The 103,614-nt window shown below is 36.1% G+C and overlaps 1 protein-coding gene across 1 annotated transcript; it reads left to right on the top strand.

Moving 5' to 3' along the window:
* Positions 1–26,402: 26,402 nt before the first annotated feature.
* On the top strand, positions 26,403–103,279 carry MCOLN2 (mucolipin TRP cation channel 2). The gene is made up of 14 exons (XM_074266357.1): positions 26,403–26,699; positions 42,286–42,448; positions 53,068–53,241; positions 56,073–56,226; positions 61,203–61,290; positions 62,783–62,879; positions 68,223–68,322; positions 81,153–81,265; positions 82,438–82,587; positions 87,844–87,945; positions 88,028–88,150; positions 95,641–95,847; positions 98,693–98,814; positions 102,232–103,279. The coding sequence occupies exons 1-14, from the start codon at positions 26,602–26,604 to the stop codon at positions 102,266–102,268; spliced, it is 1,728 nt and encodes a 575-aa protein (XP_074122458.1). The 5' UTR covers positions 26,403–26,601; the 3' UTR covers positions 102,269–103,279.
* Positions 103,280–103,614: the final 335 nt, after the last annotated feature.

Here is a 103,614-nt window from a genome sequence, read left to right on the forward strand (position 1 = left end):
TACCAAAGTATAAATTGCCCATATTAATCTTATCTTAATAAAATAAATTGAACAAGCCATAAAGGAATTCCTAAAGAAAAAATTCCCAGAAGCAAAGAGATTTACAAATTCTATCAAACATTTATTCTTTAATATAAACTTTTTTTTTAAAAAAGGAAAGAAGTGATACTACCAAATTTCTTATATGACAAAATATGGTCTTGATACTTAAACCAAGGAGAATTAAAACAGAGAAAGAAAATATATTGATATAAAATTTTTAAATAAAATATTAACAAAGTGACTACAGTAACATATAACATCCATACCAGGAATGCATGGCTGACTCAATATTAGGAAAATTATAAATATAATTGACCATATCAATGACAAAAACAACAAAAATCATAAAACCACATCAATTAATGTAGAAAAAGATTTGGCAAGATACAACACCCCCTCCTGTTAAAATAACTACTATGCTTAGGAATAAGTAAAGCTTTTTTTCCAAATGATAAATAGTATGTATTTAAAACAAAGAGCCAGCATTATTTGTAATGAGGCTAAGTTGCTTGCCTTTTCAGTAAGATCGGGGTAAGGCAAGGATGTCTGTTATTATCAATACTGTTCAATACTGTTCTAAATATGCTAGCTATGGTAATAATACAAGAAAAATAAATCAAAAGAATTAATATCAGCAAGGAAAAAAACAAATAATTACCTTTTGCAGTTGAATTAGAGAACCTGAGAAAATTAACTAAAAAACTAATGGAAACAATTAACTTTTGCAGAGTTGTAGGATATAAAATATATCCACAAATCATCATATCGATACCAACAAGAAGAGAAAAAAAAAGAAATTCCATTAATATAATCCCAGATAGTACAAAATACTTGGGATTCTACCTGCTAAAAAGGTACTATATAAATACAATTATAAAATAGACATCTAAATAATTAGAGAAATATTAGTTAAATATGGGTAGGCAGAGACAATATTATAAAAATGACAATACTACTTCAATTAATTATTCAGTGCTATACTTAGCAAATTCCAAGGGATTACTTTACAGTGTTGGAAGAAAAAAATAGCAAAATTTATCTGGCAGAACAAAAAAGTCAATTACAAAAGGAATTAATGAAAAAAGTGGAAACAAAAGGGGCCTAGCAGTATAGGTTTCTAACTATACCACAAAGCCATAAAAATTAAAACAACTCAGTGCTAGGCAAGAAATAGATTGATCAGTACAACAAGGTAGGTACAGGATATATAGAAGTAAATGCTCACAGTATCCTAGTGTTGGACAAACCCAAAGATCTCAAGCGTTGAAGCTAGAACTCATTGAAAAGCAGACTGTCAGAAACTAGCTATAGAACAATAACTCACATCATACACCAAGGCAATGATTCAGTAAAGAATGACATAATTTACAAATTAGAAGAGTATTGAAGAAATTACCTGTCAAATATACAAATAAAAATAGATAGATAGATAGAGGAAGAATTCATGACCAAAAAAGAAATGGGTTCAAAGAAGATAAAATGGATAATTTTGATTGTATAAAATTAAAATATTTTCTTGTACAAAAAAAATCAATGCAATTAAAATTAGAGAAGTGGAAAATTGGGAAAGAAAATCTTTGAAGTATTTCTGTGATAAAGGTCTCATTTCTAAGTGATATAGAAAACAAATTCAAATTTATATGAATGAGTTATTCCCAAGTTGATAAATTGTCAAAGGATATGAATAGGCAATTTTCAAATAGAAAAATCCCAGTTGTCAATAGTTATGTGAAAAAAAATGTACTAAATCACTAATAACTAGAGAAATCCTAATTAAAACAACTCTGGGATAGCCATAAGAATGGCTAAGATGACAAAAAAAGAGAAATGGATAATTGCTGCAGAGACTGTGGGAAAATAGACACATCAGTGCATTGTTGGTAGAATTGTTGTGGAAAGCAATTCAGAACTATGTCTAAAAATCTGCAAACTATACAAATTCTTTGGCCCAGCAATAGCACTACGAGGTCTATACCCCAAAGAGATTAGAGAAAGGGCACAACCTCTGTGTACAAAAATATTGAAAGTGGCATTTTTGGTGGTGTCAAGAATTGGTAATGAAGGAGATTTCCATAAATTAGGAAATGACTCAAAACATTTTGGTATATATGTTTGATGGAATGCTGTTATTAAAAAAAACACAAAACGATGAAGGGTATGGTTTTAGAAAAACCTAAGAAAGACTTGTATGAATTGATGCAAACTGAAGTAAGCAGGACCAAAAGAACAATTTTTACAATAATAATTCTGTAAAGACAAACAAATTCGAAAGGCTTAAGAACTTTGATGAACACAATAGAATCAAATCATTTGTGATGAAACATGCTATCCATCTCCAGATAGTAAGAGGATGGATTCAGCATGAAGATTGAACTATATTTGGATTTTGGACATGGTAAATGTAAGAATTGAGTTTCTCTTGGTTATATATATTTATACTAGGTTTTGTTTTTCTTGCAAGCAGGTAAGGAGAGAATTTATAACTGAAAATAATATAAAATTTAATTTTAAAAATAGCACTATATGTTCATGAATTTGTAAAATTTATTCATATTCTTTTATAGTAACAAAATTAACAACAAATACTTCTTTTTTTCCTCATTAGTGTTTTGTTTTTCCAAATACATGTAAAGATGGTTTTCATTTTTGTAAGATTTTGTGTTCCAAATTTTTCTTCCTCCCTCCCTTACCTCCCCTTTCCCCCAGACAGCAAGCAATTCAACATAGGATGAATATGTGCAATCCTTTTAAACATATTTTCATATTTATCATGAACAACAAATACTTCTTTAAAATTGTAATGTACTCATTATTATATGTGGCTTTTAAGGCTATTTTGGAGAACTCCTACAATGTCATCCTTTCTGCCTTTTCCTGACCCTCTGACACTCTTACTCCCCTATTCTCCCATCTCCGAATTAATTTAACCTTCCACTGGTAGTAAAACATTAAAAAGCTTTAAAACATGTTGCATCTTCATAATTTCTCTGTTAGCACAGTTTTATAAATTAAATCAGTGCAATATTTATCTACTGAATAATGTGGTGTTTTTTGTTTTTGTAGTAGGTCATAGGACATATCATGGGCTAATGTTACAGCCAACACATTTTAATCATTCTAAAATTTCATTTTCCAAAGCAGATAATATTGCATGAAGGCTAGAACGGCAAACCTGATAAGTACTCTTTGTTTTATGCCTAATTTTCCAGTGACTAATTGTTTGAAAAAGAGGTATGTTATTTGATTTCCTAATTAATAAAGAGTGGTAATGGCACTGTTATCATGCTGGAAAATGAAAAATGTTTTTCATGCAGAGGAAATTTGATAAACCTGAGTCATGTTGGAGTTATTTGAGGGGAAGAAGAGGGAGAAAATCACACAATAATTAGTCGTGTCAATCTCCATTTTTAAAGTTTCATCTATAAGCTTTAATAAATTTCCTCATAGTAAATTATACCCCTCTCTTTCTAGTTTTCCTAGTTGTAAGCTGGATGAAGTTCTACTTTCAAGCTTATAACTGATAGAATGAGATTATCCTCGCTGTGTAATGTGAATTCCCTTGTTACAAAGCACAATCCTACTAATATTTAAGTGTACCATCCCTGTAACTTCCCCCTTTTCTAGGTCTCACTCTCTGTTTGCAAGGATGTTCTTCAAGGTAGCTAAGACATGAGCTGAATGTGAAATTTTCAGTGTGAATATCTGTATCTTGGAAATCAACAAACTATAAATCAAGTTTGATTTATTTGCTTTATTGATTGCTTAGAAAGTGATGGAGAAAATGTTAACACCACAGATTAAACTTAAAAGTTGCATCATGAGAACTTTTGGAGGGGTACGAATGGAGGTCTGATTGTTAAACACTCAGTAGCAAACATGTGTTGTCTCTCCCCATTAGAAGGTAAGATACTTGAGGGCAAGGACTGTCTCTCTTTTATATTTGTATTTCTAGCACTTGTACAAATTCTAACACATAGAAGTGCTAGTGAGGGCTGGATCTAGGAGACCTGACTTCAAATCCAACCTCAGACACATACTAGCTGTTTGGTCTGAACAAGTTGCTTAATCTCTATTTACCTCAGTTTCTTTAACTGTACAATGGGAATAATAACAATATCACTTATTTCTCAGGGGTGTTGTGAGGATTAAAAGAAACTCTCCCTGGCTTCATGCTCTCCAGAGACTCATCATCCTGCAAGATGAATTCAACTTGAAATTCATACCCTCCTTAGGTCATGCCCTAACCCAACTGGAAGATTTCATTCCCCTGCTTCTCTCCCCTTCCAGCTTCTGTTTATATGTTGTCTCCCACCATTAGATTGTAAGCTCCTTGAAGAAAGAGATTATTGTACCTTTCTTTATATTCCCTAGTGCTTTGCGATGCCAGACACATAGTAGATGATTAATAAATATTTGTTGACTCCGTAAAGTACTGACAACAGTCTCTATCTGACACACACTAAGGATTTAATAAATGCTTATTTCCTTTCCCCCTTTTAAATGCTTTATCTTTCATTGGTTCCTTCATGCATTAAGGATCATGGAACATGGCACTTCCTCCAAGCAGGAATAAGGATTTAGGTGCTTGAGACCTGAAAATGAAGAAAGTTGTCCTGCAGAGTTTGGAAATGGCCAGTCAAATTTTATAAATTCCTTAGGGTCATAGATTGCTTTGTTTTTTATTTTTATTTATCTTTGTATCTACAGCTCAATGCTTGACACATAATGGGTCCTTAAAAAAATATTTGTTCATTTGAACTGAATATTTCATCCTGACAGATTTGTCCCAAGGATGTGGTAAAAGGAGCTTTTACTTCAGGCTGGGTCTTTGGGAAGAACGATCTATATTCCTGGGAGGAAGGGACTCATATCTAAGCTGTAAAGTTCTAATGCAAGCTCAATAATGCTTAGATAATACACCCCTGTGCTATGAGAGGTAACTCTAATGGAGCAGGGAACTAGAAACACCTGTCACTCATTCTTTGGAAGTCACTCAAACAAACCACTAATGAGAAACAGTATAGTATAAGAGGGCACAGCTTCAAATCCTGGCTTTTCTGTTTCTACCCAAGGCACCCTTGACTACTCTGAATCTCAGTTTCTTCATCTGTGAAATGGGAAGGAGAGTGTATTAAGTGGTTTATCTGTGATTCTTAGTAGCTCTAAGTAAATAATCCTCAGAAATAAACCTACTTAAAATTACCAAATGCTCTGTGATTTGTCAACTTCATTCATGGTACAAAGAGGAAGTGTACTCCTTGAATGAAGTTTGATTTTGAATCTGAAACTTCCCTTTGCCAAATTGAGGAAGGCCTTCTAGAGAAGATGGTAGAAGGAATTCCCCTTTTAATTTTCAAATCATTTTTCTCTTTTTGTATGCTGTTGGCTGAAAATATTTTGTTTGGGGGTTTTTTGTTTTGGCTTTAGACCTGAGATTACATTGACCTGGGCCACTCCCAGTAGGGAGACTGGTGCAAATTAGCTGCTAACTTCTAAATTATAGTCATATTCTTTAGAGTTAACCTCAGCGTTCTGGGATGTCAAGTGATTTGCCCATAGTCAAACAGTTAGTAAGTATAAAGAGAGATGACTCGACCTAGGTTTTTCCTGTTTTCAAGGCCAGAAAGTTCCCATTACATCAGTGCTTCTCAGTGTGGTCCAGGAACTTCTGGGAGCCCCCAAGACCCTTTTGAAGATCTGTGAGGTCACAACTCTTTTTAATAATGATGTTTTAATTTCTAATATGATTAATATAAATAGATAATCACTCACATAAGCAAAAGCTTTTGGGGGTTCTCAATAATTTTGAAAAATGTAAAGAGATTCTAATCAAAAGTTTGAGAACCATTGGGCTACATCATTCCATCTCTCATTTAGGCTGGAGTTACTTTTACATTTGTACCTTGTTCTTTATTCTTGACAAGAATAGAAGCCTTTTTTTCTCTTATCAGGTCAATAAAATAATGAGTAGATAAAAGAAATATTAAAGTTCTTCCATGAAAGTGATGGGGATTTTTTTGGGGGGGAAGCAGCTGCATTTGGGCATTAGACAGATAAACAAGTAGATGGATGGATGGATAGATAGATGATAAATAACGGAAAGAGAGAAATATAGAGAAAGTTAGGAAGAGCAAGAGAGAAAGAGAGAGCAAGTGAAAGTAAGAGAGAGGAGAGAAAAACAAGTAAACAAATAGATACAAGACAAGTAGGAGAGGATGATGGAAACTAGGAAGTGCTACCTGTTAAAATTATCTTTGATATTTAAGTTAAAAATTTGGAATAAAATAATGGACTCATTAATGAAATACCTTTTCTTTTTTTCTCTTCACCAAAAACTGTGTTTTTCTGTCATGTCTCTTACTAAATCACCTACACTGCCATCATAGCCATGGTATTACCATCAATACCATGGAATAATTGTAACTAACATTTATCTACATAGATTACTTATACTTGCTTACAATATATCACACAATGTACTAAATGCTTTACAATTATCTCCTTGATGTTCATCACAAGTCTGGGAAATAGATATTATTTTCATCCCCATTTGATGGATGAGGAGACTGAGGCAAACAGAGGATGATAGAGTGTTCTGAGGATGAATTTAAAGTTTTCCTGACTCGAGACTCTGTACCCTAGCCATTGCACCACCTATTTCCAGTAGAAGGTAAGTTTCTTGAGGCCAGAAACTGCTTATGTTTTTTCCTCTCTATCCTTAGTACCACATAATAAGTGGTCGTTTGAATTGAGTTTGCTCGACTATGGAAAAAAGGCAGAATTGCATTGTCTACACTAATGATCTGCTGGCTTATGTAAGCCACACATGTTGGAAACCCTTTGAGACTACAGCCACATAACAAATATTTGTTGAGTTGAATTGAAATAGATGTTTCAAAGTTCAGCTAATGAAAGCAACCTAGTTGCAGGGTCTCTCCATTAACTTCCTCAGTATTAACTAACTTGGGTGCATTTGGCCAGCCCCTTGGGTGTCTTCAAGCCAAATTGCTGAAAACTGAGACCATTATTATGACACAGTGGATAATAATGGTGCAATTATCCTGGAAGGAAATTGCTTTTATGACATACTTTTCTCTTGGAAAAAAAGCATGCAAAACAAAAATAAAAATATTAAGCATATTTCAGGTTTAAAATAAAGCAGGATCTTACTGTTATATTTAATTCTACAAACAATAATTAAGTACTTTCTAAATGCTAGATGCTGTGCTAGGCACTGGGGTGAAAACTAGATAAAGACTAAATAGTTCTTCCATCCCCTCAAGGAGCTTGCTTGCATTTTGCTATAAGATACTGTGTGACAATGGGCAAGTCAGCCTCTGTGGGTCTCAGTTTTCTCAGGTATAAAATGGGAATCATAATAGCACCTACAAGCCGGGGTTGTGAGGATTAAATGAGATATTGTTAAACATTTCACACAGCACCTGGTATAAAATACACTATTTTGAGTCAGAGACCTTGGGAAAGTGTCTACTTCAACCCCTCATTTTACATATGGGGGATCTGAGACTCAGAGTATAAGTGACTTGTCCAAGATCACTCAGGTAGCAAGTGGCAGAAGTGAAATTTGAAGTCAAGTTTTCTGACTCCAAGTCTAGCATTCTTTTCCTTATTAAATAAATACAACATAATTTAAAAACTGAGAAAGCACTAAGGACTAAGAGCAAAAGCAGAACTGAGGAAGTGAGATGTGCCTGAAATTAGTCCCAAGGGAAGCCAAGGATTCTAAATGGAGATGAGAAAGAAGGTATTTCACACTTGCTAGATGGATATATAAATCCTGTATAAATCTTAAGGCAAGGAGAAGAGAATCCTAGAATCCCGAGGTGGAAAAGAAGCCATTGAGTCCAACTCCTTCATCTTTATAGATGAAGTAACTGAAAGACAGAGGTAAGTGAAGGGTCCAGAGTCACATAGCCAGTATGTGTCTAAAGGAGAATTTGAACTCAGGTCCAATTCTGGAATCCTGGAATAGTAAGTAAGCAGGTCATTTTGGCTGGAAGAAAGAGTAAAGGACAAGAAGAAATGAGAAATAAATCTAGAAAGATAGATTGCAACAGGTTATGAAAGGCTTTAAATGTCAAGTTGAGTAGTGCTTTATTGCCTAGATGCAATACAGATGAATCTAGGAACAGACAATAATTAGGAAGCTATGGTCATGATTCAGGCAACCACATTGCTTTTTTTTCCTTATGCAAATCCCCCCAAAATGTAATTTTCCCCCTTCACCTCTTCTAACTGGCTTCCCTGGTTTCAAGACTAAGCTCAAATAAATAAGTCAAAAGACTAAGCTCAACTCCCTTCTCCAAGAAGTTACCTTGAATTTACCCCCTTTCCCTAGAATAAAGTCATCAATTACTACTCATGTCTCTGAAAAGAACATGTCAATACAGTGCCCTATTGTTCCAATCACTATCTTTGTATCTTCCCAGAACAAAATGCTCTTTCCAGCCCTCCATTATTCTATTTGAATTGTCTCTCCTTGAGGACAAGGGTGGTTTTCTTTTAATGCTTCATCCCCAGGATTTGGCCCACAGTGTGTGGAACACAGTAAAAGCTTAATAAATGCTTTCCTGACTTTGAAAACCAAATATCTGGTCTTCAAATAATTCCTTATGAATTGTGAGATTTTAGCAATGACAAATGAATTTTTCAAATGAAATTTCACTGTTTTTAATAATGAAAAGGGCACTACACTACATTTGGACTTAGAGAGATAGGCAGCTAAAATGAGGGGAAAAAACAGTAAATTGGGAAAGGGGGGTGGTCTCTGAAACAATTTTCTCTGATTAAGGTCTCTTTTGTAACATACAGGGAACTGAATCTAATTGAGAAGACTAAAAGCTATTCCCCAGTTGATAAGTGGTCAAAGGACAAGAGGAAATTTCAGAAGAAGAAATTCAAGCTATCAATAGGTATATGAAAAAATGTTCCATATCACTAATTGGAGAAATACAAATTAAAACAACTTTAAGGTACCAAACTCAAATCCATCAGACTAGCTAAGATGACAAAAAAAGGACAATGACAAATGCTAGAGGGTCTGTGGGAAAACAGGTGTACTAATGTATTTTTGGTGGAGTTCAAATGTGTATAATCATTCTGAAAAACAATTTGGAACTATGATTAAAAAACTATTAGCCTATGCATACACTTTGATTCACCAATTCCACTGCTAGGTTTATGCCCCAAAGAGATCAAAAAAAGAGGGAAAGGCCCCAAATATACAAAAATATTTATAGCAGTTTTTGTGATGGCAAAGAATTGGAAACTGAGGGGATCCCCATCAATTGGACAATAACTGAACTAGTTAATACACTTACACACAGAGGAATGTAATGGAATACAATTGTTTTATAAGATAAGATGAAGGGAATGGTTTCAGAAAAAGCTGGGACTACATGTATGAACTGATGCAAAATGAAGTGAGTGGAACCAGAAGAACACTTTATAACAGCAATGTTGTAAAGAAAATCAACCTTGAAAGATTTAATAACCCTGATTAATAATAATATTATAATAATAAACCATGACTCCAAAGGACTCATAAATGAAGCATTTATCCACTTCCAGATAGAGTGTATGAATTCAGATGGCAAATTGAATCATATCTTCTTCTTCTTTCTTTCCTTCTTTCCTTTCTCCTCTTCCTTCTCCTTTTTTTCCCCTCCTCCTCTTCCTCCTTCCTTTCTTTCCCTTCTTTCTTCTCTCTCTTATATGGGGGAATGGACATAATTAGTATGGAGATTTATTTTGTATGAATATACTTATTTTGTAATGGGATTTTTCTTGCCTTCTCAATGAGTAGAAGAGAAGAATGGAAAGAGAAGAATTGAAATTTAAAATAAAATAAAATTGAACTAAATTTAAATTTTAAAAATTCAAAATATATAAAAGGAAAAAAAGATATTGATTCAAACCTAAGTTCCAAGATTACTCTGGGTATGTAAGCCTTGCTTAAATCATTGTAAGATTCAAGTAAGTATGTACAAAGTATTCTTTAAACAATAAAGTAAATTGTCCATAAATATTGGACATACTTTTTATTATGGGATCATATAATAGAGCTGGATTAGAAGTGATTTAATCTAAACAACCCCAACAAGTACACATTCAATCTTCCAGTGAGAACTGGCAGTGACAGGGAGCTCACTACTACTCAAACTACCCTTTCCATTTTTGAACAGTTCTCATTATTGAATTCTTTCCTATACTGAGCTGAAATAAATCTTCTTTGCTTTGCCCACTGATTCTATTTTTCCCTCTGGTGACAAGCAGAATAAGTCTAATAATTCATATTGGGAAAGTTGTCACATATGAGCTCCAAGGAAGGGGGGGGGGGGGGTAGAGGCATAAAGTTTTTTTTCACCTGCTGGAGTAAAAGAGGAAGAAGAATTGGCAATAGCCTAGAGAAAAACTAGTGATAATCCAGAGAGGAGCAGCAGGATAGAGAATACCTGACTGGGTGCAAAAGGGACCCTATGGTGACAGAATCCTTGGAGTTTCACCTTGGAATAAAACAGGATATAAAATAGAACCATTAATGAGGTTTGCAGCGATTGCTATTGCTAGGGGGCAGCTTGCTCCCCTGCCTGGTCAACACCTTGAGATAAACACTTCTTTTTATCTCATGTAGTTAAAGCTCTAGGGAGGGAGAGGGATTGTGGTTAGGGAGAGGAGGACCATGATGGGATTATATCACTCATTAGACTGCAGAAATCTGTTAGAAGTGTACAAGAGTAGGTATCTTGGGAATGAGAATGATGGCAAATGGAGTGGTTGGAAAATCTACTGAGCCCTGAGAACAGAAAAGAGACCTGGATAAATGTGGAAACACTGGTACTGTTCTCTTGGTAACAGCTCAGGGGAGCTCTTTGGCATGGGTTTAATTCTTTGTGTGATCACTCAGAGGAATAGATTTAAAGGAAATGATTTATGCTAATCAAATCAAAGCAGTCAATTTAAATGACCCATTGAAGTTTTCAGGTCAAAGTTTCTCTAATCTTTGAGTTTTAATCTGATTTTTAACAAATGAGCCCATTAAAATATATTTATACATATATGATTTATCATGCATTTTCATATGTTATATCTTTATATATCCTCACATATACAAATAATATATATATACAAACATATACATATATATACACACACATCTATCTATCTATCTATCTATCTATCTATCTATCTATCTATCTATCTATCTATCTATCTCTATATAAGGCAGGGCTCAAATCAAGCCATGGTGCTAAGAAATGACCACCGGCAAAGCTATCTCATCTTAGTACCTATCCTGTGGGATGTAGCTGACCACACTTTCATATATAAATATATTGGAATACTACTGTGCTGTAAAATAAATGATGGAAGGGATAGTTTTAGTGAAACCTTGGAAGGCTTCTATGAACTGATGCAGAGTGAAATGAATAGAATCAAGAAAACAATGTATGTAATAATAACAAGGTAGTTGTAGGAAAGGGAATTAGTATGTGGTGGGTCAAAAAAAGGCTTTATGTAGAAGGGAGTATTTGAGCTCTTGAAGGAAGAGAGAAATTCTAGATATGAGGAGGGAACATATTCCAGTCTCCCATGTTCCAAACTTTGCTTTCCCTTATCCAGGGATATGATTCGACCCCAGAATTTCTCTCTCCTTCATGACCTCTCCTCTCTTCTTGCCATCATTTCTTCAATATGGGCTCTCATTGTTTTACACTTGGACTGTCACAACAACATCCTGATGGATCTTCCTGCCTCCATTCATCGTTTCATGTTCTTACCAGTCTAATCTGATCAAGTTACCCCTCGGCTCAAAACCTTCCAGGGCTCTCCACTGTTTATGGAGCCAAACTCAAGCTCATTTCCCCCGCATTCAAACAACTAACAGAGGATTAACATATCTTCTCCAGAATCATTTCATACTACTTTTCTCATATCCTATGCACTAGCCACATGCTGCTCCTAGATATGGTCCCCATTTTCTTACCCTCTTTGCTTTGCTTTGCTCCTACTACATAGCCCTAGAATGTTCTCTTTTTGTTGAATTACTACACATCCTTTAAACTCAAATTTCACATCCTCTAGAAAGTCTTGATTCCCATCTCACAAAGAATACCTCTTTTGTGTACTTATATTTAGTCTTTTGCATATATGCTACATACTGTTCCCTCCCTTATATAAATTCCAAGAAAGCAGAGTGCATCTTCTAAATTTTGTATCTCTTTCAATAGCTGTCAAAGAGGACAATAATATTTGTATAATGTACATAGATGTTGAAGGGGCCATAGCAAAAATAAGCATATAAGTGTTCTGATGATGGAATTGTGAATGGTTTCAGCCATTCTGGAAAGCAATGGAATTGAAATTTTGCTCCCAAAGTAACAAAACTTACACATACCCTTTGATTCAGCTATACTACTACTAGGCATATATCTCAAAGAGATCAAAGAAAGAGGAAATAACCCACATATAAATGATACTTAGAGTAGCTCTTACTAAAAAATTGCTTGCTTATTTATTATTTTTTAAATTTTGGTTTCTTTTATTTTTAAAATGTATGAACTAAAACAAACATTTCCATTATATAGCAGAATTTTTAAAAAGATGACTGGACATGAAAATGCAGACTTATTATGTACCACTTGTTATTCATTTTAAATATATAATATTATGTAAAATGTTCCCTTTTTTCTCCCCCTCCATTACTACTATTAGACAAAATCTGTATGTATATAGATGTATGTGTATATAGAATGATTCTGTATATATTTCCAACTATCTAAATGCAGATGTCTTCCTTCATAAGTCCTTTGTAGTTAATTTGAGTATTTATAATAGTCAAAATGACTTGGTTGCTCAGTTATTCTTAGAGCAATATTGCTATTACTGTGTACAGAATTTCTTGGTTCTGTTCATTTTGTTCTTTATTATTTTGTATAAGTTTTTCCACGTTTTTCTAAAATCAATAAACTCATCATTCTTACAAGTAGCCCCATTTGGAAACTAAGAGAGTATCCTCCATTTGGAAAACCACTAAACAAATAGAATGTAATGAAATATTTTTGTGCCACTTGAAATGAAAAATGGATAAGTTCAAAGAAAATCTGGAATACCTACCTCTATGAACTGATGCAGAATTACATAAGCAGAACTAAGTGAATAATTTATACACTGGTAACATCATAGAGAAAATCAGGTCTATGTAATAATAAACCATGAGTCTGGAAAAGTGAATATAAATTACAATACCCACTTCGTACCAGAGAGGTGATAAAATGCAGATGCATTTCGGCCAATGTGGGAATTTATTTTGTTGGATTTTGCATGCTTATGGTGGAGGTTTTATTTTTCTCTTGTTGTTGTTCAGTTGGGGGCAGAGTGAGGGAGGTGCTGAGATGGACAAATTGTAAATGTAAAACATTAATAAATTTATTTTAAAAATACTTATTAATTGATTAGGTAGGTAATGGCACCACTGACTAAAATGGTAAAGTCAGAGAAAGAAAAATAGATTTGAGAGAGAGAAACTGAAAAATTCAGTTCCAAATTTTCTGTTCTCAATATCTAACTTCGCTTTTAACCCTTCTGAGATGATAACTTTATCTCTATTTTCCTGAGCAGATAGAAGTCATCCCATTAGGGCTCTCTAATTTACTTTCACATATCTCAGAAACTTCTCTATATTAACCCTCCATTTTGGAAGAGAGAAATAGGTGACTCTCCTTTCCAAAGTTAACTTCCCCCTCTGCCTTTGATAACATCTCTTCCTGTCAACTCCTGGGCCACAGTGCATCAATCATCTTCCTTCTTAAATCTCTCTCCCTCTATGGATTACTGCCCTTCTGCCTACAAAACCCCCTTATTCTAAGAAAAATCTTCCTTTGATTCTACAAACCCTCCAAGCTACTCTTCTATATACCTTTCAAATTTGGTGGAAAAATAGCTGAGAACTGCTCTTGGTTTCTGACTCTCCCTCCAGAGCCAACCTATGGCTTCATCTCTCATCCAGCCCAACCTCTACAGATTAATTTTGTCTAATGTACAGGTGTGCTAATGTTAACTCTACTTCTCATTGAGCCTTAAAAGTCTCCCAGTAGCTTATCAAATAACATCCAAACATATTCGCGTGGAACTAAGGGCTCTTAGCAATCTGGATGCTCCTGCCATTTCAAAGTTTATCTCATTCTGCTATCCTTCAAATTCTCTGTGCTGTAATTGGATTTGGCTATTCTTAATTCCCTTTCCATGCTCCATGCTTTCCTGCCTCTATGTTTTTGCTGATATTATCTATCTTTACCACTGAAAACCAGTTAGTCTTTCATGGCTCAGATTCATTTTACGTCTTCGTTCTGAGACACTCATCTTCAATGTACTCTTTCTCCCCTTTGTACTCAAACTGCAAAGAAGTTCCCCTTTTTCTGAACTCCTGTAATACTTTGCAACCTCCGTTATGTTCCAATCATGTTCTATTTTGTTTGACCATTATTTATATACATGTCTAATTTCCCTACTCTGTATATTCTACATCCTCCAAACCCAATGTTCTTTATCCCATCTCTATGCATTCATATGTGTCACCCCTTTGGTATAGAATTCCCCCAGCTTGTATTCATAATTACGGATTGGGTCCTCAGAAGGTGACTGCTACTTTAGATTCTAGGGCCATCCTGGTTAAATGACTAATTCTAATACTTTTTGCTCATTAGATCTCCCCAGCTGGTGTACTTCCGCAAAACCAATGAGTCAAGATTCTCAGAAGAGGAATTACTAAAATGTAAGAACAGTTAGTTAAAAACATACCCCCCACCCCCAATCTGGTGCATGTTTGCCCACAAATATACATTGTGTTATAGAAAGAAAGGATTCAGGATTAGAATACAATAGTAGGGGGAGGGCACACATGTAAGTATTTTTTTTTCCTCTTTTTAAAATTTTTATTTATTTTATTTAAAAAACAATAAAAAAAGAAAACAGAAACAGAAGACCAAACAAAATAAAACAAAACAGAACTTTTAAAAAAATATGCCTCATCTTTTCAAATTTCTATTTATTTTATTAAGAAAAGAAAAAAAAGGGAAAATAAAACAAAACAAGGCAAGACAAAACAGAACATTGTTATTTGCTTAGCAGAACATCACGGATGATTCAAAATATACAACAATAAATTGATGGTTCAAGAAAGGATATATAATCTAGAAGAAATTATATTTGAATTTCCATCTTTTCTTCCATATATAGGTAGTTTTTTCATTTTCTGCTGCACGTTTTTTTTTTTTACTTTATTCTTTTTTTCCCCTTTCATCTCCCTTACTTCTCCCAAGCAGGCTATAGTTAAGCAAGGATATATTTATATATAAGCATATAGAAATATAAGTACATACACATATATACATATATCTTTCCTATACCTGCTCACTCTTTGCTTAATTCTGTTCCTTAATTCTTAATTGCTTAATTCTGCTCCCTACTGCCCTTGCACTCCCGGTGTGCTGTTTCCTTCTTGCCCAGGGCTGCACTGCTATTACTTATTGTCCCCCTTCCCAAGGATCTATTTCTTCACACTTTGCCTCTCCCTCTGCCTATTCTTCCCTTTATTTCTTTATAGATTTTGGAGGGTGCTGTACACTTCATAGTATGTATAAAGTGTTGCTTATTTAACCCATTCCTGATATGAGTAGGTTTTCAAACTACAATCCCTCTTCCCCACCAGCCTCTGTGTCTATTCTTCTTCATTTGTATAACATAATTAATATTTTTACCTTAATTTTGCCTCAATCTTTCTCTTGAGTTACCCAATTGCTGTTGTTAGTCTTAAATATATGGTATACACTTCCATGTAAAAAAAAATAATTTGTCCATGTTAAATTACTTGAAATTGAGCTTTGATATTGGTTCTTATGTGTTAAATTTTCTATTGATGAATATCCTTTTTTAAATTCAATATTATAGATAATTTTTCTGGATATGATATTTTTGGCTACAGTTCTTTTGATTGTCAATATATATGATTCCAGCACCTGTGGTCTTTTATCGTGGCTGCTGCTAAATCCTGTACAGTTCTAATTGTAGCTCCAGGATATTTGAAGTGCGTTTTTTTTTTCTTGTTTCTTGGAAGATTTTCTCTTTGATCTTGGGTTTTCCAAAAAATGGCAATAATGTTCTTATTTCCACAAAGGATCTCTTTGAGATGGTGATTGGTGCATTTTTTTTTCTATTTCTATTTTCCCCGCATATTCTATCACTCCAGGACAAATTTTTTGGATTATTTCTTACAATATTGTATTAAAGTTCTTATTTTGGTAAGAGCTTTCAGGTAGTCCAATTTTTCTTATATTTTCTCTTCTTGATCTGTTCTTCAGATCTATTGTTTTTCTTATGCTTCACATTCTTTTCTATTTTTTCATTCTTTATATTCTTTCTTAATCTCTTATAGCTTCATTGACTTTCCCTTGCACAATTCTAATTTTCAAATAGTTATTTTCATTTTTAAGACTCTGTATTTCTTCTTCTAGTTGCTTAATTTTCCCCCTAATCTTTTTCTTGTATGGTTTTTCTTTTTCTTTTTGAGTTTTTTCTCAATGTCTCTCATTTTATTTTTATTTTATTTTTTTGAGTTCTACAAATTCTCTCTAGGCAAGGAATCATTTCACATTACTCTTTGGAATAGAAGATTTTTTTTTTAATTTCAGTGTCTTCCTCTAAAGATGAACCCCTGTCTTTTGTATTCCCATAGAAAGTTTCTGTGGTGGGGTTCTTTCTTCTTTGCTGGCTCATTTCTTTTTAATGGGAAGTATTACCTCTAATTTGTATGTGGGGGAGGATGTTATCTCTAGCTTCACTTCAGCTTTCCTTCCTGACATGGAATCCCAAACCCCAGCAGTGTCCCTGCTCTATTGTTCTTGCACTCCCAGTATGCTGGTTCCTTCTTGCCCTGGCTGCATCTCTGCAGCACATATGGGCTTGGTGATTCTGATCAGAGGTTCACTCACTCAGTCTGCTGGGACTCAGACTCAGACTCCTCAAGCTGTTGAGGAGGTACCTGTGGTTCCTGCTGAGGTTCTCTCTAAATCCAGCTAGCCCCAGGAGTCCCCACTTGGTGTTTCTATAGAGCTAGCCTGGAGGTGTTTGCACTGCACACTGGCTAATCCCCAGACTGGGGTCTTTCTTCCAGCTTTCCATGTTGTTGTCCTGAGTGGACCCCTATTCTGCCCCAAGTTTTTCTGATTTTTCACCAGTTTATGTTCATCCTGAGGTACAAATTTGTTCTGATTTGGGGAAAATTGAGAACTTGAAATTTATTGACCTATTCCCCCTTCTTCCCAGAATTCTCCCACATATAAGTTTTACATGTGGCAAAGGGTAACTCACACCTCCTGGTACTGGAAGTCATTTTCTTCTTGCAGCTGTTCAGCTGGGAAAAAAAAGAATGAGAGAAAGAAGGAAGGAAGGAAGGAGGGAAGGAAGGAAGGAAGGAAGGAAGGAAGGAAGGAAGGAAGGAAGGAAGGAAGGAAGGAAGGAAGGAAGGAAGGAAGGAAGGAAGGAAGGAAAGAAGGAAGGAAGGAAGGAGAGTGGGAAAGGAGGGAGAGAAGGAAGAAGAGGAGAGATGAAAGAAAAGAAGGAAGAATTGAGGAAGGAACTCTTTCATATTTGGGACCTTAGACTCTTCTCTCTGTTTCTCTTTCCATTTCCAATTTATTCCAAATCTTATTAATTACTTCTCAGAAACATGTTTGTATTCCTGTTCTGTTTTTGCTGTTCTAATATAAATTACTAATACATTATTAATACAATACATTACTTTATGCCAGGACCATTGTTAATAATTTCCTGATAAATTTTCTAGCATCCTCTCTCTCTGCCTCTTCCAATGCAATCTTCCGTAGACAGACAACTAACTATTTCACTCCATGAATTGAGATATTTGTAAAACACAGTGTAGTGCCTTTATACTTAATAAATGCTTATTCTCTACCCTTCTACTTAAAAATCTTTAGAGATATAAATATGATGAATTAAAGGAAACATGGAAACTCTTGAAGTGATGAAAAATAAGAGCAAAGCCAGAAGAACAATGTATCCAATAACTAATAACATTATAATGAAGGCAGTACAAGACAACATACCTCACATAACTCAAGTGACGAAAATTGGTTCCAGTAGAACAATGTTGGATCTCAGTAGAGAAGTAGCAGACTATATGTGCTGAATGTTACATGCTCTGTAGTTGTTGTATTAACTGATTTTACTGGTCTTCCTTCTCCCCCATTACAATAAAGTGAGTACTATAAAGTGAGCACTATAAAGATATCCTTTTTTAAAGGATATATCAAAATCTCACTGAAGAAATATTTTTTATTCTATAATATTGATAATATCACAGCAACAGACTAAAAATAAAATCCCATCATGTATATATCTGTATATTACTTCCATTTCAAAGTCCATTGGATTATCTCCTTATTGATGATGAAGATCCTACCCTATGTGAAGAATGGAATGGGATTGGTGATTGACAAGAGCACTGCCTTAAACAGTTCCCTTTTGGGATACTTCAAGAATCAAGTCAAGTTATTTAGGCATTTCTAACTTCCAGAGAGAGGATGGAAAAAGCCAATCCCATCTGAGGCTGCTGAAGGCAGAGACTCTGAGACATGGGTGGGCCTGGTTACTTCTATCACGTCCTTATTCCCATTTTGCTGCACTAGAGCTTGTGGGAACTCCTTTAGTTGAGCTGTTATCTTCCAATTGGAGAGCTCTTTCCTTCTGTATTGTCTGGTATCTATTCTCCTTTGTAAACCTTCTCTGATTCCTGTTTTGCTACCAATTTGGTTAAATGGGGTTTTTATACTATTTCCTGTATATGTTCATTGTGGAATTGTATTTGGTGGGAAAGGGGTCTATCTAGTTATTAAATGTGTATAGATGTAAAGATCAGGCTTCAAAATTCTTCAAGGTAGCAAAGTTTGTTTTTCTCACTACAAAGTTTTCTGCTCTATATTGGACAATTTTAAGAAACAATCTGTGAGAATCTCTTATTTTAAAAAGTCTTCATTTATCATCCTTTTTAACTGTGTTTCTGGCACTTCATGAAGTCCAAGCATTTTGGAGCTAATGGATTTGTCCAAAAAGTTGGTTTTCTCTGAAACAGGAAAAGCTTTTGTTACTTGACATTGTTTTCTCCTCTTTTTGTCTTATACTATCTCCAAACTCCATTTAAATTAACCCACATTCTAGACCCCTTTCTTCTATCTCCCTTCCCCTCTTGGCTATATCCTATAAGCAGCAGTAATAAAAGAGTGGCTCTTATTTATTAAAATTTAAACAGTGGCAGCTTGAGAAGGATAATTGGCCTCCTTCCTCCTTTCTAGGCACTTCATAAATCCAGTGCTCTCTGATGTGAGCAGCTAGGAGAGAAGTCACTGAAAAACAGGGACGTTTCTGCCTGATGTATCCACAGTGTTGATATCGGGAGTTCTGAAGGGAAGATGCTTGGGAGCTTATAAGATAATGTCATTGGTGAAGACATTAATGAAATGTTCCAATGAGGAAATGCCTTTTGGAGACTTATCCTTAAGCATTGTCTATAGAGAAAAGGACCCTAGGTTCAGGATGAAAAGATAAAGGCTCTCTTCCTAAATTTTCCACTGGCTAATAATCACAGACTTTTATGAAGTCCCTTCTCTGTGACAAAGAGCAATGAAGCCAGAAGGCAGGTAGTAGGAGACAGGTAATCTCAAAGTCATGAAGATATGGAGTTAAGTCCAGTCTTTGGCAAAAAAAAAAAAATTAACTCTATGACCCCTGGACAAGGCACATAATCTCAGTGTCCAAGAAAACTTTTGGGGTTGTAGAGCAAGCACTTATCTGCAATAACGGGGTGGGGGGAGAGGATGAGATAGGTGAAGTTCTCAAATAATCATTACCTTAACAATAAAAATCAGGCCTGGTATAAATATAAACATATATATTATACAGTATACAGTATTATACAATGTATAGCATACAGATGTAGTATATACACACAAATAGATACAATATACGGTTACATAAACATACACAAACATAGGGTTCCAAACATAATTTGCTTTTAAGGTATTAAAGCTATAGATACACACATACATGTATATATGTGTGCATATCAGATATATTTATTTTTTATTTTCAAAACATATATATGGATAATTTTCAACATTCACCCTTGCACATCCTTGTGTTCCAAATTTTTTTCTTCCTTTTCCCTCATCCCCTCTCCTACTTGGCAAGTAATTCAATATATGTATTGAACATGTACAATTCTTCTATACATATTTTCACAATTATCATTCTGCATAAGAAATATCAGATCAAAAAGGAAAAAATGAGAAAGAAAACAAAATGCAAGCAAACAAAAACAAAAAAGTGAAAATAGTATGTTCCACACTCAGTTCCTGCAGTCCTCTCTCTGGATGCAAATGGCTCTTGTTCAACATAAGATCATTGGAACTGGATTGAATCATCTCATTGTTGAAGAGATCAGAATTGATCATTGTATAGTCTTTTTGTTGCAGTCCAGGTTTTGCTCATTTCACTAAGCATCAGTTCATGTAAGTCCCTCTAGGTCTCTCTGAAATCATCCTGCTGATTGTTTCTTACAGAACAATACTATTCCATAACATTCATATACCATAACTTATTCAGCCATTCTCCAACTGATAGGCATCCACTCAGGTTCCAGTTCCTTGCCACCATAAAAAGGGCTGCCACTAATATTTTTGCACATGTGGGTCCATTTCTCTCCTTTATGATCTATGAGATATATTTGTGACAGAATGATATAAAAAGTGATGAGCAGGGGAAAATCCTGAAAGACTTATGAGTGAAGTGAGTGGAACCAAGGTAAAGTTGTATACTGCAAGAGCAATATTGTAACAATGATCAACCCTGAAAGACTTAACTACTCTAATCAATACAATGATCCTAAAGGACTCATGATGAAAAATGCTATCTACCTTCAGAGAGAGGATTGATGAAATCTGAATACAGATCAAAACATTATTTTCACTTAATTTTTCTTGCCTTTTTGGGGGAAGGATGGAAGTATGTATAGGATGAAATAGTCCTTCCCTCAAAAAATGTTCTATTCTACTGAGAATAGTGGTTGAGTAGGGAGAGTTTAGGACTCAGAAGCATGAAAACCTGAGTTCAAATCCTGACATAGATACTTATTAGCCTTGTGACATAGAACAAGTCATTTAATACAGGGGTTCTCATAATATGGTCCACAGGATCCTGTGGTCTATGAAACCTTTTAGAAGGTTTACAAATTCAAAATTAGCTTTTCTTTTGAATGTGATAAATATATCCTCCACAAACAAAAATCTTTTGAACAGGTGCTTAATAAATTTTAAAAGTATAAAGACACTGAGAACAAAAGTTTGAGAACCATTGATTTACCTCTTATTTTCCATCAGTAAAACAGAAATATTAGCAACTACCATACAAGGTTCTTGTGAAGCTGTAATAAGTTAACATATGTTGCTATTATTATTATTCCTGGGGCAAATGGCATGTACTCAGGTTGTTGTTCAGTCATTTCACTTGTATCTGGCTCTTTGAACTCTATTTGGGGCTTTCTGGGCAGAGATACTGAAGTAGTTTGCCATTTCCCTCTCCAGCTCATTTTACAAGTGAAGAAACTGAAGCAAATAAGGTAAATAGGCTGAATTTGAACTCAGATATTCCTGATTTCAGTCAGGCCTGGCACTCCATTGCCTGTACTATGTATTTGCCTTGTACTCAGGTAAAAAAAAAAAAAAAAAGCTGAATAAATATAGTCATTTTAGGAAATGGAAAGGATGAGATTGAGGGAAAGGGGTTAGAAACTAACAACTGGAACGATCAGAAAAAGGCCTCTCATAGGGGATGGTTCTTGAGCTGAGCCTTAAAAAAGTTAGGGGTTCCAAAAAGCAAAGGAGGGAAAGACAGCTGGCTGAAATGATATGGAATATAGGAGATGGAGAACATTGGATAGGACCATTTGGTTGAAATGTAATGAGTGTGAGGGGAAGTAATATGAAATCTTCCTGGAAAGACAAGTCAAGGAGCACTGCGGATGCCAATGGCCCAGTCCCTGCCCTCAAGGAGTTTACAATTTACTAGAGAGGGGAATGCAACATTTATATTTTTTAAAAAACCAAAATAGTATATAATGGACATTTAATAGTATATAATATTATATTTTCATATAATAATATCAGTGATATACAATGGGAAAATTATAATAGGCAAATATTGTTTTCATATTTACTAAGTTCATTGTTGATATTTATATTAATATCATTAATATTATTTAGCTTCTGAACAATCCTGTAAGGGAAGGACTTCATGGATTATTTTCTTCATTTGACGGTTAGCAAAATGAAGTTCAGAGAGAGAAACTGATTTGTCCAGCTTCACACAATAAGAGTCCCAGAATGGGTTTGAAGCCATCTTCATGTCTCTTATGTTTAGCTGTCTACACACAAGTTGGTTGTAAAGATCAAATGACTTAATATCACTGATTTGCTGAGAAGAGCTAAGTCTATCATAGTTGATTATCATATATTCCTGCTGTTGCTTGGTACAATGTTTTACAGGTTCTGCTTGCTTCTCAGCATCAGTTGATATAAGTCTTTCCAGGATTTTCTGCAGCCAGTGTTTCTGAAAAAGGTCTCATGGAGATATATGGAGAACTGAATCAAATTTATATGAATACAATCCATTTTGTAATTAATAAGTAGTCAGAAATTATGAACAGACAATTTTCAGTTGAAGAAATTAAAGCCATCTTGTAGTCATATGGAAAATTCTCTAAATCACTATTGATTAGAGAAATACAAATTAAAACAACTCTAAGGTACCATCTGGTATGTATCAGATTGGCTAATATGACAGGAAAAGATAATGATAGATAAATCTTGCGGGGGATGTAGGAAAACTGGGACACTAATGCATTGTTAGTGGAATTGTGAAACTACTCTGGAGAGCAATTTGGAACTATGTCCAAAAGGCTGTAAAATTCTGTATACCTTTTGATCCAGTTCAGCTTTTTGTGGTGGTAAAGAATTGGAAAATGAGTAGGTGCCCATCAATTGGGTAATGGCTGAATAAGTTATGATATATAAATATAATGGCATACTATTATTCTATAAAAAAATGATGAACAGGCTGATTTCAGACTGCCCTAATAAAAGGTACAGTATCCAAAAGCCAAAAGTTCATCTTTCCAGATAGGGAGGAAATAGTTTAGTCTTTAAACAACATGATATATATATATATATATATATATATATATACATATATATATATATATATATATATATTTCTTTCCTGTTTAATTTTTTAATACTTCTCTTGAATCTTGTATTTCAAGACCAAAGTTTCTGTTTAGATTAGAAATGATTGAAAGTCCCCTATTTCATTGAAAATCCATCTCTTCCCTTGAAAAACTGTGCTTAGGTTTACTGGGTAGTTGATTCTTGATTGTAATCCAAGCTCCTTTATCTTCTCCTGCTCATTTTACAGAGAAGGAAACTGAGGCAAACAGTGTTAAGTGACTTGCCCAGTATCACAAAGTCAATTAAGTGTAGTAAATGTTTGAAGTTGGATTTAAACTCAAACAGATGAATCTTCTTGATTCTGGGCCCAGCACATTAGCCACTGTTCCACCTAGCTGCTCCATTTTACTTTTGAATAGTTCTAATTATTAGGAAGTTTTTTTCTCCAACATCAAGCCTGAATAAACTTGTTTCTAAAATCACAAGATTTAGTGGTTTGATGAGAGACTTTAGAGATCATTTTATTCAGCTCCAACATTTTACAGATAAGAAACTGAGACCTGCGTTAAATGACTTGAAACCTTTGGACCTTTTACTATTGAGAACAGTCATAACTTTCTTACTGTTTGACTCTAATTGTGGACCAAGGGTTCATTTGCCTTCTATAAAGGTAACATTCTGTGTGCTCAAGCCTGACTTTTACAATATGCTAAGGAAGCAACAGACCATCTCATCTGGGGACTGCCATTTAATATTACACATGTAAGTTTACAAAAATTGAGTAGAAAGAGACCTCAAAGACTCTTTAATCCAACACAAATCTGAACAAGAATATGCCTTCAATATACCCTGGTGCATAGTAGGCACTTAAAATTTTGATTGAGACTTGAGATGTGGTCAATATATCTTTATCTGAAGTCTCCTACTGAAGAGGAAGTCATCAGTCATTGTAATTGTTTTGTTTTATCATTTCTCAGTTATGTCCAATTCTTCCTCATTTGCAGTTTCCTTGGCAAAGATACTGGAGTAGTTTGCCATTTTCTTCTGGGGAAACTCTGTGTTCTGCCAGTTAGAAGAATAATAATAGTTATCATTTATTTAACAATTTGATATTTGCGGAGGACTTTACAGATACCTCATTTTATCCCCTAACTAGCCAGTGGAGTGCTATTATTCTGAAGGAGACAGAGGTTAAATGACTTGTTCAGAGTCACACACCTACTAAGTATATGAAGGGAGATTTACACTCTACTTAACTACTTAACTACTTAAAACTACCTACAATTGTTGATGACTTCCTCTTCACTAGAGGTTTTCAGAAGAGATAGATGACCACTTATCAAATATTAATCAATAAATAGGAACAGCTAAGTGGTGCTGATGAGGCTAGTGGCAGTGCAGAGAATTGTAAAAATCCCCTCTTTATTTGGAGACACAGGTCCCACGGGAAAGTCTGACTGGTAAAAGGGAAGTTTATTGCTGGCTGAGAAGCCAGTTTTGCTAGGAAGATGTAGTTTCCTCAGTTGCAAGAGGTCCTGGCAGAGAAATAACAAAGAGGTTATCACAGAGAGGAAGGTTTCTTCACAGTGGGCAAGAGTCCTGATAGGTAGCTGTGGCAAGAGGAGAAGTCCCTTGGCAAAGCATAATTCCTACTTCGGACTTCTGTAAGGATTTGGAATTTAAAACTGTCTTTTATAGAAAATCTGAGACTGGGGTTTGAATGAGATTGCTTCAATGTTGTCACTGCCCCAGGCCTAGATTTCCAGTTGAATGAGACTACTTAAATTAAGCAGAATAACACAATTTAAGTTCCAGCTAAGTAGGTAGTGGTTCTGGGATAATCTTAATGAAACCACTTAACTGCCTAAGGGTGGGTCCCTGTCAGAGGAGAGTTTTAAGTCTCCCTCCAAAAGGCAAGGAGGACAGTTTCAGGGTTCACAGTGCATAGAGTGCCCATCCTTGTAGTCAAGAGGACTCCTCATCCTGAATTCAAATTCGACTTCAGACACTTACTGTGTGACACTGGGCAAGTCATTTAACTCTACCTCAATTTCTTCATCTGTCAAATGAACTGGAAAAGGAAATGGCAAAAAAAACTCCATTACCTTTGCCAAGAAAACCCTAAATGGGGTCAGAAAGAGTTGGATAAGATTGAAAATAACTGAGTGAATAATAAACAAATGATTGAATAGCTCTTGTTCCTGACCTCAACAATTCATCCCCAAGTTCTCTTTATACTTCCTTAGAGACCCAAATCGTCACAACCTGTCAGATTAAAATAGGGATGAGTTTCCTTATACTTTGAAAGTGAAGTGGGGTTAAACTCAAGTAAAAATCAGGCTAGGTATTTACTTAGAAAAGCACCCATTTTATCTATTGCATTGCATTTTTATTCAGTTCGTTTACTATTTCCCCATTACATTTTAATCTGGTTCTGCCTGCGCGGAGTGTTGGAGGATGAAGGTGAGTGTTGGAGGATGAAGGCGAGTGTTTGACATCTCCCATCCAGTAATCGCTCACTTTACAGAAGATCAAGTGGGCTCAGTGATTTATCACAAACACACAAGTGTTTGAATCTCGATCTTCTCGATCCTCTCGATCTCTTTACCTAGTATTCTTTCCACTCTGACTGCTTGGAAGGAGGAGTAATCGGGGGAGGAACGTGTTGGTCTTTTCTCAGGAAGACATTCTAGTCCCCCTGAGATAAAGGAAATCCCTCCAGTTTGTTCGGATTGGGCCCCTCCAGGGACAAGATCCAGTGATTTGAAACTTCCCCTAACTGAGGGCGACGGCACTCCTAGCTAGGGTGCCGGGGTGAAACCTGGGGCGGGGGCTAGAAATCAGGAGCGTGAACTGCTCATGGACTGGGCGGGCCAGGACTAGCCGTCCTCACCGAGACTGAAGAAAGCCCAGGCACTTTTCCAAAGTCCCAAAGCGCTTTTGCGAAACTTCACTCCCGGAGAAACTTTGGAAAGCTGCTGGCCAGACGTCCCGCCCATCTCTGCCCCTGCTCACCCCTTTCCTCCTTCCCCTCTCCTCCTCCCAGTCGGCCAGTCCTAGGCTAGGTTTCACCCCCCGCAGAGACACGGGGAGCTGCGGGGAGAGCAGGTGAAAGAGGTGCTCGCTCAGGCTTTCCCCTTCGCTGGAGGGGCCTTCACGTGACACCTGCTGGGTTAATAGCCCGCTTAAACCCGGGTGTGCCTTCCCCTTCCTGTAGTCCCTCCTCCTCCTCCTCTACCTTCACCCCATGTCTCAGCGCTGCCGCCCGCTGCCCAGCCGGCCGGACGCGATGGACTTGCCCGTGAGATTCCCCCCTAAAAGTAACTCCTGGAGAGCCAGCAACAGGTCAGTGGCGGCCAGCGGAGCCCCGGGCTTAGGGGCGCGGTGGGGACCGAGGGGAGCGTGGCCCTCCTGCCCAGGACTTCGGACTAAGGGGGAGGCGAGCTCGGAGCACTGGATGAAGAGTTTGAAGGGCTTTCCATCTCCCCCGGACCTCAGACGGAGAGTAAGCCGGTGGCTCTGAACTTCTCGCCTGGTTTCTCCTACTTTCCCCATCTTCTTTCCTACCGCTCCAGTTTCCAAGACTCCCTTAATCCCCTTCTCACTGCCCCCTCGGTCCTTCCCAGCCCTCTCCGGCTTTTCCCATCCACATCTCGGACCCTGGCTAGCCTGCCTCGGGAAGTGGAGAAACTCACGCCCGGCCCGGGTCCTCCCCCTAAGGCTCCCCTCGCCTGCAGCTGCAGCCCGGGGAGTGAGGTGGTAATTTACAGCCGGGGGCGGAAACCGGTATTTAACGCCCTACCGCTGCGGCTCAGGGCACAGAGAAGCCTTTGAGAGAGGGGGCTCAGTAGGGACACTTGGGCCTCCGGGCTCCCAAGCTCTGGGCCGCCCCTCACCCCTCTCCTCAGCTTTTAGATGGCTTCCCTCCAAGGGGTCAGCCCCGGGGCCGCGGGGAAAATGTGAGCCCAGAAGGATGGGGAAGCTCCCTCCCTCCTGGGTGTTTGACCTTTTGGGAGCTTTCCAGTAAATCACATGTCTGTGTGTGCGTCCGTCAGTGTGTCGGTTCGTGTGTCCGTCCATCCCAATTAGCCCTCTTTTCTGAATGAGGGAGCCTTGGAAAATTTTGAAAGCCGAAGGGAGCCTTATCTTCTCGTTCAGACTAGGGACACAGATCAGGTTTTTCCCGGCTGGCCATCGGATGAGCCTCCTTTCCTGGGCTCCTCTGGCAGGCCTATGCTGGTTTTATTTATTATTTTTTTCCAAAGTTGCTCCTCTATCCTTCTGAAGGCTCCGCTATATATATCCCACTCGATCAGACAACCAAATCCTCACTTTCTCCATTGGAACAAACTGCTCTTTCACTTAGCTTAGTGGATTTTAATTTGGTTAACCCCAATTCCCTCTCTGGGCCACCAGGCTGGCTCTGCCCAAGCCGCCCCCTTCCTCCTGTCCTTTATGAGAGTGCGTCGTTCAGGCCTATAAAAGAGCTCTATTAGCTGACAGAAGGTAGTGTATGTAAACATGCATACGTTCTCTCTCCTTCCTCCAAAGCAAATACAGTGCTCAGTTGTTAGACTTACTTTAAATAATATTTGGAGACTTTCCTGTTTCCCTCCAGAACAGAGTCGCAGTATTACAGATGTTTAACGTCCACCAGCTAGGAAAGAAGTACCAGGGAGGGAGAAATAAACATTTCATATTCCCTAAAAAGTAGTGCCCTCCTTCTGTTGCTCTTTACAAAGTTGTTTGCTTGCGGCTATTGGACTGCAAGGTAATTGATAGTGGCCCTTTTGGCCTTTCTTTGTATGGCATTGAGCCTGGCACTAGTACCCTTAAATGATTATTGACTCTACAGGAAAGACATGGAAAAAGCTCTAAGCCCATTGGTAGAGCTAGGTGCATAATAGTTGCTTTATAAATGCTCGTTTGGGATCCATTTTTTCCTTAGAGCTGTGGGCTCCTTCAGGCAGGGACTGTCCTGGTAGCCTCTGTGATCCAGAATAAGTGCTTCAGACTTGTTGATAGATTGAAATGGCCTGAAAATATCGATGCTTATTTATGATGAAGTTAATTTAATTAAGTCCTAAGAAGGTTAGCTCCATGCATTAGCCTTAAACATCTTTGCCTCAACACAAATAATTATTTAAATACTAGTGATTTTTCTCCTCTATTTTTAAAAAGAAGAAACACAGCAAAGGAATTTAGGTAACCTCTTCCTAAAAAACAAGATGGATTTGAACATAAATGACTTTGGGTAGAAGCCCTCAAATACAAAGTAGTTCCAACTTTGTCTGATCTGGTACGGAGCCAGGATTTGACCTGATGATTTACTTCTGCAGCTCTCTGGCCACCATGAGAATTTTCTTACCAGATGGCTGAAATTCTGGAAAGTCAGGTTTCTTTAAAGGAAGGTCTAATTTTTGCCTTTGTTTGTTTGTTTACCTTGCTCTGAGGAGGGTACCCTACGCTTTGTTAAAACTTAAAAAATGTTCTTTTAACTGACAGACTTAGAGACACAGGACCAGAATTCCAATTCGGCTTCTACTCTTTAGAAGAGTGAGATGCTGCTCTCTTGACCTCAGTCTCCTATTTTGTAAAATAGAGGGAGAGGGGGGTAGATCAGTTAACTTCCATGATCCTTCCCCTTCTGGACCCAGGATAGCTGCCCCCAATCTCAAGAGAATGACCTTATTTGACTCTAGAAACTTGGTGGCAGAGGAAATAGGGCCTTCCTGGGTATGTAATCCTTCTTTAAGATTTGTACAGTAATTTTTAGTTAAAAAGCACAAAAGCATGCAAAACTTATCCCTGACTCAAAAACTTATTATTATGGGGGCTGCTAGGTGGTGCAGTGGATAGAGCACCAGCCTTGAATTCAGAAGGACCAGAGTTCAAATCTGGTCTCAGATACTTAACACTTCCTAGCTGTATGACCCTGGGCAAGTCACTTAACCCCAGCTTCAGGGAAAAAGAAAAAAAACAAACAAAAACTTATTATAATGAACCTGCAAAAGCCACACCCTTTGCTTTTGATATAAACCAGGTCATTCAAGTGGAACTCCTTCCAAAATTGACTTCTTTTCCCAGACTCTCCAGACTTTCACCCCGGATAGCCAATGACCTAGGTATGGATTTTTCTTCCTGTTCACTATCTGAAACCAGGCAAGTGTTTCAATCTGCTTTGCCTGGAGTCCTCAGTCTTTCCCTCCCCCAGCTTCCTCCTTCTTGCTTGAGAACCACAGGAAATGTAACAACTTTAAATTATAAAATAAAATTTAACATGTAAACAATGAGAAAAAGATAAAGAAGACCATTTCCTTCCCAAAGAAAAACTCCCCAAATTAGAAAAATAAAAACTACATCTGAACTAATCTCTGGCCAGCAAAAGTTAAACTGAGGATGAAGAAAGAAAGTGGGAGACCTGTTCCTTCTCTTCTGGAAAGAACACTGAAGTAAGAGTAGCTTTCCTTAAATTTAGCCCCATCCCTTACAGAGAGAAGTTTTTTAAGCCCCAGTTTCAGCATCATCTGCGTCAGAGGTTCTCAAACTTTTGTTCTCAGTCTATTAGAACTTATCAAGACTCTGACAAAGAGTTTTTGTTTATGTGGGCTATATTAATAGATATCTACCATGTTAGAAATAAAAGCTAATTTTGAATTTATTAGACCTGAAAAAATTTCAGAGACCCCCTTCCCACCCCCCAGAATTCTCTGGACCATACCTTGAGAATCACTGGGTGGAGCCCAATATACTTGTTATTACAAATAAGGAAAACTGAGACCAATGGAGGTTAAGTGGCTTGCAGTAGGTCACTTGGGCAGTAATTATCAGAACACCAGTCCTGCATTTTCCCACTGTACTTTCAGGCAATCAAGAGATATTTCAGCACCTCTTACCTGTTAGGTACTCTTAGGGGAAAAAAAAAAAAAAAAAAAAAACTAGGAATGCTAAGAAAGAGAAACTCCTGCAGCTTATAATTTAATGGGTAGATAACAAATCAACCATTAAATATAAACAAATTAGGTACAGAATAAGTTGAATATAATCAACCTGAGAAAAAGGAAAATTAGCTGTGTGACCCTGGAAAAGTCCCTTGACCCTGTCTAATTTCCTCCTGTCAAATAAGCTGGAGGAGGAAATGATAAATGCGCCAGTATTTCTGCCAAGAAAAGTTGGACGTGGCTGAAACAACTAAACAAATCTAAGGAAGGAATTAGAATTAAGAAGGGAAAGGCTTCCAGTAAAGATGGTTTTTTTGTTTTTGTTTTTGGGTTTTTTTGGTGGGACTTGAGACAAGTACCACTATCCCTCTCTCATTTTTCTCATTCTTCTCTAGGTTAATTTGTTCTTTTCTGTCCTGCTGCTGCCTTCTCCTACCCCTTCCTGCTCTGATCTAATCTGGGGAGATTTTTTTTTTTTTTTAATCCATATGTTCTGACTCCTTCATAGTTCTGATTTGTGGTCCTATAAGAGGATGTGTCTGCTGTTTTGCAAAAAACAAACAAACAAACAAACAAAAACAAAAAAGCCCAAATGGAGTCACAAAGAATAGAGCATGAGTGGGGAGGGAAGACTGAACATGTATGCACAAAATGTATACAAGAAAAATAACTCGATCCTGTTTAATTATGATCTCTCTCATGTTTTCAGCTTCTTAAGTAGGCTTTCATAAAAATGGAAAGCCTCTTGAAGCCTAGATAAAACCTGGGAGGCTATTCCTGGAGGATCATTTTGAAATAATGCTGAGTACTTCCCATAAGGGGTTAATTATAATTCTTCATTCCTTCTTGGGGCTTTCAGGGGTATAGTATAGCTATTTTTTTTCCCCATTAAGGATTTCTGTAGAGAATCACTGAAAACGTTTCTGGGTAATTGTTAAAATTAACTTTCAGGGCTGTCATTCCTGGGCAGAGGTGGGGAGACTAGGTCCACAGAAGTATTTTAGAGGTCCTTGGTTAACAGAGAGGGGCTTATTCTGAAAGAAGGGGGAGGGATTGCATTTCCAGAAATTATTGTGAAGTCAAAACAAAATATATCAAAAGAAATTTTTAAATAAGTTTAGGGGAGGAGAAAAATCCCAGCTAGCAAGTCAGCTGATTAATGTCAAGATTTACTCCATCCAGTATTGCTTGAGAATGGAGTTTCCTTTGCTGAATTAATCCACCCTTTTCCCTATTAGTTGGATATTTCGGTTAGGAGGATGCTCTTTTTTGTGACGTAACCTTTATTACCCCATAACTGGAGTTCTGCTTTCTGGACAATGGGTGGTCAGAGAGCTTAACAAGAATTCTTTTAGGGAAATTCCTATTCTTTTAGTCTTTTTTTTTTTTTTTTCAATACTACTTGGAAAGGAGGAAAGGACTAAGCTTTTATAGAGAGCCAAAGATTACTTCATTGCATCCTCACAAAACTTTTCTGGATGGGTACTGTTGTTATCCCCATTTTATAGTTGAGGCAAACTGAGATTAAATGATTTGCCTTGAGTAAGAAGTGTCCCTAGATAAGATTTGACCTCTGACCTTCCTGTCTCCAGACCTGCACTCTCCCATCCACCACCTAGCTGTTACTCAAAGTGAGGTTGAGTAAGAAAACCTTTTCCTTGAGATTAGCTCCCATTTACATTGTTTTCTGTATGACAAGGTAGGTATATTGTGCTTTCTCGCCTGTTAGAATTGTGCTCTTTGAGGTCAAGGACCATATTTTTGATTTATTATCTCCAGCACTTAAAAAAAATATTTGTTGACCCACAAACTAATTGTAATGACAATCAAGTAAACATGTATGGTCATGTACTAATGTATTCAAAAGGGGCTACGGGCTTAATCAGTTTTAGAAATTTGATCTTCAGAATTTTTTAATCATAATTGAAAAACAAGTTTTTTGGGAAGGAGATAACCCTTAAATAAGGGATAATATGATATAGTGGAGGGAAAACTAGCAAAACTTGGTCAGATGTCACTTCCAGAACATGCTGGCTATCACTAAACCCTTCAATTCTCCAGAAAATCCCTGTAAGAACCAACCTTCAATTGTAGAGAGAGGATTTCCTCATTTTGACATCAAGGTCTAGCTTGGGGAGAAAAAAGGCCTTTCAAACTAGAAAATGCCAAATAACCCCCACAACCTAATGAAATGCACAGCCAGTATTCCCTGAGCATCTTGGGATGTCCTACAACACTTAGGGTCAAGGAGAAGAACAGATCTCCTGTAACTTGGAGAAGGGAGATCCCTGAGATCCTATGATCATGCAGAAGAATAGATTTCCTTTAGACTGGAGAAGAGATCCCTGGGACAGCCAAGATAGCTAGCTGTCTTTGGGGATTTGGAAACTCAGAAATGTGGAAATGGGATGGGAATAGCAAAGAAGCAAACTCATGCTTGATTTCATGAAACTTCCTTAAGGAGGGCTACCCTAAAGGAAGGACCGAATTCTCCCTCGCTAAGAGTTCTTCCAGCCAAGGCCATTTGGGGATGGTTCAGAGGAGCTACTTATATGCTATGGTCTGCAGAAGATGATCTCTGGGCTTCAGTGTTCTGCTCTTTGGGCTTGGAGTTTCCCAGGTCACCTGTGTGGTTCCTTCAAATTTGCTATTAATCAGGAGAAAGCTTACCTGTCTAGGTTGATATCTAAGGCCATTTCTGTGTAGAAATCTAATTCCAAGATCTCACTTATATGTATTAGATTATGTCCTTGAGGTGAAGGCTTTAATTCATCCACAAAACAAAAATTACAATCAGAAAAGGAAGGAAGGAGGAACGATCTTTATAAATTCTTCCTTTTTTTTTTTTTTTTTTTTTTTTTTTGGGAAAATGCTTAGCCTTTGCTATTAAGAATGAAATTATAATAGGTCGTGGTTTTCTACATTTAATGAAAAGGCAAAATATTGGTTGAGTTGAGCTATCACATTTGAAACTTTGTTAAAACTGCGTTAGTGAAATCTGTGAAGGCATCCGATTGGGTGCTTCCTACGGAGATAGGAATTGCAACCCTTGCACATCCTGTGGTGTTTGCCTAAATTTCTTTAAATCTTCCAAATAACAACAGATAGAGGTGAGTTGACTTGCTGAGGGTTATACATAGAGTATGAGTGTAGTAATGAGTTCATATTTGAATCTGAGTCTTCTTGATTAGCTATAGCACTCTACCCCCTGAAGCACTAGAGCCCTTGCCTCTATTTCTTTCTTTCTTTTTTTTTTTTTTAAACATTTCATGGAAAGTTAATCCATTATTTAAGTTTATTAAATCTGTTGAAAATCACATATCCAGTGAGTTGCTAAAACTTATTGTTTTAGGTCTTTAATTATTCTTCTCTCAGGAGAGTTGGATATTTGACTGGCAATCATCCCCATTTGCCTGGACTATTTAGAATAGCCTTCTAATTGTTTTCCCTGGCTCAAGTCCCTTTCCTCTCCATTCCATCCTTCACATAACCACCATCCGATCAGACTACGTTGTTCCATTACTTAATGAACTCCAGTGATTCCTGATTACTTCCAAGATCAAATACAGATTTCTCTGTTTGGCATTTAAAGCCCTTAGAGGGCTTTCCAGCCTTATTTGTGGCTTCCCTGTATTTACCCAGAGAACCATCATATCAGCCTTCTTGCTATTCTTCATATACAGACTTCCATTTCCCACATCTGTACCTTTGCCCTAGCTATTCCTCAGAAATTCACTTTTTCCTCACCTTCTGCCATTCTAAATTCCTAGTTTTCTTTCAGGCTCATCTCAACTGCTTCCTTCTCCATGAGATTTTCTCTTAATCCCATCAGCTGCTCATGCCATCTTTTCCCAGCCAACTTGTATTTTTTTGGGTATTTTTTTATGTTTATACTTATATATGTCTGTGTTGTCTCACTCACGATAATTTTAAACTTCCTGAGAACAAAGACTTTTCACTTCTGTTGTACCCTCAGCTCATCCAGTCCTTGGCACCGAGGGGGACATTAAATGTTTGATCAATGAATATGGCATGTGAAGAAGATATCTAGCACAGTTCAGGAATACTTCATTCCCAAAGGGAAACAGTGTAAACAAAGATAGACAAACAAGGACAGGGCAAAAGTGGGTGTTGGTGACTACTTCAGTTTGGCCTATTTTAGGGAGAGTGAATGGAAGAATTAGCAAATGATATATTAAAGACCCCATATGGGATTGCATAACTGAGTTGGGGAATTGTCATGAAAAATTTGGCCAGAGTAAAAGGTATCAAATTTTCCGCCAAGATTTAATTATTTATTCATATGTTTAGTATGCAAACTTGCCTTCATCTTTATTAAATGATAATATTATATGTATACCAAGAAATTATTTTAAAATAAATTTCTTTATGATTTATTATCAGGAAGTGTTTGATTTGTACGCTATTTTACATGCCCAGGGGTTGCAAGTGGAAAATATTTAAGAAAACTTGCTCTAGAGATAACATATAATAAAGTTGACAGAATTTGCCAATCCAATAATCTGATCCAAAAATACTTATTAAGCGACCTGGGATATATAAGAGACAAAAGACAGTTTCTGTCCTTAAGAAGCTTACAGACTTTATCATAAAGAATCTTGTAACTCTGACTCAGACACAGTATCATAGTGAGGCTACAAGCTATCCATTCTCTCCACCTATGATTATCTAGGAATATTCATCAAATAGAGAATCTAATTAAAAAGACTTTTTTTTTTAACTCTTTGACTTTTAAATCAAAATTAAAACTAGTTGTCCTAATGTTTTCCTTCTTCCTAAAGATACCATTCTTAGCTTTGCTTTTTCATACAATAAAGTTCAAACTTGGGAGGAAATGTGCATTAATCTCATTGGAGTCTCTGTAAAAAGGACCAAAAGAGATGCCCCAATTAACTAATGGAAACGTGATTCAAAGTGCAAAAAAATCATATTGTTCATATTTCTTTTCAGAAAATTTTCTCATGTTCTTAAAAACTTCTAGTAGGGAAAATTAAAGAATTTGAATTGAATTTCAGAAATTCACCTCATCTTTAAATAGGAATTCTTCTTTTGACTTTCTTGTCTCATGTTTATAGCAATTGGCTTGAAGCCTTTCAGTGATAGGGAGCCTATTGCCTCTCAAGGCAGTCCATTCTCCCTTTAGACAGCTGTGGTTATGAAGAATTAGATCCTTCCAATCAAGCCTGTATCTACCTCTACAGCATGGAAACCATTACTTCTTTTTTCTGCCTTCTGAGAGCAAGTGAAAAAGTCTAATTTCTCTTCAGGATGTGATAGTTGAATTGGAGTGCATAAACTAAGGAGGCTTCCTATCTACTGAAAGCTTATCACAGACAGTCTGATCCTTACAGTTTGCTGCTGCCATCCTTGGAACACGAAGAAAATTAACTTTGGCCCAAGGGGAGGATCCCATTTGGACCTTTGGCTTCCTCTTTCCTCAGTGACTGGCCGGGGTCTATTATCTGTTTATTGATTGAGGGGAGTTTTGGTAGTAAGATTCCATAGAAAAATATGATCTATGTCAGCAAATGGGTAAAACTTTAAAGTAGAAAATATCAAATGTATAACTGGTCCCTGAACCAGATTAAAATATAATTGGGAAATATTTAGAAAAATAAATAAAAATACAACCAACTATAGATAGTATCACATTTTAAAACTAAGTTAGTATATAAACCATAGGGATGTTTTTGTACGGATCTGTGGCCTTATTGCAATTTGAGTGTTTTTAAATATCAATTGGATATTGCCCAGGTTTCCAGAAAGACTATGAGAACTTCTTTCCACAGCAGCCCAAAGTGTGCACTGGCCTGCAAGCTGCCTGGCTTCTAGGCCTGATCATTAACTATGCCTCTACAAAGAGGGAAACAGCTATGCCAGAAGCTCAGTTAGAAGGCTGAGAAACCATTATGCAGGACATGAAAGTAGCTATCTTGTATTGCTGAATAGTATCCATCCTTTCTCTGAGAGGCGATAGATTTCCAGTATTGAGGTATTTGTGCCTTTTCTTTTAATGTATCTCCTCAGTTCATTAACCCAGTGATAGACTACTAAGGACTGGAGTGAGGAAGACCTGAATTCAAATCTAGATTCAAATACTTATCAGCTGTGTGATCCTGGGCAAGTCACTTCACCCTGACTGCCTCAGTTTCCCCATCTGTAAAAAAAGCATGTTGGGGAAGGAAATGGCCAACCAACCACTTGAGTATCTTTGCTGAGAAAATTCCAAATGGAGACATGAAGAGTCAGACACAACTGAAAAATTACTAAACAACAAAACAAAAAGATGTGCTTGTATTTGTCTACCTTCAAATGTTCAGAAGTGAACTCAGTATCTTTAAGTCTAAACCAAGAAGTAATTGATTTGCTAAGATTAGAAGATTTCAATTAGCTAAGTTAGTTTTGCATTAACTACCATAAGGCAACTACCATGTTGGATTTGTTTGTATTTCTTCCTCTCTCCCTCCCTTCCTTCCCTCCTTCCTTTCTTCCTTCCCTCCTTTCCTTCTTTCCTTCCTCCCTCCCTCCCTCCCTTCTTTTCTTCTTTCATTCTCCCTTCCCTCCCTCCTTTCCTCCATCCCTAACTCTCTCCCTAACTCCTTCTCTCTCTCCTTTTCCTTTTTCCTCCCTGTCTCCCTAACTCCCTCCTTCTTTTCCTCCTTTTCTTCCTTTCCTTCTTTCCTCCCTTTCTTTTTTCCTTTTTATCTCTTTACCTCCCTCCTTCCCTCCCTCTCTCCCTCCCTCCCTTTCTCTCTCTCTTTCTCTCTCTCTCTCTGTCTCTTTCTTTCTCTCTCTCTCTTTCTCTCTCTTTCTCTCTCTGTCTCTCTCTCTGTCTCTCTCTCTCTTTCTCGCTCTCTTTCTCTCTCTCTCTGTCTCTCTTTCTCTCTCTCTCTTTCTCTCTCTCTCTCTCTGTTTCTCTCTCTCTCTCTATCTCTCTTTCTCTCTCTCTTTCTCTCTTTCCTTCTTTCTCTCTCTTTCGCTCTTTCTTTCTCTCACTTATTCTCTTTCTCCTCTCTCTCTTCCTGCCTTCCTTTAAAAAAATAAAAACAAAACTGATTTCAGAGTCACTGTTGAGTTGCTTCTTCTACTCCCACCACTTCTAACCTCAGGGTTTTTGTTTTATGGCCCTTTCAAAGTCAGCCTTCCTTCGTCTCTAAGTCAACTGTGTGGGTGGTCAGCCATGACCATGGTAAGCTTTGTTTTAGTGTTTCAAAGTAGATTTTCCTTCTAGCAGCTTGGGATGGATTGAGCTTATAAAGCCCCAAGGTCTTCATTTTTTTCCCCTTCTAGTTTATAAAAAAAAAAAAAAAAGTAAATAATTCATAAGGTGCACAGTTATTTCTGTTCATTTCTGCTGAGTGCATTACAATGAAGAGATGTTAAATGTCATCGGCTTGTTGCTGGGCCTATACTTTTAGATTTTCCTTTCCCCTTATTCCTTCCACCTTGAGGTAGTGACTAGCCCACTGTTCCACCATTTTCTTCTTTCTCATCCTTCTGTGGTTGAAAGATACAGAATGACTTCCATCTGTTTAGTTTCTACTTCTGTATTTCTTTACAGATCTGTGGGTATGCTTCTTATTCTGAGACAACTAATTTTTAGTTTTCTAAGGTATTTTTTCTTTCTAGGGTATGTTAAAGTTGATTAAGTGGTATAATAATTTTCATTTTAAAGGTAATTCTGGATTTGGATTTAAGACCTCTGTGGGTATGTATAGCTGGATCTCTATTTCTATTTATCATTTTCCAGTCACAGTGACTAGTCTTAGTCAAATTTGAATTCAGGTCTTACACCCAAATCCAGCATTACCTACCATGTAACCTCGCTGCTAAACTGAGTCCTCCTGTCCTGGAGTCTGGTGATGTCTTCACTACACTGTGCTCCTTCAGAATGATAAAGTAGAAAAAACTTGGGTTTAACTGGGTTCCAATAGTTCTATTTGTACACTTGGACATGGCACATTGAAAAGTATGCTGGATTTGGAGTCAGACAAGTACTGAGTACTGACCCTGAACAAGTGATTTAACCCCTTTTGTTTCTTCTGTTTAAAAATGATAGAATTGGACAAAGTGATTTTCAAGGACACTTTCAACTTTAAATCTATAATCTTTGATCCTGAAACATTCAATTTGTGAATTCCCGCTTCCCCATCTACAAAGTGGAGATAACAATGCTAGTACTACCACGCTCACATGATAATTATGAGGAAGTTTTTAAAACTGAGAAACATAATGTAACTGTAAATTAATTATATCTTCTCTTCCTTCCCAATTCTTTTTTAACAGTAGAGATGGAGGGCTAATCACTTAGTGATTATTAGGAAGCTAGAACAGACAGAAGAATTTGTAATAGGTACCTATTTGTAATAGGTAATCAGTATTTTGGAACACATGTGTTTCCCATTTTCCCCCCTTTACTTTAAATGACTAATAATTGATGTGAGCCCTTTAAAGAACCTAAAGTTGCAACACACAGTGATATATCTTGCAAAGATGAGCCTAATCAATGAAAAAGGTGGACAGTCAACAAAAGAAAGACATTTGAAATATTCCTAGAATAAAAACAGACATGCGAAGAACTGACATGTCCACCTCTGGAGCAGTTTTTTGCCTCAGTAATATTAAGGTCATGTTACTGTTAATTATTTTTAGCCAATATTGTCTACTTTAATGAGTTTAGAAGAAACAAAAAGAATTGTTGTTCTGCTGCATCCAATTATTCATGATCTCATTTAAGATTTTCTTGATAAAGATTCTGGAGTTTTTTGCCATTTTCTTCATCAACTCATTTTATAGATGGGGAAACTGAGTCAAACAGGCCTGTGGAAGGTCACACAGCTAGTAAGTGCCTGAGGCCAGAATTGAACTGAGGATTGTGATTCTTCCTGACTCCTGAATCCAGTGCATCTCTTCTGTATGTGTGTGTATGTATGTCTATGGGTGTGTATAGCTGTATCTCTATTTCTATTTATCATTTACCCATCTGTTTTAATGTGGAGTTTTGTCCTTGGCTTTTTTCAGAATTTAACTCAAGTTCCATCTTCTATAGAATGCTTCATCTTTACACAATGCTTTCTCTTGCAAGAGTTGCTTTCCATGTCTTTTGAAAGTACCTTTGATGTATATGCTGTATCCCTCATTAGAATATGTTTCTGTATAACACGGAGCATTTTTTTGCTTTTTCTTTCTATCACCAGTACTTATAATGTACTTATCACATTTTTGTTGAGTCAATTCAGTTATATCCAATTCTTGATGCCATTTGATTTTTCTTTTTTTGTAAAGATATTGGAGTGGTTTACCATTTATTACTCTAGTTCATTTTAAAGATGAAGAAACTGAAACTAATAGAATTAAGTGATTTGTTTGGAGTCACACAGCTAATAACTATTTGAGGCTAGATTTGAATTTAGGTCTTCTTGTCTCCAGACCTGGCACTTTATCGATTTTGCTACCTAGCTGCTCACCTGTCATATAATAAGTACTTAATTCTTTGTTCACACATACACTCACATATATACATATACATATACACACATATATCCTTTGCAACATAATGGATAGTATTAATAAAATGAAATTGTTCAGGGACTAAAAACTGGCTTCAGATAATCAGCAAGTGGATTATTATTATGTACATTGAAGGTCTAAAGAGATAACTAATTTGTTGAGAGGAAACATTTCTTAAGTGCCTTGACTAACATAATAAAATCAATTTAGAAAATTAATTTAGAAAATTAATTGAACAACTTCATGAAATAAAAAATTTCTATGAGCCTTAAGGTAGCATTTATTTTTTTTTGTTTCTTCTAAACTCATTAAAGTAGACAATATAGGCTAAAAAATAATTAACAATAACATATGAACTTAATATTTCTGGGGGAAGAAACAACTTCAGAGGTGGGCATGTTATTTCTTCTCATATCTATTTTTATTCCAGGAATATTTCAAATATTGACTTTCTTTGGTTGTCTATCCATCTTTTTTCCTTGATTAGACTTAGGTTTGCAGGATATATCATTGCAACTTAAGATCCTTTATTTTACTTTTCCAACTATTTGCTTCTATCTCCTTCTATAGTTCTAGTGGTTATGTAATAACTTTATATTCAAATTTTCGTTATTTTTCTAGATCTTTTTCTGAGCACTTGAAAAATTTGTTGTTTGTCATTGGAATTGTTAAATTTAAACACTAGGTATTCTAGTCTTTCATGCATTTTTGTTGTTGTTGTTCTTGTGTTGTTGTTTTTGTTCTGGAGAGAATCTATGAGTTCTTTTGATTTCTCCCCTTTCCCCCATATTTAAAAATTCTGGGCAATATTTTTGTGTTGCTCTGCATTATTGTTTTCAAGTACTTTTGTTTGTCACGTTCTGGAAGATCTATGATTGTTAAATTGGTTTCAAAGTCAACGGCTTTGATCTATACAGAAAGCAGATGTGTTTATTGTTGTTGTTTAAAAACAAAACAAAATTATTTTTTCCTTTTGTCTCTCTTCTGTCAGATTTTTCTCCACTTTAAAATTTTTTTTATTCTGGATCTATTAATGTCTTTTGATCTTTGGGGAAATTCTACACTGTGGATTCCATTTTTTTTTTTTCTTGTCTGCTAACTGAGTTTTTTATTATTGCCTTGAGCACTAGACCTTCTGACATTTTCCTGCCTGTGTTTTTCCCCCCCACTCTTGATTTCATTTTTCTTTTGGGTCATTCTGAAAGTTCTAAGTTGAGGATTCCACAAGATTATTTAGTCCACCATCTTGCTGGTCATATGACATAGAAATCAGATATAAGGATTCGGTTTTTGGAGGTTTTTTGGTCTGGACCTATTATTCCATTGGGAGAGCAACTCCCAAGTTATAAAACTCCCTTCATCATTGCAGATTAACACCATTCTGCAGTCTGGGAGATATGTTACAGGGGGTACTAAAATTTTAAGTGACTTGTTCAAGGTCACATAGCCAGAATGTATCAGAATTTGTATTTAAACCCAGTTCTTTCTGATTTGGAGGCAGGTCTATCCATTATATCACGATGCTTGGATCAACTGTAAATGAGTTATTTCAAAATTCTAAAAACTTTTAAAACCTGAATAACTAGTTTGGAATTAATTCTAATTTTTGAATTTGTAAGTCCTATTAAATTTACTTATAGAAAGTTAATACAATTTTCCAGTTCCTTATAAGTAATAGGAAGCAAAACTTTCCTTTTTTATTTGGTGCAACATTTTTGACTCAAAATTGCCTCCTTTTATTTTCTTTACAATTATGCCTCTAATTTTTATCAGTTGATATTTTAATTAGGAGAAATCTAGATAAAAGTAATAATAATAGTGGGGGTTCATTTCAGCCAAATGATTTCTTGATTAAGACATAGTGAAGTCACAAAGGCTAACTTAATGTACCTAAAACTAAATTTATATTTCCCTAGGAATCCATTTTCTTTTTTAAGTTCTCTTAGTAGTTAATTTAACTCAGCAAACATTTATTAAGCACCTACTGTATATAAGGCACCGTTTTACCATTCTATTTTTGTTAATAACAATACAATTTATTCCCTTCATCCAGATTCAAAATCTCAATTATCTTTCAATTCCTCTTACCTTCCCCCTCAAAAATCCAATTGATCAGTTTTACCTCAGTACTATTTGCAGTGTTCTTTGCATTGTTTTTTCTTTTCTCAATTCTACAGACATCATTGTAGTTTAGGCTTCTGTGACTTTATATGGAGCTTTTGTCAGAAAAAAATTGCAAATAAAAACCTAAGTTTAACGTTTTTTCTTTAGGAGTTACAATTTTTTTTTAATATTAGTGTTTTGTGAAGTGGCTATTTTGAGATATAGTGGATGCATGCATTCAAATCAACAAATATTTTTATTATGTTCCAACTGCATGCAGAATAAGGAGAGCATATACCAAAGTGGATAGAGATCAGATTTTTTGAAAGGGCTTTAATGAATCCTTTTCTTGTCAGTACCATGATGGCGGCCCATCCAGAATCTGATCTGATGGAGGAGTGCCTGAAAGAAGACTTGAGGTTTTACTTCATGAATCCATGTGAAAAGTATCGAGCCAGACACCAGATTCCATGGAAATTGGGATTGCAGATTTTGAAGATTGTAATGGTGACAACACAGGTAATTTCTAATATATTAATATTTTTGTGTCTATCATGAACACCTTTATATAGTTACTATCAGAAAAATGGTTTGCTTTCCGTTTTGTTTTTAAAAAGACTCTGAATTCTTACTGATATTTGTTGGGCTTTTCATTAGAAGGATGCTGTATTTACATTCCCAGGTTCTTTAGGATTCATGGATTTGTCTGTGTATAAGCACTCCTATTCAATTAATCAATCAGCATTTATTGTCTGTTGTCAGCCTTGTCCTGTGCTACCAAGGCAAATTGCTGCAACTTAATTGATGGTTTTCACAATTGATGAAACCAAAAAAGGTAAATTAGTCTCTGGACCACCTGGTGATTAACTTCTCCATTCCTTAAATGACAATCAATCAATCAACCACCATTTATTAATGCCTACTATGTGCTATCAGTATTCTAAGCACTGGAATATTGACATAAGTAATCAACTAATCAGCATGGTTCAATGGATTTGTCCATCATTACCTGGTTAACTGAAGATGTGAGGAGATATTTAACTTTTGCTTCTTTATTCTATGAGGTAACTAGTGGACAGAATGCTGAGTCTGGAGTCAGAAACACCTGAGTTTAAATCCAATCTCAGACACTTTGTAATTGTGTGACCCTAAGCAGACACTAAACCTATTTACCTTAGTCTCTTAATCTGTAAAATGATCTGGGGAAGGAAATGGCCAACCATTCCAGTTTTGTTGCCAACAAAACTCCAAAAGGAGTCACGAAAAGTCAGACTAAAATGACTGAACAACTCTTGATTCTACTCCCCAGTCCTCCCTTAGATCCTTTTGAAAGCATAAGCAATTATCTTTAAGGTTGGGGAATATACACAGCAGAACTATAGATGTCAAAGTAGTATCTGAATAATATTCAGGCCTTCAATAGTCCCAGTTCAGTGTCATTAGAAATAAGCTTGTATGTGCCCATGGTTTCAGAAATCTGGATGTCAAAGCCTCTGGAAGTCATAACAGCCTTCTCCTTTCCTGTGAATGATTTATTGACTTGAAAATCTTTTTGTGTTCCACTATGCCAAATAAAAATTCAGGGATTCATCACTAAGGGCACTGAATTTGGGTGCAGTGGACCTTGCTTTAGTTCCCATATTCACATATATAATATGCATAAATATTATGTATATTATATATGTGTCTAAGTAAGATGTGCATATATATGTACACACATATATGCACATATATACATATACATTTATATATCAACTTACACATGTTTGTATATATAAGTATATACCCTATATGTGTGTATAAAAATACACACATATACATGGGCAGGTGGATGGCACAGGAGGCAGAGTGCCAGGCTTAGAACTGAATTCAAATCTAATCTCAGATACTTCCTTGCTATGTGATTATGGGAAAATTGCATAATCCCTTTTGTATCCTCACTTGGAAAATAAATGTAAAAAAAGAAAATGGCAAATCACTTCAGTATTCTCTTTGCCAAGAAAATCCCAGCTGAGATTAGACATGATAGACAGGAATAACAACATAAACACATACATTAGGGGCACTGAGGGGGCAAAGTGGATGAAGTACCAGGCCTGAAGTCAGAACAGCTCATTGGGGTTCAAATCTGATTTTCCTAGCTGTGTGACTTTGGGCAAGTCACTTAACCTATTTGCCTCAGTTCCCTTGTCTTTAAAATGAACTGGAGAAGGAAGAGGCAAATTACTACAATATTTTTGCTAAGGAAACTCCCAATGAGGTCACAAAGAATTGGACACAACTGAACAACATCACATACACATCAATATATACTCACGTGATACCTACTTGATAGGTAGAAAGTAGCAGCAGCTGGAGGGAGGGGGGAAGGAGAACTGAATTCAATTCTTAACCTTTGCCATTTTAAAAGTGGATTTTTATTTATTTCTTTTTTACATTGTCTTTCCTTCCTTTCACCTGGAGAATTTTTCCTAATAACAAAAGAAAGAAAAATAGGAAGAAGAAGGGAAAAAAAAATGAGCAAAGTCAATCAAAACTTCACAACAATGTGACTTGATAAGCAGTGTCTCCAGTTATGGTCCCTCCCCCTAGGTCGTAGAACATTGAGTAACTTTGTCCTTTAAAAGTTCAGGATGAGTCAGGTATCTGAAAAAGTCCTGGGGATGAGGCTCTGGTCTAAGGAATTCTGTTTTAAAAGAAAAAAAAAAAAAGAGGAAATAAAGATCTAACATGTTAGCAGAGTCACGCTACATCAGATCACAGCAATCACACTTCCTTTTCTAGATGGTCACTAAGCATTCAGTTGGTATTGTTTTCTAGAAATCAACCAATAAAGGTCAAATTCATAGATTTGTCAGTCTTGTCAGTCTTGCTTCCTTATTTTTGGTGGTGGGAGGATAGTGGGGAAGTGGTGGAGAGTCATGGAACTGGGACATTCTCAAAGACTTTGTCCCTCTAAAATCTTTCATAAGTTTCTGATCTTGGGTCAGTTGTGATATCCATCAATTTTTTCAGAAACTGGGAATGCAGTAGATTTAAGGTTGCTCATTTTGCATTGCTTTAGGGTAGCTATGTTCTCTTTAATTCTTATTTATCTTGGATCCCTAAGTATTTTTCTTTTGCCCTTTTCAGCCCTCAAAAGACTTTCTTCATTTTTCCTTCAAAATACAGTCTTTTCTTGCTATTCACTAGCACCCCCCCAAGCCAGGATCTTAACACTTTCTACTTAACCCTGAGGGGAAGCATTTATGTATCACCTACTACATGCCAGGCACTTTAGTAAACTCTTTACACATCTCTCATTTGAGAGATAAGGTGATTTATTTGTCCAGTAGAAGACAGCATCAGCGTCAAGTTCAGCCAGATCTCCAAAGCTTTGATTTCTCTGGACCTTGATGCCTTGTGTTGGTGCCAGTAGATGCTCCTGAACTAGTCTAATCACTGGAGCATGTATGAAAGCTGCCACATTGATAGAAGGGCTACCATCATCAGAAGCTAGGTGAGATATTCCTAATATCTAGGATTGGGAATACAAAGTAGGAGTCTAATAGTGTGTCAAAACTAAGCAAAGGGTCAGGCACCCATGAAATCCTGGATTAAAGATTTGTAGCACCCACAGCAAGAAATATCCCGGTATCACCTCAAATGGGGTACTGAAAGAACTTGGTAATGGCAAAAGTCTTATGTTTTCTCTAGCTTGTGAGATTTTATACACTTCCTGTTAGGGCAGAAACTCGTGACATAGTGTGGCTTGGAGATAGCTACCATGTAAATGTCTAGAGTGCCAGGACAAAACTGCCCAGGCTTGAGATAAAGGGCTTCTTTTAAGTGGCTGCCTGCCTGCCAGGGATTCGATAGGAAGGGCTTCCTGTTCAAGTTCAGGTTGGACAAGATAAAATCTTTTGTCAGAATTAATAGGTTTAGAGCCAGAAGGTCATGTCCAGGCCATCTTCAACTTTTTCCACTCTCAACCCCTTTTTTGCTGGTAAAATTTTTACGTGACCCCAGACATGTAGGTATATAAAATAGTTATATACAACAAATATTTAGTATAATAAATCATACTTTCACAACTTTCCTACATTTTTACATGACCCCATATGGGGTGTAAGAAGCTTTGGTCCTAGACCAATATTCTCATTTTGAAGGTGAGAAATTTGGGACTAAAGAGTTTAAGTGACATGGTTAAAGTCACTGAGTTAGGAAGAGGAAGATCTGAGAATGCAACCCATGGCCACTGATTCCCAAATCCCGTACTTTTTCTATTAGACCATGATGGGAGTGATTGGGAAAGGGGGCTCTCCCAGCTACAAAAATGCTGTCTTTTCTCTTCTTATTCGAAGTCTCCTGCCTTTTCACTTCCAGTCCTTGATGGTTTGGTGTCCAGGGCCAATGAGAAGGGAAATTGTTCCATTTCCCATTTTTTATTTTTCTCCAGCTCTGAGCCTTATTATCTCTTTGAAGGAAGGAGCAGCATTCTTGGAATGGCCCTCCTTTTCCCCTCCCTTTTTCTCCTTACACAGCCCCAGTGGGGCCCTACTTTTTCCTGGTACCAGAAGTCTCTCCTCCATGGATTTCACAATCTGAGATTGCCCTCCATGTTATGTGCCAGAAAAAAGCTGGTGCTGGATAATTCAATGCAATTGCTCCTTTAAAACTTATCTGCAGCAAATATTTCTTCATTACTCCAGGGGAATCAGATTGCAATGTTCTTTGAACTCCTTTATAATAAATTTCTTTGTTGAGACTTTGACTTTCTTTTTAGTTAGCTACAGTTGGAAGGGAAGACTTTTAAATTCCCTTCTTAGATCCAGATTTGGCTACCAGAAAATTATTTTTAGATGCAAACACATAAGGGTTTGAGGAAACTGGATACCTTTTGATCTCCTCCTAGTTTCAATGTTCCTAATATATTTGTAATATTGTGAATACAATGTCTCAAAGCACACCTTAATTCTTTATTGCTATCACATCTGTGAGAAATGCTTATAGGTATAGTTATATTAAAGTCTCTTTTTTTTTAAGTGTCTGAATAATTGTCCAGAGCTTGTCCATTAATAATAGAGTTTATACATTCATAATCATATGACATGCTATTTACTGACTGTTCTGTTGATAATCATATGACATGTTATTTACTGACCATTCTGTTGCTATCTTTAAGTTAATATTTAAATAAAAATTGTATTTATTTTAAAACTTACCCTTTTGCTTTTATATCACATTCCTTTCTGAATATATTTCTCACTAATCCTATAACCAGCCCCCAACCCTTTCCAGCTAGCTGGGAAGTACAGTGAATAGAGTACCAGGTCAGGAAGTCAGGAAGATCTGAGTTCGTATTCAACCAGTCGCTTTAACTCTGTCTCAGTTTTCTCAACTATAAAATAGGGAGTACTAAGAGCACTTATCTCTCAATATTTTTGTAAGGGTGAAATAATAATTGTAAAGCACTTAATGTAGTGTCCGGCACATAGTAGGCACTATATATAAAAAGTTATCTTACTGGGAAGGGATTGGTGAAGATACTAAGCTTTGGCACTGTGGCTTGGAGATGGCCAAGAAGTGGTAGTAATAGTAGCAGTAGTAGATTTTTAAAAGAGAGAGAGAAAAAATTCAGCCAAACTAATTCATATATCTGCCATGTGTGATAATATGATATTGATACACATTTATAGTTCCCCACCTTTGCAATGAAAAGAGATTCATTATCTCCAACTTTTGTCTAGAGCTAAAGTTGGTAGCCAATCAATATTAAGGATGGATCTAGTTGTCCAAACTTTGAAAAATCCAGCCTTTGTCAATGTTGAGTCTGGCTATACCTGAAAAGTAAAAATCTTAAACCCAAACTTCTTTATTCCATATCTCTTCCCCTAAGACAATCTTTCTGCCTGTTCTCTGACTCATCCACTGACTTTTTCTGTTCTCATCTTCTCTTGCTAAATTTTCATGAATCTAGCTTCAAAGTCCTAGCCTGAAGTTACTATGCTCAAGGGAGGTTTCTATAACTCCCTTTTAGACAATTCTTTAGGACTTCACTATTAACATTTCTGTAAAGAAATAACTTGATATTTATACTTACAAACTATTATATTCTTTTCAAACATATTTTTAACTGTTCCAAGAACAAAAAACATAGTTTTTTTTTTTTTTTTTAAATAAACTTCAAGAAAAAAAATAGATTGTAAAACTGTTGGACTCACCCTCTGATATTACTAAAAAGACCAATTGTATTTAGGTGTGACAAAGATATTTGGTGGGAAGGAGAGTAATTGGGGTTAAGGTAATAAAGTTATCTTAGAAATCTCCTCTACTCAGGAAAAAAAGATCTTCACAAGATAACAAGACTTTTCTCCTCTTTCTTTTGTTTTTGCCAAGAGGAAAAGAAGATTCACAAAAGTCTGAGGGGCTAGATAATGCAGAGAAAGCTAATTTGGGAGTTCTAAGAAGGGGATTTACCACCTTTTGCTAATAAGTTGTTAACAAAAAATAAAAATTTGAATTAAGATTTCCTAGTACTGAAAGGAAAGCATCTTTTAAAAAAAATTAATGTAACTTTTTTCAGTAGTATTTTATTTTTCCAAAAACATATGAAGATAGTTTTCAACATTACTTTTTGTAAGATTTTGTTTCAAATTTTTTCTGCCTTTTTTTAACCTCCCTCACCCCCAAAATAGCAAGACATGTGCAATAGTTTTAAATATATTTCCATGTTTATCGCATTGTACAAGAAAAATTAGACCAAAAGGGGAAAAGAAGCATGAGAAAGAAGTAACAAACAAAGGTAAAAATAATATGCTTCAATCCACATTCAGACACCATAGTTCTTTCTTTGGATGTAGATGGCATTTTCCATCCCAAGTCTACTGGAATTATCTTAGATCACTGTATTACTGAGAAGAACTAAGTCTGTCATAGTTGATCATAACATAATCTTGCTGTTACTGTGTCCAGTGTTCTTCCAGTTCTGTTTACCTCACTCAGTCTCAGTTCGTATAAATCTTTCCAGCCTTTTCTGAAATCAGCTTGTTCATTTCTTATAGAACAATAATATTCCATTACCTTCATATTCTATAACTTATTCAGCCATTCTCCAATTTGATGGATATCTACCCAATTTCCAATTTGAAAAGAAAGTATCTTAAAGATTCTTGAACATTTGAGGATTTATTTCCTGAAGACCCAAAGCATCAGAGCCAGAATCTATATAATCAGGATGATGTTTAACTCTAAAGAAACTTTCAGATTGATTTAGAAGTTTGTAATATGCTTAAATATAAAATAAAGTGAGTTAACTTATGCAATTATTTTCAATCAAGAAAAATAAAATTATTAATTGTACTTGTTCCTAAAATATTTTTTTAAATATTATTCTATAGAGTGACTTCTTCCTCAAAACCTTGCTGTTCTGATTGATGACTCCCATAACTGCTTAATCTCTATTTCTGGAGGGGCACTAGTCATACTTAATTACTAATTTAACTCAATGTGCAGACTTCATCTCCTATTCATGTTCTATTCAATAGTCTTTGCCAAAACCTTTTCACTCCTCCAAAGCTCTGCTCTTACTTCTCTTAGTTCTGGCCTTTAGATCATGGACATTTAGAAAACCTTTATTTCATTAAAGATTATTTTTCCATCCATAGAATTATACCCTGTTTTCTGAATAAATTATGCTTATTTGTAAGGCTGTATCATTTGCCTTTTGAATGTTGTATTCCAAACTCTCCTCTTTTGCCATGAGTTGCAGCTATTAAATCTCGTGGAATACTGTTGCTCCTTAGAACTTGAATATTTTCTATTTGGCTGCTTGCAGCCAATTTTGACTTAAAAGCTCTGAATTTTTGCCTTAATGTTCCTAGAAGTTTTAATTTTAGGATTTCTTTTAGGAAGTGACCAAAAGACACTTTCTCTTTTCATCTAAGAAATCTGGGAAGTTTAAATTTATGATTTCTTGAAATATGGCCTTTAAATTTTTTCAATTGTATTTTATTTTCCCAAATACATATAAAGGGAGTTTTCAACATTCATTTTTGTAAAATTTTTGTGTTCTAAATTTTTCTTCCTTCCTCTCATATCTATGTATCCTGAAGAGATCATAATAGAGGAAAAAGGACCCACGGATGCAAAATGTTTGTAGCAGTTCTTTTTGTAGTGGCAAGGAACTAGAAACTAAGTAGATGCCCATCAGTTGGAGAATGGCTGAATAAATTATAGTGTATGGATGTTTTGGAATATTATTGTTCTGTAAGAAATGATCAGCAGGATAATTTTAGAGAGTCCTGGAGAGACTTACATGGACTGATACTAAGTGGTACATTCAAAAGAACACTGTACACAGCAGCAGCAAGATTATGTGATGATCAACTGTGGTGGATGTGACTCTTCAACAATGAAGTGATTCAGACCAATTCCAGTAGACTTATATAGATGGAGAGAGCCATCTGCATCCACAAAGAGGACTAGGTGACTGAATGGATCACAATATAGTATTCTTACCTTTTTTGTTGATTGCTTTTTTTTTTCTTATTTTTACCCTTTTTGATTTGATTTTTCTTGTGCAACGTGATAAATGTAGAAAAATGAATAGAAGAATTGCACATGTTTAACAAATGTTGGATTACTTGCTGTTTGGAAGAGGGGGTGATGAGAAAGGAGAGAGAAATTTGGAACAGTTTTGCAAGGATGAATGTTAAAAACTATATATGTATTTTGAAAATGAAAAGCTATTATTAAAAAAAAAGAAGAAAGGACTAACAATTGCTTTATACATATGTTGATGAGTTTTTGTGGATTTATTTTGCATCCTGCTGCATTGCTGAAGCTATTAATTTTCTCAGTTTTTTAAAAATCTTTTTTTTAATTTTAATTTTTTAAAATTAAATTAAAATTTTAATAAAATTTTAAATGAGCAAAAGCACTTATTAAACATCCTATTTCTATCACCAAGATAAGTGGTTGGAATAAAAATACTATCAAATAACAATATCAGTTCCTTCCCTTAAGAAGCTTACATACTGATAAGGCAAAATTTTCTATAAAGATTTGGGAGGAGTTTTGGGAAGGGATTGGTGAAGATACTAAGGTTTGGCACTGTGGCTTGGAGATGGCCAAGAAGTGCCATGGTGGGAATAAGAACCAGGCAAAATAAAGTGAAAACTCAGAATCAGAGTTCTGATTCTGAACTCTGAAGCAGAACCTGGAGTCTCATTGTAGGGATTGGAGTTCTGGTTGAAGAAGAAGAGCTATCTTTGAGTTTCTTCTAGTTTTCATAGGAAAAGTTTTAGGGTTTCCCCCTTTTAGAGTATAGATGACATGGCTTAGCAAAGGATGGGAAAAGGGCCAGGTATGCAATTAGACAAGTTAAGGTGAAAGGGGAATAATCAGAGTTCAGATTCACAATGTTGGAATCTGGTGTATTTTGAAGATTACAAAGAGGAAACCATACTGTTGATGATTTCCTTGAGTTTTATAAGTAAACCATCATGCCATCAAAGTTGGAATTTAAATCCTGGTACAATTTCTACTGGTCTTATCCTCACTTTTCAGATAACAAAGTGATGATCAGACAAGCCAAATAACTTACCCAACTTCCCACCTAGTGAGAGCTAGGATCTGAAGTTTTGAAAACAGCAGAGTTATGGTTGATAGAATCCACAGATTCCTAAGAAATCGGTCATCAAGAGAAGGGCAGTTTTGTTACTATATGTGCTTTTAAAAAAAGAAAACACAGGGAAAAGAAAGAAATGTCTACCTTTAAGAATTGGAAAAACTATCTGTTACAAAAGGAAGAAAAAAAATAAAAATAAATAACCCAGAAGTTCTGAAGACTAACCTCATCAAAAGAGCAGTTGTATTAGGAATCTAGAACTGTGGTATTAGGAACCTAGGTCCTGTCTTCAGTAGACTTAATGGGTGGAAGTTTTAGCTTAGGCTTGCCCTGGGGTAAAGGTTGGTTTGAGCTAGTGTTTCTTTACCTATCCTTAATCATTGAATAGGCAGTGCCTCAGAAAACAAATCTGTTAAACCTTAAACTGGAAAGGCCAAAGTATCTCACTGCCAATCATCCTGATCTGTATCTTGCCACTGGACTCAGATGTCTCAGGAGGAGAAAGTGAGGCTGGTCACTACACAGCCTTCCCTCACTTAAATCTAATTCGCTCAGTTGTTTTTTTTTTTAATAAATAAATAAAAGTATTTATTAAACATCCTATTTCTACCACCAAGATAAGTGGTTAGAATTGAAAATAATAGTCCCTGCCTTTAAAGGACCTTGCATTCTGATAAGGGAAAACTTTACATAAAGAATTGGGGGAGTTTGGGGAAATGAGTGAAGATTCTTGATTTTTAGTCCTCTTCAAGAAGGAAAGACAAATAACATCATGCCATAAGCAAATGGCAGGGGAGTAGGAAATGGTTTTATTTCTTTGCCAGTGCTAATTATTTTTATTGCTTTTTGAAAACCTTTTCTCTTAATTTATTTTTATTAACAAACATTTATTTTCCTTTTTCTACCTCCTGCCTTACCCCCCAAAAAAATTGGAAGAAAATTGAACAACCAAATCCTTGTGACAAGTATTCATGGCCATGCAAAGCAAAATCTTGCATTGTATACTTTTAGTTTTTTCATTTGTCTTACTGCTGTCAATAAAGATGTCAGTAACATCTTTAGCTCTATGTTAAATAATGGAGAGAAGGGACATTCTTGCTTTACTCCTGTATTTATTAGGAAGGATTCTCATATTTTCCCCTTATAAGAAATACTAATTTTTGCTTTTGAGTTACATATTTTCTATCATATCAAAAAGTATTTTACTCTGTAAAGTCAAGAACATCTTTAATCATGATTAATAACACATAAAAGCCTTTATTGGTTCATCCCAGTTACAGATCCTTCCCAATCCCCTTAAAATTATTTTTTATTTGTTTTATGTTTTCTTATCTGTGTAATTTTGTTTACTTATCTGGCTTTTCTTCCCCCATTTCTCCCTTGTGAGGAGGGATACTGGTTTAATTTTTGTCATAGTATTCTCCTTACCTAGTCAATACAAGTACTTAAATCAATGCTTGTTGAATGAATCAAATTCCAACTAGTGGATACTTTAATGATTGCACTTCTATCCTAATGTATTTTTCAGCTAGTTCTTTTTGGCCTGAATAACCAGCTGGTGGTCTCTTTCAAAGAAGATAATACAGTGGCTTTTAAGCACTTGTTTCTAAAGGGATATTCTGGTACAGATGAAGATGACTACAGTTGCAGTGTCTATACACAGCAAGATGTCTATGAAAGCATATTTTTTGTCATTAACCAGGTAAGTATTCTCCTTGGGATTTGTCCACACAAAAAGAAAGCCTTTGTAGACCACCTGGAAATGTCCTTTACATGTAGAAGTTATCTGGGAATAACCTCAGCTGGGTGATGGGAATTTTTTCTGTCTTCCTTTTCCCATTTGGAACTTTTCTTTCCTCCTTTTCTTCCTGTAAACATCTCCATCTATCCTATATTGGCATCTTGCACCTGTAACAGTTTATTCTGGATGATCACTCCATTATGTCAGTCCTTTTTGTATATAGGTTGAAGTACATGATAGCTGAAAACCTTTTTCTAACATCTAGAATTTTGTAGCACTGATGCCTGCTCTTTGGGACCCCAAGCCAAGATGCTACCCCAAAGTAGAATTACCCTATAATTCTACAAAGTAGATTGTCCTGTTCCCTTGACCAGAGAAGTATATGAGAATGAAGGAAAACTCTCTCCTCTGGCATGGGACTTGGGGACAGGTGGGGACAGAAAAGTGTTTCTGATATTAGTTGGTGGTTTATTGCCGTCCCTCATTCTTGTAGGGGACCAAAATGACAATCATTGTGTTAGAGTTGAGTTAGTGTGTCCGATTGTGGCTGATCAGACCAATATGATCTCCGAATGTGCTCTTACAGGTCGGACACAAATAGTCCATCTGCACATTGGGGTAGAGGTTATGGGAAAGAGTGAGCCTTCAATTCTAAGGAAGGAAAAGTCCTACTAGACCCCTCCCCAAAGTAATAAAATTGGCTGCTCAGGAGTTGGAGGATGGTCTTCAAGCCCACCAGTCAGGGACTTGCTTGTCCTTGGCAAAAGGCGATCCCTTTGGACTCTTGAAATTCCATGAGTCTGTTGCTTCTGAATCCATTTTCCTAAAGAGATGTTGTTAAGCAAAGTAATCAAGTCCCGTGGTGCTGTACTGCACATAAGTTAGGAACATTATCTTTAAGCAAGTTTTTTTGGACTGCCCTTAGGAGCCTAACCCACACCTATACCATTGTTTCTATGGGGAAATGCATTCTGGGCTCCACTTTCCTCCTTTACTAATGCATACGAGCACTTTAGTGCATTTTCCCTTCAATCAAATCCCTTCACTACAACCTTTGCTAAAAGGAAATGGATAATAGCCCAATTGTAGATGTGAAATAGGTGCAATTACTTTGTCCTAAAACCCCGAGAGGCTTAAGATTTTTCTCCATGGGGACATCATCTCTCAGCCTAAGTGATAATTTGACAGAACCAACTCTTGAAATTTGTCATTTCCTTTAGTTCTGTGCAAGGTGTCATTTTATTGAAGGACTATTACATGGCCATAGTTACTTTTTTATTCTCTGATGTAAGACTTAGTTTGGAAACTGCTGAGATCTCAGTGAGAAAGATTTATTTCCATCAGAATGGACAAAGAAAAGGGAATGGATGCCATCTTTACATTTGTGCTCCCTGACCTGTTGAGAAACTTTTTAGAAATATGAATATTTGCAATTCTAGAATTTGGGGATTTGGGAGACTTTGGGGTAGCATATTTTCCATAATGTTTTAAAATACTCTGCTTGATTCTATATATATGTGTTTTTTTGAAGAGAGAGGGGGATAGGTTCAGGATTTTTATACATCTGCCAAAATAAACATGTAAAAATATCTAAAATAATTAGAAAGGGCTTTTTTTGTACTATGTCAATTATTGGCCTATCTTTTATTTTGTTATTGTGGTTCAGTTGAGTTTTGCTTATTCATGACCTCATGAACCAAAACATGCAAATTCTGTCCATAGGGTTTTCTTGGCAAGAATACTGGAATGATTTGCCATTTGTTTCTCCATTTTTATTAAATGCAATCTGAGATTCAGTTACTTGCCCAAGCTAGTAAATAAGTGTCTGAGGGAAAATTTGAATCCAGACCTTCCAGACTCCAAGCCCAGTGCACAATCCACTTAGCTACCTTATATCCCATTTAGATCCATTGATTTCCAATTTGGTTCCCTAACTCTCTTTGATCTTTTAATCAAACCCAAGTTAAGTGTTTATTAAGTGCCAGCTGCTAGGCTCCAGGAATACAAAGGCAAAAGTGAAACAATACTAGCTCTAGAAGAACTTTCATTTTTGGGTGAAATTTTAATCTACTTTTCCTTTGACTACTTAACTACATTCTTTACCTCTTGGGGTCAAGAACCCCTTTAACTGTCTGGTATTACTTAATATTATTGTGTTTTGTTGCTTCTGTCTATAATTGAAGGACATGCTAAATTTCAGTCAGAGATTAGTTTAAGATTTTCCTGTGCAAATCCAAGAATTCTGGGTTAAGAACCCCTAACCTAGAGCCCTAAGCAGTTCTCAAAAGAAAATACTTCTCTGAAATCCTGGGACCTCTGGATTGATGTAAGCTTGGGCTTTAACATAGCAGGAAAATCCTAGGTGTATATTTAATTGGTACTAGGTACTTTAAATGTACTTGGTATATTTAATTGGTAATTGACTTTCTAGAGAAGTGTGAGAAAAATTATTGAAAGGGAGTTGGGAGGAAGGTACATTGGTATAAGAAAATATCACCTTTATAGCTGTAGCCTTCCCTTTCCCCCCATTGTGTGAGAAGCACATTCTACTTTCAAACATTTGTCATGAGGCATTTGGTTGTCTGCAAAACATTTTGAGATCATTTCATTTAAATTCTATTGCCATAACTTATAAATATTGAGGGGCAGGAAGCCCAAATGAGCCCTTGTAACTGGAATAAGGGGGATAAGGAGGATGTTTTTCTTCTTTTATAAATCTTTAAATTCTAGATTTTATTATTTCCTATCTTATACGGGGGCTGGTTTGTTTTTTCTTCTTTCTTTTTAAACAGTATCATCATTTAAAGACTATAACCCTGGCCATGGTTGGGTATGAAAAAGATGAAGATGATGCAATTGGCTTGAAAGTGTGCAAACAGCATTACAAGAAAGGCATTGTGCTCCCATCCAATTATACCCTCAACATAGACAGTGAAGTTGAAATAGGTAATGTATCAAAAAATCATAATAAACTACCATTTTGAATTGTTGAGGTGATCACATAGTTTTGCATATCACTGAGGGGAGCAGCCCTTCTCTCTGACAAGAATCTTTTTTTGTTATTCCCATGGAAAGGACTTTGGTGAGGGAAATTTAAAGTGGTAGAGGGAACACCAGGTATGGGAACTCCCACTGTGAGAGTAGATTAGCCTCAGACACAAAGTTAAGTCACATAGTTTAGGTGCAATTTAAAGACAGATCTTCACCCCAATAATAATAATCGATCATAGTAACTGACAAAAAATAATAGCATTTATATGATGCTTTAAAATTTTCAAAGAGATTTTTTAAAAGTTTTTGTCTTTTTTTTTAGATTCTCAGTTTTTCCCAATAGCCCAACATTTTCTTTCCTAGAGAGCTATTCCATTTAACAAATAATATTTTTAAAGACAAAAAAAGGAAAAATTCAGAACTGATCAATATATTAAAATCTGAAGCAATGTGTAACACATGCACCCTCCAATCTCTATTTAAGGATAGGATGGGTATATCTTTATATTTCTTCATTTGAGTCATATTTGATATTTACAATTTTGCTATCTTGGCTTTTAATTTTTTGGTGTATGGTTTTTTCCCCTTTATATTGTAGTCATTATATATATATATATATATATATATATATATATATATATATATATTGCTCTGTTTACTTCACTCTGAATCAGTTCATAAAGATCTTTCCATAATTCTCTGTTTATCACATACATCATTTCTTCCAACACAGTAATATTCCATTAAATTCAGGTATCACAATTTGTTGGCCATTCCCAATCTACTTTGTTTTTAATTCTTTGTTATCAAAAAAAAATGCTACTATCAATATTCTTCTTATCTATAGATACCTTGGAGTATAAAACCTAACTCTCTGGTTCAAAGAATATGGACATCTTACTCATTTTATTTACACAGTCCAAATTGCTTTCCAAAATGATTTGCAACTCCACCAATAATGCATTGGTATTCATTTCATAACCACTTCTATATTGATTATTGCCATTTTGATTATCTTTATTATTATTTTATTATTATTCATATCCTTGGCCAGCTGTCTATTGAAGAAAAGCTTTTACACTTATTTTATTTATATATATTGAATACCAAGCCCTTATCAGAGAAATCTGATGCACAAATATTTTTCTTATTTGACTACTTTCCTTATTATCCTATATGCATTAATTTTATCTGTGCAAAGCTTTTAATTTTTGAGTAGTAAATGTTATCTATGTATTATTTTGTATAGTAAAAGTTATCTATTTTATCTTTTGTAATTGCCTCTATTTCTTGTTTAGTTAAAAATACATTTCTTACCCATAATCGTGAGAAGTATATGACCTATTTCTCTTCTAATTTTTCCCAATAGTATTATCTTTAATGTTGACATTATGTATCCATTTACAATATTGTAGCCTGTAGTGTAAGTTGTTGGTCTAAACCTAATTTCTGCCAGATTGCTATGCAATTTTCATAACAGTTTTTATGAAATAAGGAGACCTTCTCCCAAGTAATTTATATCTTAATTTTCACGAAACATTGCATCATTGAGTTTCTTTGTTTCTGATTCTCCCTTGTCTAATCTTTTTTATCAGTCTACTTTTCTATTTTTTAATTAGTTCCAGATGATTTTGATGACTGCTGCGTTTTGCAGTTCTGAAAGTACTATTTATCCTCAATCCCTACTTTTTATAATTTCTCTTGATATTCTAGATCTTTTATTCTTCTAAATTAATTGATCTTTTTTATCAAGTTCTAAAAGTTCTATTAAATCCCTTTGATTGGTATAGCATTAAAATGTAAATTTACTTTGAATTATATTGGGCAAAGGGTTTTGTATACATTATGGGATACAGCATGATCCAATGAAAAGAACATTGCTTTTTGATTCAGGAGGACTTTGATTCAAATCCTATTTTCTGTTGCTTCCTCCCCATGAAGATTTCTCTAGATTTCTCATTTGATTCTTACAACCACCTTATGAAATAAGTGCTCCTCATTTTACAGATGAGGAAACAGGCTGAAGTGAACATGACTCCAGCAGGATCACAGTTAGTAAATGAAGCATGAGTTAAATTCAGATCTTCATGAAATTGGTGACCAACTTGGGTTGGTAAATTGACATAGGAACATAATCATAAAACCTACGTCCAGTTCCTCTGTGCCTACTTCTGTGCTTCCCAGCCAGCCAGCCAGCTATTGTTCATGTAGCCATGAGTTGAAGAGCTAGCCCTCTCAGAGTTTAAGAAGACCTTGGCTGGGGCATCCTTTTTTGGCCAGTGATGATGTCTTAGAGAACAGCATGAATTTGTCAGATTTCTGCCTGTTTGGTGAAACTCAGCCCCACTCTACAAAAGACCAGGAGCACACCACAGATCTGACCTTCATGCCTAACAATGAGGGACTGTTAGATTCCTCCTCCACATAGGAGTATCTATAATAGCAATACAGGCTGGCTTTGAAGATTTGCTGAGAGACCTCTTATTCGTAACCTATTTCTAATGTTTCACAAAGCTCTGTAGTATTGTCAATCTTTTCCCTCAAAAACAAATTAATCTGGCCTAAATGAATATCTAATGGAAAAACAGGTTTTGTATTTGGGCTACTTGATGATAGGTTGCCAATTCTGTAATTCTAAGTTATTTTCTTTGCTTTTATAAAATGTCTTACCACGTGGCCATTGTTGGACTTGATTATCTGTATTTTCTTTGCAAAGAGAAACTTTTAGGACATGAAACAGCTAGATGTCCTTGTTTAAAAAGCAAAGTTTGGCAAATCGAGCTACTCATGTCCTTCACTGAAATCAGTCATAATGTATGAAAAAATTCTTTCTGATATTCCTATTTTTGTTTTCTTGTGGTTACTCCCCGGACTTCAGACCTGTGGATTTCCATTCAGATTGAATAGAGGGAAGTTTCCAAATGATAAAATAATTCTTTCAAAATACCATTGCCACATCAAATTTAAAAGTAACATCAATTACGATGAATACTCCTATACAATTAAGTCAATTGCAATGAATACTGCTGTACAATTTATTACATAAATCCTATAATCATGACTTTTACATTGAAATTAGTATTACTGTCCTAGAATTGTGTAGTCATTAGATAAAATGATTCTTATCTACCCTATAATATCTCCTGTAACATTGTATATTTATACATATGTTGCTGTTGAGTCTTTTTTTTTTTCAGACATGTGTAACTTTGTGTCCCCATTTGGGGTTTGCTTGGCAGAAATACTGGAGTAGTTGGCCATTTCCTTCTCCAGCTCATTTTATAGATGAGGAAACTGAGGCAAACAGGGTTAATTGACTTGCCCAGGCTCACACAGCTGATAACAGTCTGTGTCCAGCTTTGAATTCAAGACAAAGGGTCTTCCTGATTCCAAGCCCAGTGCTCTATCCACTGTCACCTAATTGCCCCATCTATATACACACATATAAAATGCACATACTATGGGGCATATATATATATATATATATGTATATATATATATATATATATATTATACATATGTATACATACATTCACATGTGTATGGAATGTAAATATATTTCTAAATATATTCATAGAGGGGCAGCTAGGTGATACAGGGAGTTAAGGAGACCCAAATTCCAAATCCAGCCTCAGATTCTGATTAGCTGTGTGACTTTGGGCAAGTCACTTAACCCTGATTGCCTCAGTAAATGAATGAATAAATGAACAAATAAAAAAAAAATGGATGAATGAATAAATTTGTATTTCAGTACCTAGCACAGTGCCTGTCATACAGCCTGTGCATAAGAAATGTTTAATGGATGACTGAATAGGGAATGTTAATATATTTGATTTCCCTAAACAAAAATGACCAGCATTAAATCACTTTCTGTACATTACAATATGGAACATTTTGTCCCTTTCCTTTCCTCACCTTTCTTTCAAAAAGGGCAATCCTCCAAAAGCAATCCTTTCTATCTTCATAAAAGAGCATTTGCCTCTACAGCCTGAGGGCATCTTTTAACCTTGGAAAAGAAGTTACATTTGAATGATGAGGCTGTTAAGTTCCTGCAATTTGAAGCAGGTACAATCAGTATCCATGAAGAGACCCAGAGAGCCATGAAAAGATCTGGAACTTAGAGGCAGAAGGAAAATCTGGGTAGGAATCTTCACTTGCACTGTGAGGCAAGGAAGGAACTTCATTTTCAAGCTTCAGTTTTCTCATCTGTGAAATGGGTATGCTACTACTGCTTGTATACCTCGCAGGGTCACCCTGTAAACTTTTACGATAATTATTATATGAATGTGAATTATTATTAGTCAATTAATATTCATTAAATGCTGACAGGCAGGCATTGGGATATAAAGAAAAAAATGACAGTCCATATCCTTAAGAAGAGAATAAACATTTATGTCCAAAGACATAAAGTGATTTTGCTTAATATCTTACAAATTGTTTAAGTGTTAGGTTGCATTTGAACCTGGTCATGGGATTATGGATTTAGAACCATATGGGAGGATCTTTGGGGTCATCCTTTAATTTTACAGATAAGGAATTTAGGCCCCAATAAATTAAATGGCTGACCTAAAGTCACATGGGTTGTAAGTGGCAGAACTGGTATTTGAAACCAGGGCTTCTGATTTCTAATTCAGCTCTTCTTCCTATACCATATTAACACATCATCTAAAAAACAGTACAATTAATTTTTAAATAGAAAATAGTTTTTTTAAGGATTTTAAAGGATAAAATGTATCAAATGTATTGAACTCATAGTTACATTTCCTCAATTATTAAAGGACCAAACAGACACTTTTCCCAGCTCTTCTTTAAAATGTTCTGGCAGTATTTTCATTTTAACAAAAACCATAGTGACGTTAAACAAAATGCATTGGTTTTTTTTTCTTTGTTTGTTTAAGGTTTAATGTTTTTTCTTTCTTTCATTGTTTCAGATTGTATCCACTTAGACCTACAGGTTCCTGATAGTGAGAATTCAGGACATTGGATGAATTCTTCATTTTTCAGTCTAGAATTTTATCGGTAATTAGATTTAAAAACCTTTTTTTTTTTCAGCTTAAAAAAAAGGAAATCTGTTGATGTATTTGAGAAAGCAAAGATAATTGAATAGTCCTTAAGAAAAAGTGTTATTGATATGTTTACATACATACATATATATATATATATACATACTTACATATTTTACCCATCAATCATTTCTTCATCCACACCTACACTCATATTGAATGAGCCTTTCTTTGTAACAAAGAAACTGGTTAAAAACCAATACCCAGGGGGAGCTAGGTGGCACAGCGGATAGAGTACCAGCCCTGAAGTCAGGAGGACCTGAGTTCAAATTTGGTCTTAGACACTTAATACTTCCTAGCTGTGTGACCCTAGGCAAGTCCCTTAATCCCAATTGCCTCTGGAAAGGAAGGAAGGAAGGAAGGAAGGAAGGAAGGAAGGAAGGAAGGAAGGAAGGAAGGAAGGAAGGAAGGAAGGAAGGAAGGAAGGAAGGAAGGAAGGAAGGAAGGAAGGAAGGAAGGAAGGAAGGAAGGAAGGAAGGAAGGAAGGAAGGAAGGAAGGAAGGAAGGAAGGAAGGAAGGAAGGAAGGAAGGAAGGAAGGAAGGAAGGAAGGAAGGAAGGAAGGAAGGAAGGAAGGAAGGAAGGAAGGAAGGAAGGAAGGAAGGAAGGAAGGAAGGAAGGAAGGAAGGAAGGAAGGAAGGAAGGAAGGAAGGAAGGAAGGAAGGAAGGAAGGAAGGAAGGAAGGAAGGAAGGAAGGAAGGAAGGAAGGAAGGAAGGAAGGAAGGAAGGAAGGAAGGAAGGAAGGAAGGAAGGAAGGAAGGAAGGAAGGAAGGAAGGAAGGAAGGAAGGAAGGAAGGAAGGAAGGAAGGAAGGAAGGAAGGAAGGAAGGAAGGAAGGAAGGAAGGAAGGAAGGAAGGAAGGAAGGAAGGAAGGAAGGAAGGAAGGAAGGAAGGAAGGAAGGAAGGAAGGAAGGAAGGAAGGAAGGAAGGAAGGAAGGAAGGAAGGAAGGAAGGAAAAATCCAGATGGTATATGCAATATTGAGGACTCTTAGTTACCTACTTCTCTACCAAAAGAAAAGACCAATGGACATTGCAATTTATCTGAATTGAGTTGTCTTTTAATATTGTTTTGATTTATATCATTATAGCCATTGGACAAATTGTTCTTCTGACCCAGCATTCATTTCTTCAAGTCTTGTCTCAAATCTTGAAATTTCTCATTTTTTCATTTCTTTTGACAAAATAACATTCCATTGTATTCACATGCCACAGTTGGTTCATAGACACTTTCTAGTCAATGGGCATCCAATTTTGTTTCTCAAAAAAACAAAACAAACAAACAAACAAAAAAACAACCTACTGATTTGAGTGTTTTATCTTAAATGAACCAGTTCTTTCTTTGACCTCTTTTGGGGTATTATTATTCTAGAATCCTAACTTGAGTGGAAGGGAATGAACATTTGAGTTACTTTTCTCCTCTGATTTCAAATCAATATTGTTTTCCATTTAGGCTTTTACAAGTTGAAATCTCCTTTAACCTCAAAGGCATTGACCTTCAGACAATCCATTCTCGGGAATTACCAGACTGTTATGCCTTTCATAACACTGTAAGTGTGTTTTCCATTTTATCTTATATATTTCTAGGCTAGTAGAGTAGTTTTCAGCTCTTTTTTAAAAAAATAATATTTTATTTTTAAGATTTAAATTTGAAATTCTGTCTCCTTCTTTGCTCTCCCTTTTCCCTAAGATGGTAAGTAATCTGATATAGGTTTTATATATAGATATATATTGTGTGTGTATTAATATATATACATATACACATAATCATGTAAAAACATTTCCATATTAGTAATTTTGTACAGAAAAACTCAAGGAAGGCAGGAAGAAAAAGAAAGGAAGAAAGAAAGAGTTAAGGAAGGAAAGAAAAAGAAAAAGTATAGAAAGGAAGAGAGAAAAGGAAAAAAACATCTGCATTGGTCTGTATTCAGAAAACATCAGTTCATTCTTTGATAGTAGATAGCATTCTTTATCATGAATCCTTTGAATTTGTCTTGAATCATTATATTGCTGAGAATAGCTAAATCATTCACAGTTATTCATTATACTGTATTGCTATTAGTGTTTAATGTTCTCCTAGTTGTGCTCACTCATCTTTCCAGATTTTTCTGAAATCATGCTTTTGGTCATTTCTTATAGCACAATAATATTCCATTAAAATCAGTACCACAGCTTGTTTAACCATTTCTTAATTGATGGGCATTCCCTCAGTTTCCAGTTCTTAGCCACCACAAGAAGAGCTGCTATTGATATTTTTGCACAAAAAAATTCTTTTCCTTTTTTTCTGTCTTTTTGGGATCTAGACCTAGTAATGGTATTGCTAGTTCAAAGAATATACACAGTTTTATAGTTCTTTGGGTGTATTTCCAAACTGCTCTCCAGCCCACATATGCAAAAATGTTTGTAGTAGCTCTATTTGTAGTGGGAAAGAATTTGAAAATGAGTGGATGCCAATCAATTGGGGAATGGCTGAATAAGTATATAATAAGCATATGGAAGTAATGGAATATTATTGTCCTATAAGAAATGAACAGGATGCTTTCAGAAAAGTCTAGAAAGAACTTACATGAACATGCTGAATAATGCAAGCAGAACCATGAAAATATTGTACACAGCAAAAGCAAGATTATGTGATGTTCTTCTGGCTCTTGGCTTGGCTCTTGTCTGTGATTCAGTGATTCACTAATTCAAGGCAATTCCAAAAATCTTTGAATGAAAAATGCCATTCACATCCAGAGAGAGAACTATGGAGACTGAATGCAGATCAAAACATACTATTTTCAACTTTTTTTCTTCTGTTTTATTTTTCCTTTCTTGTAGTTTTTCCCTTTTGTCCTGATTTTTCTCTTGTAAATGACTTGTGTGGAAATATGTAAAAAATGAATATACATGTATAATTAAAAAAATTTTTTAAACAAATTGCTTTTCAGAATAGTTGAGTAAGTTTACAATTCCATCATTAGTATATTAGTATCCCAATTTTCACATATTACCTCCAAAATTTATAATTTTACTTTTCTATCATATTAGCCAAGCTGATAGGTATGAGGTGGTACCTCAGAGTTGTTTTAATTTGCATTTCTTCCATTAATAGTGATTTAGAGCATTTCTTCACATGATTATTTTAGCTTTTGTTTCTTTGTCTGAAAACTGTTATGGCCTGTTCATATTCTTTGAATATTTATCAATTAAAGAATGACTTGTAGTCTTATAAATTTGATTTATTTCTCTATATATTTGAGAAATGAGGCCTTTTTCAGAGATAATTAGCTATAGATTTCCCCCCCCCCCAATTTTATCTTTTCCTTTTAATTTTGGTTGCATTGGTTTTGTTTATGAAAAAAAATTAACTGTATATAATCAAATTTATCCATTTTAGATTTTGTAAAGCTCTTTATATTTTGTTTGGTCCTAAATTATAAATATGATTAGTAAAGTACTACATGCTCTCCTCATTTGTTTATGGTATCACCCTTTATATCTAAATCATGTACCCATTTTGACCTTAGCTTCTGTCATATTGTTTTCCAGTTTGCCTATCAAGTTTTTGTTAAATAATGAATTCTTGTCTGCAAAGCCTTAGATCTTTGGGAGTCTTCAGCTCTATGTAGAAGTAAATATGGGAGGGAAATCATTAATCTCTAAGATTTATGTCTTATGTGTTTATATAAACTTAAAGTTAAACTAGTAAACTTAAACCAGATGTTAATAGGTGTGCATAATGCAAATGCAAAAAAATTCAAATTCTGGCCCAGGCCTAGCTGTATAGCTCTGGGAAAAGTCACTTAAATCTCTCTTCAGTTTCACCTTCCTCATCTGTAAAGTGGGGATAATAATAGCACTTACTGCTATAGGGTTGTTGTAAACATAAAATGAGATAATATTTTTATAGCACTTTGCAAACCTTGAAGCACTGTATAAATGGCAGCTATTATTACAGAAGGCAGTGTTTTATCATGAAATATAATTTTCTTTGCTCAAAAGCAAACATGACCTTTCTAGCGGTACAATCATGAAAATGAAAAGGGAAAGGGGAAATAAAGCTGTTGAAAAGAAAAGTTTTCAATGAAGCCTGTATTACCTAGATGCTTTCACATAGTAGATATTTAATAAACATTTGTTGAATTTTGTTGTGGTGAAAATACTTGAGAATCAGAAGCTTTTTTTTTTTTTTTTTTTTTTTTTTTTAAGCATTTAGCCAGTATTTTTCAAGCAATAATGCCGCTTAAGGAAAGACAGTATGATGTAGTGAATAGAAAGTCAGTATTAGAGTTAAGAAGACCAGATTCCATTCCTACCTTTGACATAGGCTGGCTCTATGAGAATGGGCAAGTCATTTAACAGTTCAGTTTCCTGGATAACTAAGACTTCAAAATCACAAACAGATCATCCATTTGCATCAGCAGAAGGAGTTTCTGTGCTGAGAGTTCTTTGTATTAATAAAATTATGGATTCGGACCAAAAGAACTACAGACTGTGGGTGTTGCATTCTGGGGGGCTAACCTAGTCAAAATGTCTATTTGTATGTGTAAAAAAGTGGTATTTTTCTTAGGGACTATTTCTGATATTTTGTTCTTCTTATCATCAACCTTAGAAGAGACACATTTTATTGTGGACATGAAAAGAAACCACTTTTCCACCTTAAATTCAAACATTTATTTCTTTTATTTAGAGACATCTGATTACATTTTTAAAAAGCCCAAACACGGGGGCAGCTAGGTGGTGCAGTGGGTAGAGCACCAGCCTTGAATTCAGGAGGACCCGAGTTCAAATCTGGTCTCAGACACTTAACACTTCCTAGATGTGTGACCCTGGGCAAGTCTCATAACCCCAGCCTCAAAAAAATAAAATAAAATAAAATAAAAAAAATAAAAAGCCCAAACACCTGGTTGATACCATTCATGCTAAATGTGTTAAAGGGTGTCTAGAAGATAGTAGTGATTGTTTTATATGGTCCTCATTCTCAACAAGTTGAAGAACAGCTTTTTGGGGATGGGGCAATGGGAAAGGGAATAAGCAGAAAAAAAAATTTGAGTCTTCTAGATCAGTAGAATTAAATGAAATATTAAGGATAGAGTAGTTCACTTGTAGATGGAGATTTTCAATTAGGGCTTATATTTGTGGATGCACAATTTGTGCCCTATACATTTGGGATCTGGCCTTATTCCCTTGGTAAATTTGGGCTTGCTGATTATTGCAACATACATTCAATCTTCAATTCAATAAATTTTTATTAAGCTCCTATTATATGCAAAGTATTGTGCTAGGTAGGAGTAATTAAAAGATGGAAATAGACACAAGCCCCACCTTTAAGGAGTTTCACAATTTCCAAATTTCCAAAAATGCAATTTTTAGTTAAGATGAGTTTAAGAAAGAGAGCAAGCTGAATGCATATTTCGAAAAGTAGCTTTTCTTTGACTGGAATACAGAATATCTGCTTTCAATTCTGTGAATATTTGCCTTCAATTTGTGATGAAATATAACCAACATTCAGTATTTCTCAATCATTATATTATATCATTTTATTCAATTTTTTAAAGGATGCTTCTCCATTACCTTTCCCAAAGTGTCATAATCTGCTTTTGTTTTTCTAATTAAAGTGATTTAGTATTAATTTTAAAGAATTTGGAAGGGATTTTGTGACACCATCTGAAATCATTGGAGGTATCATGAAAGCAGACTAGGCCATCCTTGGATTCCATGCAGTTTTCAGAGCTTCATGTACAAGGGTAAAGGAAAAGGGAGCCAATGTAAAGAGAAAAAAAAAAAAAAAGCATTTCACAAATAAATAGTGTCAATTAGTTCTGTTTAGTAAAACAGCTGGCTTTTTGAGTTAGCATTTGGTTTTGAAGGGGAAGGAGCAAAGATGGCAGCCCTGATCTTTGGTCATATTGACTCCTTTCTCCTAGCCCTTTTAAAACCCAAAAAGGTTTGGAACCTTTGTTATGTCATTCATCTCTTTTCAACAGTTTGGTGAAATCTAATGGATTCCTTTTCAGAATAATGTGTTAAATGCATAAAATGAAATACATAGTATTACAAGGAAAACTAATTCTGTTGAAATCAATTATCAAAATATTTTAAAAATAAATTCTTAGACCCCCAGGTTAGAACTCCTGTCTAGGGTATTGAGTTGCCTGAATTGTATTTATTTGGACTTTAATTATTTAATTGATCTTAAGAAAAAGCCGAGAAATGCAAATGAAAGAATTTTTTTTTCTCCTCTATGAATGTGTAATCTTAGAATAATAGTCTCTGGATCTTCAAGTAATTTTTTTGGGGGGAGACACATTGTTTTAGGTAACAAATCATTCTTCCCATATTTTTGTTTTTTGTTGTTGACTTAGTCTTTGGGGATTTTCTTCTTAATGATGCTGGAGTGGTTTGCCATTTCCTTCTCCAGCTCACTTGACAGATGAGGAAACTGAGATAAACAGTATCAATTGACTTGCTTGGGGTGACACAGCTATGAGGCTACATTTGAACTCAGGTTTTTTTGACTCCAGCCTTGGCATTGTATCCACTGTTCCACCTAGCTGACACAAATACAATACATGAAATAATAACTACCTGAGAGGATGTAAAAGGATTAGGTTAGATAATCTCCAAGCTTTACTTCCCTGCCATTAAATCCTGTGAGCTGAAGTTCTGGAGGTAGAGAAGGATTGCCTCAGGCTTTTGGAAATATAAAACCCATCTTGGGGGTCTCAGTAGCACTTCTTCAGTCCCAGGCAGTGAGAAAGCACACTTGGAGTTCCTCCCTAAGCCACAAAGGGGCTACACACAGGTCAGATAGCTTTGTGGGCCTCCATCTTTGCCATCCCCTTCCATTTCCCCATACCAGGCTTTCTCTTTTTCTTCAAGTCATTCTTTCCATATTTTTGTCTCTACAGATTACCTTTAACAATAAAGCTCACAGTGGTAGAATAAAAATCTATTTTGATACTGAGGCCAACATTCAGGAGTGCAAAGGTCTGCACATATCTGGATCAAGTAAGTGTGGCAGACATATGAATCATGGGTAATTTCATTAATAATTATAATCATAACTTTTTGTAGTGCTTTAAAGGTTTGCAAAGTATTTCCTTTGCAAGAATGTATATGTATGTGTTATTTGTGTAGAGAAGGGATTTGCTTAGAAATTCCAGTTTCAGGTTTTATAAATAAGCTGATATTTTTTAAGAGCCTGAAGGTTTGCAAAATATTTTATGTGCCTTTTTCTTGTTTGTTTGATCCTCATGATAATCCTGAGAGACAGTTACTTTATTGTTGTTTAATGGATTGGTTGTTATGGCTGCATCTTTGTGACCCCATTTGGAATTTTCTGGTCAAAGGTACTGAAATGGTTTGTTGTTTCCTTCCCCAGTTCATTGGACAGATGAGGAAACTGAGGCAAATAAGATTAAGTGACTTACCCAAAGCCATATAACTAATATAGGTCTGAGACCAAATTTGAATTCTTATCTTCCTGACTCTAGCCTTGGCACTCTTTCCATTGTATCACCTAACTGTTCTCTGAGACAATTACTGCAGGTGTAATTATCTCTACATTATAGATGAATAAATTAAGAAACAGAAATTAAATAATTTTTGGACAATCTTAAGGAAATAATTTGACCTCTCTATTATCTTATATGCAGAATGAGAGTTGGAGTCGATCACCCCTGGGGGCTTTTCCATTGCTGGTCCTGGGAACTTGGGATAGCTAATAGTAGTATCTAGCATTCTTAATAGCCCTTAACAAATGCTAATTTCCCATGACTAACCTGTGGCCACACACCAAGTAGTATATGAGGATAGAGGCTGGGATTCTGACCCAGCTCTCTCTTGGTTTCATGGCCATCCTCCTTTCCATGAAGTTTCTTTTACATCAAAAACCCATATTTCAAAGATTATTTTTCAGTTTATTAGTCACTCCAAAAGAGAGGGAGAACATAAACACTCCAAAAGAGAACATTGAAATGGACAGTGTGTGACGCAGGCTTTTTGATTATGTGACTCAAGGGTCTGGATTCTTCCATGTCCTTTGCCATTTTCTTCCTTCTAATGGACTTCAACATGACTAATCTTTTAGTGTACTCTTGCTGTTGAATTGAGTTTTCCTCTGGTGTTCTGCCAGACTGTGCCTTTTGCCACTTTAAGTAATTCTCTGATTAGGCCTTTTAGCTAAACTAAGAGTGCATTAGCAAGATGTCCAGAACGTTACGCCTTCTACTCTTCTAAATGTCTTACTGCCTTTCTCGATGCATTCCCTTTCATTTGGAACATGTCAGTTGCTTTTAAGTTATAAGTAATTATGATTATAGAGTTCCTTCCTAAGACTTCACAAACTTAAATTTTGGTAAAGTCCTGGAAACCGCTTTAAAGAAACGTGTCTGAGCATGTGCATGTGGATGTGCATACATATATACATACAGTAGATAGGAAAGACAAAAGGAAGAATGAAAGAAAAAAAGAAGGAAGAAAAAGAAAGAAGGAAAAAAGGAGGGTGTAACTCTGGGATAGTGAGCTTAGAAAAACTTTCTGATTATTAATGATTAACCCTAAATTTAATATGTTGCCTCAGGAAATATATAATATGCATACCTATACCAATATACATGTATATGTGTGTATATATATGTTTATGTATATGCATATATATTATGCAAGAGGGCTCCATGATCATTTAAGAATAGCAGCAATAATAACTAACATTCATATTAAATTTATAGTTGGAGAAATGATTTACAATTATTATCTCACTTTATCCTCCCAATAACCCTAGGAGGTAAGGTGCTATAATTAGCTCCATTTTACAGATAAGGAAACTGAGGCTGACAGAGATTAAGTATCTAGCCTAGAACCACACAATTAGTAAATGTCTCTGGTTGGATTTGAATTCGTCTTCCTGACTTCAGATCCATTGCTCTATCTACTGTGCCCTCTGCCTGGGGAGTAGTGCTTCAAAAGGGGAACCTTTCTAATCCTGAGATCAGTGGATGGAAGACATAAATTCAAATGGTGTTTAAAGCAAAATGCACTCCCTTAAAAATGATCATGAATTCATAATTTCTATCTGTCATGCCATCCTCTTTTTTCCAAGTTCTTTTTCTGTGAACTATTTCTTTGTTAAGCCTCTATCCCTGTAGTGTTTCCTCATGGATAAAATGAAAAGGTTGCCTTCAGTCTCTGTGATCTTTTCCAGTTTCTAATGTATTATCATATGACCTTTGCCTTCTTTACCCCAAATATCATTCCTTTCTCATCTAATTTGTACTTGTACATAGTAGGCACCTGATAAATGTTTATTGATTAATTGATTTTTTGATTGAAAATGTGATTTCATTCGTGTAAGAAACTGCTAATGAAGACATTCCCTTTACCAATGCCTTTACAATTGTGAATTACAAATTCACTTCACCTCCTCTTCAATTCACAGATGTGGACAGTTATTTGGGAGCAAGAGTAACTTGTTCAGTATCTCAAAGCCAGTATATATGAGAAATAGGTTGTATAATCTAGCTTTACTCCTGATAAAGATTTCAGAGCCTCTTTAATTTAGCACCTTCTCTGACAAATAAGGAAGCTGAAGAATCTTGAGAAACTTCAGTGACATGTCCTAAATCATATAGGTAGTAAGCATCAGCCAGGATTTGAACTAAGGTCCTCTGACCCCAAATTTATTGTTCTTTTCACTGTACGACATGCTTGTCCTCACTTTGAGCCTAGCTGTGTGTTCTGACTTAATCCACTTCCACTTTTGAGCCATATACATCTTCCCTTCTTCTTCCCTATTTCCTGTTTATTTCCCTATTTATGCAGCTTGTTTTTTTAAACTCTACATTATAAATTCAACATCAATTCAGAAGCTGTCCTCTTTGAATATCTTTTCCTCTCAATTTCTTTCTCTTCTCTGAACCTAAAAAAATGTTTCATTTATCCTTTCTTTTTTTCCTCTATCCATCACTATTAACCCTTTCTCCCCACAAAGTCTCCACTTATGAGGGGGGGAAAAAGACTCCTTTCTTTGTCAGATGCAGTGAAGAAAAGCAAACCCACACGCTGTCCCTGTGTAAAGATATGTCTTGTTCTGTACTTCAAGTCTGTCACATCTTTGTCAGGAGGTAGAACATGTGCTTCTACACATCACTGATTTTTTGTACTGATGATATATTGTACTGGTGAGAGTTCTTTAACACTTTGAGTAGTTTGTCTTTATAATGTTGTAAGTCATTGTATAAATTGTTTTCCTGCTTCTATCTACTTCATTCAGTTGCATCTTTTTTAAAAACATTAACTTAATTTTCCAATATATCTCTACTACTTCCTGCTCCACCATGGAGACATCTCTTATAGAAGTATATAGGAAAATAAAACAGTTCCTCATAATTACTTCCAACATTATATGTAGGCTTCCACATAAGTAATTTATAGGAAAAAGAGGGAGATGTATTCTCATATTTCTTCTTTAGGGCCATTATCATTTCACAGAATTCAGTTATGTTGTTCTTATTTTTTCCATTTGTAATGTTGTAGTCATTGTGTTTTGTTTCTCTGATTCTGCTTGTTTTGCATTGCATCAGTTCATATAATTCTTCTCATGCTTCTCTGAATACTCCACATTCATTATTTCTGTATTATATTTCTGTTGTATTCCATTGCATTTATGTACCATAGCTTACTTAGCCAATCCCTAGATAGAATCAAGAATGCTATCCAACTGTCAAAAATGCCCCTTTGGCATCAGACTCCACTAAGATCTTTTCTATTGCAAAAAGTATTATATCTGAGGGGGCAGCTAGGTGGCGCAGTGAATAGAGCACCAGCCCTGAATTCAGGAGGACCTGAGTTCAAATTTGATCTCAGACACTTAACACTTCCTAGCTGTGACCCTGGGCAAGTCACTTAACCCCAGCCTCAAAAAAAAAAAAAAAAAAAAAAAAAAAAAAAAAAAAAGTATAATTGGTATATATGGCACATAGGAAGCTTTTACTTTAATTATTGATTTTGGGGCAAATTTGGCGAGATGTTTGTTAAAATTAAAAAATCTAATGTGTTTATCAAGGAAATCACCTGTTCTCTCTTTCTCTCCTTTGTTTTCTAAGAGGCTTGGGATATAATTTATTTCCTTCTCCCCATATGTACAAGAAAAGAGGGATTTCGGCTCCCTCTTGTGGGTAGGTAGACAACATGTATAGAACCTTTTAGACAGCCAAAATTTAAAAAATTTTTTAAATTAAAATTAAAGTTTTTTTAAAATGTGACCAACTTATATTTTAAAACCAGATATAATCCTTTTATCTCTCCCTTTCCCTCCCTTCCTTTTTTTGCTCTTTTCTTTTTTTCTTCCCTTTTCTTTCCCTTGCTTTTCCTTTCTTCCTTCCCTCTTATCTCCTTTTCTTCTGTCCCCTTTCTCTTTCTATGCATTTTTTTGCTCCCTTTCCATTCATTATAATATTGATCCTCCTTGTTTTCTCTTCTCCCTACCCTCCAGCTTGGACCAGGCAGGTAAACAGGTTTCCTGTTCCACCTATCCTTCATACTTTTCCAAAACATACTTTTGGCATTGGGGAGCAATCTGGAATGGATATAGGAACAAGTCCAGTGAAAGCTCACATTCATAATACATATGTACATGCTTCAGTTCAGTTTTGTTGGACATGACACAACTGAATACTCAAACTGATGAGCTTGTGTTTACGATTTTCATTTCAGTCCAAACCACCAGACTATTGGTTCATCCCATCAACTTTGGGACTTCTCATTTAATTATCTGTGGTGTCAGGAGATTCAATATATATAAGGTGGGTGGTCCATCTGTTCTTCATAAGTGCTACCTGCCCTCACTTGTATAATTATCTATATATATATATATAGATATCTGTGTATATAGAATCATCCCCTAACATCTTCCCCCCCTTTACCCATTTATCAGTAAGGCAGATCATGCAAGACTGCTCCTTTTCCTTCCCTGAGGAAACCTCAGACTATAACTTCTTTTTCCTTTCAAATCAACCCTTGATATTCATTTGATCTAGATTTCACCTGAATTAAAATGCATATGTCAGGTTGGCTCTGAGACTTATACCAAGCCCTGTTTCTGTATCATAGAAAAGACCTTGGGAAATGCAGAAAATATTATTTATCTCATTGTTAGGAGGCCATGCCTCTTGCCCAGTAGGTATTTTATCCATTGTAACACATCTGATTCAATTGGTGGATACACAATTGCACCTGTGTAGGCTGACCGTCTGACATCCACAAAGTCCTAATCTACTAATTCCTTGAGGTGTGCTGATAAACCAGAGTTCTCAAAGACAGTAAAATGGCCTGTGTTCAAGCAGATTCTCAACCACACTCAACAGGTATTGAGACCAGTTGTATAACAGAGTTGTCTGGTTTTTGAAGAGTAAGGCAATTGAGTATGGACAGACTTGTGTCTAGTAGGTTCTGGAAGATGAATTCTTTGGCCATAGCAACCAATGAAATAAAGAAAAATAAGTGCAAGATGGCCCTTGGCGCCATCTGGTGCCCTTCCATTTCTTCAGTGATGGTGAAATAGTGGAAAACGGGGCAAAGGTATGAAGTTTTTTGTAATTTTTAGATAACCTATAAATTTTAACTTGACATTCTAAATGTCATTGGTGTTCTAAATGAGAGCACCCAACTAGTGAACTTACAACTTGAAGAAACAAATCTCATTTATCTTGTCATTCTCATTATAAATGAAACCAGAAAACAAGAAATTCGCAGATTAAACAGAAGTCATTGGAATCATTGGAGCATTAAATATGGAAGTTGGGTGTTCTTCTATACAAAGGTAACAAGAAATATAATTTAAGAGGAGCTTTAGTCATCTCACATAGCATGTGATAGGTATTTGCAAAAAAGACCACCATGAAAATAGTTGTGACTATAGAAAAATAGAAAATAGAAACAGAAAGTAATAGCATCTGTTAAAGATGAAGAGAGAGAAAAATTTTATGTTGAATTTGGCAGAATCTTTCAAATGAAATCAGTATTTTTGTGACACAGCAACTTAAAAGAAAGAGTGAATATAGATAAGAAGGGTGAAAAACAATGGAAAGCATGATTTCAGGAATAAATAATGAAAAAAAATGAAGTCAAGTAGACCTCACAGAAGTTCACACTTGATGGGATGTCCCAAAAGTCTTATTCCTACTTTAAGCTTTAATAGCTTAAAACTATTAATTGCTAATAAAACTTTAGACTATTAAATAGCCATTAAGACTTAAAGCTGTGCTAACATTTTTGGAATAAACAAGACAAAGTGAACAATTAAAAATATTAGGAACACTAAAATTCATATTTTTTATTTTCCCCAGTTACATGTAAAACAATTTTTTTACATGTTTTTAAAACTTTGAGTTCCAGATTCACTCCTTTTCACCTCACATTACCCCTATTAAGAAGGCACATGGGAAGTTATATAAGACATAAAATTTGTATTTTAAGAAACAAAAAAATTCTTTATTACTTACTTGGGAATTATTCCTGATTTAGTTGTCTGTGTCAAATACCCTATACACCAACTTCCTGTACTTATTTTCTCTCAACTATACACAGAAATGGTCGAGCCCTAGATCTTGTTATTTTTCACAAATGCACCATTTTTCGTGTTTGTAAACTTTGAAAGTTCTCTGTCTGATTATTATATATTAATGTTCCACCTCTTCCTTTGCTTTGCAACTTCAACCACATGCTTTATCCTTCCTGTGACTTCTAATCCCTTGACCATCTCAGATCTTTCCTCGGCAATCATCTCTTCAGTAGTTATGCTATTCCCTCCCCAATTGTGACTTCTTTATGAGCCACCTCAATTCCACCTTCCAGGTCCTTTGCTATTGATCCTATTGATGATCTTGCTCTGCTAAGCCTCTACTTTGGGTTACTCCCACTATCCACTGCACTCTAGTGCTACTGCCGGAGCACTGGAGAAAATCATGAAAACTGCTAACTGGATCCATTATTAATTTATGTTACATAATCTCAACTGAACCCTCACTGCTACAAGGCAACCTTCCTAATGGACTACATGTTACCTGAACTTTTTCACTGAAAAAAATTTAGAACATTTACAGTGAGCACCTTCTCCCCTTTGCCTCATCTCATATCACCCAAATGCCTTCTGCAACCATTTCTTCCATCATCTTTCTCGCATGAAAATGGTCTCATACATTGAGGAAAACTCTGCCTTCCCCCATCCCATTGATTCCTCTGTCACTTCCATTTTTTTCTATTCATTTTCAATCTCTTCCTATCCACTGTCTGTTTCTCTACTGCTTAAAACATGCCCTTGCCTTTCCCAACCTCAAAAAACTCTCATGGTGATCCATTCATACTAGTTGCTATCCCATATCTTTCCTCCCTTTTTATGGCAAAAACTCCTGGAGAAGGCTGTCTACAATTGGATCCTCTAGTTCCTTTCTTCTTACTCTCTTAACTCTTTATATTAGGCATCTAACCTTATTTAACAAAGATTGATCTGCTCCAAATGATTACTCTTTTCTTAATCTACTGACTTTCATAGTCTCATCTTTCTATACTTCTCTGTAGCTAATTGTTGATGCCAATCACCATTTTCTTGATACTCTCTTCTCCTAAGGTACTGTATCCTTGTTTTTCTTTTACTTATCTGATTATTCTTTTGCTGGATCTTCATCCAGATCATGCTGACTAATTTTTGGGCTCTGTCCTGGATCCCTTTACCTTTTATACTATTTCAGTTGATAGTCTCATCAGCTTCTATGGATTCTTATATCATCAGTAGATGATTTCTTAAATTTATTTATCCAGTCTTAACCTCACTGCTGATCTCCAATATCAAAGTCTTTAACTGCCTATTAGACATCTTGAACTGGAAGACCCCTAGACATCTTAAATTCGATAGTTTTGGACCTATATTCCCCAAACACTTCCATCTTCTTAACTTCCCTGTCATTTTGTCAGTCATTCTGTGTTGAAACCTAGGTGTTATCTTCAATTCCTCTCTCTCAATCTTCCATATCCCATCTGCCAAGAACTGTCAATTTTACCTTTGTAACATCACACATGTATTCCCACTTCTCTTCTGACATGGCTAGCACCCTAGTACACTCCCTCCTCTAGTTGATCTCCTTCTCTTGAACCTCACCTCACTTTGGTCCATCCATTAAAATATTCTTCCTAAAGAATGGATCTAGCTATGTCACTTCCCTATAATAAACTTCAGTGGCTCCCTATTACCTCCAGGTTCAAATAGAAAATCCTCTGTCTTTCAAAGCCATTCAGCACCTGCCCCTTCCTAACTTTTCAGTCTTCCTTCTTACATCTTACCTTCTCTTATTCTGATGTTCCTTGTGGAGGACGTTTCACCTTTCATTTTCGTGTCTGGAGTTCTCTCCTTTTCATCTTTCCCTTGCACTTTCAGATTCCAACTTCTACAAGCAGCCTTTCCCAATCCTTCTTAGTTCAAAATCCTTCCTCCTATTGATTATCCCCAGTTATCCTGCCTACATCTTGTTTGTACAAGGTGTATGTTATTATCTCCATTGGGCTAGAAACTTCTTGAGAGTAGACACTATCTTTTGTCTTTGTGTCCAAAGAGTTAAACCCAATTCCTAGTATATAACTTGTTAATGTTTAATGAATGTTTGTTTACTGTGAATAGTCGTTGCAAAATTTTTGGAGCAATTGCAACCTATTCATTCATTCATTAATTCATTTGTTATTTATTTATTTGCCCAGGCAGTTGATTTTAAGTGACTTGCTCAAGGTCACACATCTAGGCGCTGTTAAGTATCTGAGGTCACATTTGAACTTAGGTCCTCCTCACTCCAAAATTGATGTTCTATCTACTGCACCTTCTAGCTGCCCCAATCTGTTCTATTTAAACAATTTTTAATATCAAAAAGTTGGAAATAGATGGAAGAATGGTCACAATACTGATCACTGCAATTCCTTGCAGAAATTTAAACATCATAATTCAGTGCTATAACTGGGCAAACAACAGAAACTAAAAACTCTCTTAATCCTAGTTTTCAATCCAACAAGATGTGGCAAGTAATAACAAGTGATTTAGAATACTTATCAAATCATAAAAATCTTAACAGAGAAAGATTGTGCAAAATTATGTTTGGTATTGCTTCATAATATTGATAAGAGCAACTTCCTACATGTTATCTCATTTAATCCTCAAAATAATCCTTTGAAGTAGATGCTTTCATTATTCCCATTTTGCAGATGAGGAAAATGAGTCTGAGAGAGAATTCTGGACTCCTAGATCAGCAGTCTTTTCACTGTGCTGCTTAGTTGTAGAGAAGAAAAAATTAATTTTTAAGAATGCTTGATGAGACCCCCAATGCAAAGTCATCATGAGGGCATTTTAACCTGAAGCTGGAAAGATAAGAGGTGGCAGACAAGAATGACAAAAGTTTTTGGTCCACTTAAAAAAAACCAGCACACTACACATAGTGGACCCTGAAGCCTTGGACTCTACAATCACAGCCCTACATACCCTTATAGAAGAAAAGGACATGACTGAAAAAAAAGGTATAAAAATATCACTTCTCAAAGCATCTAAAAGAGGAGATCATAAACTCCTTGAGTGAAAGGATTATTTCTTTTCTTGCATTTGTATCCCCAGTATGTGACACACTGTTATACTTGTTGATTCATTGCTTAACATCAAAGACTTGGGGGGAAAAACTCAGATACATAGTTAACTACAAAATGTGATTGAGAGTTACTATTGACCCATGGGTCTGCTTTTCATTCTATAAAATTCTTATGAGAATCCTTTATGTACATATGATGGTTCCATTGATAAAGGTGCTAGAAGGCAGCAGGCAGGTTTTCACAAGTAGTATGCCACAGCTGACCTTTCTCAATACACAGTTGTCTGAGAAGGAAATACCAGATCCTGCTGTGATTATTGTTTGACTGAAAAATAGCATTTGATTTGGCAGATCAAAATGGCACCTTAAATGTTATCCAACAGCAGGACTTTTTAATCCTTTTTTGTATCATGGACTCCTTTGGTAGTCTGGTGAAACTGATGGATCCCTTCTCAGAATGATGCTTTTAAATGCATAAAAGAAAATATACAGATTTTTAAAAGAAACCAATAATCTCCCAAATATTAAGAAAATCAAGTTCAGTTTGTCAGCAATCATTTTTCTAGTTTTTTGCATTCATTTTTATAAAACTTTGTGTTCCAAATTTACCTTCCTCCATCCCTCTACCTTCTCCAGGGTAGCAAACAATCTGATATGGGTAAAATATGAACAATTCTTTTAAACATATTTCCATATTTGTCATGTTATACAAGAAAAATCAGATCAAGAGGGGGTATGTATATTAACATGTATATTTACTATGAAAAAACCAGGCAAACAGCAACAAAACAAAAAGGTGAAAATACTATGCTTTAATCTGCATTAAACTCTATAGTTCTTTCTCTATATGTGGATGGCATTTTCTATCATGAGTCTTTTATTACATTACTCAGGAGAGCTTAGTCCATCACAGTTGATCATCACATAATCTTGTTGCTGTGTACAATGTTCTCCTGGTTCTACTCACTTCACTTAGCATACGTTCATGTAAGTCTTTCTAGGTTTTTCTGAAGGCAGCTTGCTCATTTTCATTAAGTTAATATACCATAACTTATTCAGTCATTCCCCAATTGATTAGCATCAACTCAATTTCTAGTTCATTCAGCAAGCATTTCTTAAGCACCGATTATGTGCCAGGTATTGTACTAAACATTGGAGACACAAAGAAATGCAAAAAAAATAAAATAAATAAAAATGCCTACTCTTGAGATTACTGTTTAAATTCAAATAACAATAGTTACATACAGGATAAAAAGGAAATAATAAGCAGAGGGAAAGCACTAGAATTCAATTCATGAATTCCAATTATAAAGAGAAACAGTCTGCTATAGTGCAAATTTGTATTTTGGACTCTGGATTCAGATTCTGCCTCTGTCTCTTATTGGCTTTGAAACCAAGACCATTTCACTCCTCAGTGCTTCCTTCGGTAAGTTACTCTGTTGATCTGATTCTGAAAAGGAATTTCTACACTGGGGAATTCCTCACCTCAATAGCACCAGATGGCTGGTTTGAATTTGACCTAACTGTCCATGCAGCAATGAACAAACAACCTATGAAGCTCATCCATGTGTACACATAGCTTGGACAGACACTGGACATGGGCAGGGAGCTCAGTCCAGAGTGGAGGAGCGGAAGGTCTGGCTGAATTGCTCATACTAATTTTTTGATTAGCCCAAGTTTTCCCTTTGAACAAAGGGAACATAAGCTAATAGATGTAGAGTTGGAATGAGCCACAGGGATTGTTTGGGCTGACCCCCTTATTTTTACAGATGAGAAAATGGAGACTCCAAGGTGAAGCTATTTGCCCAAGGTCACATGGGTCATGTGACAGAGCCCAGATTGTAATAAAGGGTCTGTTGTTCAGTTATGTCTAACACTTCATGACCTTGACCATAGGTTTTTTTTTGGGGGGGGGGGTTGACCATAGGGTTTTTTTTTTTGTTTGTTTGTTTTGTTTTTGGCAAAGATACCAGAGTGGTTTGGAGTGGAGGTTCAATAACTTGCCTAGGTTCACACAGTTGGTAGTGTCTGCTGTATTTGAACTCCAGACCCAGTGCTCTATCTATTGAGCCATCAAGCTACCTCAAAATGGTTCTAGTGATGTCAAATTCATCATTCTCCACTGTGCAGTGTTTTTGATTGTTATATAGCCAAGGTCATAGAGCATTACATTCTCCAGAGAATTGAAACTGAGGATTGCTTAAAGTAACAGAGATATAGAGTTGAAATATACAGGTAGGAATATATGATAAACAAGGAAGAGTTAGATGGCAAAATCTATTTTTTAATTTAATTTTAAAAAATTGTTTTATTTTTTCTAGTATGTATATTAACATGTATATTTACTATGAAAATACCTATTTCTTTGTGAATTGTGTTGGGAGAGAAAATAGCAAAATGGAAAAACTATGGGAGAAGAAAAAATTAAAAAGCCAAGTTTAATTTTTTTTCCTTAATGGAGTCCTAGAAATAGTTATAGAATACTGATAAGTATAAGTGATCAGATGGGGAAAAAAAGCTTCCAGCCAGAATTGAGACACTCTTAAGTGAGACAGTAACCTCAAATACTCTGATCCTGTCACTTGCTTCAATTAAAAAAAAAAAACTCACATTAATTAAACATCTGCTAAATCCAAAACATTATTATGTGTTATGGCCCTGTGCCTGTACCTTATGAGAATTATGAGAATTTCATTAATTAAATTTCCCCTGAGTGACATCCGAGATGGACTCTCATATATTGAATTTTGACTTTATAGTTAAGTAGTTAAAAGGAGATTCTAGTGGAGTTTAAATAAGATACAGAACTGCATGGTTGGGGAAATGTTTTCATTAACTTATAGGTGACTGAGTGAATATGTCGAGATGGATATAATACAATCTGATACGCTCTTCTTAGCCTGCATCTATTATGATTGACTTTCTCTAGAAGACTTGCTTGGGGGCACTGAGGGAAGTTAAGAACTTGCCCAGAATTACACAGCCAATATGTTTCAAGACACCAATCTTCTGACTCCACTTGTGGGCTTTTAACTGTTACCTCAGGTGACCTCATGCCTTTTAATGGATGGAACCAAATTGTAAATGCTATAACAATTTATCAGCTTCATCCCAAAGAACTTTTAGAGTCTCACACTAACTCATCAGAGAACAGCAGGCATATTGAGAATCAATAATCAGTAAAATATGCCTAGAGGTGACATTTTGGGTTTTTGCTTTTTCCAGGTCAGAAAAATACCCAATACATCCTGATGTTCGATGTGTTTGTTATTTTGGGTTGCTTTGCTTCGCTTGTTTTGTGCACCAGATCCATCGTGCTGGCCCTCCGATTGCAAAAAGTAAGTAGGTGCATTTTGATTCTCACCTCCCTCCCTTTGGTGTTCTCAAAGGACAGAATATCGATGCTGCTGTCATCCTTCTATTTCAGAAGTCCCTCCGATGGATTAAATCCCTGGAGGAGAGTGATTGCCTCCCCACCAGACTATTTAATTAGCCTGGGGTGTAGGAAGTAACTAAAGATTTTTGAAGAGTGAGGCTCTTTCAGATAATTGGTGCTCCTTTACTAAATTAATAAACTCATAGGAAAAGGCCACAGAAAATATGTTTCTTCTTTCCTTTGTTCCAAATCTGAAGAGCTGTTTTTCTGGATAGTTGCTGCTTTTCCACTCTTTCCAGCACCTCTCAATATAATAGGGTTTGGAATGGGAAAGGATCTTAAAAAGGAAAGAGTAATAACTTTGGAGTCAGAAGAAGTGAGTTAAAAACCCATCTTCACTGCTTACTACCTAAGTGACTTTGGGTAGCTCATTAGCATCATCATCTGTGTGATGAAGTTGTACTAAATTGCTGTCGTGGTCCTTTTCCCACCCAAGTTCAATGATTCCTTAATCATATAATCCAACTCCTTCATTCTACATGTGAGGAAATCCAGGTCATGGTTGTTAAGAGACATGTCACAAATGGCAGTGATAAGACTGAAATCTAGATCTTTTAACTAAAACTAGCATCTTTTTAATCAGACCATGATACATTTCTTCTGTTACACAGTTGATCTCTGTTAACTAAAGTTATCAATTTGGCACACAAATTTGATTTATCAGATTCAGTAATTGGTTGAAATCAAATGTTCATGCTTAGAACTAAGTTAGGTACTGCAGAGGGTTGGCATTCAGTGAACATAATTCCTGTTCTCAGAGTACTTGTACTCTAGTTGGGAAATTTGCTGGCAGATGCTTTTCCAGACAGAGAGGTAGTATCCAAGTCAACAAGAAATGGGGGTCATTAAGTCAAACATAAAAATTTAGAAAACCATATGTTAATACTATCCATGTTCCATGACATTCGTATTTATTTTGTTAAATATTTCTCAATTACATTTTAATCTCATTTGGTCTCCCTTGGGAATGTTGTGATACCGATTGTGACATCTAGGTTAGAACACCATTCAGAGTTTCTCTCCTACTCCTAGATGGCAGGATTGTAAGAAACATGTTACAAATATTTGCCTTAGAGATTTATAAGGTTCTTCCTGGAGAAATATAAGAGGCGTGTGAGTGATGCTGACCACTGGGAGTTTATCAACGGATGGTACATTCTCGTGATCATCAGTGACCTAATGACTATCATTGGATCAATATTAAAAATGGAAATCAAAGCAAAGGTAAGAATGTGTGGATTCTGAGCTAGCCTGAAGCTATTATTCCAGACAAACTTTTATCTTGAAAACTGATATTCCTTTGTAGCTTTGTCTGGAATACTTTCTTTTATTTAGTCTCCCTTCACCTACATACAAATGAATCACTTCTGTGCTCCGGTTTCTTAAGAAAGGTAGAATAAAGTGGCCGACACACTGTGGAAAATAATATTCTCCTGATTACACTGAGTACTTGGCAGCATCTGCTGAGTAGACTTGAAGTGGGAAAAATGCTTTTCGATGAAAAGGCTGTCTATTTTTCCCCCAGCAAGAGTGATTCTTCAAAGATTTATCTGCTTTATTGGGGAGAAGCTAACCTTAAAATCTTTGTTCTCTGTTGCAAAGTTTATATAACCAAAGATTCATGTAGCTTGTGATGGGACATCAATTCAGAGGATTGCAGATACAGAAGTAGATGGTGTTTTAGAGGTCAGTTAGCCTGGCTTCCTTGTTTGCACATGGAGAAACTGAGACCTGTAGATGTTAAGCCAGGACTCAAAGTTGTACAGGTGGCAGAGATCTCTTGGTTTCAAAATCCACATTTTTGCTGCCATGTTGTATTGCCTCCATAGATTTAGGGCTGAGAGGAAACTCAGAGACCATCTTGTTCAACTCCATCTTTTTATAAGTGAGAGAACAAGGTCAGAAATGAAATTATGTGCTTAAGAATACACAAGGAATAAGGAATAGAGCTCAGATTCAGATCCAGGTTCTTTGCTTTCAAATCCAGCCCCCTTGTAGGTCTTATAAAGTCTGTTGAGAGAATTCTAAGGGGTTTCTCTACTGTATTTTGTGGCAATGGGAGTTCTGAGTTCTTGACTTGGGCACACTGAGTCCATTTGACCCCACGGTTCAGCGTCCTTGAAGTTTGTCTGGAAATAAGAAGAAAAGAAGGAAGGAGAGAAGGAGAAAGAAAGAAAGAAAAGAGAAGGAAGGAAAAAAGAAAAGAAGGAAGAAGAAAGAAGGGAAGGCAGGAGGAAGTGAGTCAGAAGGGAAGGGAGGAAAGAGGAGAGAAGAAAAAGTGAAGAAAGGAGAGAATGAGGAGGAAGAAAGGAAGGAAAAAGTAAGAGATAAGGGAAGGAAAGGAGAGACTGAGAGAGGAGGAAAGAAAAGAGGGAAGAAAGGAGAAAGAAGGGAAAAGGGAAGGAGGGAAGGAGAAAAAAAGGAGAAGGGAAGGAAGGAAGGAGGGAAGAAAGGAGAAAAGGGGAGAGTAAGGGGGAAGGAAGAATTTATTATGCACCTACTACAATCTAGGCACTGTGCTTTACAATACTATATTATTTGAGCAGGGATTATGTATTGCTAAAGTCTTCTATCCTGCAAAACTCAAAGCTTATTGGGAGCAAAGATTTATATGTTAGAAGTTAAAAAGCCTGGGCTCATAAGGGGGTCTTGGGAGGATTCGATTTCTCTCATGTATTATACAGATATACTCCTTGTGATCACCAGAATAGTCATAGAATCAATGTGGCAAGTGGACAAATAGAAAATTCTTCACTGAGGGTTTTTGTTTATAGTTCTGTTGGCCAATGTAATCTCTCTCAGTAAATGCCTTTTACTCAGCCTTCTTGTTCTTCTTGGCAGACATTTACTGGGTGCCCACAAGGCTTGAGTATTTATAAATAAGGTTTCTCAGCTGCCTAGTGGGAACTTTTCTGTTAAGAAAACTTACTCTACTGATAGACATGGATTACTTGCCTTTGATTGGACTAAAACTAAAGCATTACATGTAAAAATAGTTTTCTTTTTTTATTAAAACTTTTTAATTTTCAAAAGCTATGCATTGATAATTTTTCAACATTAACTCTTGCATCACCCTGTGTTCCATTTTCTCCCCCTTTTCCCCACCCCTTTCCCTAGATAGCAAGTAATTTAATATATGTTAAACATGGTAAAAATATATGTTAAGTCCAATATATCCATACATATTTATACAATTAAAAGGAAGTTTTCAACATTCATTTTTTGTAAGATTTTGTATTAGAAAAATTTTCCCCTTACCTCCCCAAGACAGCAAGCAATCTGATATAGGTTATACATGTGCAATCCTTTTAAATATTTCTACACTAGTCATGTTGTTAAAGAAAAATTCAAAACAAAAGGGAAACCAAAGAAAAAGAAAACAAAAAAGAAAGCTGAAAATGGTATGTTTCGATCCACATTTAGTCTTGATGGTTCTCTCTCTGGATGTGGATGGTATTTTCCATCCCAAGTCTATTGGAATTGTCTTCAATCACTGCATTGCAAGAAGAGCTAAGCCTATCAGAATTGTTTCATATACTCGTACTGTTTCATATACTCTTCTTACTTCACTCAGCATCAGTTCATGTAAGTCTTTCTAGGACTTTCTAAAATCAGCCTGTTTATTTTTTTTTTTTTGGTAAAACAATAATATTCCATTACTTTCATATACCATAACTTATTTAACCATTACCCAAATGATGGACATCCAATCATTTTCCACTTCTTTGCCACCACAAAAAGAACTGCTACAAACATTTGTACATATATCTGTCCTTTTCCCTCTTCTATGATTTCTTTGGGATACAGATCCAGTAGCAGTACTTCTGGACCAAAGGGCATGCAAAGATTTATTTATAGCCCTTTTTGACATAGCTCCAAATTATTCTTCGGAATAATTGAATCATTTTTAACTCCACCAACAACGTATCAGTGTCCCATTTTCCCACTCTCCTTTTCCTTTTATCTTTATCTTTTCTGTCATCTTAGCCAATCTAAGAGGTATGAAGTGGTATCTCAGAGTTGTCTTAATTTGCATTTTTCTAATCAGTAATTATTCAGGGCACAAAATTATATTTTTAAAGAAACAATTTGATTGTAGTCTGAGTATACTACCCAAGAAGCCCTAGATGTTTCCTCTTGTCTCTATAATCAAATACAGTCATTTCTCTTTAGCATTTAAATTCTTCTTTAATCTATAATACAGTGCCTACCTTAAAACAAAGCTTCTTCAGCTATGGGTTGTGACTTCATATGGGATTACATAACTGAATGTGGGGGTTGCAAAAAATTTAACAACAGTAAAAGATATCAGATATTTCTTCAAGGATTAATTCTTGGGGCAGCTAAGTGGTATAGTGGATAGGACCTGACTCAACACTTCTTGGCTGTGTGGCCATGGGCAAGTCACTTAACCCTAATTGCCTAACAACAACAACAACAACAACAACAAAAAAAAAAAAAAAAAAAAAAAGAATTAATTTTTTTATATAAAAATAAACTAGCACCTCCATCTCATTAGTATGCAAATTTGCTTTTGTCTTTAATAAATGCTAAAATTATGTGATTTATTATCAGTAAATATTTGGTTTGTATACCTATTTTATGTACCTAGGGTTAAGTAAAAATTTCTCAGGAGAAAATTGATCTCCAATAAAGAAATCCTGCCTTAAAAAATTTAAATCACTCCCTTTCCATCTCTGTCACTTCCTTTAAGAAGCTTTTCCTGATTTCTCTAAGGTGCTAGTGCCACCAGCTTTCTCTTCCCTTTTCTCCCCCCAAAAAATCACTGTATATTTACTATGTATATTTTGCATATGTTTATTCCTCTAATGGAATGGAAACTCCTTGAGAGCAGGGACTGAAGTTGCATTGTTGTCTAATTGCTCTGCCTGGCACATAAATGAGGCTTGATTGTGTCTGTTAAGGCTGTAATATGTTGTCAAAACAAAACAAAAAAAATTTAAAAACTCTTGTATTAAAGGGCTTAAGATTGACATGTCTCTGAGATGTATCACTTAAAAGTAAAGCAAGCAATTTTCTTTAAACATTTGAGGGGGTGAGGAACAACTACTTAAAGAACAAAACCAAATCTAAAGAACTGAGCCTTTTTTATTGTATGTAATCACTGCAGTGCCTGGAGGGAAGCAAGTAATTTCTAAAACCCTGGAAGAAGTCTGTTTATAATTACTTGGTAAATCGACTTCATTTTGTAATTTAGAAAGTACTGAATTTAGATTTGGAGTCAAGACCTGTATTCAAATTCTGGCTCTGTGCCCAATTAGCTCTACTTTGGGGGCCTGTTTCTTCATCCATGCATTTAGAGAGTTATTCCTCTTCAGTCATGTCTGACTCTTCATGACCCCAATTGAAGTTTTCTTGGCAAAGATACCAGCCATTTCTCCCCTTTAATTTACTGATAAGGAAACTGAGATAAACAGGGTTAAGTGACTTGCCCAGGGTCATATATCTAATTAAGTATTCTAAGGCCAGATTTAAACTCAAGAAGATAAGTCTCCCTGACTCTAGGTCTGGTACTCTACTCACAATCTAGCTGCCTTTAGTGAGAAAGTAGGTTGAAACAAGTGATCTCTGAACCTCTTTCCAATTAAAATTGTAGGTCCTACAAAGTGAAGTTAGTTTCCCTCTTAGCTCTTCTCAGCAATTCAGTCTAAGACAATTCCAAAAAACCCATGATGGAAAATGCTATCCATATCTAGAGAAAGAACTATGAAGTCTGAATGTAGATCAGAGCATACCATATTCACTTATTTTTTCTTTTTCATGGCTTTTGACTTTTGTTCTGATTCTTCTTTCACAAGATAACTATTGTGGAATTGTGTTTAAAATGATCATTTCTATATGTATATATTTACGCATATACACACTATATATATATATATATATACATACTGGATTAGAGTGTGTGTGTGTGTGTGTGTGTGTGTACAGCAAGAAGAAGGGAGGAAAAAAAATTGGAACTCAAAATCTTATAAAAATGGATGTTATGTATTACCTATATCAGATTGCTATTTTGGGGAGGGGGGAGATAAAAGAGGAAGGGAAAAAATTGTAACCCAAAATCTTACCAAAGTGAATGTTGAAAACTAAACTTACATGTAATTGGAAAAATAAAATATTATTGAGAATAAAAAAACCCAGAAAATCAAATCAATAAAATGTAAACATTAACAAGAAAAAAATAAAAGTGAATATTAAAGACCATCTTTACATCTAGTTGGAAAAATAAAATACTATTGAGAAAAAAGAACAAAAAATCAAATCAATAAAAAATTAAACTTTAACAAGAAAAAAAGTGAATGTTACCCAAAAAAAGCTATCTTTACATATAATTGGAACAAATAAAATACTATTAAGTGGGGGGGGGAGGGAATCTCCCTAGGTTGTCCTAATATGACAGATGATTTTTTTCCTTAAGTCTTTCAACTCATGTCTGTTTTGTTTTTCTCCTCTCTATGTTAGAACCTCACAAATTATGATCTCTGCAGCATTTTGCTTGGAACATCCACTTTGTTTGCTTGGGTTGGAGTCATCAGATACTTAGGTTATTTCCAGACATATAATGTAAGTCTCCTTCCCCTTTGGCTGGGTCTGGGTTGGTTAATGGAACTTCAGCCCCACTGAGTGATATTTCTGGACCTTTCAGGTGCTCATTTTGACGATGCAAGCTTCACTACCCAAAGTCCTTCGCTTCTGTGCATGTGCTGGGATGATTTACCTGGGATACACTTTCTGTGGCTGGATTGTCATAGGACCCTATCATGAGAAGGTATGGGAGCAGGGCTCCATCCCTGCCTTCCCCCCCTCCCTTATCCTCTCGCATCAGTGGTCCCAATACAAAAAGCCCATCATCCTTAGGCAAGAATTGACATGATAGATGGAGGCTGTGCCAGAGTAACCCTTCTCTACTTCCATCTTCCAAACACTCATATTATAAGCTTTATTTTTCCCCCTGCAGGATATTGAAGAAACTGAGAGATATTAAAGTAGGAATTACAAAGGGGTTTATGGTGGTAGGCATAGGGGTGGGGATCTTTCATAGCAGTCTGGAACTAGCTTAAGGAGTCAATAACATTGTTGCCAAGCATATTTGGATAAGAAACTGTTACAGTAAAAAGTAAAATCCAGTAAGAGAAATTATACCAGTTTTGGCATTTAATGTTTTATTAATTGTTTTAATTAACTCTTAGGATTGGCATCTGAGCTGAACTGGGAAGGTGTCAGTGGTATGGCAGCTTTGCCCTGGTTGTATGAGATTTAGACTATGAAGTGCTAATAGGCGTTATCTTTATAGGTGCTTGTGGCCACAGTTTAATTTTGGTGTCTTATTAAAGATTGGTATCTGAACTTTAAATTGATATAGTGCATAAGTCAATATTGTATGATTGTGGAGATTTCATAGCTATGCTCAGAGCTTATTGCCTAGGGTGAACCCTTAAAGATATGATTCGCAGCTTTTGAGACAGGAAATGAGACTTTGTCTCCTTACTCTTGTCCACAAACTAAAGAGATGTGTGGCTTTTGCTGGATGAAGTGTACTTTACTTAGGATTCTGCTTTATTCAAACAAAACCATGGATGAAGGTCTTTGGCTCACAGAACTAGAGCTGGAAGGGACTGGAGAGACCATTACTTCCAACTTCCTCATTTTCTGGATGACTTGGGGATATTATGACTTGTCCATGGCCAGGTGGGATTTGAACACCAACTCTTCCTTCTCTCCCAAATCCAGCACTCTTATCTATTTTACCATATTGTTCTTTCCTAGATTTAGTACATTGAGAGATTTTGAGCTGGATCAAACTCAGAGCTTAGTTCATTTCTACTGAGAAAACTGAGACTTGAAGGGGTGAGGTGGACCTGTTCATGAGGCAGAATTTGAATCCAATTTCTTTGACCCCAGAACTAGTATCCTTAAAGTTGCCAGGGGAGCTCCCTTGCCTAAGACATATGGATAGCTTTTTGGTCTTGCAGTTCTTTCAGCATCCTTTTCGAAGAAGCCAAATTTGGTCCTTGTCCTGTAAATAAATCAGCCCTGGAAGCTATCACACTATGACTGCTAGCCCTATTAAGTGTCCCATTTAGTCCCTATTAAGTGTCCTGGGATGGTTAGCAGCCCTCTAGGCTTGAACAGCCTTTAAGAAATGACTTCCAAAGTCATGCTTTCTATTGCTCTTCCAGCTTCGTGCCTCTGTTTTGAAAGATGACTTGGTACAGGGAAATTAAAAAGATGACTGGTACAAGTAAATTAAAAAGATGACTGATGTTTGTAGATTAGTCTCTGGTAAGCCTTCTCCGACTTGGAGAACTCAATATATTAGTCATCGGAAAAATTCACATTGATTTTTCTCTTTGCCCCCACAAATGCAGTTTAAAAAAAAAAAGAGCCTCGTTTCATGTGTCACTAGGGGGCAATGTTGCACTTCATGGAATTCTCCATTGAGCTCTGCAGCTTAGTTTTGGTGCATTCTGGAGTTGTCAATGCAGTCCCTGGCTCAGAGACCCCAGAACTGTAGTGTGGGGGTGGGTAGGGACAAGGGAGCAGAGGGTTGGTGGGGTTGCAGTGTCCATTTTTGCCCCTAAGATGTTACTGCCCATTTCCCCTTCCTTTTGGTCCCTGCCCGAAAATCTCCTCCAATTATTTTGGAATAGAATCACAGACTCTCAGGACTGGAAGTTTCCAAATTTCATTTGCTTTGATATCCCCCAAGATCTCCATTTCACATTTCAACAGTAGCTATAAAACCATATATCCACACGTTTTTGTTTTCCCTAAGTATTTGCCCAGACCTCCTCTTTGACATAGGAAGGGGATTAATTTGTTTTGGTTCAATGACTTCCATCCTTTTCCACCAGGCAGGAGTGATAACTAAGTCCCCCCCCCCCCAGGCTTGATTGTACCTGGTCCCCCTTCATACCCCAAGAGGAAAACCTAAGTTGTTAAGCCTCTTCCCTATTTCTCCTACAAAGCACCCTTTGTGGAAGTCTAGGGAGAGGAGATTAGTTAGGGGTGATATTTATGGTTGCACTGAAACCCCCTTAGATTGTGGTATTTGCCTTTTAGTTTATACCAGTTTGGGAGTCAAAAATCCTTGAGTGAAGAATTTGCTTTTGATCAGTGACTGCTGGGGACAATCCTGTAGGGCATCACTGGACTGTTAACCACTTTCTGCCCTGTGTTAGCCAGCCTTAAAATGAAGTATTCAACACTTCCCCCACAAATATAAATTGAGAAAATCACTAAGTGTCTGTTTGAACCAAAGCATTTTCTAGAAACCTTTAAAAGAGATTAGCCCCAAAGCCCCTTTCATGAATTAATGTAAAATAGCTTTAGTCCAGACAGTAGATGCTTAAGTATGTCTTTTTACCAAGCAAGAAAGAAAGGAAAAGGGAAAACTATCCTTTTGGGCCCCCATTCATTCAGTAACAGGAATTCTACATCCATTTCTTGATCTCCTCTTCACTGTCACTGAACATCAATGATTCAATTGAATAGAGACAGGGTGGACTCCCTCCTTCTTGTAGACTTTGCTTTGGAACTAATGTACTTTGGTACCAAAGTCCTTCCAAGATCTGAATGTCTGGGCACAAAAAACTGGAAAAGTGATTGAGGTTCTCTGAAACCACATCTTGAATTATTCAACTTTATGTTTTCATTAGCTTTAGATTTTCAGGGTGATCCATGCTCATTACTCAATAATTCAATTTATTAAAGACCTATTCTGGCATGTCCCTGTGCCCAAAAACCTGAATATAAAGGCAGAAGAAAAACTGTTCTTGTCCTCAAAGGACCTGTGATTTCTTCATTCACTTATTCAGCAGGCATTTTTTACCTACTTTCAAGGTCTCTGAATGCAGAGACAAAATGGAAATTGTGCTTGCCCACAAGGAGTTTGCATTCTCCTAGGAGAAAAAATATTCTAGGGGTTCTGGGTATGTAACCAAACATGGAAATTGTAGCTGCCCACAAGGAGTTTGCATTCTCCTAGGAGAAAAAATATTCTAGGGGTTCTGGGTATGTAACCAAACATGGAAATTGTAGCTGCCCACAAGGAGTTTGCATTCTCCTAGGAGAAAAAATATTCTAGGGGTTCTGGGAATGGAAACAAAAATGAAAATTGAACATGTCCATAAGGAGCTTATATTCTTCTAGGAAACACAAGTACACATATAAGTTAACATGAGATAAATAGAAAGAAATACAAAATAAAATGGGTGGGAAGTTATTTGAGCTGAACTTTTAAAGAAACTAGAAGTCAGAGTGAGAAAGAATTGTTTTCTAGGTATGGAGAAGTTTATGTGGCAGAGAAAAGTAACTAAGCTAGTTTGTCTACTTAGAGTATATAGAGTGTATTTAAAGTATGATAAGGTCAGAAAGGGAGGTTAGAGCCATATTGTGAAGGGTTTCCAGTGCTAAATTGAGCATTTTGCATTTTATCCTGGGGAGAGCTTGATACAGTGGGAAGAACTGGGGATTTCGAGTCAAGATGGAAGTTTGAAAGAGCAGTAGGGACTGACATAGCCTGCACTTGTGATTCATGAATACCACTTTAGCAGCTGTATAAGGGATGGATTGAAGGGGAAAGACTTGAAACAAGGACAGTAGATTAGCACTATTAGCCTAGGTGATAAGGTAGTGCCTGTGTACAGATGAAAGTGATTGTTTTTGACAGGTTCATGTCATCTTTAGAACTGATTCAGGAAAATTAAACTGTTTGTCCAGTGATGGGTAGAATTGGTGGTTGAATTTAGTTGATTTCTCTACTCAAAGCTTTCTGCTCCTTTTAATTAAGGCACTTTTTAGCCTTGTACCCAATCTTTAGAAAAATAAACCAAAATAAAATTGCTTGCTGGATGGACACTGTGGTTCAAGATCCCCAGGGCTGATACTGGCACCAAAATTGAGTTAAGAAAAAAGATCCTCCGTGGCTCTTTTGAACAATGAGATGATTCAAACCAGTGCCATTCGTTCAGTGATGAAGAGAGCCATCTGCATCCAGAGAGAGGACCGTAGGATTCACAACATAGCATTTTTGTTGTTGTTTGCTTGCATTTTTTTTTACTGGTTTGATTTGATTTTTCTTGTGCAGCAGGATAATTTTATAAATATGTATGCATATATTGGATTTAATATATATTCCTATCTTGTTTAACATATATTGGACTACTTGCCATTTAGGGGAAGGGGAGGGTAAAAATTAGAAGGTTTTGCAAAGGCTAATGTTGAAGAACTATCCATGCCTATGTTTTGAAAAATGAAAAAAGCTTTAATAAAAAAAGAAAGAAAAAAAGATCCTTCATCTACCCTGCATGTCTTCCTTTTCTGCCCACTGGCTGTGAGCCAGTCTGAGTCATGGAACCATAGAATATGAATATTGGAATGAACCCGAGAGGTCCAGCAGGTAGACTTGTGATAGTAACAATTGGTAATTCTGACTCAATCGTGCAAGCAGTGTCATTCATTAGCCCACTTACTTGGATTTCTCTCATTGTCCTGTAACTGGGGGTACAGTGAGAGGTGGAGGGGGCAGAATGTTAGGCTTGTGGAGGATGCCATACTCTGGCCAAGCCTTTAAGGAAACATCCTATAGATTCTAAGAAGTAGTTCTCACACTCCCAAAGCATGTCAGATAGGATCTCGTCTCCTCTCCCAACCTCTATACATTTAAAAAAAAAAGAAGAAAATCAAAATCTACTTATTATCATGAGACTTCCCTCCCCCCCCCCCCCACCCAGTACAAGGAAATTGGCTGCGGAAATTGGCTCCCACTCCCAGCTCCTTCTGCTGTCAGCGTGAGATCCCTAGGTAACAGTGCATGAAATGACAGAGAGTGGGGGCCAGTCGTTTGTAACTTATTGGGGCTTTGCTCTCCACAGCCGATAGGTGGGGTGAGCTAAGTCTTAAACACACACCGGGGATGGGAGGCTTCATGAGTATAAATCTCTTTAATGCTTTTCAATTTAACTGTGCCTTAATTAATGCGGAAGAAACAGGAGGAATGAATTTGATACCGACCTCCATTCCAACCCAATCAGTGTCCTTTTACTGCTATTTACCAGACAGGCCTAGGATGCTTGCAATTCTGGACATTCTATGAAGACTAGAATTTTCTTAAGTTTTGTAATTAGGAACACTAATTGGCTCGATGGAGTTCCAGGAAATAAACATGACTTATTGATGGAGCTGTCCAGCGATGACTGACAACTACAGAGAACTGTTTTAAATTCGCTGGCTCCAGGCCCGTGGTGGGAATGGAAATGATTTACTCTGTAAGCTCTGACCTTTTTAGTGTTAAATAAAAATTTGCACATTGTTAAATGACTTGCTTACTGGTGCATTCCCATGTGTGTGTATGTGTTTCTTTAACACTGCCCTCTGGCTCGTTAACAGAAGTCCTGGTTAGCTTGGCTGGTTGGAGTTGTTGTTAATGAGGTACATGTCTTTGGTCTGATTCCTTTGTGGGAGAATTACTTCCTCCCCTTTCATGGTGTCAGACTATCAGCCAAGCTACAAATGCTTCTGGGTGACAAGAGGGGGGATTTTGTATCCCCTGAGGCTCCTAGTCCATTGCCTAGGTTCAGTGGTACTGGATAAATATGAATCCATGAGGGATACTTTACTACAGCTCAAAGGCCAGAGACCTCTAGCTTTGTCAACAAAAGGCAGAGGTGTGATAGGATGCAAAATTTGTATAAAAAACCCTAGGATCCAGCCAATGTGTATATGTTGATGGGAGGATAGGTCAAAAAGAGATCTGCTTCTTATTTTATTAGCAGAATTCCCTTTCCATATTTCCCATTTTCTCTAGCATTGCTAGACTCCAAAGGGCTTAGAGTAGCCCTGCTTTTCAGCTATTTTACTTGGCTGTTGGATTTGAATTCTGGCTCTTTATTTAAAGATAATGTGATGATAGCAGAAGAAGAACACTGGGGTTTGAATCCAGAGAACCTGGGTTCAAGTCCTAGCTTAGAGACTGCTTATGGAACTTTGGGTAAATCATTCTGGACACCTTATTTTTATAAAATGAATGGATTAAACTAGTTGACTTCCAAGCTTCCTTCTAGCTCTAAGTCTTAATCATCTTAACACTCTGCCAAAAAAAAAAAAAAAGAAAAAAAAAATCAGTCTAAATCAATCAGTAAGTATTGAGGCTGGTTCCTGCTGGACTTTTTTTTTTTTTTTTTGAGCAAGCAAAGAAGAATGGGATGTAGATCTGACCCCAGTGGTGAGATAAAAAGTAATTTAGAAAACTGTTAATCACCATAACATGACTAAATGCAGCAAGAATGAAAGAGATGAGAATGGACTGAAGGAAGCCAGGGAATGCTTTCTTGAGGAGGTGGAGAGTAAGACCTTGAAAATGGTTAGATCTGGAAAGCCAGAGCAAAAGGCTGGGATATGGAGGAAGGGCTTTCACATTGGGAATGAGCAGGGATGTCGTAAGGAGATAGTTATGATGGAAGTACAGTCATCTGTGAATCGGAACAACAACAAAAAAAGGTCAGAAGGACACAAACAGGGCACTTTTGTTGCTACTCTTGTTAAATTTAATCTCTTATTTTTAAAAAAGTTGTAGGGAACAGAAGTTCGGGGCTTTGTGTTTAATCTTTTTTTATGTGCGCTGAAATAATGATGTTGATTAAATGTAGTTCATAATTTTTAAGAAACACGAAACTTTTAAAAATAAATTTAAGTAGGCAGTGAGTGAGTGAATGAATGAATGAATGAATTTGAGTGGGTAAATGGGGGCTAGATTATTGAAGGGCTTGAAAAGCCAAGCAGAGAAGTCTGGGTTTCTTTATTAACCATTAGAGAGTCATTGCATGTTTTTAAGTAGGGGAGGGATAACAATGAGAGCTCGGTGGTTTGGGAAGATAACTCGTTTGGACTAATAGAGTTCTGAAAGCAGAGCTAAATTATCTCACCTAATGGAACCTTGCTTTCTGAATAGCATGATCCTATTTCACTTTGTTTCTAGTGTTTTAACCCTTGGGTCCATCGATTTTCTTTCAATGATAACAACTATCTGAACAGCCAGAAAGTGCTACCAATAACATAGGAAAGGCTCCCAGCTAATATCACCAATCAGAAACAGGAACATGCATAGTTGGGTAGAAGCTCATGTGTTTTCATTGCTGGTAGATTTCTGAATTCCTAATGTTTTTTAAAAGCAAACCTGAGCTACTTTTCCTACTGTGTAAATGGACGTTGAAATTAAAACCTCTTCTTTTCTTCTTTCTCATTCCTACCCCAACTAAGTTTGAAGACCTGAGCACAGTGGCCGAATGCTTGTTTTCTCTGGTGAATGGTGATGACATGTTCGCAACCTTTGCCCAAATCCAGCAAAAGAGCATCTTGGTGTGGCTCTTCAGTCGTGTGTATTTATATTCTTTCATCAGCCTTTTTATATATATGATTCTCAGTCTCTTCATTGCACTTATTACAGACTCCTATGACACCATTAAGGTAAACTGTTATTTCATCTTAATCAATTATTCAATCTTTTGTTATCAACAAATAGTATATGTTTTCTTTTGGAAGATGTTGGGCACACTGATTAGGGAGTGGGAGCAGAGAGTTACAGAGTGAGATTTGGAGAGACCCTTAAAGCTCATTTGTTCAACCCCCTTATTTTCTACATAATGGAAGCCCCAGGGAGGTAAATTTTCAAAGCAGCAGTACTATGTAATCTCATGTTCAGATCTGAAAGGAAGCGAGATTTTCATCCCATTGCAAATACAAACTAAGATGACAACATTCCAGTATCAGTTCAGATAGGGCTGGATATATCCATATCCAGGTTACTTGTGAGCTAAATACTGGACATTAATTTGTGCAGTAATACTGTATGAGTATCTTTTGACAAATGACTAGTCAGATACTGATTTTCTTTCTCTTCACATGAAGCTTAAAGGACATCCAGAGCTACTTAGTCCTAAAGGTTTGCTTAAAATTGAGTAAGAGAAGAGGTTCCTGTTATTTAATTCCCATTGGATACATTTATAAAGGCTTGCTAAGCACCTGTGTATATATAGAGAGTGCTATGTTGGGGGAATAGGTGTGGTGAGGAGGTAGGAATAGAAAGTTCAGGTAAGACACTTAAAATTTATCATGTAACATTGTGTCTCATAGCTAATTCTGACTTGGGTGAGATAGTTTCCAGAGATTGACACACCCTGTCCAGGAACAATGCCAAAGTTTAGTTGATTATTGTTCATGGTCCTAGAGTAAGAGGAGTAGGCAATTTCCATTTGGAATAATTTGTTCAATTTTGAATACAACATTTTAGGAAGAACATTAACAGGCTAGGAACTATCCAGAAAAGTGACCACTAGGGTGGAAAACATTCTGTGCTTAGACAGAATCACAGAATTCTGAGTTTGAAGGGGATCATACCTGAAAGGAACCCCTACTACAACTTTCACAAAAAATAGTCCTCCAGCCTTTTCTTAAAAACCTTTAGTGAGGAGAGGAACCCATTGCCTGCAAAAGCAGCCATTCAACTTTTAAATAGATAATCTGCTTGGCCACAGGAGACTGAATTGGCAGCAATGGAAAGAAGTTGTGGAGGGACAAATTTTAGTTTGATCTAAAGAAAACAATTAGACCTATCAATGTTAAGTCACAAATCTAGAGTAGTAAAGATGAAATGATTCCACCCACCTCCTACCAAAGAAGTAATGGGCTGAAAATTCAAAATAATTCATATATTTTTAGAAATGGCCAATGTGGAAATTTGTTTTGCTGAACTATATATGTTTGTTATATATTTATCTATATTTCAGTTGGGGAAGTGAAGAGAGACAATAAATATATGTTAAACAAAAACTTAGAGTTGTTTTCAAATAGAATGAATTGCACCAAGAGAGACTGACTTCCCCTCCTTAGACATTTTTAAAATTAAGTGACCATTTGTCAAAAATGTAGAGAGAATTCTTACTTATTAAGGTGTGAATTGTTCTAGAGGGCCTTAGAAGCCCCTTCAAACTCAGAGATTCTGGGATTTGAGGAATAGTTAATATCTTTCAGGTTAAGATTGCGATAGCTTGAAAAATCTCAAGTGTGACATATCTCTAGCTTAATGTGTTTATAGTGATGTTGGCTCAATAGCAAATGGTATTTCTGTGAAAACTCATTTTTCAGATGATAAGGCTCAATGTTCATGGAGACCCACTTGAGATGTAATGCCATTGCCCGGGAAGAGGTTAGGAGTCCCAACCCTTCTCTTGATTAGCCTCCTTTTCACATTTGACCCATGATAACTAGAAGATAGACTTCATTGAAAAACTCTAACCAGCAATTATGTATACAAGGGGATTACTGAATCGTCATCTTCACATTAACGTCAACTACAATTTGCTTTAATAACAAGAGTGAGCACTTAAGTGGGAGATAAAAGCTATCTACTAAAATTCTAGAGAATGAATCTTTGAAGCTGAAATATTCCTAGAAGTATTCCAAGCCTAAATATTGATTCAGGTCACTCCCATGGGCTTCCATAAGGAGATTAGGGACTGGAATGGTGGAGCAGGAAGGTACACTATTGAGTGGAGCAGTCTGTGTTCATTAAGCCTTAGAAAAACTTTTGCTTTCAGGGGGCTCCATCTCTCACCTTTGCAAAAGTAGAAAAAAGTGCAGGATTTGGGGCAGATATGTAGTGGATTCCTGGGGGTGGGGAAATATTTTATATATACAACCCAAGAAAAAGGAAAGAAAAAGGAAAGACTAGATAGAAGGAAGAGATGAATGGGGAAATGAAGGAAGGAAAGAAGAAAGAAGAATGAAAAAAAAGGAGGAACAAATGGAAAGTTATCTAAATAACTGAGAGGGATTGTTGGAGAGAGGAAAGAAGGGATGAATGGACTAAAAAGGATGGAAGAAAGGAAGGGATGGATGTGTGGAAGAAAAAAAGGAGGGAGGGAGGGAAGGAAAGAAAGTAAAAGGAAAGAAAGGCAGGCAGATTAGGATTGGTCTATAAAAATTTTATTATTAGCCATCTTGATCCTAATACCTTATAGCCCTTCATACTTTATGGAGTATCCCAATATGCATATTTAATTTTAAAGAGTCATTTCTCTTTTTCTCTTGGATTTTTATTTTCATTTGTATATTGGTTTCCATGGTGGCCCTGACTTCTCTGTTCCTGTGGTGACAGATTAATTCAAGTTGAGTTAGTATCAGCTCTTGGATCTCTGATCCTAGTGTGGGAAAGAAAGCTCTGTTCTAGCCTAGGTGGCTTTGGACTGTTGACAATAGGAATGATTTCTCACTTTTCTATAAATAAGGTAACATCATTATGTTCTTTTTAAAGAAATACCAACAGAATGGCTTTCCTCAAACGGACCTTCAAGAATTCCTAAAGGAATGTGGTGGCAGCAAGGAATACGAGAAACAAGTCCCCACACCTGTGACCTTTCTCTGCTGCTGTCAAAGGTGGGTACAGCCATTTTTCCTTGATTCAAAGATGCCCTTGGGGTGTTCCCAAGAGATTTTTCTCTTGGTCTAAAGAGTTTGCTCCAAGGCTAAAGCCATGCTTGAAAAACAGTGGATTCCAGGAAATCTTTATTTCTTTTCCTTCCAGTCACATTGAAAATGACTATCTCTTATTATGAGATAGGACAGTGTGGTGTTATATAAATAATCAAGTTGAATTTATTTCAATCAAACAAATGTTTATTAAACTCCTATCACATGTTAAACATGGTGCTGGGCTATGAAATTACAAAGGCAAAAATGACACAGTTCCTGCCCTCAAATTGCTTATGTCCTGCTAGAGAGAATAAAAGTTCATAAGTAAGTAAATAAAAATATGTACACATTTAATTTTGAAGGGGGAGGGAGAGGATAGAAGTCACACTAGTTCCTGGGGAAATCGAATGTGGTGCTTCAAGAAACATAGAGGTTCCAGAAAGTAGAGCATTCCAAACATTGGGGATGGCTTTGTATAAAGGTACTAAGATGGGAAGTAAAAAGACATAGAATTTGCTATGCTGCCTTCTAAGCAAGATGACCCCAGATGTCTTTGATTCATTTGACCCAAAAGCCAAAAAAGTTTCTCTAAAACTCTAGGGCACTTTTTAATAGTGTTAACAGAGTGTTATTGGATATTTCTACTAGGAGAGTAGAGTACAAGCTCTTTGAGGTCAGAGGTTATTTAGTTTTATTTTTGTCTTTAGAGGCTAGTGGATAGAGAAGCTTGCAAGGTATTGGTCGAATTCAATTGAGTTGAATATGTATGTTTTGAAAACAAAATTAAGTACTAAAAGTGATTTCTTTGGGTTTAGGGCAAGGAATCAGGGAATTTGGATGGGGGGGAAATACATCTTTATTGTTAACTATTTCCTTTCATTATGAAATTTTTCAAAATATTATTCTGAGAAGGGCCTCATGTCATTGCTCAATCACTTTTCGGTCATGTCCAGATCCTTCATAACTCCATTTGTGAGTTTTCTAGCAAAGATACGAGATTGGTTTGCCACTTTCTTCTTCAGCATCTTTTACAGATGAGGAACTGAGGCAAATAAGGATACTTGACATGCCCAGGACCATATAACTAGTAAATAACTAAGACAGATTTGAATTCACAAAGATGAATCTTCCTGACTTCACTGTACCACCTAGATGCCCTAAGTAAAAAGGTTCATAGGATTCACCAGATTACTAATGAGGTAATGAGAAAAAGGATTAAAAACCTTGATGTAGGGACAAAAAACAGCCACAACCCCAGCTGTCTGAGCACTTAATTTGGAAGTGAGAGGAGATCTCAGAGAAGTGAGAAGCTTTAGCTAGAGGAGGAAAACTGATTTAAGAAGAGACCCCATTTAGATGTTATGTCTCCACTGACTCGTCAAAGTACTTGGCTGAAAAGGTGTCTCCTCCAAGCTGCCTTCTCAAAGTTGTGTTATATATCTGATTATTCCTACAGTACCCTGACTGTGTCCTGAAGACAGACTTAACAGAAGCAGAAGAGCTTAAAGACTATATTGAGTCTTAGTTCAGTAACTTCTTAAATGTGCTTAGAATATTGTGGTTTGCTCTTGACTAAGAACTTTTAAGTGATCATTATATGTATATGTATATCTATATCTATATATAGATATATATATATGTATTATGCCCATACATATGTATAAATTTGTATTGAATAAAAGAGGAGAGAATGGTGATACAACTGCAAAATATCTCCTTCCCCATATCAAAAGACTGAGTTCCTATTTGTTTGAGAAAAATAATCTAAACCACCCCTAGGGGGGAAAAGATAGAAAAATTGAGTTGCTGTTTCAGAGCATAGAACGTATTTCTCTGTTAATCAATTCATAGTCTGTCTTGGGATTTGAAATGAGGATATGATTGAGCATTTCCAAAGAATGCCTAGTAAATATGAAATGAGGGCTTCTGAGAAGAGTCGATTTTTAATGACATTTCATCCTCTATGAACATTTAATTGCAGCAGTGAGCTTGGATAAATGCAAATTCATTTTCTTTGATTGGCATTTGGCTCCTGAATACTGCCCTGTTTGGTGGAGGGCTTTGAGAATTGTGGGTCTGTTTGTTATTTGTTTTTTGCAAAGACAAATACATTAGAGAATGTGGAGGTATGACTCCTGAAAGATAATTGAAATGTCATTGGAGTTGGGTTGCTTGCTTAATACCACAAACTGTCCCGAGGGGCTGTAATTGTGGTATTAGAAAAGCCATATCTTTGCAAAGAACAGCTTCATCCAGGAATGTCCCCAATGCCACCCATGCTGCCACATCTAACTACCGATGGACAGATGCATGGTGGCTTCAGGATTTGTTGACATACTAGACAGGAATTAGAAAGAGAAGAGGACGTTAAATCAATAAATGGTACCTTTTGTGCACAAAATCCATTGAAATACTATGAAATAGAAGCTGGAATAAAAAGGTAGACATAAGATTGAGTCGGTGGGAGAATAAAGGAAACTGCTAAATGGGTGAATAAAGAGCAATAACTATAGGATCCCAAATCTGGCCATGTGTACAATTCAGGGCGATCTATGCATTTGGTAGGGAAAGAAAAAACACATCTTCATTTTCACTGACTTATTTAAAAAAAAATTATACATTTGAAAATGTGATTCTGAAAAGGCATCCGTAGGCTTCATTGGATGCTGAAGGAGTTCTTGACATAAATAGTTTAAGAACTTCTGATGTATAGCAATAAAATCACTTTAGACATTATCCCATCAAACACCTTCATTTTACAGATGGGATGACTGAGTTCCTAGAACTAAATGACTTGTACAAAGTCACACAAAGTAGCAGAAAGAGAATTCTGGGTCAAGATCTTTATCAGAGTTTAGCCTTTTTTTTTCTTTTTTTTTTTTTTTTGGTTGCTTTTGTTCACATTAGGAATTTGTGGTGACTTTGAGTTTTAAGTCATGGTAGGGCTTCTGGGATATTCTGTGGACATCACAACCACCTGAACTGTCTCTGTTCATGTGGCAACAGTCCATTGCAATAAATGTTTCCCAAGGAACGATAAAATATGGTTCAAATTTGAATCTTGGAAGATGTGAGTAATTACTTGACAAAGGTCATAAAATCAAAGGATTAAAAGGAATCTTTGAGGTCTTCTATTTTAGCCCATAGATAAGATTAGGTCTGTGAATTTGAACCCAGAGCTACAAAAAGGATCAAGGAAGAGATGAGCATTAACAGTGTCAAAAGTAACACATTTAGAAAGGGAAAAAAGTAAATGAAGCCTGTTTATAATGCTGAAATGTATCTCTTGCCATGTGCTCTTAATTCTCTGCAGTAAGATTTTGAACCATGCTGTTGTTCCATCTTCTCTCCTCCTACTACCTCCCCCTCTCTCTGTTACAGGCAAGAAAGTGATGACAATTTGATACTTATTAACTAAGGACCTGCTGGCCAAAGAGAATGGAATTTCAGGCTTCCTTACACCATGGAAATGAAGGGTGGGACCAGGCTATTGTTGTTGAAACAGTCCCCCACATTGCAGAGAGACAGAGTTTGGACCTGGGTTTCCATAAACAGACTGGTTTACTGAACTGCGGAGTGGGAAAGTGGAGTTGCAAATTGCTGCTGCCTGCTAGCTGAAGGACTGAAGCTACTTTTTTATGAACTTGGATCACAAAGAATAGACAACCCATCTCTCTAGGAGCTTAAGTACTTTAGGATAGAGACAACTAATTATTTTTTTTTTCAATTCATATTCTTATTTATAGGATGAAACATCTGGTGGAGAGGCGGGGGAAATAGGGAGAGGAAATAAAATAAATATTACATATTTCAAAAAGGGTAAAACGGTGGTGTTAAAACCATGTATACAGACACATGTTGTTTGTGGTGAAGACTAAGGGGAAGAAAAGTAATATTTAGATGGGAAGAAAAGTGGGATTTAGATTGGAAGATATTTTAATAATTTGCACGTCAGTCAGGTTGGTTGCTGGACTAAATTTAAAAAACCCCTACCTGAAGACCATGAAAGATATACCTGAAGACCGTGAAAGATATATTTTAAGCCATTAAAAATATGTTGTTTAAAAATATTAAAATGAATCAAAGCAATTTACTGTTATTAGAGATATTTTTGATCTGATTTTTAAAAAATGTTTTCCCTGTGTTTTTTTTTTCTACTTCAATGTTAACTTAGAAATCTTAATCTTAATGGACTAGCTCGTGTATTAGCTGGAGACTGGCTCATTTGAACCCACCTACCATTCAGGTTACTTGGTAACTGCACACTAACCTAATTGAAGGTCAGGGGGAGGAGACACGGTTGTTGCATGGACAGTTCACATTTTAATATAAACCAATTCCAGATTGAACATCATTAATATACTGTTTACTCTTCAAGTTATGATAACATGGCAGTTTGTTAAATCAATAAATATATTTTTATGACAAATCATGTTACTGATTAATATGTTTCATGTTAGGATGTCAGCATTCAAGTAAAGAGTGGAGCTGGTGGACTACTCCCTGTCTAAACCAAGGAATTTAGATGATCTTTCTCCAGTCAGATCCCAGACTTGGTGTGTGTTTGTATGTGTGTGTTTTATGATTAAGTATAAGAACTCAAGATCAGCATTAGTTAATTTGATCACAGTTCTTTCTTTTTTTTAAGCATTTGATATACTCCTGCATGCTTAGAGTTTTTCCTTCAAACACAGTAACCTTTAATCAACATTCCCTGGACCTGGGCTAGAATTTTTGCTTGAAAAAGATTAATGATGATCTCAC

The sequence above is a fragment of the Sminthopsis crassicaudata genome, chromosome 4, assembly GCF_048593235.1.
Source record: "Sminthopsis crassicaudata isolate SCR6 chromosome 4, ASM4859323v1, whole genome shotgun sequence".
NCBI lineage: Eukaryota > Metazoa > Chordata > Mammalia > Dasyuromorphia > Dasyuridae > Sminthopsis > Sminthopsis crassicaudata.

What these genes read in the sequence shown, in the direction of transcription:
- MCOLN2 (XM_074266357.1), top strand. Translation starts at nt 26,602, where the DNA reads ATGTCTCAGCGCTGCCGCCCGCTGCCCAGCCGGCCGGACGCGATGGAC. An exon ending in AAATGGAAATCAAAGCAAAG is followed by an intron (nt 82,588 to 87,843) that starts GTAAGAATGTGT and finishes TCTCTATGTTAG; the next exon opens with AACCTCACAAATTATGATCT. An exon ending in TAGGACCCTATCATGAGAAG is followed by an intron (nt 88,151 to 95,640) that starts GTATGGGAGCAG and finishes ACCCCAACTAAG; the next exon opens with TTTGAAGACCTGAGCACAGT.